Source organism: Marmota monax, unplaced genomic scaffold, assembly GCF_021218885.2.
Source record: "Marmota monax isolate L192 unplaced genomic scaffold, Marmota_monax_Labrador192_F-V1.1 WCK01_AAM20220418_F8-fsc00004, whole genome shotgun sequence".
In the NCBI taxonomy this organism is placed as follows: domain Eukaryota; kingdom Metazoa; phylum Chordata; class Mammalia; order Rodentia; family Sciuridae; genus Marmota; species Marmota monax.
The window spans coordinates 16,693,644-16,837,822 of record NW_026692881.1 but is presented as its reverse complement, the minus strand read 5'-3'; the positions used below and the strand labels follow the sequence as shown (position 1 = coordinate 16,837,822).

At 40.7% G+C, this 144,179-nt stretch overlaps 4 protein-coding genes across 15 annotated transcripts; 2 read left to right on the top strand and 2 right to left on the bottom strand.

The window, feature by feature from the left end:
* Positions 1-36,063: 36,063 nt before the first annotated feature.
* Positions 36,064-56,887, bottom strand: Hif1an (hypoxia inducible factor 1 subunit alpha inhibitor). The gene is made up of 10 exons (XM_046449728.2): positions 56,764-56,887; positions 54,598-54,643; positions 51,539-51,811; positions 51,020-51,270; positions 48,312-48,460; positions 46,237-46,382; positions 45,313-45,419; positions 44,848-44,911; positions 44,493-44,603; positions 36,064-43,516 (listed from the first exon to the last, which is right to left on the bottom strand). The coding sequence occupies exons 3-10, from the start codon at positions 51,713-51,715 to the stop codon at positions 43,472-43,474; spliced, it is 1,050 nt and encodes a 349-aa protein (XP_046305684.1). The 5' UTR covers positions 51,716-51,811; positions 54,598-54,643; positions 56,764-56,887; the 3' UTR covers positions 36,064-43,471.
* On the top strand, positions 51,769-61,498 carry Ndufb8 (NADH:ubiquinone oxidoreductase subunit B8). 2 transcript variants are annotated; one of them, XM_046449730.2, is made up of 6 exons: positions 51,769-51,866; positions 56,774-56,910; positions 57,233-57,359; positions 58,556-58,655; positions 59,067-59,222; positions 61,309-61,498. In XM_046449730.2, the coding sequence occupies exons 3-6, from the start codon at positions 57,253-57,255 to the stop codon at positions 61,399-61,401; spliced, it is 456 nt and encodes a 151-aa protein (XP_046305686.1). In that variant the 5' UTR covers positions 51,769-51,866; positions 56,774-56,910; positions 57,233-57,252; the 3' UTR covers positions 61,402-61,498. The 2 variants fall into 2 exon arrangements, with proteins under 2 accessions (XP_046305686.1, XP_046305685.1); XM_046449729.2 differs by having other exon boundaries at positions 51,770-51,866; positions 56,774-57,001.
* Positions 61,499-61,638: 140 nt separating this feature from the next.
* On the top strand, positions 61,639-97,120 carry Sec31b (SEC31 homolog B, COPII coat complex component). Of its 11 annotated transcripts, none has more exons than XM_046450124.2 (26): positions 61,639-64,778; positions 67,156-67,279; positions 67,592-67,715; positions 74,453-74,648; positions 74,857-74,952; positions 75,935-76,075; positions 76,438-76,580; positions 77,782-77,881; positions 78,010-78,171; positions 78,731-78,865; positions 81,854-82,084; positions 83,065-83,139; positions 83,395-83,493; positions 83,957-84,056; positions 84,553-84,731; positions 84,958-85,084; positions 85,475-85,620; positions 86,586-86,759; positions 87,272-87,433; positions 92,952-93,126; positions 93,755-94,069; positions 94,327-94,385; positions 94,679-94,825; positions 95,096-95,215; positions 95,646-95,717; positions 95,949-97,120. In XM_046450124.2, the coding sequence occupies exons 2-26, from the start codon at positions 67,201-67,203 to the stop codon at positions 96,126-96,128; spliced, it is 3,537 nt and encodes a 1,178-aa protein (XP_046306080.1). In that variant the 5' UTR covers positions 61,639-64,778; positions 67,156-67,200; the 3' UTR covers positions 96,129-97,120. The 11 variants fall into 11 exon arrangements, with proteins under 11 accessions (XP_046306080.1, XP_046306081.1, XP_046306078.1 ...); XM_046450125.2 differs by having other exon boundaries at positions 75,932-76,075; positions 78,776-78,865; XM_046450122.2 differs by having other exon boundaries at positions 75,932-76,075.
* Positions 97,121-98,552: 1,432 nt separating this feature from the next.
* On the bottom strand, positions 98,553-105,640 carry Wnt8b (Wnt family member 8B). Its single transcript, XM_058581365.1, has 6 exons — positions 105,628-105,640; positions 105,236-105,321; positions 104,180-104,318; positions 102,697-102,822; positions 101,561-101,703; positions 98,553-101,400 (listed from the first exon to the last, which is right to left on the bottom strand). Exons 1-6 carry the CDS (start codon positions 105,638-105,640, stop codon positions 100,855-100,857), a joined length of 1,053 nt encoding a protein of 350 aa, XP_058437348.1. The 3' UTR covers positions 98,553-100,854.
* Between the last annotated feature and the right edge of the window lie 38,539 nt (positions 105,641-144,179).

Sequence of the window (144,179 nt, the reverse complement as noted above, 5' to 3'; positions counted from 1 at the left end):
AATCGACATCTTTATTATATTGAGTCTTCTGCTTTGTGGGCATGGTATGTCTCTTTTTTATATTTATTCAATAACTTACTATATCTACTTTGATTTCTTTCATCAGAATTTTGTAGTTTTCAGCATATAAGTCCTGCATATGTTTTGTTAAATTTATACCTGAGTATTTTATTTTTTAATATTTGTAAATGATATTTAATTATTAATTTGACTGTCAATGTCATTGCTAGTATATAGAAATAAAATAGATGATACAATTGATGCTTCTATATACTTATCTTGCATCCTTCAACCTTTTCAACTTGCTCATTTACTTATTAGGTTTTTTTGTTGTTGTTCATTTGCTTTTATTTTTATATTCTTTGGAATTTTTCCTCCCTCCCCTCCCCCCCTCCCTCCCTCCCTTCCTTCCTTCCTTCCCTCCCTCCCTCCCTCCCTCCCAGTACTAGATATTGGGGATTTGACCCAGGGTGCTCTACCACTGACCTACATTCCTAACTCCTTTTTTTATTTTTTATTTTGAGACAGATTCTCACTAAGTTGCTGAGGCTGGCCTTAAACTTTTGATCCTCCTGCCTTAATCTCCTGAATAGCTGGGATTAAATGCATGCACTGCCATGCCTGGCTAGATTCCTTGTGATTTTCTATGTAAAAATAATGTCTTTCTTTCTGATTTGTTTGCCTTTTATTTCCCTTTCTCATCTAATGAACCTGGCTAGAACTTCCAGTTGAATTTTGTCATATGCTTTTTCTATACCAATTGATATGATCATATGGTTCTATTTTAGTCTACTAATTGGGTAGAATACATTGGTTGATTTTAAAATATTGAACCAGCTTTTCATTGCTAGAAAAAACTCTTGATATTATTCTTTTTATATATAGCTGAATTGTTTTACAAGTATTTTGTTGAGGATTTCTACATCTATACTCATGATATTGGCCTGTAGCCCTTTTTTTTGGGGGGGGGGTGCACATTATGTTTGCCTGATGGTATCTCGGTAATATCAGTTCATAAAATTGGGAATTATTCCATCCTCTTCTATTTTCTGGAAGAGATTATGTAACACTGCTATTCATTCTTCTTTCAACATTTGATAGGATTCTTCCATAAAACCATCTGATCCTGAAAATCTGAAAATGATTTTTATTTTAAACGTTTTGAAATTATGAACTCAATTTTCTTAATAGTTAGAGGGTTATTCAAATTACCTATTTCATATTGGGTAAGTCATGGTCATTTGTGTTTTTTAAGGAATTTGTCCATTTCATTTAAATTGTTAAATTTATGTGTGTAGAGTTTTTCATAGCATGTTCTTACTCATTAATGTCTTCAGGATCTATAGTGATAACCCTTATTTCAATCCTGATATTAGTATTTGTTTTTTTCTCTTTTTCTTTGTTAATTTTTCTAGAGCATTGTCAATTTTATTGATCTTTCAAAGAACCAATCTTTTGTTTCACTGATTTTCTCAATTGTTTTTTATTTTCAGTACCGTAGTTTTTTGCTCATCTTTATTCTTTCTTCTGCTTGCTTTAGATTTATTTCACTCTTTCTAAATTCTTGAGTAATAGTTTAGATTTTTTATTTGAGATTTTCTTCTTTTTCAATGCATGAATTTAGTGCTATAAATTTCCCTGTCACCACTGTTTTAGCTGTGGCCCCAAAATTTTGACATGTTGTATTATCATTTGTATCTAGCCCAGTATATTTTTAAATGTCATTTGCAACTTCCCCTTTGACCCATGGATTATTTACAATTGTGTTATCTTGTTTCCAAGTAGTTAAAAAATTTTCTGATATCTTTCTGTTATCAAATCCATGTTTTAAATATTCCATTTGTAGCTGGATAATATGCTCCATATGATTTCAATTCTTTTACAATTTGTTGAGTTTGCTTAATGGTCCAGGGTATGTTCCATCTTGGTATATGTTCTCTAGGACATTGAAAACAATGCATAGCCAGCTGTTGTTGAATGGAGTGCTCGATAAATGTCGATTAGACTTGTTGGTTGAGGGTATTGTTGAACTCCAGTTTTCTGTCTAGTTCTTCTATCAGTTGTTGAGAGGGGGGTGTTGAAGTCTTTAATTATAATTGCATATTTGTCTGTTTCTGCTTTCAGTTCCACCGGGTTTTGCTTCACATATTTTGCTTGATACATAGACATTTAGGATTGTTATATCTTTTTGGTGAATAGACACTTTTATTATTATTATATCATGTCCCTCTCTGTCTGCTATTTTTCTTTGTTTCTGAAGTCTCTTTATCTGATATTAAGGTAGCCACTTTTGCCCTTTTTTGACTAATGTTTGTATGATACATATTTTCCCATTCTTTTGCTTTAAGCCTGACTATATTTTTATAATTGAGGTGAATCTATTGTAGATATCTTATAGTTGGATCATATTTTTATTTTAATTTGTTTTTTGCTTTGCAGTGATGGGGATCAAACCCAGGGCTTTGTGTGTATTAGGCAAGAACTCTATCACAGAACTCCTCAGTCATAATTTTTAATAAATTCTGCCAAGCTCTGTTTTTTTAAACTTATATATATAGACTACTTACATTTAAAGTAATTATTGATATGAAGGACTAAGTCTCCTGTTTTTTTTTTTTTTGTTTGTGTGTTCTTTCTGCTTTTCATTTGCTTTCTTTTTCCTGATATTCTGTAGGCTATTTGCATATTTTTAAGAATTGTGCTCATTTTTATATAATTTTTTTTAGTGCGTCTCTTTGCAAAGTTTTTTTTTTTTTAATATGAGGAATTAAATTTAGGGGCAGAGCACTCTACCATTAAAGCCCCATCCCTTTTTATTTTTTAAATTTTGAGACAGGATCTTGCTAACTTCTCTAGGCTACTTTTGAATTGTTGATTCTCCTGCCTCAGCCTCCTAAGTAGCTGGGATTATAGATGTGTGCCACCATGTCCAGCTGTATAGCTTTTTTTAGTTTAGTTTAGAGAGTTTAGGTCTCTCTATCTATCTATATACTTTTATACACACACACACACACACACACACACACACTCGTGAATCCACATATATGATATATGTCACATAAATGATATATAACATGTATCATATAAATTATGGTCTAGTGGTCATGATAATTTTACCAGTTAAAGTGAAATATAGAAACCTTGTCTTCCTTTACATCCCTTTACTCTTGCGCATTTATAATTGTCTTAAATATTGCCTTATATAACATCATATATAAATATAACATCAGATAGTGTTATAAGTTTGTTTTGACAGTGAAACATAATTTGAAATAATTAAGAGAAGAAAAGCCTATTGAATTTACCCGTATTTTAACTCATTATGTTCTTTCTTCTTTCCTAATATTCCAAGGTTCCTTTTCTTTTTTTAATATTTTATTTTTTGGTTGGACACAATACCTTTATTGAGGATCGAACCCAGGGTTTTGTACGTGCTAGGCGAGCACTCTACTGCTGAGCCACATTCCCAGCCCCTCAAGGTTCCTTTTCTTATCAGTAGTCATTTCTTTTCTTTTTGGTACTGGGTATTGAATCCAGGGCCTCATGCTTGCTAGGCAAGCTCTCTACCACTGAACTACACCCACAAGTCTTATTTTTGAGTTAGTGACTTACTAAGTTGCCCAGGCTAGGCTTGAACTTGTGATCCTTGCCTCAGCTCTGAAGTAGCTGGGATTACAGGCATGCACCACCACACATAGCCCTTTAGCCATTCTTTTAAGGTAGGTCTGATGGTGATACATTCTCTTGGTTTTCCTTCATCTTTTAAAAAAATTTTTAGTTGTAGTTGGACACAATACCTTTATTTTATTTGTTTATTTTTATGTGGTGCTGAATATCGAACCCAGGGCCTCACACATGCTAGGCGAGCGCTCTACCGCTGAACCACAACCCCAGCCCAGTTTTCCTTCATCTTAATATCTCCATCATAACTGCCCCCATGCCCTCTCACTTTCTCTCTCTCTCTTTCTTATTGATAAGTCTGTACATACACACTACTGTCAACAAAAGAACATCATTTACATTAGGGTTCATTCTAGGTGTTGAATATTCTGTGACTTTGGACAAATGTATAATGTGTGTGCTCTTATAGTGTTCTATAGAATATTTTCACTTCCCTAAAAATCCTTTGTTCTCTCTCTATTCATCCCTCCCTCCTCCCAGCCCTTGGCAACCAGTCATCTTTTTACTATCTTCATAGTTTTACCTTTTACTAGAATGTCAAATGGTGGAAATTTGATACTATGAAGGCTCTTCAGATTGACTTCTTTCATGTATTAATTTGTACTTATGTGCCCTTCATATCTTTCCATGGCTTAATAGCTCTTTTTTAGTGAAGAATAACATTTTATTGCCAACATTTAATTATTCGGAAGTTTATTCATTCTCTTGCTATAAAACATCTTGGTTACTTCCAAGTTTTGACAATTAATATTAAAGTCATTATAAACATTTGATGTAAGTTTTTGTGTGGCCCTAAGTTTTCAACTCCTCTGGGTAAACAGAAGAGTGTGATTGCTGTAACATATAGTAACAGTATGTTTAGTATTGTAAGAAACTTCAAAACTGTTTTCCATAGTGGATTTAGCCTCTTTATTTCTGAAATATTTTCACCATATTTGCTAGATTGACCACTTTTTTCTTTCAGAAAAATGTTGTGCCATGTCCTTTTGACCTCTGTGGTTTCTGATGAGAAATCCATGCCATTTAAATTGCTTTTACTCTATAAGTAAGGTATCATTTCTCTCTTGTTGCTTCCAAGAATTTTTCTTTATATTCATTGGAAGTTTGACTCTACTACTCTTTATTGGTGTGGATTTCTTTGAGTTTTCTCTTTGGGGGGGCATTATTCAGTTTCTTGAATCTATAGATTTATATCTTTTACCAAATATTGGAAGCTTTGGGCCATTTCTTTGAGTACCTTTTCTGTCCTGCTCTCTTTCTTTTTTCCTTCTGAAACTCCACAAGTGTTAGATCTTCATTATTGCCCTACAATCTATTTTCAGTGTATTTTCTCTCTGTTGTTCAGAGATAATTTCTATTTCTATCTTCTGGTTCACTGATTCCTTCCTCTATCCTTTCCATTCTAATTTTGAGCTCATTCATTAAAATTTTTACTTCTGTTATTGAATTTCATTAATTCAAAATTTTCATTTGATTTCTCTTTGTTTTCATTTCTTTGTTGAGACTGTCCTTATTTTCTCTGTTGTTTCAAGTGAGTTCATAATTTTTTGGTTGCTTTAAAATCATTGTTGCAGGCTGGGGATGTGGCTCAAGCGGAAGTGCGCTCGCCTGGCATGCGTACAGCCCGGGTTCAATCCTCAGCACCACATACAAACAAAGATGTTGTGTCTGCCAAAAACTAAAAAATAAATATTAAAATTCTCTCTCTCTCTCCCTCTCTCACTCTCTCTTAAAAAAAAAATAAAATCATTGTTGGGTAATTCTAACGTCTTTGTCATGTTAATGTTGGCATATGTTGACTGTCTTTTTTCACTCAATTTGAGATCTTCCTGGTTCTTTGTATGAAGAGTGATTCTCAATTGAAACTTGGATATCTTGGGGATTATGTTATGAGACTTTTGATCTTATAAGCTTTCTTTTTTAGCTGAGTTCCTTTTACACTGCTCTGGCAAGTGAAGGGGGCAGATCACCATCTTATTTTTTTTTAAAATTTGATTAATTTATTATAGTAATGTATATAAAAATACCTCTAGTATGTAAATGTAAATTATTGATAAAATTTCATCAATCTTGGAATCAGAGGGTGTTTCATCCCTTGACAAAAAGCATCTATGACAGCCCTCGAGCAATGCTTTTACTTAAATTTGACACATCTCTTTCTATAATCAAACAGATGTTCAATGAATTAGACAAAGGGGAATGGAGGAAAGGGAGAGGGTATAGGAAAAGGAAAAACAGTGAAATGAATCTGATGTAACTTTCCTGGTTATGAAAAAAAGGTTTGTTCTCACCACTTCTATTCAACCCTTTAATAAAGGTTAGACAAAGTACAACAAGGCAAAGAAAACTCTCCCTACTAAAAAATGAAACTCTCCCTACTAAAAACATTATTATTCTAATGAATTGACCAAAAATAAAAATAAAAGCTACAAAAACTGAGAAGTTCTGAAAAGGCACAGTATACACTGCCAATACAAAAGTCAACTGATTTCAATAAACTAGCATAGAAGAATTAGAAATTATTCTTTAAAAAACAGTAACATTAGCAACAAAATATTAATAAGAGCAACAAGTGTGAAATATATTAGGATAAACCTGCAACTGATATGTAAAACTGTACACTGTGAATGAAATTTCTCATGAAAGAAAGTCAAGGAGACTGAAATGGTTTCTCCTTTGGTTGGCTTTTCCTTTTTTGTAGTTCTTCCCTTTGCAGATTTTCATTTCCTCCTTTTGGAATATTTTGTCAAGACTGTTCTGTAGGCTTTCTTGCTGTTAATTCTTTTAGCTTTTGTTTATCATGAAAGGTTTTTATCTCATCATCAAATTTGAAGCTTAATTTTGCTGAATATAAGATTCTTGGTTGGCATCCATTATCTTTTAGAGCTTGGTATGTATTGTTCCAGGATCTCATGACTTTGAGAGTCTGGGTTGAAAAATCTGCTGAGATCCAAACTGGTCTTCCCTTATAGGTAATCTAAATTTTCTCTCTTGTGGCCTTTAAAATTCTATCCTTATTCTGTATGCTAGGCATTTTCATTATAATATGTCTTGGTGTAGATCTGTTATAATTTTGTACACTTGGTGTTCTACAGGCCTCTTGTATTTGATTTTCCAACTCATTCTTCATGCTTGGGAAATTTCTGATATTATTTCATTGAAGAGATTATGCATTCCTTTGGTTTGAATTTCTGAACCTTCCTCTATCCCAATAAATCCTAAATTTGGTCTTTTGATGGTATCCCATAATTCTCGGATATTCTGTTCATGGTTTCTTACAGTCTTCACTGTGAGGTCAACTTTATTTTCAAGATTGTATATTTTGTCTTCATTTTCTGAGGTCCTGTCTTCCAAGTGATCTAGTCTGTTGGTGATGCTATCTATTGAATTTTTAAATTGGCTTATTGTTTCATTCATTTCAGGGATTTCTGTGTTTTTTTTTTTTTCAGTATCTCTCTTTCTTGAAGCAATCTCTTGCAACCTGTTATTTGCTCTCTTATCACTTTGTTGGTATAATCAATGGTTGCCTGTATTTGTTCTCTTATCTCTTTGTTGGAGTGATTGATTCTTGCCTGTATCTGCTCACTTAGGTCATCCTTTAATTTCTAAATCATTTTAGTTATGTATATTCTGAACTCCTTCTCTGACATTTCACCTACTGCACTCTGTATGGATTCTGTTGTTGTAGTATCTTGGTTTGTTTGGGGCACTTTCCTCCCTTGCTTTTTCATGATGTCTATGTGTCTTCCTCTCTTGCAGTGTAGAGCCAAGGCATTATAGCTTCTGTAATATCTTCTGTCTTATAGTGTCCCTATAGGTTACCAATACCTCACTTTTAAGGGAGAGACCAATATTACAACACTCAATGTACCTAATGTGCAGCCATATATCAGTTAGCTTCTATTTTTACTTTTATACTTTTGTCACAATAATCAGAAATGTTGAGTTTGGTTATCTTCTACCATAGAGTCAATAGGTTTGCTTAATGGTGTACAGTTTCTAATGGTAGAAGGGGAGTCTGGAGGCTTGGCTGAGATGTTTATGAGGTAGGATGTGAGAATATGGAGGTATTAGATTATATGACTAGTGAGAGGGTAATCATATGAAGTTGACTTTTAGTAGGAGTAACAGGAGATAGGCAACCTCATGCAAGACTTCCTGTTACCTCAGCAACAGGATAACTGTTAGTACCCCTAGTAGAGAAACCTCTGGTGCAGCCAGGCCCACAGGGACCTTGGTGATGTCTTACCAGGTCCTTATTATTGTCCCTTGATAGAAGTGGTGATATCCCAGTTTTGTGGCCGTGGCAGCCTCAAGCCTATATGTACCCTGATGTTGGGCTGGGGAGCCACTCTTTGGTGAATAAGGAACCCCAGTGTAGGTGGCTCTCTGCACTGGCTCAGGGTGGGCCTCTCCTCCGGATCTCTGGGCTGCAGGGTGTCAGGGCACGATCACCATCTTATTATTGAAAGTGAGATAGAAGTTCAGTTTTCCCATTTGTCTTTCCTCTAGTTACTGCTATATGAGTGTGGGAGTTCCAGCTCCTTACTAGGCCTCTAATGATACCACCTAGCTGTAAGGTGTATCAGTGCTTGGTTACTGACACCCACATGATCTCCACTGGAACCATGGAGGGGGTGTAAAATTCCTGACTCTAATAGGCCTCCTCTGACATCTCAATATAGAGATGGAGGGGTGCCTCATTACTGCTGGTTGGGAATGAAGTCCAGCCTTCCCAAATAGTCTTCATTAACATTCTACTAGCAGAGATGGACATCCGGGCCTCTACTTGATTTTCTCTGACTACCCTATAGGTATCTTTATTACAAACTGGTGAAGGTGGAAGTTTGGGCTCACCTCCCAGCCTTTTAGGCTACTCATTTTTTAATCATTTGGAGAGAGAGAGAGAGAGAGAGAGAGAGAGAGAGAGGGAGGGAGGGAGGGAGGGGGAGGGAGGGAGGGAAGGTTTTTTTGTTTTGGTACTGGGGATTGAACTCAGGGATGCTTAACTACTGAGCCACATCCCCCAGCCCTTTTCTGTATTTTATGTTTTATTTTGAGACAGGGTCTTTCTGAGTTGCTTAGGCCCTTGCTAACTTGCTGAGGCTGGCTCCAAACTTGCAGTCCTCCTGCCTCAGCTTCCAAAGCCACTGGGATTATAGGCGTGTGCCACCATGCCCAGCTGAGAGAAGGTATTTTAGAGAGGCTGGTTTTGTTTGTGTTTTGTTTTGGTCTGCACTTGGTATTATCAGGGGCTGGCTTCTTTAGCTTCAAACTGGGGATACTGAAGTTAAGACAAAAAGAAAACTCAGTTAACTCACCATCATGTTGTTTCTTAGGTTCTGGGGTAGCTAGCTGGTCTGCATTCTTCTGTCCACATTTGAAGTCTTATGTCTGTTTTATATATAATGCCCAGGGGTTTTAATTGTAATTTGCAGAAAGACTATATTTATCAGATGGAAATCTCTTTTTTAAGATTATTATTTTGATACCAACATTCTGCTGAGCCTTCAGGATATAGCAAACACTATGTAGGCTCTGCAGGGTAAAAAGAAACAAATAGATCATGGCTTCTATTTATTTATGCCAGGGTCTCATCACTTTGTGGGACAGACAAACATGTCTCATATAGCCTGGCACATGATTAAGAACATAACTTGGAATCAGACAAAACTGATTCCAATTCTAGCTCGGCCTCTTCCAAGCTCTGTGACCCTGGATAAGTTAGTTAAGCCCTCTGAATCTCAGAACTCTCATTTGTAAAATAGGGGAAAGATCAGTACCAATCTCATAAGCTGCTGGTGGATTAAATAAAATAGTGCATGTAAAATCACTTTGCATGGCGTCAGCACATAGCAAGTGCTTAGTAAATATTAGTTGTTGTTGTTCTTACAAAGCAGTCTGTGCCAAGTGTAATAATTCTCCCTTAGCTTTGTCCTTTCTGGACAGACAGTCTTTGTGCCTACTGCCTCCCTCTTCTCGGTGATCAGTTGTAGAAATATTCTCAACCTGCAGTTTATTTGGAGGGGTTGAGATGGATGGATGCACAGGATGAGGAACTACAGAATGTTCACTGTTCACATTCCTTCCTTCCTTCCTTTTTTTATTCATGTATTACTCTAGCAAATCCTTATTGAACACTAAACCTGCAGTTGATGTCATGAAGAGTGCTTATAATCTAGCAGAATAGGCATCTATGGAATGATAATTTGGAGTTGATTCCATATATATTCAAAACATTCTGAGTTTAGAAGAGGGAGAAACTGCATTTGGATAGAGAAATCAAGAAAGGATTCATGGAAAAGAAGGCATCTGACTTTGACATCAGTTGTAGACATGGAGAAATATCATGAGATGAGCAAAAAAATAGAGGTAAAATGTACCATTTGTCCTTAGAAAACAGAAAATGGTTCAGTTTGACTAAAATATAATATCTTTGAAGGGGGTTAATAAGAGAGGAAACTGAAAAGTATGCTATGGATAATATTAAGATCTTTAAACATCATGTATATCAGCCTAGATTAGAGTTGACTGCAAACAATCAAATTACAGGAACTTAAACATATAAGGTTTATTTTTCTGTAAGTAAAATAATTTCAGAGTTTGACAATCTGGGATTTGAATGACAGCTCTGCTATCACTGTGGACTTAGTGATATATCCTTGGCAAGTGCTTCCATCTTTAAGGTGGACTCATAAACTAATTTGCTTACTGGAGTTCCAGCATAACAGGCATGGGAGAAAAAGAAAGAAAAGATAATCAGTCCATCTGGTTATCTGCCCTCTATGAAACCTTTAAGGAATCTTCTGGGAATTGACACCCAACAACTTCTGTTTATATCTTAATAAAACTTAATCAGTGGCCAATTAATTGCATGGTGTAATGAAAAAAAATGACTTTAAAAAAAAATCTGGACATATTGCTTCCCAGATATATGGATAAGATATAAGTTCTAGTACAAAAAAGGGGGAGGACCTGGAGTTGATACTCAGTCTTAGGGCCCTTGCCTAGCATGTGTAAGGCACTGGGTTCTATCCTTAGCACCACATAAAAATAAATAAACATAAAAATGAATAAATAAATAAAGGTATTTTCTCTCTCTCTCTCTCTCTCTCTCTCTCTCTCTCTCTATATATATATATATATATATATATATATATATATATATATATATGGATACTGAGTAGGCAGGCAACTAGAAAGTCTCTTCAACATCAGTCTAAAGCGTTTAAATTTAATTCAGTTGTTAGTAGGAAGCCTGTGGTGATTTTTTTTTTTTTAAGCAGGAGACAAGCAGAATTCAAGTTGTTGATAAAAAAAGATTAGTCTGGAGGGCTGGGGATATAGCTCAGATGGTAGAGTGCTTGCCTTATATGCACAAAGCCCTGGGTTCAATCTCCAGCACCACAAAAAAAAAAAAAAAAAAAAAAAAAAAAAAAAATTAGTCTTGGAATGAGGAGCACAGATTGTAGCAGAAAGAAATTAGAGACAAAGAGATCAGTTGGCAGATGATTTCAGTGGCAAGGAGGGAAGAGATGAACACATGAAGATATGACAATAGAAAGTGAGAAGAAAAAGACAGGGGTGAGAGATATTTTAGGAGTATATTATTAGAGTGGTAGCTGATTGAATATGAGAGAGTTAAAGTAAATTTACAATTTTTCAGTGGGAAACTTCAGATAGTTGACCAATGGACATGAAATTGGATGATGGGACCATTTCAAGAAAGAGAAAAATCAGAAGAGTTTTTGGAGGACCAGGTGATAAGCTTGGTTTAGAACAGGAGGTTCAGCCAGAACATTTTTGTCAATGGGTCACAAAGTATGGTCCCCAGACAAACAGCATAAACATCACCTGGGAATCTTGTTAAAAATACAAATTATTAGACAATAATCTAGTCTTACTGATTCAGAATCTGTGGAATAGGGACTGAGCAATCTGTGTTTTTACAAATACAGATTTTATTTCTATATATTAGACTTAAACAATAAGAAAGACCCAAATAAATTGAGAAATATTGTTTTATGTCTCAGAAGGCTAAATATTGTTAAGATATAAATAATCCCCAGATTGATGTATAGATTTAATGTAATCTCAAAGCCTCAGCAGGTTTTTTATGTGAAGAAATTGATGCATTTCTATAAAATATATATGGAAATGCTAAAGTCTTGGAATAGCCAAAACAACTTTGGAAAGAAACAAAGTTGAAAGGTTTACAACTATTTGATATCAATACTTATAAAGAGATAGTAATACAGTATGATATTGGCATAAACACAGATAAACAAATCAATGGAACAGAATAGAGTTCAGAAATACACCCTGCATAGTCAATTGATTCTTGACAAAAGTATCATGACAATTAAATGAGGAAAGGATTATCTTTTTCAACAAATGATGCTGGAACAATTGGATAGTCACATGCCAATAACAACAAAACTCCAAATCCTAACCCTTCCCTTACAATATATTGAAAATTAACTTCAAAACATCACAGGTCTAGGGCTGGGGTTGTTGCTTAGTGGTAGAGTGCTTGCCTAGCATGTGTGAGTCACTGGTTCAGTTCTAAGCACTGCAAATAAATAAATAAATAAATGTCCATTGACAACTAAAAAAATGTATTTAAAAAAGATCACAGTCTAATATGAGAGCAAAAACCATAAAACTTCTGTAAGAAACCATTGGAGAAAATTTTAGTGACTTGGGTTTAGCAAAGACTTCTTAAATAAAGGCAAAAAGAGCACAGACTATTTTTTAAAAATCATCAAACTGGATTTAATCAAATTAAAAATGTTTGCTCTTCAAGAGATATTGTTTTTAAAAATGAAAAGGCAATCCATATACAAGGAGAAACTTTTTGTAAAACTTATGTCCAACAAAGTGCTAGAGTATAAAAAGAATGCAATGGAATAGTTAAGAAGACAGCATCCAATTTTTAAAATATGAAAAAGATTTGACAGGCAATCTAAGATAAATTGATGGCAAATAACAACAGAAAAACCTTCTCAACATGGTCAGACATTTAAAAACTGAGAAGTTCATGGACACTATCATGCAAGTGAAATAAGCCAGTTCCAAAAAACCAAAGGCCAAATGTTCTCTCTGATATGTGAATGCTAACACACAATGTGTGTGTGTGTGGTGGGGGGGAGGATCAGGAAAAATGTAAGTACTTGAATTAGACAAAGGGGAATGAAGGGAGAATGAGAATAGGAAAGACAGTAGAATGAATCAGACATAACTTTCCTATGTTTATATATGAATACATAACCAGTGTAACTCCACATCATATAAAACCACAAGAATGGGAAGTTATACTCCATGTATAATATGTCAAAATACACTCTACTGTCATGTATAACTAAAAAGAACAAATAAAAAATGAGAAGTTCAAAATATGTTTTTATATATATATATACACACACACACACACACATATATATACATACTGCAAAAATAAAATCCATTTGTCTGCATAATTAAAATGCACTAATAATAAAGGAAAAGAAAACACAAAGTAAAATCACAATGATATACCACTACACTCCCACTGCAATGGCTAAAATTAAAAAGACTGACCATACTAGATGTTGGCAAGAACGTGGAGCATTTAGAATTTCATACATTGATGGTAAGTGTATAAAATGGATCAATTTGGAAAACAGTCTGGCAGTTTTCTATAAAGTTAAATATACACTTACTAGTGGTTTAGCCATTCCACTCCCAAGAGAAAGAAAAACACAGATTTTAACAGCTTTATTTGTGATAGCCCCAAACTGGAAACAATCCAAATGTCCATCGACAAGTGAATGGAGAAGCAAATCGTTGTATATTCATACAATGGACTACTACTCAGTAATAAAAAGGAATGAGCCATTGACCCACGCAACATGTGGATGAATCTCAAAATAATTATGCTGAGTGAAATAAGCCAGAAACAATAAATAGTACATATCATATGATTCCATTCACAAAATTCTAGAAAATGCAAACTAATCTATTGTGCCAGAAACAAATTCGTGGTTGCCTAGGGATGGGGCTGGATGTTGAGGGGAGGGAAAAAGGGATCATAAATAAGGAAAAGGAGACATGGAGGGTGGGAATGGAAATGTTCATTATCTTGATTGTTGTGTTGGTTTCATAGATGTGCTCACATCTCAAAACTTATCAAATTGCTTACTTTAAATATTTGTGGTTTGTTGTATGTCAGTTATATCTTTCTTTCTTTTTTTTTTTGAGGGGGGTAGGTACCAAGGATTGAACTCAGGGGCACTTGACCATTGAGCCACATCCCAAGCTCTATATTGTATTTTATTTAGAGGAAGGGTCTCACTGAGTTGCTTAGTGCCTCGCTATGTTGCTGAGGCTGGCTTTGAACTTGTGATCATTCTGTCTCAGCCTCCCAAGCCACCGGGATTATAGGCATGTGCCACCAGGCCCAGTGTCAGTTATATCTTAATAATGCTATAAAAAATTCCTTAGCTCCACCCCACGGCTACTGGCCTAAATCAGACATTTGGACTCCAAAATCTGTTTGACAAATGCTCCAGGTGATTCTGATGCACAATAAAGTCTGAAAGCCATGGATTTCAGTGATTAAACTCCCAGAAAGTTGTTGAAACAAGACTCTGGACTAGTATACAGATTTGAGAGTCATCTGTTTGGAGGTCAGAGGTTAAAGTTGCAGGAAGTTGAAGTTGTAGGAAGAGGGAATTTAGAGAGCAAAGGACAAAAAGAGGTGGAAGCTTAAAGAAAACCTACTTTCAGGAGATGTGAAGAAACAGGACGAGGTGCCAGAAATAAGGAAGCAGCAGCCTGAAGTTGGGAAGAAAAATATAACAGATGCCAAAAAAAGGATTTCAAGATACAGAGTGATCAATAATGATGACACCAACGTGGTACCTTCTGTTTGTATAAGTGCTTTCCAGTTTCCAACCAGTTTTCATGTCCATCAGTGCACGACCATGCCAGGGTGGGCAGGCAGACATGGACACTGTTATACCTGGTAGGCACACAGTCTACTCAGGACAGAGCCCAGGCTGTGGGTGGAGCTTGCTCCTTCATTTCTTTCCCCTTCCCTCTCTCTCTCCCTCCCTTCCATTTGCTTTGTAGTACTGGGGGTTGAACCCAGGCCTTTCAGGCACTCTACCACTAAGCAACATCCTCAGCCCCTTATTATTATTTTTTTAAATTTTAAGACAGGGTCTCTATAAGTTGCCCATGTTGGCTATGAACTTGTGGTCCTCCTGCCTCAGCCTCCCGAGTTGCTGGGATTACAGATGTGTGTCACCATACCTGCCTGGTCAAGTTTGTTGAACTAAATCTCCTTTTCCCTATTTTCAAAATGAGGATAAATCCTACCTACTAACAGGGTAGAATCTTTTTTTTTATTTTTACAAATATTGATTTATTTGTTTATCAGTTGTAGTTGTTAATAACTTTATTTTATTTGTTTATTCTTATGTAGTGCTGAGGACTGAACCCAGGGCCTCCTATGTGCTAGGTGAGCACTCTACCACTGAGCCACAACCCTAGCCCCTAACAAAGTAGAATCTTTATGGTACATAAAATACCTGCACAGATGAGTTGCAAGGTTATTAGTTTCCTTATGCTTTCCATCTCTACCTTGTGACTCCTCATGTTACAGATAAATACATTGAGGCCCCAGAGATAAGTGATGTACAATTTCACAGGACTGGTAAATACTCCACATTTGGAAGCACATTCTTGACTCAGAATCTATGGACCACTGGGCAGGTCTGTGGATGCGCCTCAGGGTTTCTGGGAAACTTCTGAAATCATTTGCTGACTGGATAAAAATGTGTTTTTCTTTCCTGGAGCAAGTGTCCATTATATACTTTGGCATCTCCACGGGGTAAGGTATTCTCAGGCATCCCTCTTCCCATCACACATCTTCTAGAACATAGTTTCGCGACTCCTGTTGCTGACTGGCCAATCTGCACAGCAGGAAATTTTATGGTCTCACCCTGGATCATTAATTCACTCTATCAGCAAATGCTAATCACCTCAGATCCAGTCAGTACCATATTTGGCATGGGGATGAACCCAAATGTGGATGCAGATCCTTTCTTGAAGGAGCTTTCAGTCTGGTAGAGGAGGTAGGGTAGGAACACAGAGATAACATTGGTAGATACCAGGCCAACTGTGGCTGGAAACACAAGAGAAGGAACACAAGCAAAGACCATTTGGAAAGACTGCATTTGGACTGGTCCCAGCATTGCCCCTGTGAATCTCTTGGTCTACATTATGCACTCAGAAATGGGCAACCTTCAGCTTCATCTACTTTCTCCAAACCATCACAACCTGCCTTCCACTAACCGCTTTGATAAAGGTGCTCTCCTCAAGCTCAACCCCCAGGAACCTTTTGCCCTCTTCAGCAGACTCTGCCACCTTTCTCTTTCTTGCTATCTGTGGTCCTGAGCTATGCTGGCTGGTACCTTACTGGGTCTCCTTTTTCTTTTGGCATTCATGACAGCAGCATCTTTTTGTGTCCTCTTATAGCTCCCTTACATGATCTCCATAATGACAGTGTTTGTCAGAGTTCCACCTGCAGCCCACAACTCTCCCTTCTCCACATGCTGGCCCTGATGATCGCATCCAGGCCCATGGCTCCCCTTCCCACTTTCACACAAATAATCCCTATACTTCATTTTTCATTCAGACCTCTTTCAGAGCTCAGCAGCTAACAACTGACCAGCATCCCCCACTGGAAGTCCCTCAGGAGTCTCATTTCAGCTCACAATGAACTTATCACCTCACCTAACCCCAAATCTGTCAGTGTATTCCTTGAAGTAGGCAAGGAATCAGAAACCTGGGGTCACTGAATGCCCTCTATTTCATTCCCTCCTTCACCCAAGCAATCACTAAGTCCTGTGAGTTTGCCACTTAAAAGCTTTTAAACTGACTTCTACTGTTTCTGCCCTATCATTCTTCAATACCTGCAGTAGCCAGTCATTTCCTCCTACCCCATCCCAGCCTGTGACAGCTAATCATAATAGCTAATCTTCACAGAGGACTCCCATGTGCCAGCCTGCCCTATATTATCTTACACTAATCTTACGATGCAGGTGCTATTATCATCATCTTCATTTTACCTATAAGGATACTGAGGTATAGAGCAGTTGAGTGACTTATTGGCAACACAGCTAGAAAGAAAGTGGGAGCTTTAGGATTATACCAAAATGCATATTTCAATTATGTCCTACATTGTCCTAAAATCCTTTACAAGGATCCCCATCCCCTTAATTAAAAACTCAACTCATTAGCGTGACAGAGCAGAGCAGACCTTCAGATCTGGTCCTGTCCCTTTTCAGGGTCATCATTATGCCCCACTGCTGACTTGTTTGAGTTTCTCTAAACTCAGTCCAGGCATTGTCTCATGCCTGTCTTCTTTGCCTTGACCTCCTTGTTTGGGAAGATGCCCACGGTGGACATTATAATGGGCCGCTCTGATCTCCTCTAATGAGGGATGTATCCTAATTGCTCAGGGTCACAGTCCTCAGCTGTCAGCTCCCTAGGAGATGGCTTCAGCTAAGACAGCTTACCTTATCCAAGGTTACACCCACTTCCTGGGGCTACTGTGTACTGTGACCACCTGTGTGGGGGTATAAAACTAAGCCCTCTGTCCCCAATTCTGGAGACAACTGAGAAGTCACTCCAGCTCCATTGTGCCTTGGCCTAACTGATTCCTTCTGCTCCCTCCCACAGATTTTTATTCTAAGAGCTCCCTGTACATTAATCTCCATCTCAGAATCTGCTCCCTGGGGAAGCCCCAGAGCTTATGTCACCCCAGCTAGGCTCTGAGCTCCTGAAGACTTAGCAATCCAGAACTGGGACACTATTGAGAAAGGTAGCCATTCCTCATGAGCCCCAGCCCCAGGAGTGCAATGTGGTGATAAACCACAAAACCCTCGGTCTCCATTGATCCACCTGGTCATGGTTTCTTAACCAGATAATTCATCTCCAGGTGGCCCTGGACTTCCTGGTCCCAAGTGACTCATTAATTTGGTGACTGTTGTTGTCCTCTAGTACTCACCTGACCCCACTCCCAGTCCACACACCCCATCATCAGACTGAGGCCAGAGCACTGATTTGAGAAGGTAGAAGATCGGGATATAAGGAAGTGAGATTTTGACATCTATCACATGCTTTGATGACTAGGAAAAAAAGTTACTATACTCAAACTGCTTTCAGTCAAAATAATGTAGACACCTAAAGCACTAGCACTCAGTCTTACCTCCTTGAATTACAAACTCTGAATCCCTGTACCCTGATTATCAAATCAGAGAAATAGCACTATGTCTTAGAAAAGGCAAAGTTTGGAATCAAAGGAGTCTAAATTAAATCCCTGGATCTTCCACCTGTTGGCCATAAGAACTTGAGGAAGTCTAAAACCACCAGAAGCCCTCACTTTATCTTCCATGGAAGAGAAGTGATTAGAGCCCTTCTCTCAGGTTTGGTTTGGTTTCAATGATACACCACAGATAAGATACTCAAGTCTTTTTCCCTCTAAACTTGAGAATCCTGAATGCCAGATCCAGGAGAATAGAATAGTAACTCTTACTTTCATAGTATGAACTATTTCCAGGGATTAATCTAAGCACCCTTCTATACCAACTCAATCTTCTCAACAGTCTTGTGAGATCTTTCAGTTATTAACCTCATCTTGCAGAGGAGGAAATGAGACACAGAGAAATTAACTAGTTTCCCTGAGGTCACACAGCTGGGAAGAGGTAGACGCGAAATTATAACTCAGATAGCCTGGTTCCTGAGTCTGTTCTAGGTGTGGGAGGGGCATACCCTGCACACAACAGGCTGTCATGGAAACTGGTTGATGTTGAGGAGGAGGAAGAGGAAAGGCAGGGAAGGAGAGGAAGGAAGGTAATGAGGAAGGTCGAGGGAACAGACCAGGGCCAATGACACACCAGGGTTTCAAATGAGAGCATAGAACCCAGAATATAAGAGTCTGGGGTGAGCCTCCCGTGAGCCTGGTGACTTGAAGGCTCAAGACATGGCTTTGGAACTTCTTGCCACTCAGGGAAGGTAGCCAGTCACGAAGGTTTGTTGGGGGTGGGAGAGGGGAGTTGGGATGACATGGGGCAGACCTCTGGATGCCTCTCTGGGTCATCTTTGTCAGTGGGGTGTGGCTCAGAGTAATGCTTCATGAAGAGTAATCAGGCAGCATGAGATGAGGGGCAAAGGTGAGGCAGGAGGCTCCCACAGCCTGCAGGGATGTTGTGGGGTTCACCTGCCTGCATCTGTGGGAAATCTTCTCATTCTTTCCCCTGGTCTGGGGCAGATTGGTTATCCTGGGCAAAAGGAGAAGGGGAGTGCCAGAGAGTCATCATCCCTGGTGGGACGGTGCTTGGAAAGGGCCTGATTCTGCTGCATGGTGAGTGGGAGCTGGAGGCTGCTGGTGCAGGGAGGGGTGGAGTGATAGAAAGCAGAGCTGGACAAAGAAGGGGAGACCACACACATGGCAGACAGTGGACACTGCAAGCATATTCCATGACCGGTGGACTAAATAAAGAGATACCCAAAGAGAGATCCACTAAAGGGAAGAAGTAAAAGGAGAATCCTCCAGAAGGGGGATTGTCTTACTTGCCATTTGTTTCCTGTAGCACAAGGCAGTACCTGGCATACAGAGAGCTCAAAAGTTATTTGCTGAATTGAGAGACTCAAAAGAGATTGGCCAAGTGACCAAGAACTGAGATGGACACAAAATGGAGAGGAGCAGGTTTTTGATGGGGAATTTGGTGGCCTCGTTCCCTGGTGCCGTCTATATCTGCTTCCACTTCCACGCCATGTTAGAACAAAAGCCAGTGTCTGATTTCTGCCCTGGAAGGTGAACAGATCTGAGAATGATTTACTTCCAAGTCTAGTCCCGTGTTCTTGGAATCTTGACAGGAAGAAAACAAGGAGGGGTGGTCAGGAGAAGAATCCCAGGACAGGACTTAGTTGTTGAATTTTGGGGAAAGACGGCCTGGAGTCACTCAAAGTAGAGGTGGACAGAAGTTCTCTGTCTTATGGTTCCCAGGCTCCTCTCCATTTCAAATGCAGGCCCTGCTCAGGCAGTCCCTGTCACACAAATATCACACCTTATCATGGAGACACAGTGTGAGCCATGGGTATGGGAACACTTAGAGACAGAAGCAGGTAAGGAGCACTGAGGAGGAGACAATGGGGAAAAGGAGAGAGGGAGATAGTTTTTCCAAGACAAGAAGTAACACTAAGAAAATTACATAGTCCATGAAAATAAGATCTAACGTGTGATAAACATAAACATCGGAATCTCTTAGTTATCTTTCCAACTCTCATCTCCCTAGTTCATCTGTTTATCTCTCTGCCCATCAATGTATCCATCCATTCATGTACCCATTTCTCCCTTTTGCTTTTTAAATTGGTCTAACTAGCCATATATGTACAATACTAGGTTTGACTACATGTCTGTCTTTGTCTACCTGCCCATTTATTTTTTGTCCTGTTTTTGATCTATCTAACCATCTGGCTGGCCATCCATTTCTCCTCCATCCATCCATAATTCACCGGCCTGCCCATTAGTAATCTATTCATCCTTATGCATTCTCATTCTCTCCCCCTTCCCCATCCCCTCCCCCTCCCCCTTCTCCCCCCACGCTCTCCCACACATGCACAGAGTTCGTTTATCTACACACTGATCATTCTGTTTCTCTGTTCGTCTGAAATAGGCATGCTGCTGCACACATGGACCTGCTATCAATCTGTCTCCCTGTTGGTCTGTCAAACTATTTGCCAAATTATCTGTCCATTTATCTATCTGTATAATGTTTTGTTCACCTTCTTAGTATTTGTCCCTCCTGCCTCCCTTCCTTCCTTCTGTCCCTTCCTCCTTCCATCTTCATCCATTCATTCAAAATATAAATTATTATTGAGCATTTTCTGTTGAGTTCAGTTCTGTGCTGGTCTGGGGATATTAAAAGTTGGGAAGATGGAATTTCTGTCTTCAAGGAACTTGTGAACTGGGAATTATCATGAATAAGAGTGACAAGGAAGTCAATTTTCACCACCCCATGGATGAGAGCTGAGATAGTGTTATGTACAAGCAGTCATGGGAACACTGAGAAGGGGAGTCCCCATCAGGCTGACCGTTTCCTGGAGATAGTGTCAGTGCCTGTGTGTCTACCTGTGTCTTCATCTGTCTGTCCTTCCATTTGTGCCTCCATGTTCCAATCTATTTTCTGTTTGTCTAATTCACCTTAGCCAATCTGTCTGCTTATCTACTACTATCTACCATACTGTCCTATCAGTTAAATAATTGGTTTATTATTGTTATTGTCAATCTATTAGTCTATTATTGGTCATTTTTCTATCTGAATATTTCTATTTGAATATCTATTTGTTTGTTCCTCCATTTGTCCATCTCTCCATTTTTGCATTATTTGTCAGATTGTCAGTTGATCTGTATAGCAATAAAATGCTTTTGGCCACAAGCAACAGATGATCCTACCAATAGGGGCTCAGATGATAATATGTTCTCTAATACAACAAGATATCTGAGGACAGGAAGATTCCCCAATTGATTAATGTGGCCAAGTGGCATCAGCAGCACCTAGATTCTTTTCATATCTCTTCTTTGCTGCCCTTGGCACAGCTTTTGAACACAGGCTGAACCTCAAGATGTCAAAAAGTCTGCAGCTGCTAAATATATTACATCTTAACATAGCAAAGTATAAAATCCAAAAGATGAGGGGCACACATTTTCCATGTGACCCCCCCCACTTTTTTGGTACTGGGGATTGAACTCAGGGGCACTTGACCACTGAGTCACATCCCCAGCCCTATTCTGTATTTCATTTAGAGGCAGGGTCTCATTGAGTGGCTTAGTGCCTCACTTTTGCTGAGGCTGACTTTGAACTCGCGATCCTCCTGCCTCAGGCTCCAGAGCCACTGGAATTACAGATGTGTACCACTGCACCCACTCTCCAAATGACCCTTTTTAGATTAAGGTAAATTTTCTCAAAAGACTCCTTCATAGACCACTTCCCACATTTCAACAGTTAGGATTTTATTTCATGTCCATTCCTGAATTGATGCCAAGCAAGGAAATTGGCATTAACTATGGTTTTTGGAGAATATTATAACTCACCTCTGGGGTAATGGAGGGGTTCAACCTTTCCTATAGCACTTGGACTCCAAATACCAAACTAAAGTGGGTTCCATTGGCAAGGAGAAGGGTGGAATGTGGGATATGGCTATTGGGTAAGCCACTAACAGAGTCTGTTGTATTCTATATACCAAACTATACATCCATCTTTTCTGTGCAATCAGCTGTCCATCTATCTATCTGTCTATTGATTGGTTTGCCTATCTGTTGGTCTATCTGTCAGTCACTCCTTGGGTTTGTCTACCTGCCTGCCTATTCATGTCAGTCTGTGTCTATCTGTACATCTATTTATCTGCATCTCTATTTGTCTTTTAGTCTGTCTAAAAATAAATCTACTCGTCAGTTTGTGTGTTAAGTCAGTATGTCTATCCATCTTGAGTTTCTGTGCACTATTGCCCTTTTCTCACTTTCCTGTCACAAGTGTAACAAATGGATAGCTCTTGTTTCTCCCCACCACCACCACAGAATAGTTTGAAATAACTCATGAAACTCATTATTACCCTAGACAATGTACACACTACAGGGCCCACAACAAAAAAAGGATGGCAGTGTAGATTGCCAGAGCTGCCACCCTGCCCCATGGTGCGTCTCCCTGCTTCACAGATCTTGTCCAGAAGCTAGACTGCTCATGGTCTCTTCAGTGGTAGTCAGGCTCTCCCAAGTAGAGCAACCATAGCTGAGTCCCCAGAATGATTCTGCTCATTTATTCATTCTTGAACAAGTATTTATTGGGTATACACTATGTACCAAGCCCTTTGTTAGGTGAAAGGGAACAAGACAGGCCTCTATGGGCCTTATAGTCTATGCATAGACATGTCTACACATGACCACACTCATACAGCCTTTTATACTATGATGTATGTTCCCATGTGTGTGCACACAGATCCTCAAATACACATTTACAGATATACCGTCTTCCAGCCTTTGCAAACATTTGTTGGAACTAATACACGGATGTTGCTTAAGCCAGTGCTGATCTCTCTCTCTCTCTCTCATGCATGCACAAACACACACACACACGCACACGCACGCACACACAGTTTACTGGCCTGGGGCCCTAATAGCAGGGCACAGGGAAGTGACATAGTATTCTTTATTTCTGTTTTTACCTCTAACCTTGACTTTTTGCATGACCTTGAGTAACCACTTCCTGACTACGTGTAGGGTTTCCTGGTACAAAATGGGGCAATACCTGGCCCAGGGAAGATCAGACATCCTCTCATTCTCTTGAACTACTCTATTCATATTCCTTTATGGTATAAAAGTTACTTCCAGTCTGTCTCTTACTGAGAACATGTCTCTTTCCTTCCTCCTACCTCTGGCTGTATGACTTCTTTGTGTTTCCAGAAGATCTCCCCTAACCGGTCCAGTTTTGTTTCACTTGAGTGTAACTGTGTCTCTGGGAATGGGTCTCTGTCACTGAATGGTGTTTTAGTATTGGGAAACAATGTTTGAGGTCAAATCTGAGTATATATTCAAGCTGCTGTGTTTGTATGTCTGTCTGCTGCGGATCTCTGTGTGTTTTTTATCCAAGTGTGTGTGAGAGCATGCACACACGCGCGCCTGGCTCCCCTAATATGCTGAACGGGCCATTACGCTTCTTGCATGTGGGGCTGGGGGTGGGTGGGTGGGGGACAGAGGAGGCAGCAGGATTCTGTAAGAACATTAAATCCCAAATAAAGTAGAAAATATTTTTTAAAATTACTGACTTCCCGTTTTCTCCGAAATGGAGTGAAACGAGGCTGGTCCCGAGGCAGGGGCTCCGCAGGGCCAGCCACTGGAAAGGGGCAGCGCTTTATTTTTTATTTTTGTAATAAGAGGAACTGAATTAGAAAAAACGGGGAAGGAAGAGCAGAGTCAGATTGTTAAAGGATTCAATGAGCTGTGGCCAATGTATTCGAAAGGTGCTTAAGGCAGCAGAGCCGCTCACCAAACACACACTCGCACACACGCACACACACTGTCACACACACACAGTCACACGCAGCCACACCAAGGCATTACACCCTGCCATCACACACGACCGAGACAAAGGCACATTCAGTCAGGCTCACCTTGGGACATATAGCCAGATATCCACACTGGACACAAAGATACACCAATCCTGTCCCTACACATCCCCACATGGCCTGCATACACTCCGGGATACACACATCCATCTAGGGCTCCACGGCAACTCATATGTGCCCTAAGAGACACAAAAGAACCTAGTGCAAGCAGACACACACAGTAACAAGGACGTGCACACTCAGTCACAGGCCATCCCTCAGCACCCTCCACCCCACAGACGTGTTCATATACCCCAGCATGATGCCCACATGTCTATCTTCCCAGTTCACACTCACCAGACTCATTGCAAAGAGAGCTCATACTTATGAACATCTGGTTCTCTTGGCCAGACACCCACTGTGACTCATTCATAAAGACCCTCAGGCCCCCAGACATCCCTACTCTATCACCCACAGTCACCCAACACACCTCACATGCAATTATTAACAACAAAACTGCATACCTATAGGGTGACTCGCAGTGGGACATTTCCATTTGTTTAAGCCTCATGACCATCCTGTGAAACAGGATACCCTCTTCTCTGCCTTAGAGTTGAAGCAACACAGCTGAAGGAGGTTGAATGACCTGCCCAAAGCCAAGGCCAAGTCAGGACCAAAGTCCCTGTTTTAAAATTTAAATTCCCACACAGAGAGCTGAACCCAAACACCCACATGGTCTCACTGACACAGTTCCATGAACTCAGCCTCAAATGCATTTATTTACTCAGGTTCAAATGCAAACCCCCGGATAGTAACCTGCATGCATATGTGTGCAAGTGTGCACACCCACACCCCACAGAGCCATCTCTTCCGCCTCCCTTTCTGCTCATCTGATTTCCCAGTGCTTCCCTACCCCGCCTCCTCTAGACAGACTGAGAGAGGGCAATGTAGAGGTGGGGAGGGGACCGGGGCAGGAGCCAGGCTCTTCCTTTCAGTTCCAGGAGGAGCTGCATTCCTCCCACCCAACCCGGGCTGCCCCAGCCCCCTCCTTTGGGGCCTGGGAAAGGTGAGCTCCAGCTTCCCTCGCCCCACTCCTCCCACACATTCTAACCAGGGGACATTAAAAAGTGCTGACAGGGCAGGGGAGAGGCCACCTGCCTGCCCACCACTTTCATCTCAGCCGCCTGCCCTGGCCTTCCCTCCCACAGGTCCTTTTTTATTAACCTGGCCCCATCTGGCTGTCCTGGCCCCAACCAGTCGCCCCCATTTCCCCTTTCCCCCCAGCATCCATGGAGGAGGCTCCCACTCCCCAACATCCCAGAGCTGCCAGGCAGAGGCTCCACTCTCTGCATTAATCACTCCAGGGGCCCTGGAGAAGGCCTCCAACAGTCCCAGGAAGCTCATTCTCCTCTGGATTTATGACATCCAGGCGACAGGGTCTTCCACACCACCCACAGACACATGGACACATCACACCAACCAAGGTCAGTGTTTCACCAAGTGGGGGTACAAGTGCACACCGAGGGTCCTGCATTCACACTGCACAATAACAAACTCAACTACCACCTCAGCCATACCTGATGTTGTCATGTGGAGTTACACACAATACCCACAATGACAGCCACACATCATGACACCTAGAGGAGACTTATACCAACAAACATACAGCTACCCACAGGGGCAGTCACTTAGAGCATCCTGTCAACACATGTACATGCATAATAACACAATGCACCAACTCACACAGGACACATATCACTAGTGATATTGGTTGACTATAATGATAATGGAACAGTACCTGACTCGGTAGCACTTAATAACTTAATATTTATTGAATAAATGATACAGTGGCAATACAATCACACACTATGATGCACACAGGCATACCTTGGGGTCAAAATATATATACCACAAAAAGTGGAAACTACTCCAGCTGAGAACACCCTAAGTAGCATGTAACTGAAGTCAGAAAAGCCGACACAAGGTGGAAATGGAATGAAAGGAACCTAGCTCAGGCAGGGTTGGGGACAGGACATTTAGCTACCCTTTGCAACAATAGATATTGTTTTGAAACACAAATCTAAATCTACAGTAAAGTCCCAGCAGTCCTTAACAGCCAGCACATCCCTGTCTAGTAGGTGGCCCTGTCTGCCCATCAAGCCATGGCTCCCCAGGCTCCCTCCACACTGGCCTTTTCTTACTCCCTTACCCTGTCCCATGCTTTCCTGTCACAAGGACTTGGCATATGCTTCTTCTGCCACCAATATCATTCTCCTTTCCTCTATTCTCCTAGTTTACCTTTAGCTCTCAGCTCCAGGTCACTCTCTAACTAGGTTAAATCCTCCCCTGACAAGCCATCTTAGTATACCACTGATCTTTCCTTGATAACATGTCTCACATGTAGTTTTACTGCCCACTACACCTGAACAGAAAGCCCCTATGAAGGCAGGTGTGTCTGCTTTTGCTGCCCATTGACTCCTAGGACTGGCACCCTAGGAATCCCTAGAAGATAGTGTGTGACAAATGTTACATGAATAAATGACAAACACAAAGTCCTAGAATGCTGGAATTGAGAGGAATATGGGAGAATCCTGAGTTTTAACTCAGGATTACTTGCTGTGTGACCTTCAGCAAGTTCCTTCTTCTCTCTGGGATTCAGTTTTCTTGTCTGTCAATAAAAGATGTAGACTTTCAGTGTGTGCTCTGTGAAGCTCTAGGGGTTCTCAGGGTTGCTATGTAAGGACTGGGGTGAGGATGAACAAGTACTTATGTTCTTTTCTGTGTATCTGTGTTTATGCACTTGGAATCAAATAAAAGATTCTAAGGTAAAAATATCCTTTGAAACTCCTAGACCAGGTGATCTCTATAGTTTCCTTTTGGAATATTACAATACAATAGAAGCAAGAATAGTTCCCACACCATTCAGTCGGATACCAGAGCACTTGTTGCTTTTTATCAGCAAAGTTATCTAAGTGGACCCCTGTCTGCAGACTACATGGAGTAAAAAAGCAATAAGAACTGAATGAGCCCAGTTGGAGAAGGACTCGTCGGAGAGGAGCTTTCAACATCCCGTACTCTGGTAATGGCCTCAAAAAGGCCAGGACCTGAGCAGAGAGGGCACCACTTCCCAGAAGGGACAGTGATCAAAGCCATAACCAAAAGGGCAGTGGCCCTGAACAGGAGCAGCAGAAGACCCTAGGCAGGGGGATGGGGAGGTGAGCCATTTGAAAAGCCCACACACACTGAGGATGGCAGACAGGAAAACACTCATGTCGGGGCTGGGGATGTGGCTCAAGCGGTAGCGCGCTCGCCTGGCATGCGTGCTGCCCGGGTTCGATCCTCAGCACCACATACAGACAAAGATGTTGTGTCCGCCAAATACTAAAAAATAAATATTAAAAAAAAAAATTCTCTCTCTCTCTCCCTCTTTCTCACTCTCTCTCACTCTTTCTTTAAAAAAAAAAAAAAAAAAAAAAAACACTCATGTCGACTTAGGAAGCTGAACTTCATCCTGGGAAAGAGAGGGCTGAGGGCTAAGAAGTCAGGGAATTGAGTCTGGAGGCCAGGTAGGAAAATCAGACAGATGAAAGACACAGGACACAGGCTATTTTTCTTGGTGTTCCTTGAAGTGTGGGCAGAGAGCCTCAAGCTAAGAGTTAAGTGTGTGTGGTGGTGGGGGTGTCAGAGAAGAGAGGTGGGAGAAACCCACAACTTTGTACCTTAGCTTAGGGAAGAATCCCCTCTCTTGCTCCCTGCCCTTCCCTCAGCCTCAGCATCTGCCTCTGTCATAGACAATCCATCTTCAACCTGCCTTTGAGGCACAGCTCCATCCTTGCCTTGAACTCCCAAACTTCTCCAGCCCGCAGCCATCTTCCCCCACTGCCCACCTCTCTCCTCGGCCCTGGCTCTTCTTTCCTTCCTTCACCCACCACTCTCCCAAGTTACTTGCTCTGGAACAGCCAGTTCCTAGGCTCTTTCCCTGCAGAAATTGGTGTTGTCCACCCCTGGAGCTCCTGCCTTCTCCTAGGCCTCCAGCCTCTCTGACGAGCTCCCTGGGCAGCTCCTCTCCATCCTCTACATGCAAACTGGTGAGTGGCAGTCAGAAGGTACCCAGAACTTCCCCTTCCACACTCTCTCCCTTGACGAACTATCTACAAGCAAGACTTCAAATTTAACTAGCAACCCCATAGGAATGACCCTCAAAGGGGCCCTATTTTATGTATTGTGCATGGGGGTATTCAATGAATGTGGACTGATGACTCCCAAATCAGTACTTCAGTTCTGGTTTCCAACTGGCAGCGCCAGCTCCTCACTGGACAACTCCTCCCAGAGTCCTCATCATCACCTTAAATTCACTGTGATCACCTTGAGTGCCAAACCAGGCTGCCTTTCTCTGAACCACCCCCACCCCAGGTCATGCACCTGCTAGACCCAGCCCAGCCTACTCTATTCATTCACTTGTCCTCACACTGGGCATCTTCCTCAAAATACCCATCATTGTCTCTATTTGCTCATGCATCAAACCCCAGACCAGCCCATGCAACTTTATGGCCAGAGTTTGTTCTGACTGGCCCCTGGTGGGTTCCCGATTCACTCCCTCCCACCCCATCTTTTTCCTGGCTGTGTGGGTGATCTTCCATCACATGCCTTATCCAGAATTCAGGGCTCGCCACTTCTGTGCAGTGGCCCCAACCTGTGTTCACAGCTTCATCTTTCCTCCTCTCCAGGAAGCTTGACCTTCTACAGGGTACAATTCTCTCCAGCCCCTCATAGACCCCCAAATTTCATTTTGATGCCAATACCTGTACAAGCTGCTCCAATCACAGAAAAGACTGATTGATACTCTACCATGGAGTTAATGTCTCAACACCCTTTCCAGCTGTTTTTCCTGCACATCTCAACTGAGGTATGGATGACCACTATTAACACTCTTGGATTCCACCCCAAAAAACTCCTCTAGGTCATTCCGACAATAAAAGTATCCCTGGTTGGGAACCACTGCTGGGTGCTATTCTTTCACCTTTCCCCTCCCCAACAATGCCAACATTCCTTGAATAGTGGTTCCTCCATACTAGACACTGTTTTAAGTCCTCTACATATATTAATCCATTTAATCCTCATAACAACCCTATGAGATAATATTAGTATTATCCTTGCTTTTCAGATGAGGAAATTGGGGGAGAAATTAAGTAACTTGCTCAAGGTCATCTACCCAGTAAGTTGTTGACTAAAAACACAAAGCAGAAAGCAGATTTGAGAGTTGAGGAAAAAACCTTTCAAATACCAACTCTGATTTTGACGAAGTTACATTCTCTCTCTGAACCTCAATTTCCTCATTTGTAAAATGGTGATAACAAAGTAGCACCTAGTTCTTCAGGGGGTTTATGAAAATTAGTTAACAAGGAATACTCTGAGCACAAAACAGGTGCTCCCTTTCTATGCTTCCTCATGTTCTTCCCACCTAGAGCCTGCCTCAGATATTTGAAGATAGTAAGATAGTGTTCACGAGTTCATATTTAAACTCAGGCTTTGACTCCAGGGTCCAGGCCATACTGCGTGGCCAGCCATAGACTCTTCTTTTCTCCCAGTGAGGTTCCTCACTATAACTCAGGCTGCCACTCAACTCTTTGTGATCAGGTCAGACCATGTTTGCTTCATGGTGCTCTCAGCTGCAGAGGGTCAGCCTAACCCCAGGTATATCCCAGCCTGGCTCCACTGTACCCCAACCCTCCTGGACAACATGGTAGATGTTTAGATCATTCCTCTGACCCCCAAATTTCCCACAATAGGAATTCCACACCTTCCTCAGTGTCCCTCCATTCCAGTCACACTGGTCACCTGACTAGAAGTAGTTGACCAACTTTGATTCCTTTTAAGAAATCAGAACTTGAGCACCATGACTTTGCCTCTTTCTTACTATCTTTGAGGCTTTAGTCTCTTCCAGGGCCTGGCTTTCTATCTCTCCTTCCCTTTCTAGAACTTGGTTCCTCTAAGCAAAGATTCCCTCTCTTCCTTTCGTATGGCTTCTCCTTCTCTCCCTATGGCTGATAAAGATTGGCTGCACATTATTCTCAAAATACCAACCCATCTCCAGCTCTCTATGCACTTTCCAAAGGATAACCTGCAGCTGTTTTACTTGCTATCTCCATTTCCCTCTCTAACCCCTTTCATTCTGCTGACTTTACTCACCAACTCCATGACCTTCCTGGGTGCTCAGCATATCTCTTGCACCCTAATTCCCCTTCAGAGTTGAACTGGGTGACCAGACCACCTATCTCCTTCCTCCCTCCACCTCAGTGACCTCCACACTTGTAGTTCCACTTCTACTTACTGGAAAATGTTCTCTGGCATGTTCGCACCTACCCCTGAAGCCCCCTCCTTTTCTCCTTGGGTGCTCTTATCTGCCAAATCCTTATTGTCTTTACTAAGTTGAGGCCAACTCTAAGTTTCTTTTCTTGGGCCTCAGAACCATAGTTCCTGCTGCAGCCAGACCCCTAGGCTCTTCTCTCAATCTGCCCCAACAATGGTCCCTGCCTTCTAACCAACCTTCACTGTCCTCCAAGCCTCAGATAAATTGAGGCTATTGTAGTTTAGCTCCCTTAGATCAACATGTCACATTCTTCCATCTCAGTGATGTTTTCTTCATTTTTCATAAAATCATAAGCAGAAAAAAACACTAAAAAAATAAGTCTTTCCCATTTTAAGGTGCATATTTAGCTGCCCTTCTCTAGGAAGCTCCTTTTTTAGGGTCTGATTGACCTCTGGCCTCCTAGATGTTTGCCAGCAGAACCTTATGTCTAACTCTACTTGACTATGGTGTCTCTTCTCTCACACCAGACTTGGGATCCTCAGACCTTAGAAAACTGAGTGTTCACACAGGTATCTACTTCCCTAGGACAGAACTGGGGGAGATTGGTATCACATGATGTGCAAGTTCTCTTCTAGCTCTAGTTCTCTAATCTAGTTCAAGGATTTGGAATTTGAGGATTCCTTCCAGAATGGTCCTCTGGGAAGATCTTCAGAGTTCCTTGGAGGTGTCTTCACATACTGCAGACAACAATGTGTTCATAAGCTGCTTAGAGGGACACCCCACTTCTGGGGAGTTGAGACTCAGCAGAAACCAAATGATATTTGTAGAGTCAAATGATATTTTGTGTGTGGAGGTAGAGTCGAGGGTGGTGTCCTGGAGACTGACTCCCTCTCCTCAAGTTCATCAGGAAATCCAGGACCGATTTTTGAAAATCTCCTCACATAAGGTAACCTTCCTGTATATACACACATTAGCTCCACTTATGGTTGAACTATGAAAGTTCCCCTAGAAGCTTTTAAGAAGCATCTCTCTCTCCTCTTAATCTAAAATAGAATAGTCAGTATCCTGGGCTCTGTTTCTCACCACAAATCACAAGGCACGGCTGCCCCCACGGGGCTTCATTGAGCATCGCAGTCTCCATTTCCTGCCCTCATGTCCCCATCACGATATAGCAAACCTCCATCTTCAGCCCTCCAAAACACTCCAATGTTCTTCCTGTCTCCGACCAGCTGTTTCCCCTTCCCTCTATCCACCTGTTACACTCTAAGCCCATTCCAACAACTCATTATATTCAACACTAATATTCTGACACCTCCCACTATCCGATGACACCTGAACCCCTTTATGACCTTCTGTATGTTCCATTCCCTAGGGCTCAAGCATCCATTGGGAGATTATTGTATCCTCATCTTCAGATGACCCCTCCCCACCCCCCTGGCTAGTCATCTGGAGTGCAAACCTGTGTACTCTTGTCAGGCCAGATCCATGATGGTCATACTGTCTCAGCATGGGCTCTGAGGTAGAAAACTAATGTATGCTGGGTAGCCTTCTACTTTCTAGATTAGTTTCTCAAAATATGATCAGAGAGCTGTGGACAACAGAATCATCAGGGGAAACTGGTTAAAAATATCCTGGGTCCCACCCAGAACTACTAAATGACTTTCATGGTGGGACTAGAAGTTTGCATTTCCAACTGACTTCTCTGGTGATTCCTACACTTCAGAATCATTGCCCTAGATGTCTGATCTTTCTAACAACTCTGTGAACTTGACAGTGTTCTTTTACTTCAGTTAAGAAACAAAACAGAAAGATCTTAGGTGAACTGGTGACAGCCACACAGTCAGTGGCAGAGACCAGTATTCTGGCTCTTTCATGACCCCACAGCAATGGAGCTCTTGCTGGTGGTGTCCCTTCTGTCACAAAAGTGGTCCATTGCACCAATAGGTCAGCATCAGGGCAGAGAGGACACGTGCAAAGTAGCTCAGAAGGGGATGTGTAGACTCAACAGGAGCCACATCTGGATTCCACGAGTGTTTGGACTGCGGGAGAGCTTCTCCATATCTCTGGTCTTGCTACACTAGTTCCTGGCCTGCACTACCTGTGCAGAGTGGGCCCGCGGGCTCCCCGCGGTGGGGAGTGTGGGAAGTGTAGCTGCTGGCCGCCCGCCCACTCCGCTCCCGTGATTGGCTCAGGATCGCTGTGTGGAGCATGTGCGCCACATTGTGGCCGCTTCAGGAGAGGCATATCCCAGGGCAGCAGGTGGAAAGATAGGCTTGAGATCCAAATATTCAGTTTTACCTCCCACCGTACTGCCCCGTTTTCTTCTCACCCCTACTCTCTAAACTCCATACTAGACTTTAATTTCTAATCCAACTCAGGACCGCCAGGGACAGGATCCGCAGGCCAGTGCTATGGTCACCCACAGCAAGTGAGGTAATGTAGACCCCCATATTTCACCTAAATCCCAGAAAAGTGCTTCTTATACAATCACTCTTGCCTGGGGTCAGATTATAGACTTACATCTTTCATTCCAGAAATCTCAACAATCTCTGGAAAATGCCTCACAGTGTTCACACCTACTGCCATGCTATCAAACATTCTCTGACTTTTAATTAAAAAACAAAAAACCTCGAATTGGACCCAGTACTCCAAGGTGGCCTGACCATCTCAGAAAACAGGGTAAACACCTCCCTTGATCCTGCTGCTCTGTTTTGGTTAATGCAACACATGACTGTATTAGGGTTTTAGCAGTCACATCACACAGTTGACTCATATTGAGCTTGCAGTCAACTAAACCCCCCAGGTCTTTCCTCCATGAACTGCTGTCAAGCTGGGCCCAGCACCCCCACCCGGTACTTATGTCATTGATTTTGTTTTAACCTAAGTGCAGGACTCTACATTTATCCCTGTTAAATTTAATCTTGTTGGTTCCAGCCCAGTGTTCCAGCCTGTTGAAATCATTTTGAATCCTGACTCTTTCATGCAAAGTATTAACTGCCCCTCCTAGCTCTATCACCTGCAAACTTGATGAGCCTGCTGCCTCGGTCAGTTGTCAATAAAAATGTCAGACAGAACACAGGCCCAGACTGAGCCCTAAGGCATACTGCCGGAGACTTCCCTCTAGTCTAGGCTGACATGGATCCATTAATCAACCCTCACTGGGTCTGGCTCTTCACCAAGCTTCATAGCCATTTGGTTCAGATGTTTCTGCCTTGTCTACAGATAACATGAGAGGCTATGTCAGCTGCTTTGCTGAAAATTTCTCTTGCACCCAGCTGTGGCCCAGGGTCACACCTAGCCTTTCTCTGTCCTCAAACATCCAGCATCTTTTTTTTTTTTTTTTTTTTTTTTAACAATAGCTTTAGGAGACTATAGGTTTCCAATAGTATCCCCTCCTGCATGACTAGAGGTAATGTTTCTTAGCCTCCCTGGGTATATCTCTGCTGTTTCAAATTCTATCACACAGTGGCTTCTCTGAGATGTTATTCTCTTTAAAATGTTTCTCTTCTTTAGGCTTCTCTGCCTACAGTTGTATAGTGGCCTTCCTTGCCTAAAAAGCTTCAGTAGCCAAGTTAAACTGTAGTTGGCTTCTGCCTCCATCCTTCTCTTTTAATCCCAAAACTTCAAAACTCACTTCCTACTTTGTTTAAACCTTCAGCAATCTGGCTTCCATTCCTCGACTCAATAACCACATTGACCAGGCAATGGATAGTGATGGTGGGGATGGACGCAGAAAATTCACAGCCAAGCCAGAAAGATCAGATGTGGGAGCTTTATAAATTGAGTTTAGAACCCCTTAGAGACCAAAGTCAGGCAGTCATCAAACTAAGCAAGTGATCAAGCTCACAAGAACTGATCAGGAAGTTCACAGGACTTAGGTAAAGTGTCTCGTAAGATAAGAGCAACAAACATTAAGTCCAGCCTGGGAACTTTCATTTTTCCTATAGGGTCAGGAATCAGTCCTCAAGGCAGGTCAGTTGGGAAGGCAGCCCAGCTGGAGTGGGGATGCTAAGAGCACAGAGGAGGGCAGGGTCTGCCCTTTTCTTGGGTACTTATCCTAGGTTACACAGCATCAGCTGTTAGGAACCCCTAAGAACCTTGAAGTGAAGAGGTTACATACTCAAACATCTTTGTGGGCCAGACAGGCATAAGGTCCAATAATGAGTGGAGACTGTGACTAACTGGAAGGAACATGAACAGAGGGACAGTTGCTACTCAGCTCCAACCAATTATTGTCATATGGAAAATGTGATTCATTATTGCCAGAGAAGTCAGAAATCTCTTCAGATGAAAGTTTTTGACCTTTAGTACTGTTAATTAATTTTAAAAAATCTTCAGAAACATCTATTGGCCAAACAAAAACATGTTTGTGGCTGATTTGGCCAGTGTGGGGAATCCTTTAGCTACTGCTGTTGTCTAGTTCTTGAAAAGGCTAAGTGACTTCAGTGGAATCACCCATGAGGATGACATTTATGTTCTATAGAAACAATTACTCATCAGTTACTTTGGGTTTAAAAATATACTCAATTTTGCAAAGTTCTTAAGTTTTTAAATTTAGCTTCCAAGTCATATTTTTATTTAATATTTGGTCAAAGGTAAACTCTTATAATCACTTAGATGCTATTTTAAGTTTTCATTTATTTGATCAAAACAAACCTTCCCAAATACTTGAATATTTCTATCCCCAATAAATTGCTTATAAATAAGTAAATCTTAAGTTATTTATTTGCATGTGTGTGTGTTCTGCCACTAAGCCAAATCCCAGCCTTCTGAAACATTTTGAGACAGGGTCTAAGTTGCCCAGGCTGGCCTCACACTTGCAATACTCTTGCCTCAGCCTTCCAAGTAGTTGGAATTAATAGGCTTGCACTGACTAGCCCCGCCTTAAGTTATTTTAAATGTTCTAAAACTCTATTAATAAACTTGGCAAAATTTTAACTTAAGATTCAAGTATAAATACTAAACAATTTTTTGGCATTATAAGGCAAACCTGTTAGTTCTTTTTCATTTATTTTAAAAATTTATTTCTTTTTGTAATATAGTAGACTGCAAACTGTAATTCTAAAAAATTCTCTTCCATGTGAAGGACTCAGAATAGTAATTGCATAAATTCCTTAAAGCAAAGTAATGATGTGGGTCTGACAAGCATACCTATTTTTTGTTCTAAGACCTCCATCATTAAAAGATGCCACCAAGGACAGAATTGATGCCACACCATCTATTTTTGGGTTACCTTCTCAGATGGCTTAAGCTGCAAAACAACCAGAAACACTGGTTGGGCCACTGACAAGATTCAAGAATATCTGTTTATAACCCCATAAAGCCCTATGACAGGGCTTCCATTATGTATCAAGGTCAGCACCTATCTGTACTTTCTCACAGACACTTAGAACCTCTTGACTGTCACATACCTTGACTTGGTAGTACATTCCCTTGGCTCTGAAAAATAATTAAAATGTCTTATCATTGTGATGATCTCTGCTTTTTTTTTCCCTTTCTACGTGGTCCATTATCCTTACAGGTTTTAAGATGATACCTGGCTGAACACAGCATTTTGCACAGCTTTGAACCGTGGTTACAGTTCCTAAGGTTCTGTTGACAGAACTCTGGTCTCCTCACCCTTACCTTGGTGTCCTGTCCCTGTCTGGCTTTTCCCTCAGGCATTCATAATTCACCTTCTCTCTTAAGACTTCACCTCTCAGAATCATCGTCTGCACTCCACTCCCATGTTGACTAGATGACCACTCTATTCCCACTACCGTGGAGTCCACCCGACTCCCCACCTACACACTTCCCTAGGGCCATTGATCTCACCCTAAAAAAGTGGGGAAGCCTGGTATGTTTCATATTAAGACATGGACAACTGAGTCCTCCCTTTTATGCTGGGTAAAGAAATGCTTCCTAAGGAGAAAAGAACGGAAGAAAGGAAAATAACATTTATTGAGCACTTTAATTGGCACTAGGCACTGAGTTAACTGTTTTACTTGAGTTGTCTCATTCATTCCCAACAGCCACATGAGGAGACCTGTTAAGAAATCCAAGCTCAGAGACATTAAGTAATCTGACAGTCTCACTGTTAGGAATAGGCAAAACCAAGATTCAAACCTAGTCCATGTAGCTTCAAAATTCACTCTCTTGCTCACACTACTGCTTTTCCTTCTTAAATCAAAACCTTACTAGTCAAATACCAGCAGCGTGATAGTGTTTTACCAAGACCATGAGAGGCTTTAATCTGGAAACTGGTAGAAGTTTCTTAACCTCTCTGTAAAAGCTCTACCAAATCCCCACTCCCAATAACAATCCAACAACTGACATTTATATAGTGCTTAGTTTACATAGCATTTTCACATATATAGCCCCACAAAGTCTGGGAGGAAGGTAGTATTATTAACTTTAAAGATGAGGGGACTGAGGCATAGCGAGACCAACACACCTGAAGTCACCCAGCCTGTGCAAAGTACATCTATGTTCCACACTGAGGTTCACTGCACCCAAACCTTATGTTCTTTCCACCCAGTAGTTGTGTCCTGCACAGGCACCCTCCCACTCTGTTCCTTTTGTTCTTCTGGGGACAAGATGGCATTCCAGAGCCTAGATCTCCCTTCATTCCTGTTCAAGATCCTACACTAGCAGAACCGTTCCCAGCCCTGTCCTTCATGGACTTCCAGTCCCTTCCATGTCTTTTTATCTTTTCTGTTTTGCTTCCCCCACCCCAAGTCACTCTTCTGTGATTCTACTTTTAACATTGTATCCTGAGGGTTAGAAAGGCCCTGCTTCTAGCAGTTTCTACTTTTGCACTAACAAAACCTGTTCAGTCTTCATGATAAACCTGTTTCCCAAATGCCTACCCTGATCCAAGGGTTTAAAAACATTCTCACAAACCCTCATAACAATGTTGCAAACTACATGCAACTACCTATCCCTCACAGGAAAGGTGGTGAGACTCAGTGATGTTAACTTAACCTGAAGTAACAGAATTAGGGAGTGTCAAGTGGGGATTCAAAGCCAGGAGTCATCTCCAAACTTAGTTCTTGTTAGTGAATCACAAATCCTTGTGAGAACAATGGCCATGCCAACTATAACCTGGCTGGGGTTTTGCTCAAATAACATGGTCAGGAGTGAAAATTCAAAAATGTGCAAAGGTACCATTCCCAAACCTTTGGTCCTCTGCTTCTAGACTAGCATGGACACCTATGCCAATCCCATCTCCTGCATCTCACACGGTGCATGCTGTATACATCCCAGGGTCTCCTTCCTGCCCTCTACCTGCCACTGCCACCTCACATAAACCTTCAGTACCTCTTTAGGGAACTATTTCCTTACTCTCTCTGATGTCTTTTGTTTTCATTAAATGTTTCAGATATTTTTAATATTGTTGAAAAGAAGTTTTATTAGATCATTCCCCAGACAGCAGTGGTGACAGTGTCCTTGCAAGTCATCAGTCAACAAAGAGTAGGGACTGGTACCATGTACAGGCAGGAGTGATGCTCAGGAGCTGATCAGTGTCTCATGGTGTGAGGAGGCAACAGCTTCTCCAGGTGGAAGGGGGGAGTTGCTCAGTTGCCTGCTGCAGCCTGACACTCAGAAGAGCTCAGACCCAACTGCTCCATGCCTAGGGTCCAGGATGCTGTGTACAGCAGTCTGAGTCTGAGTCTGGCTGAGCGGGCTGAAAGGCAACTGACACTTATTTAGGATGGGTTTAGGTACCGAGACTCTTTTGTCTCTAACTCAATGCATGCTTCTCAGGCACATTACTTCCTATTCTTCCTATGCTTATTTCAAAAGGGAAGGAATCACTGGAAATTTGTTTAAATATCACCAAAACCAAGTCTCACAGTAAGTCACATAATAAATGTAACCACCACCACCACCACCACCACCACCACAGCTGTTTATTAAGTGCTTGCCAGGCACTGTGCTAAAGCTTTACAGACATTGTTTCGGTTAATCCAACAACCCTGAGGTAGATATTTTCAGTGGCTCCCTACCCCCACCCCCATATATCATTAGAGTTGAGGAAACTGAGGCTCAGAGAGGTTAAGAAAATCAACTGAGGTCAAATTCAGCTAGTAAGTAGCACAGCTAGTAATCTGAACACATGACTCCAAAACCCATGCTTTTAAACACTATGCTAGATTTTTCCCATTGAAAGGAAAAGGGCACATGCTCCTTCTCAAAATATTAGAGCAGATTTTTGGTGGGGAATGGGGAGTGTTTTTAACTCCCTAAATCAGCTCTTGTACTCAATTCTTGGAGGAATGGAGAATAGTCTGGGGATATGCTAACCACTTGGCCCCTTTCTCCTGTTTCCCACCCTCTAGGGCTGTTCTTATCTGACACCTCCCCATTCTTGATGCCAGACTACTCAATATGCTATTTTCCTTCCAGCAACCACTAAAATACCAAGGTCAGCCAAACTTGGTGACACTGGGCCAAAGACCTGAGAGAATTTAGGAAACATTCACAAAATACCCCTCATCCCTGAACTGCTGGACCCTAAGGCACACAGATGCATTTAGATGGAAACACAAATTTCCTTTTTTTTGCCAGCTTTCCAAGCCCAGCGCTATTCTGGGAATCTCCTGACCAATCTCTCCCACCCTTTAGGTCCATCCCCTAACCCATCCTGGAGGCCTCACTGATCATAAACTGGTGAGCTTATGGCTGACAATTTCTGAGAGAAATGTCCCCCAAAGTGCTCTGCAGGGATTCTATGACCTACAAGGATTAGGCAGAGCTGGCCAAGGACAAGAAGACAGAACTTCAAGTGTGAGACAAGATAAAGGTAAACCAGGATATACAAAAGGAACATCAAGAGGACAGAGCAGACAGAACAAAAAGGGACTAACCAGGGGTAAATCAACAGAGCTACCTGAGGTCAGAAACAGAAGACGGACCCAAGAGGAACAGGAATGACCCCAGAGAGAGGGATCCTAGAGACGATCTATCCAAACACGAAACCAGTGGAGTTTCTGAGGGAAGGACTATTGGGAAAAACGCTTTGGTGAAGGGGCCACTGGAGAGCCTGGGCAGAAAGAAGCTGAGTAGAAACCAGGGGAAAGCTCTGGAAAAGGAAGCTGGAACATTCCTTTAGAACATGCAATCTGAGAAGACACAAAAGGTAAGTGAGCAGGGACAGAGGACAAACAGCTGGAGGTCTCAAAGAAAGGGACATGCATTGAAAGGCAAGAACTTCTCAAACTCCCTCAGTTATAACCAGGCACACCCCACTATCCACCCCATTTATTTACAACTGGTAACTGAGGGTCATTGACAGCAGCCCTTGTTAAATTCTGCACCAGATGTTGAAGGGTAGAAGAGCCACAGGTAAGGAACTTATGGAGGAGATACAGTCTAACTGTTGGCAACTTCACTTTCTGAGAGACCCACTGCCTTCACTTGAGGGAGCCTCTTATCTAAGGAACTTTCTGAGGAACAAATACCACTTGGTGCCAATTACTAATGTCCTTGAAGTTTGAAGGGACAGAGAAGAGAGGTGAGATGAGGTGACATGAAAGGATCTTGTTAGGATTCTCCATACCCTAAAACTGAGCAGTTAACTTCACCACTAGGTCACAGGTTTAAGCCAGGGACTTCAGTGCTCTCCACACAGCCACAGCTGTGTGTGTGCGTTAGGGGGGATCAATGTTGATGGGAGAAGTCTGGGATGAGGTCCCTACCTGGAGAGTCCAGAGCTTCAAGGAACCTAGAAAGCTGTTCTCTCTACCCATCTTCCTCCTCTCTCCACATTGGTGTACAACACATATGGATGAGAACCTTTGCTTCTCTCATGTGGTTTCCTCTCCAACTAAGCAGAAATTCCTGGAGTTTCATAAAGAGCAGGTTTTATTCACACACCCTGATGTGCTGGAATGTGACAAATACTTATCACAGGTGGGGGATCAAGAGTATTGACTACTATAGAAATATCTCCCACAAACAAAAAACTCATTTGTTATTCTTTACCCTAAGGCTTCTATGGGACACCCATCTATCTCTATCTCTGTTGGCTCAAACCCAAAGATGTCTGTTTCTGTATCCATCTCAGGCTGAGAAATAGGCCCCTAGTTTGTTAAGAAATACAATCTCTGCCCACTTGTGGTAACACTGAAAGGGTATTTGGCTCAGAAATCTCTGGGGGACAGAGGGAGTGTCTCCCTACACTGGGCTGGCCTACTGGTAAGGATCCTTCCTCTCTCTGTCTTCTAACAGATTCAGATTAATGATCGCTCATTCCTAATTGTCAAATTTCTTTTCCTTCATCCTGTGTCTAATCACCAGTGACAGAAACCATTACGCAAATGAGAGCAGACGACTTCCCCCAACTGTTCGCGTTGGTAAAAACCTTGTAATTTAGAGCTCTGATTTGTAGGGGAAGCTGGTCTCCCCCAGGCATCCTGGGCATCTGCTCAACTGATGCCCAGAACAGCCCTTCCTCCACCCCCGAACTCCAACCCCCCAACAAATATTTGACTTTGCAAAACAGTATTCCCTCTCTACCTATTGGTGTAAAAATGAGAGCTTGCTGCATGGCTGACCTCTGGAGAGGCCCCAGTCCCCACTTTTCCTTGGCATGTGGCTTCCTGTGCTACTGGCTGGGATGGGGGCAACAATGTAGCAGTAATGTTTCATCTGCTAACAAAACTTGAATCTAAATAGTCCTACTCTAGGTGAGTAAAGGGAAGAGCCCCCATGTCTTTCCTGTGGGTAGGGGAGCAGCAGAATATGAATCAAAACTATGGATCATCTAGAATTAGAGCTTCAATTCTATGATGCAGAAGCACACTGGGAAGGGCTATGGAACCTATTCAAGGACATACCGTAACACAATAGAAAATAGAGCTCATTCCCCCATAGTTGCTCCTAGCATTCCTAACCTGTAATATGGCTTCCCAAGCAGTTTTCCCATGTCTTTAGCTATAGTCTATATAGGGATTTCACCCCAATCTGGATCTTCACCTCCTTGGACTGCACCTGCAAGCAGCCACTAGAAGGTAAGGCCTAGGGGCAGGGCTGTGGCACAAGGGAATAAAGGAAGGTGGAAGAATCAACAATTTGGTGGAAAGGAAGGAGCAAGGGTTTGCAGCCAAACAGACTAGGTTTCAATCTTGATTGCCACCAATAACTTAATCTCTTTGAGCCCATTTCTTCATCTGTAAAGTGAGAATACCTACCTTGCAGGATAGTGAGGAACAAAGATCAAAGCACTAGGCACATATTAGGTGTCTAAAAATCAGGGTGGCTATTATAATTTCTCAAGGATCAGGAACAATCCTGCAAAGGTTCTCTCCCTCTTAACCACCTTAGGTCAGACCTGTGTTAGAACAGCACCCTGCGAGGACCAACCAGGTGGCACCTGATGCCCTGCTGCATCTCATCCACCTCTTTGAGGGATGAGCCAGGAATGCAGCAAACCTGTTGAGGAGAATGAAAATAATCTGCTCTTTCCAAGTGCGATTATGGCCAAATTTATCCTCTGCCTTTCTCTTGCTGCACTCCTCTTTCCCCAGAGAGATGGAGGCATGGAGTTCACTGCAATCACATTTCCCAGCATTGGCTGTATTTGAAAGGGCTATACTTCAGAAGGTACCATGTCTGCACAACCATACTGTATCAGAAAACCCCAGAATGGGGTATTAAAATGAACACCCTCCCCAAAATACACACACAGGTGCGCACATGCACACATATATCTTCTCAGTCCATCAGGGCACTGTAAACTGAGTTTCAGGAGTGAGAGCCACAGCTCAGACACTGGAAGTAAAACCTTTGGCAGAAAAAACATAAAAATAAAAATGGTGGGAGGGAATAAAATCAGAGTCTTCCAATTTCCTCTTCCCTTCCAGAAAGAAAAGGATGTCAAAGATGGAACTGGAAGTAAGTAGACTCTTACTACCACTCTGCCCAATTCCAAGGGCCCCACTCCCACTGAATAGATGTGAATGATGGCTCTTTGACTCTGCTGCCCTGCTGTAAATGCAGCCCTGAGAGGGGTTCCCATGAGTAGTAGAAAATGAAATTCTACTTCCATGCTCTACCAATTATCCTACTGAGGGTATCAGGGAACATTACAGTGGGGTCTGGCAGAGGCGCTGGCTTAAACAGGCAAGGCTACATTTTTTGCCCTTGCCCTGAGGTGAATGACAGGTAGTGAGATAGCTGCCTAAGCTTGACCCCATTTCATCTACTCAGCCAGGAAGCTCAGCAGTAGAGAATATGGCCTGGACAGGGAGGGACATAGGAACCAGAGGCTTTAGCCAGTCAGTCTCAGGTAGGTTGTAGTGAGACCGAACCAACATATGATGGCTAAAATCCGAGTTAAAAAGCTGCAGGCTGTCAGGTAGTACTTCTGGGGGCTCACACTGTATTGTCACACTGGAAAAGGTAAGCTGTAGAGAACCTTAGTAAACAGGGAGGCTGGCCAGTGTGTACACATGCATACCAGTGTGTAAAGAAGTATATGCATGTGTGTGCACACACAGGTGCACACATATACACACAAGCTTGTACCCCTAGAGCCTAGAGAAGCCACAGCTAGAACCCCCGCTGATACCTAGCAGAGGGGCAAGAGCTGGTGCTGAAAGAGAAAAATTGTGTTTATAATTTGGAACGTATACACAATGTTAGGTTCTTATGTTCCAAGGTTCCTTTCTATGTATGGCTTAAGCTTGGTGGTCCCAGCTAGAACCCTATCTAATCCTCTCCCACTGGAAGGCTATTTATATTTAGGCTCTCAAAGGCAAGCCTCCCTTTCAATCTCCCCCTTAGAGTACCAGTAGCCATTCCTACCCAGCCTAGAGCCTGACTGCAAAAACTGGCAGGAGACAGATTAGCCTAAGAGTTGGACTCTGTCCCTACAGCCCAGATGCAGTGCAGGTCCAAGAGCATCTCCTCTCTCAGGCTGAGGCACTGAGGTTACAGGAGATAGGGCTGAGAGCCAGACCCAGAAGAAGAGAACAAGGAACAGAAACATTATGTGTGTGCATGAACACATACACACACATACATACACCTTGAAATTGACAGACTAACAAACACAGACGTGATGACAACCAGAAGCTGGGACTCCACACACTGAATGCAGAACTTTAGGGGGTCAGAGAGGGAGAGTGATGGGGCACAAGAGGCAAGGGTGAGAAGTTCCTCCAAATGGGAGTGGAGTGCCAACCACCCTGCCTTGCCCCAAACACCTGCCTCCAGGGCCATGGCAAGAGTCCAGTCCATTAAGTGCAGCGTGCAATACTAGTGCTTGGAGTCTCCTGTCCTCATCAACGAAGCGGTGTGGACGGGATAGCAGTAACCTGGCAGGAGGCCTGGACCCCTGGCAGGCTAATTGTATCGCCCCTTGATCATTGTGTTCAACAAAGGTCCCACCTGTAAAGAGATAGGAGGAGCCAATCAGAATTGTCCTCTAGTCCTAGAAATTGAATTAGGAATTTCTAGAGATATTAAGTGTTCAGCCAAGGAAAGGGACAAAGTTTTTATTCAATCCTGTGAACCCTCTAAACAACCTTCCTAAAGGTCAACCCAATATTGTAGACATGACCCATCTTGGAGAGCCATCTTGCATTACCTTCCCTATCAAAACATCCTGTATCTGTAAGCAGCACCAACAGACAAGAGAAGGTCAAAAGAACTAATAATCTCCAAACACCCAAGAGCAATTCTGCGTATTTCTCCAATGTGCCTAAAGGATGCTGAATGTAGCCAGGCCTGTGACACACACCTGTAATCCCAGCAACTTAAGAGGCTGAGGCAGGAGGATTACAAGTTCAAGGCCAGCCTTAGCAACTTGGTGAGATCCTGTCTCAAAATAAAAATAAAAAGAACAGGGGATATATTTCAGTAATAAAGTGACCCAGGATTCAATGCCCAGTACAAAGAAAACAGCTAAATGCTTCTGTATCTTCAACAAAAGGCCATGTAATTGGGTCTGGTGCCATTTCCCTACTCCACAGGCATCTGTGGATGCCAAGGTTACCCTCAGGAAGGAGGTGAGAGCATTACAAATACAAACCTCCCCCATTTACCCAATAGGCCAGTGGTGTACCTGTGTGGGAAGCAGGTTTCAACACTACCTAGAGCAGCCTTGGCCAGCTGGAAGAGCACACGGAGATGCTTTACTGCACGCTTTCCGTTCCAGAAGAATCCCCTCAGGGGTCCCCAGCTGGCACACAATCCCCATGGGGAACATTACTACTAGCATGGAACAGATTATAATTGATCCGCCAGTCAAGCCCAGCCCTTACCAGAAAACAGGATTTTTAAACACACCCATAACCTCTATGGAGAGAGAGGACATCAGATACTGAGCGGAGTTATGGAGAATGTCACACCAACTCTGACTTACCTCTTGTGGGTTCCCCAAAGCCTCTCCAAGCATCTTTTCAATGTTTCTCATTATGGCAACTTTCTGATGAGCTTTGAGAGGATATTCAATTCTCTTAGGGGTAGGTGCCCCCTACAAAGAAAGCAGCAGCTCAGGAAATGCCTTTAGCAGTAGGCACCAGTGTCACCCACTCCACCCACTCCTATACCATTCTCCCTTCCAAGAAACTAATTCAATCCTCTTCATCTCCCCCAAAGACCTGGAGAATCACCTCCAGGAACAGCCAACAACTCCACAGAAGCTCCCAAACCATTTATTACACCTACCTCACCCCAGCCTCAGTTTCATCTGGGGGAAAAAAAGAAACCATATTCACCTTATACCAGAAGTTCACAGTGATGGTAATTCCCCCATTAAGTAATGACTCTATGTGATGCCACCTGCAAGAAAACAAACAAGCTCCTGTTTACTTTTCAAATGAAGGATAGAAAATTAGATAGGAGACCAGTTAAACAAAACAGCAAAGATGCAATCTTTATGCTCATCCTATAAAACACATGGGCTACAGGCAGTAGTGTTCAGTTTCTAAACACCAAAAAGGCAAGAACAGTTTCTTCAGCCAAAAGCCCTGGGATCTCTTTAGATTTGAGGAATGGTCCTCTTTTCCTGGAGATAGGATTGTCATTTCCCCCATGATCAGTATGCTCACATTTGTATATGCCAATGGTCCTCTAGACCATATAAGAGCAATCCTGCCACAACTTAATAGACATAAATAAATAAAGCTTTCTAGGGAATGAGGAAGTTCCCAAGAGGCACCCATCCCTAGCCACCTCCTCACCAGTACATTGGGATGTAAAGAACATCACCAGGGCCAACCACTGTTTCATAACCAACCACGTTTTGGAAATTGGGGAACCTCTCGTAGTCAGGATTGTCAAAGTCCACCTAAGAGGTTCAAAACAAAAGAAAAAAGAGCAGTCAGTCAACAGTTTCTACAAGTAATCACTATGTACTAGTTACTTTGGTACTTAAAAAAAGTAAAAGATGCCTTTAAAAATGTTTTTAGAATTTATATCTAGCAGAAGATACAATGCACATTAAACTCTCTTTCAGAGAACAACATAAGGCAGCCCATCCTTGAATGTTAAATGATAAAAAATTCTAAGCTTCAGTGCTTCTGAGATCCAAAGACCTGTAAGGAATTAGGACTCATCTATCAAAACTTCAGAAACTTTTCCCCAAAGAACAAATTCTAATCAGCAAAGACTTCATGAAGTAGCAAGGCAACTTTCTCCTCAAAAAGGAGAGGATGTCTGTAGCTGGCCACAAAGGCAAACACAAGCCTCACTTAGGTCCAGGAAACATAGTGACATAGCTCAATTCTAGTCATCCTTCTCTGTATCAAAAAGAAATAGCATATGTGACAAAAACAACAATTAAATCCAATGGAGGTATATGCATTTTATTCCATGAACTTGTAAGCCCATCAGAGTAACCTGAGCCCACCAGCGTCACTGATGGGGTCTGCCTCTGAGAACTAGCTCTGTGGGCTGTTTTTACTTATAAACATCTGAGGACCAGCATAGAAGCCTGAATTATGTGAGCTGTACTACGAAATTATCCTCAGGGCTTATCGGTAAGAAATGATCAACCTGTAAACCAAACCTGGCACTGGGAAGGAGAAAGACATTCCCACCATTTAATTTCAAAGGCATTCCTAGAATCTAGAGTTATACACCCTTCTCAAACCACACAAGCTCACCTGGCTCTGTCTGTCACATGGGTGATGAACAGGATATGGATAGAGGCACTCAAACTGATCCGGAGGGAACAAGATGCATCGCTTATGGCCTTTTATCTGGGCAAAGAAGTTCTGTTGCTCATCATAGTGAGCAGGTGTCACATTTCCTGCAGGACGAAGGACATTTTCTTACCTAGAGTACTGGTTCTAGTGTACAGGCTAAACAGAAAGCTCAGTGCTGGAGAGAAACTCGGCCTACCCTCCCAGTTAAGGGTCCCAATCAAATTTTAGACAGAATCAGGGAAATTACAATGCCAATCTTAGCAAATTAGATGTTACATTTTTATAGATAGTAAATCTAGAAAACATCACAGGTAAGGGTCCACCATCAGCTAGCAAAGTAGATATTTCTAAATGATGGTTGCTGCTATACTGTAAGCAAGATCAAAATGTTACAGTCTGGCAGGGTAAGATACTACGTATACTTGTACCTTCTTGATTATGTCAAGAATTCAAGGGAAATAAAACAGAAACGACTGGTCAACAATGCATGCATTATCTACTCTGAGGAGTTAACCTGTCATTTTAAGTTGTATGAATAGGTTTTTGCTTTGGATAGCTCTTTTGGGACCTAGAGATTCCAAACCTTTGCTCCCACTTCACCATACATGTGGGATGCAACACTTCTCAATGCAACACTGGGGTTTACTGGGGCGGCTGACTCTCACTAGAAGAAAGCTTATCAGATCAGTGAAGAGGTTGTTGTATAATTTAAATTAACACATTACTTAAAATGCATAAATTAGTTCTCCCCTAGTGTTCTATGTCCCACCTACTCATGTATAACTGGATCACATCTGTATCCTTTGCACAGTCCTTGAGTAGAACACACACATCTGCACAGAGTTTAGAAAACACTCCCAGCCCAGCCTGGGTATGCCAAACAGCTGCCTTCTTAGCTAATGAGAGTTCACATGCATCCTCAAAGGAAAGGTGCTCTCTCATCTCTACCTGAGGAATTCACTTCCCTGCATCCTACTGTAGGAAAGGAAAGCAACAGAAAGGTCAGAATCAAGGAAACCAGAAATGGTTCATTCCTGGCAGACCAATTAAGAACTGGTTTCACAAGCTGTACTGCTGGAAACTTTTTATGCCCACTGTAGCAAAGGATTCAAATCTGAATAAAGGACAATGAAGGGAGAAGAGACTTCAGAGCTCTGTAGTGACTGATGAGTAATGACTCTGTTTCCTTGTTCAACAAAATTTATTTACCATTTGTTAAGTATGGGCATGACACTGAGCTAGTATGGAAATAAAAATGAGACAATGATCCTGCCCTGTAAATAGTGTTCTTTCTCCTGAATGGAGTCTAAATGTTTCCCTTTTTATTCAAAGTTAAACAAAACAAACATACACCAGAAGAATACACTCATGTATTTGCTTGTATGTGTATATAATTTTCTGGCAAGAAACACAAGTGACTAATAACATGCAGTGCCTCCAAGGAGGGAAACTGGGGCAGCTGAGAGACAAAGGTGGAAGACAGACTTATGGCTATGTTCCTATTTATGCAGGTATAAATATCTACCTAAATGGTTGAATTTATATTGGAAAAATAAATTTTCCCAACTTTTGACTGGAATAAAAATCTTCTGAATATAGACAGGTCCAAAAGAGAGTAGCAGCCTTTCAGAGAGGTCCCTAACGTCTCAATGTATGTACTTACACAGATGAGGAAGGGCAAAGGGAATTTTTTGTTTTTGTTTTTAGAATGCATGAATCTAGTTTAAAATTTATTCTCATTTCATTTTTGTAGCTACAAGATAGTATCATATTCCTTTTGGGGGATGAGGAAGCTGAGGCTTAAAAAAGTTTGGTGACTTGTACAGAGTCATGGAGGCTGGGGCTGAGTGACAGCGCACTTGCCTGGCATGTGTGAGGCACTGGGTTCAATTCTCAGCACCATATATAAATAAATACAATAAAGGCCAACTAAAAAAATTAAAAATAATAGTAATAAAAAAAAGAGTGGAGACAGGATTATAAAACAGGTTTGTGTGATTTTAAGCCATGATGCTTTCTGAAAGATTTCTTACCTTCCATGCCAATGAGCAGCAGGTTAGAGGTCAGCTGCCCCCAGCCACGTTTTCCCTGTTGCTTATTAATCCAGTTCCAGTTAAAACCCAAGAAGTCCATGACGATCTTCCTGCCCACAGTGTCATTGAGTGTTTGCTGCAGATACAACCTACATTCCCCAAGAAGAATATTCCATCAGTGCATGCACACACACACACACACACACCTGGCACGACCTCCTCATATCTGGAAATACAAACCCAAATCCACACCACACCAGCATCTCCCACAGAAAACAGCTATAATCATGTAATTTTAACCAACATGAGCTGGGTACAGTGGTGCATGCATACAATCTCAGTTACCTAAGAAGCCAAGGCAGGAGGATCACAAGTTCAAAGTCAATCTGAGCAATTTAAGGAGAACTTGTCTCAAAATAAAAAATAAAAAGGGTTGGGGATGTAGCTAGTGGTAGAGTACCCCTTGGTTTTGGTTCGATCCCCAGTACCAGAAAACAAACAAAGTCTCATTACGTTGCCCAGAACAGTCTTGAACTTGTGGGCTTAAGTAATCCTCTTGCTTCAGCCTCCCAAGTATCTGAGACTAGAGGTATATGCTACCATACCCATCTCAGAAGTGAATTCTAATTTAACTTCTCTGAGCTCTGTTCAACATCAACTTTTAAAAAAATTCTTAATCTTCTGTGTCACAGCATAAATCCTTTAAAAATCCTAGGTTCTCCACAATGATGTAATCACACACAGAATTTTCACACAATTTCAATTGCCTGGAAGTATTTCCACAAAGGCTAGAATGATGAATCTGCTTTGCTCTAGAGACTCACTCTCAAGGCCTGAAACATCTTCTTTGGCCTGTGATAGCTATGTGGTAAACTATCACTGTTCATCAAAAGCTGGTCCCACCCTGTGGAGAAGTTATTCTTCCATACCTGCTCAAAGCCAGGCATGCTTATTTCACTTGCTTTGGCCAGTGACACATTCAGAGAAGGGACTTATGTTGCTTCCAACCAGAATTTTAAAAAACAGTCTACACTACTCCACATGTGTTTCTGTCACAGCAACTACAAAGTTCCAGGTAGTAGCTACTGGGGCTATTTGGGTCCCAGAGTGAATAAGATAATGTAAGAACAAAATGATGTGATCCATGATGAACATAGTAGGAGTAAGAAACTGTTGTTGCATTTCCCTGAGATCTGGCTTGAAACTAGTTTATCTTAACTGATCCAACAGTTATCTGTAACAGCATTCAACAGTTGAAGTACAGAGGACACCTCACTGGGTGCATGCCCCAGGTTCCTAACATACCTGAGGAAAGTCACAAATTACTTAAGGGATATAAAAATGTATGCACATTTGATCAAGTTCCATAAGAAACATTAATAAGAGAGAAAATTTGGAGAGACAAGCAGCTCTGTCCTGGTCCTAAGAATGGCAAGCCCCTCAAGGGCTCAAAGACCTCTCACTGCCTTATATCATAATAGTTACGGCAATATTAATTAGAAATGTTAGTAAGTTGGAAACACTAGCTACATGGAACCATCAAGACTCAAACACAACCTCAGGGTTCTCCCTAAAGATTATCATGTACATATTTACACAAAAAAATTTACAAGTAACTTTTTTTGGGGAGTCAGGGACACTCCCCAAACATAATCCTAAACAATATTCCTATTATACTTAAACAACCTGAATGGTTAGATAGTGAAGTTAGTTGGTGTTAAAGTCAACTGATAAGGCAAAACCTTATGGTCATTCATCATGAAGTCTCAATGACTGTAACTGCCCAGAGGCAACCTTACAGAATGCGAATGAAGGCCATCTGGGACCTATAGAAGATGCTATCCTTTTAAGCTGGAATAAAGGCAGAAGAGAAGAATCATTCTCCCGAATGTTTCTTGTGTTTGCTATCTATCACTGATAACCGTGGAACAGCAAGTCTCCCTACCACTCTGATTTTCTGTAAACGAAGTTTCCCAATACCCATTTAAACCAGAATCACAACAAACTATACAACTTTTCATCATGAACTGTCCCCAGTCAGCACAATACTTTAGGACAAAGGCTGCAAACTGGCTATCTAAGAGCTAAATCCAATGATAGACATTTTTGTTTGGCCCCTGCAGCTTTTGGTTAAAAAAAAAAAAAGTGAGACTACTGCCTACATTTAAAAGTCAAAAAATTTTAAGCAAATAAAAAATCCTCATTTTGAACCTCTTCGGAAAAATCAGAATATCTAGTAATCTGCAACTGCCCTCCCAAATGAAAACAAGCAAAGTAATAACTTCTCACTTGAACAGTGTGTGTGTGTGTGTATGTATATATACAAATATATACACACACACATACACACATATATGATGACTTCAGCTTTATTAGTTTCCATCCAACTTCACTCATTTCATTCAGCTGCCTGACTCTTCTAGACAACTGTGGCTCTCGGTGTTTGAAGAAGATGAGAAACTATTATAAAGATTCACAGCTTAAGTCTAATCATTTTTTCAACCCTCAAGCTAAAAAACCAGCTGGTTGTAGTTCCAAGAACAACTAAACCCCCCACAGGACAGAATAGTCAAATATTCACTTGTCAGATATACAGATATGGAAGATACCAATCTCCACTCCCCCAACTCTACCACATCTTCAAACAAGTTCAGAAAAGAAAAACGGATGCCTCAAATCCAGTGAAAAACCAAGATCTGGGAACTTACCTCTCGTCCCCACCTTGCTGCTGTATATCCTGCAGTTTCTCAACAAATTCATGAAATTTCATTTCCTCCCTGTTGGACCTCGGTTTAAAGTTCTGGAAATTAGCCATCTTCTTCTCATCATAGTACAAGAACTTGTGGGTGCTGGCACTGTATACGGAAAAGTCCCCGTTGCCAATATTCTCTTGTAGGTATTCAAGATCCCATTTCAGAGCAGGATACACAAGATTTGTGTCAGTCAGCACTACAGGTTCCTAAGTGAAAACATTGGATGAAAAGAAAGTAAAGAAATCCCAAGGTGCTAGAGAGCTCTCCTCCCATGATTCCAACTACTTCCCAGCTTCATAACAATCTCTCCCGTTAAGGAGTACGAACTCCTTAAATCCATTTTTCCTCTCCATCTCCCTTTAAGTCCTAATCCACGGACCGGCCAGTCCCCACCTCTCTCACCATTCGCCCCTGACCTCTCCTCCCAACTTGGTCTCTTCCCCCTCCCACTTTAGACGCGGCCCCGCCCCCCACCTCATTTTCGATGAGCTCCTCGGCCCGGGGGTCGCTCTGACTCAGACGCGGGATGGGCCGGGTCGGGAAGCTATAAGTGCGCAACTGCGATTCATCCCAGGCTGGGCCCAGGGCTTCAGCCTCTTCCTGGGGCTCTCCAGAGCCCGAAGCTGCAGCCTCAGCTGCTGTTGCCGCCATCTCTGCCGCTAGGGACGGCCCCGCCGGAAGCGGAAGCCCCGCCTATTCCGGACGAAAACCACAACGGAAACCATAGAGACGAACTGCAAGAGAGAGCTGTCCAAATACATTCAGGAGGCGGCGCGGAGGCCTGGGGGAGCTCCTCCTAAAGGTAACCTATAGATCTGCATCCTAGGCTCCACTCCTGGAAAACTAGGGCTAGGCCTCAGTCCCACGGAATAGGGGTGGTCACCCAGTAAACTAATCCACAAAATATTGTTACCTCTGTGTTCCAAGACCTACATAAGAGACAAAGAAAGAGGAAAGTTTAAGCTTTAAACTTTACACGCATAGATGGGGAGAGAAGCACACTTGACCCACCTAAAGATGTCAGAAGGAAGAGCAAATTGCTATGTTGATAGATGTTAGGCAAAGGCTGCTTGAAGGTTGAGGCAAAGTTGAATTCCTTTAAAATCAAGGGAAGAGCTGGGTGTGGTGGTGTGCTCCTGTAGTCCAGCTACTCCAGAGGTTGATACAGAATCTCTTGAGCCCAGGGCAAGCCTGGGCAACATAGTGAGATCCCATCTTTTTAAAAAAATAAATAAAATAAAACCAAGGTATCATTAGATTTTTCTGTCTATGCCACCATCTCTCCTGCTTGAATAAATTCTTGCCATGGGAACAGTGTTACTATTAGTGGCCAACCATGGGCCTCTCCCATTTCCAAACAATCTATATTGGTTATAAAAGGTCTTATCAATTACTCTTGCTTACTTAGTTCTTATGGCTGACTGTGGAAGGCCAGATTCTAAGAGGGATCCCAAGATTTACACCCCGTGTAATCTCTCCCCTTAAAGGAAAGCAGGACTTGGGAATATGATAGGGTAATACTCTAATAATTAGATAACATTATATGGCAAAGATGTAATTAAAGTCCCTAATCGGTTAATTTCTGAGATAATCAAATGGGAAATTTAGCCTGGGTAGGCCTGAATTTATCACTCAAGCCCTTTAAATCTGGGCCTAGGGCTGAGGATGTAGCTCGGGGGTACAGCACTTGCCTAGTATGTGCAAGGCCCGGGTTCGATCCCCAACATCACCCCCCCCCCCAAAAGAAATCTGTGTCTAGAGGTCAGAGACAGAAGAAGGTCAGAGAGATTTGACACCATGTATATCCTCTCTATTTACTTTAAAGGAGCAAACAGTTATATGGCAGAGAATGCTAGGTGGTCTCTGGGAGCTGATACTCTTTTTTTGGTTGACAGCCAGCAAGTAAATGGAGAACTTAATCCTACAAATGCAAATAACTAAATTCTGCCATTAAATATTGAGCTTAGAGAAGGACACAAAGCCACAAACGACCCAGCCAACATCTTGATTTCAACCTGGTGGGACCCTGAGCTAAGGACCTAGCTAACTAGTACCTGACTTAAAAAAAAAAAAAAGGAAAAGAAAAGAAAGAAAGAATAAACTGGTACTGTTTCAGCTACTAACTTTATAGTTTCTTTTAAGCACCTAAAATAAATTTTAACTTTTTATGAAGCAAGAGAAACTAACACACTAGCTTAAAACTATGTAATTATGCTATTTACTAACTATAATATACCCAGCTGGAGTTATCTCCAGTTTGGGACTGGGGATGGAAATCAGGCTTTAGTTTTATCTGCATTTTCACAAGAATATATTAATTTATAACATTGGGAATTAAAAATAAACCACTGCTATGGAAATCAGTATAGAGGCTCCTCAAAAGACTAGGCATGGACCACCATATGAACCAGCTATACTACTTCTTCGTATTTACTCTAAAGAATTAAAGGCATCTTACTACAGTGACACATGCATACACACTGAGAATTGTGCAGCACAATTCACAACAGCCAAACTATGGAACCATCGACATATGAAAGAATTAAGAAAATGTGGTATATATATACACAATGGAGTTTTATTCGAGCATAAAGAAAAAATGAAATGATGGCATTTGCAGGAAAATGGATGGAACTAGAGACCATCATATTAAGTGAAATAAGTCAAAATCAAAAGGCTAAGGTACTATGTTTTCTCTCATATATGGAAGCTGGAGAAGAAAAAGGAAAATAAAGGTGGGGTGAATCTCCTAAACATCTAAAGGAGACCAGTAAAGGAAAGGGACCAAGAGGTGAAAGCCAGGGAGGCAGGAGGAAAATGCTGGGAAGTGATATTGGCCAAGTTATATTGTTATATGCATGTACAAATATGTAACAACAAAACCCATCAATATGTACAATTATAATGCACCAATAAAAATGAGGAAATAAAATAAATAAATGAAACCTAGAAGATTCAAATTACTAATATCAGGAATGAAAGAAGTGATATTACCAACTTTACAAAAATAAAAAGGCATATAGAAGGAAATAGTAGGAACAAGTATGTACCAAAAAATTAAAGAACCTAGATGAAATAGAAAAATTCCCAGAAAATTACAAACTACCACAACTGACTCAAGAAAAAAAAATAGAAAAATCTGAATAGACCTATAATGAGATTGAATTAGAAGTCAAAACATATCCCACAAAGAAAAGCCCAGGCCCAGATTGATCATTGATGAATTGTACCAAACATTTAAAAAAGAATTAATACCAATCCTTCACAAAGTCTTCCAAAAAAAAAAAAAAAAAAAACGAGGAATTTGGTACATTGATGAATTGTACCAAATATTTAAAAAAGAATTAATATCAGTGCTTCACAAAGTCTTCCAATTCATTCTCTGAGGCCAGCATTACCTGGATATAAAAATGAGACAAAAACTTTCCAAGAAAATAATAGACTTTATAAATATATTCTTTATAAACATATGCAAAAATCTTCAACAATATACTAACAACTAAATCTAGCACCATATATAAAGTGCTACATACCATGACCAAGAGAATTTATTTCAGGAGCACAAGGTTGATTCAACATCTGAAAGTCAATCAAATGTAATATATTAATAGGAGAAAACTACCACATGATCATCTCAATATACACAGAAGTAGCTTTTGACAAACTTCAATACCCTTTCATGATACAAATAGGGTTCCAAAGGATACCATTGAGAGAGTAAAAAGAAGCCAAATGACTTCGGAGGCTGGGGCAGGAGGATTGCAAGTTCAAGGCCAACCTCAGCAACTTAGTGAGACCTAAGCAACTTAGTGAGACCTTGTCTCAAAATTTAAAAAAGGGCTGGGGAAGCTTGGCATGGTGGTACACCACCTGTAATCCCAGCGGCTTGGGAGGCTGAGGCAGGAGGATCAAAGCCAGCCTCAGCAAAAGTGAGGCACTAAGCAACTCAATGAGACCGTGTATCTAAATAAAATACAAAATAGGAGTGGGGATGTAGCGTAGTGGTTGGGTGCTCCTAAGTTCAATCCCCAGTACCTCCCCGCCAAAAAAAAGGAAAAAGAGGGGGGCTGGGGATGTGGCTCAGTGATAAAGTGCCCCTGGGTCCAATCCCCAGTACCAAAAGAAAGAAAGAGAACGAAAAAAAGAAAAAAGATAATCCACAGAATGGGAGAAAATATATTTATAAATCACATACATGATGAGGGCTGGGATGTGACTCAGTGGTAAATCACCCCTCTGGGTTCAATTCCCAGTACCCCCAACCACTGCAAGAGAGAGAGAGAGAGAGAGAGAGAGAGAGAGAGAGAGAGAGAGAGAGAGAGAATGAGAATAAGGGAGTTTTTCAAAAGATTAAATATAAAGTCACCCTATGACCCAGCAATTTTCCTAGGTATATATTCAGAATTGAAAGCATATGTCCACACATGCATGTGCTGTACAAAATAATTGTACAAAAATGTCCCTAGCAGCACTGTTCATAATAGCGAAAAAAGTGGGAACAACCCAAATGATGTGTTAACTGATAAGTGTATAAATAAAATGTTGTAGATCCATATAACAGTATATCAGGCATCCATAAAAAGGAATGGAAGTACTGAAATGTACTATAACATGGACAAACTTTGAAAACATTTTGCTAAGTGAAAGAAGACAGAAACAAAAAAAACACATATCACATGATTACATTTATATAAAATATCCAGTTAGACAAATCCACAGAGACAGAAAGTAGATTGGTGATTGCAAGTGAGTAGAAAAGGGGTAATGTGCTAATAAGAGTTGTGAGGTTTCTTTTTGGGGTGATGAAAATAGTTTGTTTAGAATTAGTAGTGATAGTTGTAGAACTTTGTAAGTATACTAAAAATCACTTTATTGTACACTTAGGGAATTATATGATATGTAAATAATATCTTAATAAAAATAAGTAGATCAACTCTGTTTCTCAATCCAAATAAAATCAGGTCTTGCTAATGGATAAAAACAGATGTTATCCAATTCTGTTGTTGCCTAACTAGTGCTGCTCATTTACAGGAGGGCAAGTTGCTATACTGTAGTCCTTACCAATAAGTATATACTGAAAAGTACATATCTGTTATTATTGCTTTATATATTTTTGAGAGTGACTACAATAATGAATTCTGCTCCAAAACAGTGATCACCTTAAAAGCTGCTGGAAATAGAGGCATATTTATAAGATGTAAATTATTCAAATACCACATGTGTAAATAAGATGAAAACATAGTCATATGCAAACATGTCTCCCAATCTTATTGAGTTAAGAGCTTGTAAATTGTGGTCCAGTTTGAAATCTATTTATTCAGGTCCTAACAAATTGGAGGCTTTGCACCATCTCCAGAGAGCTGACTCTGGTGACTGGTTTAGTTTTACATTTGTTGCACTGGAGGGTGACTGGGACATTCAGGTGTAAACATTGATTGAAACTGAGGATCCAATAAAACGCTGATTTGTTAATTGAATAAAGCATCTAAAAGAAGTCGATCGACCAATTAGAACAAAACAAGAGCAAACAAAACTAAGAGCTGAATTTGAAGAATGGTCACTTTGGGTATGAAAAGAAAAAGTACCAGTGAAGGAGAGGAAAAAGGCAAGCAGCCTGAGAAGAGAAAGGTTCATTTTACGAAGTGACCTGCCTTTCTCTTCCTCCCGTTACCCTTGCTGACCTCTATACAACCTCTCACCTTCCTACAGGACTCCCAGTTCCAAGTTTAAGCTCCGCCCCATTCATCCTAGAAGATTTGCCTTCACGCCAGGATTCCCGAGTCGCCTTTGGCCGGACTCTGCCGCCGTGACTGGCCTTTGCGCATGCGCGGGGAGAAGTGCGGAAGGTGAAGATGGCGGCGGCCGGAGCTGGGGCCCTGGGAGTTCGATGGCTGAGAAGGGCTGTCGGGAACGTGGTGCCGCTAGGGGCACGGACAGGTCCGCGAGAACTGGCGAGGCCTCAGTGTGGGAAGGGGATGCCTGAAGTTTGGTGTGAGGGAAGGGAGGTAGTGGATATCTCGCGGCTTCTGTGCCCTAGCAGGGGTTGGAGGTGATGGAGGGTCGCGCTGATCCCGTGAAGTCCCAGCCAGGCTTCGGCCTCTGCAGCTTTGAGCCTTTCGGGCTGCTGGCGAATGGGGTTGGTCTGACCTGTGCTCTTCTGTGCTTCAGCCTCCCACATTACCAAGGACATGCTTCCGGGGCCCTATCCTAAGACCCCAGAAGAACGGGCAGCCGCCGCCAAGAAGTACAATATGCGTGTGGAAGACTACGAGCCTTACCCGGATGATGGCATGGGGTGAGGTAGAGAGGGTCATCTCGTACCTGGGTAGTAATGGGAGAAGACATGATGGGTGGTTCTACTCTGACCCTTTCTCCCGAACCCTCTTGTGTCATTGGTGTGGGTGCTTTTCTTCGTGGTGAGAGTGGGTGGGTGAGCAGCTGCAGCCTAGAGGACCTCAATTTTCTCCTTGGCTCGGGCTGTTTCCTCAAATGAGGAAGCTGAGATTTTAATGGCTCCCTGGAGGACTCCCGAATAGCAGGAACCTTCCTTGGCTCCTTCCACAGCCCTGGGTTTCATTTAGATTGAGCATCTGCTGGGCTCAGGTGCTGTCATCCAGGCACGTGACCAGGCTGGAGCTGGACTCCTGTCATGAGAACCTTATTTGTAGATGGAGTACTCTATATTTGTGTGTACATCTCTCTTTAGGGCTGTGGAAATGGCCAACCTCCTTTCTCCATTTGATGTTACCTCTCCATACCCCTATTTCCACATACCATCCTTGTGGTTAATTACCTTTAGTGATTACCCTCATCTTCACTTTCTTCCTAGCATCATTCTTTCAATCTTGATTTCAGCATCTCCTATCCTTATTTTTCAGTTATTATCTGTGACACACGTCTAGTTTTCATTATTTCCCATGTTTTAATGGTATTTTAGACAGGAACAGCCTTGGTAGCAATCTTTATAAGGTGAACCTGCGTTTGTTGGTGGGGTGACCCAGCTAAGCAAGATGTCCCATGAGGTGTTTGAGCCATGGAGAGGTATACTAACTTGTGATTGAGAAACAGGGCCTATGAAAAGAATGCTTTTCCAATCTTTTTAATTTTTTTCCAGTTGGCTGGGTGACTCCATAAAATTTAGTTTCATTTTTTTAATCTGATAAGGGAATCAGATAATCAATAAAATTGGTAGATAAGTTCCCTTTTAGCTGTAACATTATAGAATTGTGTGACCTTTCTTTTTGAAAGAATTTAAGGAAACTTTATATGTTACAATGTTTAGTTTGATGTGACCATCTAATTACAGTCTATAGTCTTATTTGATTGGTTCTGTGCTTGTGACTAGAACTTGAAATCTTGATTTGGGAGGCAGTTCATCTTTCCTTAGGTGAAGAAGTTCTATCGGTCACTTGGTTTTTCATCTCAAAGATGGGAGACTGAATTGTCTGAGACTGCTCATAGCCCCTTCCATAATTTCTTGCTGTCTTTTAGGTATGGTGACTACCCGAAGCTCCCTGATCGCTCACAGCATGAGAGGGATCCATGGTATGAATGGGACCACACAGACCTAAGGTTGAACTGGGGTGAACCGGTGAGAAAATTATAGCCCATTTAACTTTTTTCTCCTCCCTGTATCTTCTTGGGGATTCTCCCTTTAGCTCAAGTGGCACTTCTCTGTCCAGTTAATACTAAGCTTTTCTGCTCAAAGAAATAAGGTCCAGTGATCTGAGACCTGAGGTTCCACATGTGTCAGGCACATGGAGCAGGACTTCTGGAAACAATTAAAGCTCTGTACTGTGAAATTTGTGCATGATTGAGCTGTCTCTGGTGAACAGAACCTAGACTGGGGCCAGCATCTACTCTTGTGGGCCTTTGTGTCTCAGAATATTGTCTCATGGCAGTAGAATGCTTCTGTCAAGCTTTGTATGAGGCTGTGTTCACTCTGGACTGCCTGCCTTTGCAGGAAGAGTAGTTTATGATGGTTATTGCCTTTCTGCCTTAGATACACTGGGACCTAGACATGTATATCAGGAACCGTGTGGATACATCCCCCACACCTGTTTCTTGGAATACCATGTGTAAGCACCTTTTCGGCTTCGTGGCCTTCATGATTTTCATGTTCTGGGTGGGGGAGAAATATCCCACCTACCAGCCTGTGGTGAGTATTCTCCTGCCCCTCCCCGTGGTATTTGAGAAGTGCTTCCCTTGGCATACCTGCTTAGCCCCCTTTCCTGAGGGAGTGAAGTCTGGAGTAGGGAACCAGCCATTACCAAGCTTAGCTTCCTGGAGTCTTAAGAGACAGGAAGATAGGTCCTTACCCATTGGTCTGGCACCAGAGCATTGCTCTACCCAAACTTCTCAGTCCAGTCCAAGTTAGAAGACTCATGTTAGGAGTAGGGAAGAATGAAAATGTTGAAGTCAGCTAGTTTTCAGAGTTGCTACTTGAGGATTAAACCAATTATATTTTAGTGAGTGATCTTTTAAGGTAGAGTCAAGGAATCTAGAACTGAAATCTTATGCTTTGTTAGAGATGTGAAAGGTACTTCCTTTACAGTATTGGAAGCAAATAAGGGTCCACTGCAAGCATATACAGTTATATTTTGGTCAGTGTAAAGGACAAAGAAAATCAACTTTCTAGTTTTAAGGAAGTTTAAGAAAATTTAGTTAAATGACTTGAACAACTTTGAAGAGATGTGGGAGTTTGGCATTGTGTACATATTTTATGTGTATAGTGAACGTGTGCAAAGTGGAATGACCTGCTGTGAGAATGTATGGTTAACTTTATTTTTTATCCTAATCAGTTTTACATGACAGCAGAATGCTTTTTGATTCATTATACACAAATGGGGCACAAGTTTTCACTTCTCTGGTTGTACACAAAGTAGAGTCATATATGGTTAACTTTAAATGCCAAAGGCGGGGTAAGGATGGGGGGACTTGGGTGGTGGGAGAAGTTGGAGAAAACATTTGGGGCAAGAGAAGACAAAGAGGGAGAAGGAGTGTGAGAGAGCCGAAGTAGAATAGGTATAGGCATATAAAATAGTTCCTAGATAATTAGCTGCATTGATTTCCTAGAGAGCTGCTAAAAATTCAGATTTCTGGGTCCCACTTCTTAGAGATCTTAATTCAGTAGCTCCACAGTAGGGTTCTAGGATCAATATTTTCAACAATCTCCAGGTAATTCTGATGAAAATCTAGACTTGGAAATCTCTGGGATGTCGTGAGGTGAGATGATTGGTTAGGTTGGCAGTTTTTATTGTGTGGCTAAAGGATCTGGACTTCATGAAGTCGGGATGTATTAATCCATTAAATATTTGGGCAGCCCCTACTATGTATGACCATGCTGGGGATTGGGGTTGCAGTAATGACTTGGTCTGCCTTGAGTAGCAGGGAGCCATTTTTGGTTTTTGAATAGAAAAGTGCATGATGAAGGCTGTATTCTTAGGAAGATTAATCTGGGAATAGTCTCTAGCATGGATTGGAAGGAGAGGGACTGAAGGCAGGAGGCTGTTTTGTTTGCAGTTGGCTGCCCAGTGCTACCTCTGCAGAAATAATGTCCTGAAGGTAGCTGCTGTATCTGTGCGCACTGACACGAGTCTTTCTGCCAAGCCCCAGGGGCTCCTTGCTAGAGAGTGCACATAGGGCTGGGGTGAGCACTAACTTCACTTCAGGAGAGCAAGAAACAGTGTGGCTCTTCCATTTTTCAGTTCTGTAAGCACATCACCCTTTTCTCCTCCCCTTGAGCTGTGTTCTCTGACAGCTGTTTGTTGGTAAAGCCAGCAGCCCCTAAAGCACGTCCCAGCCATGTCTCCTCTGTGCTTTCCCCCACTGCTGATTCTGCACGCCTCATTTGCTAGGCCACTTTAGTGGTGGAACCATTAGAGGCTGAGTGACTTAAAGGAGATTGAGTCTGTCTCGACCCCGAGAGAGAGTGGGATGGATGGATGCATTGTCTCATTTAGAAAGCTTTGACTCTGACTCTTTCTCGCTCCCTCCCTTCCCCATCCTGCTCCCTTTCTTCCCCTCTCTCTCTCACAGTGTAGGCATCACTTCTCTTAAAATTTAGGCTTTCTCTCTGCCTTGGGCTGAGCAGGGAAGAGGAGTGCTGCTCTCCTACCATTCCCAGTCCAGCTGGATCTGAACAGAGGCTAATGTATATCCATTTACCATGCATATTTGTTAACTCGGAGTAGGGATAGCCAGGTATGTATGTATATTATTGCTTACCTGTGTTTTTTCCTTAGGGGCCGAAGCAGTATCCTTATAATAATCTGTACCTGGAACGAGGAGGTGATCCCACCAAAGAACCTGAGCCAGTGGTTCACTATGAGATCTGAGCAGGCACCATGGGCTTTTGTGCTCTCTAACCAGAACTCCCTCATTTCTAGAGATTTAACCTTAATGAAATCCCTAATAAAACTCAGTGCTGTGGTATCTGTGCCTCATTTCCCCTGGAATAGTCACTGCAGTGAAGAACTTCATCCTTTTCTTTTTTTATTTTTTTCCCTGCTTACTCTCTGCTTTTCCTGCTCTGGAATTGGAAGGCTGGGAGTATAGAATGGGGCAGCTAAACATAAGAACTAAACAGCTAAACACTGGAACTGTGCAGGTGGGCAAGAATTTTAATTGCTCCTTTTCCATTTATAGGGCCAAAGATGAAGGAGTGTGTGTTCCTGACTTTGCAAGTTGTAACAAGATTTATTTTTCATGAAAAATCTTAATAATAGTGGTTAGTTTAAAAAAAAAAAGTTGTTCTCTAACATGTTTCAAGTACATTATAGAGTAGATACATATTTGTGATCATCTCTGATCTTAATTTGTTAAAAGAATATGCATTCTTTGTTTCAAAGCAACTTCTAAAACAGTTGCTTAAGAAGTTGACCTTACTTAAATTTATGAATTAGAGGACAATTGAGTGAATTACTATCAAACCTTTTTATAGTTTTCATTACCCTAATAATTAATACAGATTCCTGTAATAGTCTTAGAAAGAGGAAAAGTGTGTTTTATTTAAGAGTCTTAACACATTTGTTTTTAAGTGAACCACCCCATCTTCTGTGTGTCTCTTTGGGTCCGTTTTAAAAATTACAATCATACTGCCTGAAAACTGACCCATAAAAAAGCATGTGTTTAGCAGGGCACACTCGGGAGACTGAAGCAGGAAGATCGCAATTTCAAAGACAGCTTCAGCAATTTAGTGAGGCCCTAAACACTTGGTGAGATCCTGTTTCAAAAAATAAAAAGGGCTGAGGATGTAACTCAGTGGTTAAGCACCCCTGGGTTCAATCCCCAGTACCAAAAAAGAAACAAAAACATAAGTTCAAAGTAACCCATAGAAGTAAGCCTATTCAAGTTAATTCAGGGTCTTTTAGTGGTTGTCCAGGCAGTAAAAGAGATCTTTGTAAGATTAAAGTGGATGGTTCTACTGAAATGCCACTCTTTGAAGGACCCCACTGACTTTTTTGTTTTCATTCTCTGTTCTCTATAGCATTTAGTAATAATTTATTTAGCAAATATCTGTGTGTCAAATATGTATCAGAACACTGATAGGCCTTGGGGACATAAAATGGAACAATTGCCTTCCAGTAGTTACCTACATGAGAAGTGTGGGAGACCAACCTCACACATGACTGAGTTAACTCCCCTGCTGGGCGATGTGGCTTCAGGCACCCATGCTGCTAAACTGTCCCACTCTTTTCTAGGGTTCTAGTGACTGTCTTCTTTGTGTCTGGGCGTGTCTTCCTACAGCCCAATGGGTGGAGCTATGCTCACCTGTTCCTTTGTTATATTACCCCTTATCCTGTTTAGGATAGAATGTTCCATGGAAGTGCCTTGTGTATGTCCCCTTCTCTTACTGTGCCCTTGGGTGTGGCCTACCTAGATGTCAACCTGCTGACAGTGGACATCATGAAGATAGACTCAGCCCCTTGAAACCTGACCCTTTGCCTCTTTTGAATAGCTTCTCCTCAATAAAAGGGGTCAGTGCATTCTCTCTCTCTCTCTCTCTCTCTCTCTCTCTCTCTCTCTCTCTCTCTCTTCCTGCGGACCCTTAAGGTCAGTGGAGCCATCACAGCGACCCCAAAGAAAAAGGTATTTGTGCAGCCCAGTTAGCCCAGTTTACCTGGAGTGATCCCTGAGCCTTTTAGTCCTGAGAACAGAAACCTGGCAGAGAAGACTGACAGTTATAATACGAAGTGAAAAGAATTAGAGATGTAAGTTGAGAAAGGTGCACTTTTTTGTTTAATCATTGTCTTTTGAAAATGACCTTATGTTTGGTTTAAATTTCTTTTGAAGAACTCCCATCAGTGACACTTCCCCCTTATTCCCAAATTCTGGGTATTGCCTGAGGTTTGATTTTAAGCCTGGTTTACTTTTTCCCTAGGTCTCATCTGCTGTTGTGCTTAAAAAATTCAAGAAATACTTGCTGAGTGCTTAGGTAGAAAGAATGGTCTAAATACAGATAATGCCACAAATTGTCTCTTGTCTGATCCCCAAACTCCCAAGTCCACATGAAAAGGAACTCCAGAGTTGTGTTGCAGAGTTGGATCTCATCATCAGAGAACCATTACCCAACTTGGTAGATAATTAAGCAGGAATACAATAGGCTTCATGCATTAAATAGTACTTTTGAAATCAAATTAGTTCCAAGAACTTCCAACTACCTACAGAATATTTTCTTAAAAATTGAAAATGCCACAATTCCCACAACAAAATAAAATACAAAACAATCTCTTTACATACCCTCTTGGAATTCTCTGCTAATGGCACCACTATTTATTTCTAGTCTCCCCTGCTCTAGAGCCATAATAGCTTGAACTCCTTACCTTAATCAGTCACAAGAGCCTTGAAGCTCTTCACAATCACTGCTCTCTTCAGGTTTTCAATACCTGGTTCCTGGATTGTTCTATTGGTCTCCTAATTTGAGTTCCTTCCTTCATCTCTTCTCTAAGGGGTTCCATATTTCTAGATGCTGCATCCAAATTCATAATTTTCACTAACTCCTTGTTATCAGCAGAACTGTATTTGTAAATCACAGTTTGTATCTGGACCTTCTCCTGCCCCAGTCTCTGTTTCATTCACATATGGGAAATGCCCAGGCACCTATGAGCTGGCTTGGCCCCTTCATCCTTGTTGAAATATCACCTACAGGTTGGAGAGGTAACAGCCCCAGTCTGCTGTAGTCTTGCCCTCCACATACCTGTAGCCTTTAATTCAACCAGCAGTTTGTGGGTGCCAGTTATTACTGGACTGCACTGCATCATTGGCTGTCATTTACTTCGAGGCTGGATAGCTTTTTACCTTTTCAATTAAGTGGATGCACTGATAGCCCCTGGAGCTAGGGACTAGGGACGGTTTTCTCCCGCTTTGATGACTAGATAATGAATCAAATTAGTATTTTCACACTCCAGAGTATTTTCACACTGTCCTGGGAGACTGGTTCCACTTGAATGGAATTTACTGGTCTGGGATTTGAACCAGTGCACCACACCTGTGATCACAGGCAGATGAGGGAGGCTAGATTAAAGCTACGGTCCTATTTGGTACATTCTCTGCCAGCTCACGCTCAGCGGAGCGTCTGGGTAGCGGTTCCATACCGGACCAAGCTACTTTTGACCCTCTGCAGCCGCCGTCCACAGAGCCAGCTGAGCCCCAAAGGCCTTAGCGAGCACAGGCTCCGGCGACGGCTGACCCCTGACCTGGGCTCTCCGCGCAGGTGGGTTTTCCCCGCGGAAACCCAGAGACCTTGCCAGGGGCGCTATTAGTTCTCTGGAGAGCTTCTCGGGGAGCTCGCTAGCTGCTGAGACTTCAGCATGCACCAGCCACGCCGGCTGGTCGAGTTCCCCCTTGGGACTCCGGCCAGGGCTCCTCTCAGAGACCCTTTTAAAGCGATCATCAGATTGCACCCAGGCCCACTCTTCCAGCTGTGCCGGGGTTGCCCAGCCGAGTCTCTGAAGCGCTTCCACCGCACCTTTCCATCCAACTTGGGCCCAGACCTGGGGTGGTCAGGAACCCGCACCTGTTCTCTGCGTCCGGGCGGGAAGGCCTGTCCCGACTGACCCTGGTGCGCCGTGTGTGGCCGACGGCAGGAGAATAGCTGTGCTGACTCTCCTCCTTAGGGACTGGACTGACAAGGGTAGCTGGCGCCCTCCTTCGCTGCAGATTGACTGGTCATAGCGCTCCGCCCCATCTCACCCACACTAGGGCCATAGCCAGTCTAACCCCCGTGGAGGCCTCTTTTTGCGAACAGGTGCCTCTGAACCAAGCGGATTAAAAGCCTGTTTTCCCAGTTTCTAGACTGCCAGCGATTTAAACCCTTTATGGAGTTTAGATTACTAAAGGGCTAAAAGTACGGGCTCTTGAGGCTGACTGGCGATCTTGGCCTAGCCAGTTGTCTCTGTAAAATGGAAATAACGATAGTATTTATTTAATAGAGCCACTGGGAGAAATAAATGAGATATTCATGTCAAATGCACAGTTGCCAATTGCAGCTCCTGCTTTTGGTATTAAGGGATCATTCCCCCCAAATGTGACAATGGCTGTGACCAGCAGGTGGCAACGTGACTGAACAATGTAATCAGAGGATGCTTGATACAGCCTCAGGTGTTTAGAGGTCTCTTGGAAATCTCAGTTTGATTGACAGCCTTAAACTTTCTTCAAGGTGGAAAGTACATTAAAGATTAAGTAATATTACCTTCTGTTTTTGTAGGTCAGCAGATCACAGTCCTAGGTTTCCTTCCTCAAATTCAGTGTCTTTATTTTTATTTTTTTAGTTGTTGATAGACCTTTATTTTATTTATTTATATGTAGTGCTGAGAATCGAACCCAGTGCCTCACACTTGCCAGGCAAATGTGCTACCACTGAACTGCAACCCCGTGCCCAGTGTCTTTATTTTTTAAAAAAACATTCTGCCCCCTTGCTGTCATGTTGGGATGGGATTTTGAATATGCATTAGAATTAGATTGAAAGCCATACAGTTAATATGGATATCTGCATTCACTGAACAAATATTTATCAAGCACTATGTGCCAGTCATTGATGCAGGTACTAGTTATAACATGGTGAAACAAAGTAGAAACAGTGCTAGCTTTTATAAAGCTTATATATTAGTAAAAAGAACAGCAATGCAAAAATAAACAATTACAAATTTCTATGAAGAAAAAAAATTGAGGCTGATTTTGATTAGGTGGGTCACCTCTCTGAAGAGGTTAGACTGAGTCCAGAAAGATATGATAAAAGAGTTAGTCGTGCAGAGGGTGAAGGGAAGAGCATTAGAGTATAGGGAACAGCATTTGCAAAGTCTCTCATGTAGGAAAAACTCAGGAAATAATAAAAGGCTACTTTGGCTTTAATATAATATGTAAGAAGAAAAGTAAGAGATGAAGTGGTAGACTGGAGCTTGAATTTTATTCTGACTGTGATAGAGCATTGAAAGATTTTATGCATGGACCTCCAGAATCCTAATTTTTGTTTTAGAAGTTCATTCCTGCTGTGATGTAGAGAATGAATTGGATGATGGATGTAGCAAGGAGATAACCAGCTGGAGTTATTGCAGTAATCTGGCTGAGAGATGATGGTGGGGGAAGATATAGAATAGAGAATCCCATTTTATAAGACTAACTTAAGTATCTTTGCTATGTCTAAGGAGAAATATTTGATTAGTAATTGTATATAAGAACTTGGCACTAAAAGGAGAGATTTGTGTTGATGATATTAATTTGGGAGTCAAACACATATGATGATATTTGAAGCCAAGGAAATGAACAGAATCACTGAGAAATTATGTGGTTTGATGATTTCTGGTTGCCCAAGGCCCAATGGTTTGATTAGCAGAATATCACCGTTGGGCCTTGGGCAACCAGTGTGGTTTAATGTCTGTTGGGCTTTAAGGAATTAGATTTCAATAAAAGAGCTGTCCTTAGTATTAGGGGATCATTCCCCCCAAATATGACAATGGTTGTGACTCAAGAGCCCTCTTGTATTCGTCAATCTGTGTTGCCCTGAAACAAAATCTTAGTGGAGAGAAACAAAATCAAATGTCTATTGATGCTCCCTGGATCTGGACCTTAAACTTGCTGGTTTCTATTTTCAGTGGGCCAAGAGGCATGTTAGTTTTCTGCCACCTACAGGACAGACAATGAAGCTGAAGGAACTTGAGCGGCCAGCTGTCCAAGTGTGGAGCCCAGCCAGTCAGTATCCTGTGTATCTGGCCACAGGTATGGCGATATTATGGAGCCACTGAAAGTACATACATTGAGGAAAAATTTAGCACCTAAAATTCATTATTGAGTATCAGAGAAAGTTTAGGATCATAGAAAGGTGGGGATGACTCACTGCATAAGCAATGGGATAGAGATTTTTTGGGTACCTGGGATTAGTCTTGGACTATTGTTCAAGGATAGGCCCCTTATGCTTTCTTTGGAGCCCTCTCCTGTCCTTCCTTTCCACTCCCTAACCCATTTATACTTTAAATTCATGTGTGTATTGTTGCTCATATGCTGCCTCTTTTTGACTTTTCTTGTGCCTAGGAACATCTGCCCAACAGCTAGATGCCTCCTTTAGCACAAATGGCACATTGGAAATCTTTGAGGTTGATTTCAGGGATCCTTCTATGGACTTGAAACAAAAAGGAGTCCTTTCTGCCTCGAGCAGGTACTCTGTTTGGACTGTTGATGGATATATGGGGCAAACCCTCATGATGATACTCATGAAGAACTCCTGGGAGTAGTGTGTACATCTCAGGGATCATGAGGAGTCAAGTGAGGGGAGAAGGAGTTTTGCCAAGCAGGAGAGAAGTTAATTCTGGGCTTATTTTGCAATAAGATTTTTAAAAACAACCAGCTTCATCTTTCTGGTCAGCAGCAGCAGCAGCAAGAACAACAACAACAGACAGCACATATTACAGAGACATCTCACCAGAGCCTGGACCACATGGACCTCATCTCTCTTTGAACCTAGAGATGTTGGCTCTTTCCTCTCTTGGCTCTTGTGAAGCTCACAATGTTATACAATATCATCCTTTTCTGCCAACAGGGAAGAGAATGAATGATCCTTCTCATTGCTGTTTGGCATTGATTAGGTACTCCTGGATTTCATGGCTCTGGAAGACAAGGTACTCATGGATTTCATGGGTGATATTGTGAAACCGCAATTAGGAGAAGGTCATTCATTCTCTTCCTGGTTGGCAGGTTAGGCTAGAGGAGGCCTTGTAGGCCTTGATAAGTTAGGTATTATTGTTCATTGAGCACATATGTGTGTGCCAGACACAGCTAGGGGCTTTATATTTTATTCATTACTCAAAATAAGCTCAAGTGTTAATTACCATTATTTCCATTTTACATGGACAGGAACTGAAACTCTGAGAAGCTAGGATTTAAGTCTAGGCATCTATGAGTCCAATGCCTACCTTCTTTCCATTATTCCGCTGCCTTTTTAAAAAATATTCCCTTTTCTCTCTCCTTTCAGCTGCATGCTCAAACCTCTTTTTTTTTTTTAAGAGAGAGAGAGAGAGAGAGAGAGAGAACTTTTTTTTTTAATATTTATTTTTTAGTTTTTGGCGGACACACAACATCTTTGTTTGTATGTGGGTGCTGAGGATCGAACCCGGGCTGCACGCATGCCAGGCGAGTGCGCTACCGCTTGAGCCACATCCCAAGCCCTCCGCTGCCTTTTTAAAAAGTATTTATTTATTAGTTGTAGTTGGGCACAATACCTTTATTTTATTTATTTTTATGTGGTTCTGAGGATTGAACCCAGGGCCTTGCACGTGCTAGGTGAGCATTTTACTGCTGAGCCACAACCACAGCCCTATTCTACTGCCTTTTTAAAGGTTTTGTAAAGGTGGGACTTAACAGTCTGAATCAATGATCTGTAAGTTTTTATCCGATCAGAAAAATGTGAATATTCATTGTACTCAAGTTATATATTCAATATAAATAATGTATGTTTTACTGTACTATTAATAAAGTGTATTTTCTATCATTTTATAGGTTGAATTTATAAATCTTCTTACAGCCTAGTGAGTAATCTTGCTCACCCTACTTTGGTGATTATTTTTCTAAGCAGAGTATGGTAGCACATGCCTGTAATCTCAGTGACTTGGGAGACTGAGGCAGGAAGATTGCAGTTCAAGCCCAACCTCAGCAACTTACCAAGGCCCTAAGCAACTTAGTGAGACCCTCTCTCAAAATAAAAAAATAAAAAGGGCTAGGAATTGGCTCAGTGGTTAAAATGCCTCTGGGTTCAATTTCCAGTACCAAAATAAATAAATTAAAAGGACTCGGGATATAGCTTAGTGATAGAGTGACCCTGGGTTCAATCCCAAGTACCAAAAAAAAAATTTTTTTTTTTTCTAGAAGGCAGTCTTATATCTGATGGTTGATGAACCCCTGTGCATTTCTTAGTCTCTCTCAGAGATTAAATATTTAGGCAGAAACACTCTCTTCTTTCTTTTCACAGTTTAACCTAATAACAGAAAGTCTGAGAATCTGCTAAGACCTGAATTCAGGTCTTACATTCAATCTCTTTTCCCTTTCTTTTTTTATGGTAGTCTCCTTTTACTTTTTTTTTTTTTAAAAAAAAGCTTCTTCCTGTGACTCTTCATTATTAACTAGACATACACTTTTCAAAATCTTCCCCTTTCCTCTGCTTGCCCTTTTCATCAAATATATGCCTCAGCCAAATTTGGGTTATGAAGATTTCCTTATTCTCAATCCATGAAGTAGCTGAGAAATATTATCTATCAAAAATATCTGACTGAAAGAAATGTTAGGAACCACTGTGTGGGTATTGATAAAGGGCAGCCTGAAGCATGAATAGATGAAGAGAATGAATGGATAAGTGCTTCTGGATGCAAGCAGAATCGATGCAGATTAGCATGTGCACTGAAGCAAGTGATGTTTGGCTTGTTAGATGAAGTTCACTCAAGAAGAAATGTTTCTGGGCAAATTATAGTTTTATGTCATTGACTGCAGATATAGTGGCTTTGGCTAAATGAAGTCAGAGTCCAGTGTGTGATCTGCTATACTATGCTCTGTCTACACTGAGGTTCTAGGTCTCTGAGTAGCCTTTGTAGGACATATCCTCTAAATAACATGGAGAGAGTAGGTGATCTGTTTTCTATTGTTCTACCTTTATCTTAATTCTAGGTAGCCAGAATGCTGTGATATCTTTTTGGATGCTTATGTAAGAGATAGTACTCAGAAGAAAAAAAATCATTTTGTGTACTTCTCAGTTTTTCTGTTCTCAAGACTTGCATTTTTGCTAGAGACATCAAGTTCATAGAGTGGAGAGAACATGGGCTTTGTTATTGGATAGACCTAGGTTCGAATCCTGGCTCTGCCACTTACTGTCCTTTTGGACACAGTATTCAACTTTTCTGGCTCTGCTATAAACATTTCTTCACTAGCAATTAGAGAAATGCAATTAAAACTATGGCGAGGTTCAGAATACAAAGTTAGATACTAGGTGGCCTTTTCATAGTAGGTATTCAGGAAAGTAGTTTGTCTCTCCAATAGCCATTGCTCCATTCCATTGCCTTCATTCTCCAGCTTGGAGCACTGCCTCCACCATTCTGATGTTTAAGGAAACTTGGATTTCCCCAACAATTTTAGCCTGGATGTGAACAAACTCTTTTTTACTTTAGTTTGCTTACATGAGGTTGGGATTTTTCAAAAGAAACCTTACTAAGCAAATGAAAGAAAAATCCAAAGTGAAGTTGTGCATAGATCACGGAAACAAGAACTTTTACACTGCAGATATTTCTTTCTTTTTTTTTTTTTTTTTTAAAAAAAATCTTATTTGTTCTTTTTAGTTATACATGAAAGTAGAATGAATTTTTACATATTATACATACATGGAGTATAATTTTTCATTTTTTCGGTTGTACATGATGTGGAGTTACACTGATTGTGTATTCATTTATGAACATAGGAAAGTAATGTTTGATTCATTCTACTGTCTTTCCTATTCCCACCTCCTTCCCTTCTCTTCATTCCCATTTGTCTTATCCAAAGTACATATATTCTTCCCTTCCTCCTCCCTTATTGTGTGTTAGCCATTCACATATCAGAGACAACATTCAGCCTTTGGGTTTTTGGGGATTAGCTTATTTCACTTAGCATGATAATCTCCAGTTCCATTCATTTACCAACAAATGCCATAATTTCATTCCTTTTTATGACTGAGTAATATTCCGTTGCATATATATACCATGTTTTCTTTACCCATTCATCAGTTGAAGGGCACCTAGGTGGATTCAATAGCTTAGCTATAATGAATTGAGCTGCTATAAACATTGATGTGGCTGTGTCACTATAGTATGCTGATTTTAAGTCCTTTGTGTATAGGAGTGGGACAACTGGGTCAAATGGTGGTTCCATTCCAAGTTTTCTAAGGAATCTCCATACTGCTTTCCAGAGTGGTTACACCAATTTGAGGTCCCACCAGCCATGTATGAGTGTACCTTTTCCCCCACATCCTCGTCAACATTTATTATTACTTATATTTTGATAATTGCCATTCTGACTGGAGTGAGATGAAATCTCAGCATAGTTTTAATTTGTATTTCTCTAATTTCTAGAGATGTTGAACATATATTTGTTCAACCTAATTTCTACAGATGTTTTCATATATTTGTTGACCAATTCTTTTTTTTTCTTCTATGAAGTGCCAGTTCAGTTCCTTCACTGAAGATATTTCTAATCATAAGGTGCTAAATCTTAGTCGAAGATGAGCTTTAATCGGTATAGCATCCTGATCTCATAGGCCTCAGTTTTTTCTTTTCATTCTTGTCTCTTTCATCTTGCCAAAAGCTTCACCATGAGCTGGATGCTAGGGTTGCTTCTAATTTTATGAAATTCAATGTCTTCCCCTTTTGTTCTAAGCTGTAGTACAGTGGTTCTCAGCCATGGATGCTTATTGGAATCACTTGTGTGTGCTCCTGTTAAAAATGTAGTTCTGCGATCTTCGCCCCCTTTCCTTACAGCAGTAAGGAGTTCCCAAAATTAGAGGGGGGAATGAAGCCAGATTTAAAGTTAGGTAGTCAGTGTAGTTAGGTAAATCGGGTCTAATATCAAGTAAGATCCAAAATGGAGGCCATGTTGAGAATGAATTCCAGGAAAAGCAGAAACTACTCTTGGAATGTTAATGAAGTCGGGGAAAAGCCCAAGGCCCAGAGCCCATCCCAAAGAAATGTTAATGAAGATTACTTCTTTGCCCCACCTGTGCCCACACTTCAGGCCTTCCCACCTATATTCCATCACTGAAAGAACTATAAAAAGGGGAAACAACTGCACTTCCACGGATTCCATCTCTTGGGTCCTCTTCTTCCTCTGGGAGAAGTCTTTTCTGCTGTCCTTTAATAAAGCCTCTACTTTCTACTCTGAAAAAAAAAATGTAGTTCTGACATTCTATTAATGAGGTCAGGTAGGAATCAATGAACCTATATTTTCTTTAGGAACCACCCATCATTCTGTAATACCATACGGTCTCCATTATTGTCATAATTTATTCACATTATCTTGAGAATCCCTTTTGCAGAGAAACTCTCATGTTTAAAGGTTCCCATCTTTTTATAGAAACTCTTTTTCCTATACCTTCTTAAACCTCTCAGTTCCTTTTTCAGGATAAATTTCATCTTTTTTTAACTTTATTTTTTAAAATATTCAAACTTATAGGAAAATTATAGAAGAGTATGATGAACAATCATGCTTTTCACTCAGAGACATCAGTTATTAACATTTTGTCATATTTGGCCCCCCTCTCCCTTCGCTGCTACCCCTCCTCCCCATGGTTATCTCTGGTTCTTGTTCATTTTCAGAACAGATTGTTGACACTACTTGAGCCCACTGAGTGATCAAGTCCCCTACCTTGCTTAACTTCACCCAGGTGTTCTCTATTATGATCTCTCCAGATGCCAGCTTCACCCTCACTAGTGAAGGGTTGAATAACAAAAATGTACTTTCTGCCTGCATACAGAAAGAAAACCATTTTGTTATACTCTGTGTTCTGCAACTCAGTCCCTCTGATGGCTCCAGTCCTTGGAAATATGGAAGCCTCTTAAACCAGTATGGACACATTCTTCTGTAAAGATCAGTACAGCCTTAGAAATCTGCCTTTCTGCTACCACCAATCTGCCTTTCTGGTGGTAGCAGATGTATCATTGTGTTAGCTCCACTGTTCTGCCTCAGATGCCAGCTGATCTGAACTGTCGCTCAGTTCTGCACTCCTGATAGGTTGACTCTGCTCGAATGCCTAGCAAATAAATTCCTGCCCTATTGCCCCATTCAGTTTCTTTGCTGTTCCCAGGATGTGAGAATATTTCATGGTAGCTATGGATCTCATGATATTTGATGTGAAATCTTACTTTTCTAAAGGGCTGTGGAAATGTCCTTGGTTAGCAACTGTGTGGGTGAAACAGACTTTTGGGACTTCACATCCTTCCCTGTAGGTTTTACATGGGACCAAATTTGTCTGCAGAGGATCCAGGGTCTATTTCTTTTGTGCAAGACACTGGCACTGTCTTGTATCCTCAAAAGCATCCTCAGAAAGCAAGAAAAAGTGTTTCCCATCTGGAGCATTTAATGTTTCATTCTCCCATGTCTCTATTGCTGGCCCATTGCAGCCATGTGGCAGCTCCAATGGGCTAGCCATGTGGGAAAGGCATGGAGCAGAGAGGTTCTTGTGTCTTTTTCTCACTTACAATTTGAGAGAAGAGGGAATAGCAGTTGTGGATCTAAGCAGTTATAGGAGAGTTGGGTCTTCCTCTCAGTGGGAGGCAGTACTTTGTGATATTAAGAGCTCAGGCTCTGGAATAAGATGGGCTGACTTTGAACCTTGATTCTGCCACTTCCTAATTAAAAAATGAGGGTGAAATTACTAGCATTATCTATAGAGGACTTACAACTTCTTTGAGCCTCAGTTTCCTTAATTGAAAATGGAGATATTATTAATACCTTATAGATGACTTAGTAATACTAAGTCATCTAATATATGTAAAGCATTTAAAACAGTGCCTGGTACATAGTAAGTATTCAATAAACATCAGTTGCTGTGATTATTATCTGGCTATTTGAGTTATGAGGATTAAATAAAGTCATCTATTTGAAGTAGTAATCACAGGGCCTGTATAACCCCAACATTAACTTTAAAAAAATATATTCCCATACAAAACAGAGGCAATGACTTCCTAATTTCTAGTATAATATAGGTGGAATATTTTTTTCAGAGAAAGGGTAGGACAAATTAGAGGAGAGTTTCATTCTCAGTGTCTGAGAAATAAAGGAGGTGGGCAGGTCTCAGCCTGGGGTTCTGATGTCTTGATAAAAGGCAAAGGCTGCTTACTGAGATGGACCTAAGTTGGTGCTGATGCTGGTTCTTCTTCTTTATAGGTTTCACAAGCTGATTTGGGGAAGCTTTGACAATGGGCTTCTGGAAAGCTCCGGGGTTATTGCAGGTGGTGGAGACAATGGCATGCTTACTCTGTACAATGTGACCCACATCCTGTCTTCTGGAAAGGAGCCTGTGATTGCCCAGAGACAGAAGCACACAGGAGCTGTCAGAGCCCTTGACTTTAATCCTTTCCAGGTACTATAATTCAGTGATCAAACATGGCCAAGCCATGGAGCAACAGGTTTGAATGGAAGCATTCACTTGTAGTCTCTGGGCTGTAACTCTGAACCCTTTCCAGGCTGCAGTGGAGGCTTTGGATATCCTAACTGTGGTCCTTTTCCCTCTTTCCTGCTCTCATCTGTTTCTCAGATAGTTTATCTCCACATGCATTTTATTCACACAGGACAACCTGCTGGCCTCAGGGGCAAGTAATTCTGAAATATTCATTTGGGATTTGAATAATCTGAGCGTTCCAATGACCCCAGGATGTAAGTCACAGGTGAGGGGTGGGGGCTCTTTGCCTTGGGGCTATTAGGGTGTACAGCTGATCTTTCCAGGTAAAGTCTTGAATTCTGTAGTCAACCAGAGAACAGTAGATTTCAGACTTTACCACTGGAGGGCAATAAACTCCACAGACTAACATGCTATTGACCAGATAAGAGTTGGGATGAAGGGTGGTACAGGGGCTGTGTGTGGAATGGTTGGTTTGTGGTTATTAGCTGTTTTAAAAGTTTTTGGAATGAAGATGAAGGACAGGTGTAGCAAAAGACAGTGAGAAAAGGAATGGAAGTGCTACTTGTTATAGTGTAGGTTTGGCGGGGTTGGGTAGGGCTGTGGGCTCAGCAGAAAGGGAGCAAAAGTAGGACCCTGGACATACCATTGTCCTTATTTTGTGGTGAGGGTCAGCATTGTCTCTGTATGTATAAGGATGCAGTCAGGATCTGGTATGTCTTCTGTCTCTGAGTGTGCCTCTCTGTCAGTCTGTAACTTTGGGCCCATCTTTTTGCTTCCTGGCTTTTCTGTCTTACGCTTATAGTATCGTGAGGTAAGTTAAGTATGAACTTGATGGCACCTTGTATCCTGCAAGTAGCATTGGATTTTCTTTTTTGCCTCACTGTCTATGGGGGTCTTGGGTATCTACGTGTCCTTCCCTTTTCACCTTCCTATTTCTCTCCCTTCTGTTGTAGTAGATAAGAAGACTGCTTTTAAATCTTGCCTCTACCCTCTCAGGAGAAATTTGGGATAGGAGTAAAAACCAAGCATGTCTGTCATCCCCCAACCCCTACCTCATCCACTTCTATATCAGTACCCCAATGCATCTTCCTGGGAAAATTCAATTTCCAGTTCTCTGAGACTATCTTAGTTTGGGGAGCCCCGTGTCTATTCTTGGGCTTGTGGGTGGTTGGAAGAAGTGGAATAGCAGATAATACTTGGTCCAGGGAATAACAATCCTCCCACCTCCCCACACCCTGCCTCAGCAGCCCTTAGAAGACATCAAGGCACTCTCTTGGAACCGGCAAGTCCAGCACATTCTGTCTTCTGCTCATCCCAGTGGCAAGGCAGTTGTATGGGATCTCAGGAAGAATGAACCTATCATCAAAGTCAGTGATCATAGCAGCAGGGTGAGTAGTGGAGGCCAGAACATAGGCCTGGCTCTGGCTTCTCTTTTGCACCAAGCACTTGGAGCTGTTCTGCCCTAGGTCAGGGTTCTGCTTCAACTTTTAGACATGTGGATTCAGCCCCTTTGTTGGTTTCCTATTAGGAATGAATGCTTGGGGAAGGTAAATAGAACTAATTTGGAAGCTTCTGCCCTTCCTTATTTATTCGTGATTATCACTTATCTCCTGATGACTGTGGTGTTCCCAGTCACATAAAAGAAAGATAAGACCTACCCTGAGAACGGTCCCATCCCTATTGGGCAGAAAAGAGTTTATAACAATAAGAGTCAGATTATGTCACCCATTGAGATCTGCTTTGTTCACAGATGCATTGCTCGGGCCTGGCCTGGCACCCAGACATAGCTACCCAGTTAGTGCTGTGCTCAGAAGACGACCGTCTCCCAGTGATTCAGTTGTGGGACTTACGTTTTGCCTCCTCACCCCTGAAGGTGCTAGAGAGCCACAGCAGGTAGCATCCCAAAACCCATCCATATCTTCTGTGGGATTGGAGGGGGCATAACTGACCTGGGTAGGAAGCAATGAATTGCCTCACGTTAGCTACCGAACATCCTTCCTGGCTTCAAAGCCGTTGAGTGAACACATAGCTAGCACTAGCTCGAGTCATAACCAAGAGAAGTTCTTTAGATCCTGAGGTTATGGAGAAGAACCTGTGATTCCATCTAATTTATAGGGAGGGGGACAGGGATGGCATTATGAGAAATATTTGAGTTGATGTTTAGTCCCTGTGTTTTCTATCACTATAACAAATACCTGAGATTATCAACTTATAAAGAGAAAAGTTAATTTTTACTCATAGTTTTGGAGATTTCAGTTCATGATCAATTAGCCCATTATTTTCAGACCTATGGTGAGGCCGTGAATCCATGGCAGGAGTGTCTGGTAAAGCAAAACCAGTCACCTAATGACTAGGGAGCAAAAAAGGATAAAGAAGAGGCCAGAGTCCCATAATTCCATTTAGGGCACACCCTCATGACCCAAGGACTTCTCAGTAGCCCCACCTCTTAAAGGTTTCACTATGTTGCAGTAGCACCTCTCCGGAGACAAAGACTTTAGCCCATGGACCGTTGGGGCATACTTAAGATCCAAAGTATAGCAGCCCCCTTGGGAGAGTTCCTAGGCTCTGATCTAAAGGTAACATTCATTTTTCTACATGCTGAGGTAACCTCCTCCAAGATTTCTCCTTAATAAAAACTATTTGGCTCCTGTCTATCTTGTGAAAGGTCTGGCCCTGAAGCAGTTCCACAATCTATTCTTTCTAGCTAAGGGGACCTCTTGCCTTTATACCTCTTCGGGGACTTCTGAGGATTAGGTCTTCACTATCCTCTTTGGCTGAAAGCACTACAGGGATGAGTGTACATGTGATTCATACTGATTTTTCATCCTACTCTGGAGAAAAGCAGGCCATTTAGCAGTGATCTAGGGGAAGAAGGATTGTGCACCACGTAGGGTTCAGGCTCTGGAGTTTGACTTTGTTCTGGCTGTACAGCTATCTGAAGGCTTCTTAATTTTTCAAAGTCTTGTTTTCCTTATTTGTAAAATGAAATTAGACCACCCATGTTATAGGGCTGAAATTTATCTAAGATATATAAGGCACCTTGCCCATTGTAGGTATTCCACAAATGCTAATTCATCTTTCTTTTCCTTTTTAGGGGAATTTTGTCAGTGTCATGGAGCCAAGCTGATGCTGAGCTGCTGCTCAGTAGTTCCAAGGACAACCAGATCTTGTGCTGGAACCTTGGGAACAGTGAGGTAGGTTGGTTCTCCTATGGGTGTGCTGGGATGGAGACAAGATGGTTAGAGGAATCCCAACTATGAGCTTATGTGCTTTGGGTTTCCTGGACTATACGGTCCCTAATGGTTGTGTTCCCTCCTGTTAGGTGGTGTATAAGCTACCCACACAGAGCAGCTGGTGCTTAGATGTTCAGTGGTGCCCTCGGAACCCTCCAGTGTTCTCTGCTGCCTCCTTTGATGGCTGGATCAGTTTGTACTCTGTCATGGGTAGGAGCTGGGAAATCCAACACATGGTACAGGCTGACAAGGTTTGAAGGGCTTGGTGGAGAGTGATGAAGGGAAGGGGCTATCTTTATATCTTTTTGGGGAGAAAGAAGGACACATGGCCTGGAAAGAAGTGGGGGCTATTAGAGATGGGCAGACCAGAGTCCTGGATTTGGGAGGGCAGCACCTTGCTTCAGTGCCCATCTTCCGGGGATGGTATGTTTCTGCTACAATATAAAGGAGACTTTCACCTTGATTCTTGTTTTTGGATGTTCCCTTGAATATTTTAGGTATATTAAACCCCAGTGCTGGGACCATTATCTCAGGCGTATGGACTGTTTTATACTTCCCTCTCTCCTATAGATCCATTTTTTCACACTCCATTATAGACTTTGAACATAGTAGGGTTTCTAATAGCCTACTGTGTGGGAGTCTCACCCTCACTTCCAGTTCCATCCCCATCCTCATCCCTTGGAACATGAGAGTCTGGCTTTTTTAGGTTAAATTGGGTGTCTCAGAGTTCCTCCCAAAATGGAGTTTGTAGATGGAGTTCCTGGCTAAACTACCACTTCAAGCAGATGATGCAGATGTCTTTCCCCCTAGATCTCCTCTTCCTTCAGCAAAGGCCAGCCTCTTCCACCATTTCAGGTACCAGAGCATGTGGCCCAAGCATCATTGATACCTCCCTTGAAAAAGCCCCCAAAATGGATTAGAAGGCCAGCAGGTGTTTCATTTGCTGTAAGTGTCATGGGTATATGGTGTGGTTGTATATGTGGAGCCTTGCATGTGCCCAGCAAGGAGTGAAGTTCAGTAGGAGGTTTATTCCCACTGCCCCTAGTTTCTCTCTCTACTCGTCAACTATTCCAAACCCTGCTTTCTGTGTCTAAAAACAATTGATTGTTTTAGACCTCTTGGTTGTAGAGAATGGCCTAAAATTCCACCTGAGATTTCCCTAACACTTACATATTTGAACTGATGAAAAGGAGTACAAAGAAGGAAAGAACATAGGTTCCAGTTACATGTGACTCCTTTCTGTTCCATTAATAACTCCTCAGCTCCCTTGCCTCTGCTGGTACCTTACCCTACTGAGCCCATTGAATCCTCCTGTGGCCTTTCCAGGCCACCCACTTACGTACCATCTCCTCCATGATGCCTGACTTTTTTTTTTTTTTTTTGGTATCAGGGATTGAATTCGGGGTCACTTAGCCACTGAGCCACTTTCCCAGCCCCCAACTTTATTTTTTATATTTTATCTTGAAACAGGGTCTTTTTAAGTTGTTCATTGCCTCACTTAGTTACTGAGGCTGGCTTTGAACCTGTGACAAGATGCCTGACTTTAACCCTAGTGAAACTTGACCTCCCTCCTGTATTCCCCCGACTTATGTTCTAACTGTACTAAAGTTATTCGTATACTTTTCTGGAGGCCTTCTAAGTAATTGAGTCCATAAGGGTAGGGACCATGTCTTGTTCATTTTTATATTCCAAAAGTAGTGCTCCTCAAATTTTCATGTATATAAAAACCACGCGAGGATCTTATTAAAATTCAAATTGTGGCTTGTTTGGTCTTGGGTAGAGCCCAAAATTCTGATTTTCTAACAGATTCTTAGGTGATGTCCTTGCTGCTGGTCTAAAGATCAACTCTTTGAGTAGCAAGGCCCTGAAGCATCCAGCACAATGCTTTAAATAAAATATCAGATTTGAGTTGAAAACATATATATAAAAATAAAGGTTCAGGGGCAGGGGTTGTTGCTCAATGTAGAGTGCTTACCTAGTCCGTGTGAGGCACTGTGTTTGATCCTCAGCACCACATAAAAATAATTAAAGGTATTGTGTCCATCTACAACTAATACTTTTTTAAAAATAGAGGTTCATGTTTTTAGAGCCAACAACTTAATTAAGAAGGTAAGATGAAGACACTCAAGCAGCAGTGAGCTTAAAGAAAAAAAAAAAAAAGGAGGTAGGTAGTGAGATGAAGAATTCTGGGGTCAGGAAGCCTGAATTCTTACCACAGCTCTGTCATTTATTAGCTGGGTATCCTTGAATAAGTCACTTAACCTTTCAGGACTATAGTGTTTTGTTTTGTTTTGCTACTGGGATTGAACCCAGTGGTTCTGTACCACTGAGCTATATCCTTAGCCCTTTTAATTTTATTTTGAGAGAAGGTCTCACTAAGTTTCCCAAGCTGATCTCAAACTTGAGATCCTCCTGCCTCAGCCTCCCAAGTAGCTGAGATTATAAGTGTGTACCACTGCACCCAGAAGATGTCAGTGTTTGTTATCTATAAAACAGGGATAGTACCTGCCAAGCTTAAGTTAGTGACTTGTCATGAACCTCAGATGAAAACCATGTAAGCACCTTATGAAATTGTCAAGTACTATGAAAATCGAAATGATCTGATGTAATGGTTTTGTTGAATTCTAAGCTGTGGTGCAGAATTTGTGCTAAGGAATCCAGAGAGAAAATAATTCTGACTGGAAAATTCACTGAGGGGTGTGAGTCTTTGGAAAGGAAATAATGAATAGGGAGTAAAGCTGTAGTTGTCAACTTTGGCTACACATTGAAATAACCTGAAGCTTTAAAAAATACTGATGCTTGTTCCTTCCTTCACACACCAAGTTTCTGATATTATTGTCTGGGTTAGAGTCTGGCGACACTGGATAGCTCTCCAAGGTGGTTTTAATATGCAATCAAGGTTGAGAACTCCTGAAGCAAGGGAGTTGCCTACACTCCTATTTTGTGCCAGGTGTTTTATGTCAAGTATCAAATTTGGCAAGATGGATGCTGCAGGTAGAGGTGGTACTGTGTGTCAAGGCACAGAAGTAGGGATGAACTGGGCATTTTGGTGATGTGGAGTGATCATATAAATGAACAGAGAGAGAAAGCAATGCTGGGAAAGGCAAGTTCGGCCCTGACTTTTTGAGATTTTGATCACATTAGAAAGAGCAATGTAAGTGTTTTCTTGAGGCCTGTGAAGCCATTACCATCTCCAAAGTAGCAAAGGTGATACATGAAGGGAAGGGATGGGAATCAGATTAGAAAAGAGAGTGGAATGAATTGGACATAACTTTTCTTTGTTCATATATGAATACATGACCAGTGAAGCTCCACATCATGTACAACCACAAGAATAGGATCCTAATTAGAATAATTTTATACTTCATGTACATATGTCAAAATACACTCTACTGTCATATATATCTAAGAAGAACAAATACTTAAAAAAGAAAGAGGAATGAAGAAAAAATATAAAATCAATATGTTAAAGAGAAAAACAAACAAAACAGGTGGTACAGCAATAGGGGAGGATCTGAGATTTGGGTTGGAGGAGGAAAAAACCAAAACTAAGGGCTAGCAAACTCCTCCGGTAATCTAAGTGTGTCAGTACTGGGAGTAGGACCTGGTGGGGGAGCTTGGCTGCAGTGGGTATGAAGACTGTGAAATGCCAAGGTATTTAGGCCAGGTGCCTGGGAGAGTGGTGGTGCCAGGATGGGGGAGGATGAGCACCAAATAGTGACGTTTTAAACAGGTGGAACCAAAAATTCAAGAAGTGGTTTTGGTATGAGATACATTTAATACTCAATTCCTGATCCTATTCCACTCCCAGGGGCTCTCTTTTTATTATTTTCCTGCCCTAGGGTAAATCAATAGCCTTTCCTGTGATCCTGACATGGTGTTAGTTTTTGGCATGAAGGTATAACCTTTGACTTTCTTACTCTTTCTCACCAGTTTGGGGGGAAGCTGGTCACTTTTGGCCTTTCCAGTACCCCTTCCCAGAAGTTGCCACAGCCTTGTCCCCGCCTTGTCTTCATCAGTCAAGTCATTACAGAATCTGAATTCCTGATGAGGTCACTTGAGCTTCAGGAGGCCTTGGGATCAGGAAATCTCATGAAATATTGTCAGAACAAGAGCCAGCAGGCTTTGCTGCCATGTGAAAAGATGCTCTGGCAGTTCCTGAAGGTAGGAAACTTGAAGGCTGGCTGCTCATCAGTGCTTCCCTAAAGCCTGGAACTCCAGTTTCTATCAACTCCAGGAGATGCACTTCCACACTGTGGCCCAGATTGCAGAGGCCTAATTCCCTGGGGTTTTCCCGTGTCTTCTAGACACAGAATCTTCACCCTGTATGAGAGGCTTAGAGGCCACTTGTGAAGATGGGGAGTGTAAGATATGTCTTCCTTGATTGCTGCTATTGCTGATGCTCAGGATAATTTATCAGAGCCAAGGAAAGTTTTCACAGTATCATGCCAAATGCAGAGGAATTGATGGGAAGGATGGAGAAAAAGAAGGAAGGGAAGAAGTTTAGCTGGAAGGATGCATCATTATAAGTAGGCTTTGAGTTTGTTTCAGATAACCCAAGGGAAGTCCTTTTGGTGGGCCTCAGGGTGCAGGTGCCACTCTGGAGGCATGGATTCAGTTCTAGTTCTCATTTAAAGTCAAGGTGCTTATGGCACCAGGAAGAGTACTACATCTGTCAAAAGAAATGAGCAATTGAGAGGTCTGAAGGAAGAAAGGGAAGTAGCTGGCTGACTTAGAATCTTTGGGATTCTAAGAGGATGAAAAAAAAAAATAGAACAGGGCTGTCCAGGGGGTCTGTGAGAAATTTGGGGTCTATGCATCAGACATACTAGAGCTTTATGAAAGTATACATCAGGACCTGGGAGAGAGGAAAGAATTTGAGAAAGATGTAGGAAGAAAGAGTAAGAAATGATGTAGGATACAAGCTCTAGGAATGGCAGAATGGGAAAGAGAACAGAAGTAATCAGGAAGTCAGTCTTTGTACTGCTGAGCAAGAAGAAGAAAAAGAGAAAGGTGGCTTTTCTGAGGGCACTATGATAGAACTATATTTGAGGGCACACTGGCTCAGCTGTTTAGCTTGGTGCAGGAGGAGGGCCATTCACATTCATTTGGTGGAGACTTTTCTGTTATTCTCTGTTCCTTAGGTGACTTTAGAGCAAGACTCAAGAATGAAATTCCTAAAGCTTTTAGGGTACAATAAAGATGAGCTTCTAGAGAAGGTAAGCTACTCTTCACATCTGAAACATGGACTTAATGCAGAGAACAGAGAATTCTGCCAGAGAAAGCCATCTCAGAATACTACTTTATGGGCTTAAGTAATACATAAATGAGAATTTTACTTCTTGTATTTAGGCTTTTTCCCTGGAAGGTAGTTGAAGGATCTTAGTTCAGTTGATGGGGCACGGAGGTGGGAAGAGAACTTCAGCCTTGTTTGAACTAGAAAGTGTAGTATTAAATTAGATCTCTCTCTGCAGGTGACCACATGGTTGAAGAGGGACTTGGGGCCAGCAGAGAGTCCTCAGCCCAAGAAAGATAACTTTAATAGTAACAGACAACAAGTCTTCTGCAGCCAGGTATGATAAAATCCCAGCCAACTTTCCCTGGTCTAGTATAGGGCACCAGTCTCTAGAGTATCTTCTATACTGGCACTTTGCTGTGCTCTCAATAAGGTGCTTAATTTCTGTAAAAATCTTCAAACTCCCAACTCTTTTGGAACCAGAATAAGACACAGAGTCCATAAGCTTTGGGGTTGGAAATGGAGCTGTGTCTGAATCAGCTCTTCTCAAATCTTACTGGTTAATTTTTTAGTTTTTAGTATTATCTTACCCAAATAGTAGCCATACATAATGATACAGGCCTGTAATTCCAGCTACTCAGGAAACTGAGGCAGGAAGATTGCAAGTTCAAGTCCAACCTGGGTAACTTAGTGAGACCCTGTCTCAAAATAGAACATTAAAAGGACTGAGGATATAGGACAGTGGTAAAGAACCTCTGGGTTTATTTCCTATGTAGTCACCTCTATCCTTCCTTACACAGGCCTCCAAACATACTACAGAGGATGCCTCTGCATCCTCAGCCTTCTTTGATGAGCTGGTTCCTCAGAATATGACCCCATGGGAGATCCCCATCACAGAAGGTACCCTTGCCTTAAAGAAGAGAAAATCTCTGCTTGGGAGCAGGTGGGCTCAGAGTTCTTCGACTTGAGATAGTCCTTTTTTGTCTCCTGCTTCTTTCCCACCATCTTAAATATTGGCAAGGATCTTACTAGTTAGAGCTCTCTCTGGTTATATTTTTATGGATGATTTCCTGTAGAAAATCTTCTACTAAGATATTTTTTTACTATTCTTATATCTTTTTTTGAAAAGGCCTTGGAACTTTCCATGATGAGCAAGCACACATGATAACCCATGATCTTGCCACATAAGTCCCCTGCCTTGTCTTGAATCTTGTCTTTAGAGACCTGTCACCCCTGGACACCTCACTACATATTATTGTTAAGGAATGAAACTTGAGGGTTTTCTTGGGAACAAGGAAAGCTGAATGGGATAGAGACAAGAGAGGGTGTGCTGTAGACCCTGCAGTGGACAGGAAGTGAGGGCAGGCTAATGTGGAGGGGATGCCTCTATCTGCAGACACTGATGGACTCCTGAGCCAGGCCCTGCTGCTTGGGGAACTGAGTTCTGCTGTGGAGCTGTGTCTGAAGGAAGAGCGTTTTGCTGATGCTATCATCTTGGCTCAGGCTGGGGGCACAGATCTGTTGAAACGGACACAGGAGCGCTATTTGGCCAAGAGGCAAACCAAAATTTCCTCGGTAATTGTTTATCATGCAGAGAAGAAGAAAGAGATTACTGGACCTTGTCAGGTGGAGGCTTACATCTTGGGACTGGTGTTTAGAGTACTCTAATTACCTTTACCCTACTCAATTGTCTAACAAGAGGCCTGCTCATGAGTGTCTCTCTTAGTACATCTTTGTGTGTGAGACTGCTGCCCATGTAGATGGATGGCTGAGGGCCTCCTTCCTTCTCATCCTATTATAGCTTCTATCCTGTGTTGTACAGAAGAACTGGAAGGATCTGGTGTGTTCCTGTAGCCTGAAGAACTGGAGAGAGGCACTGGCCTTACTGTTAACATACTCAGGGCCAGAGAAATTCCCTGAGCTCTGTGGTAGGTGTGGTCCTAGCTTTGGGATAAGCACTATGGCTTCAGCATGGAGTTAATGGACATAAGTAAGGAGGAGGCAAAGAAGCAGTCTGAACTCTGGGAGGCCAGGGTGTACTGTTAGAGCCAGGGTCTGGCTCAGCCAAAAAGCATGGATAGCAGTTCATGTCCCTATTTCCAGTAGGGATCATTTATTTTTCTGTTTCACTTTTGTGTGTCACATCTTAATGTGAGAGCTTTGCCTTTCACCAGAGGGCAAGGTTAGCCTTAGTGTAATCTTAAAACCAGATAGCTACTTGTTTCCATAGCTCATGATCCTCTACTTATTTCCAAACAGAGAAGAGAGGAGCAGCATAGGGAAGCTGTGTCATTAATGAAATTTGTATCTCTCTGCAGACATGCTGGGGACTCGCATGGAGCAGGAGGGTGGCAGGGCATTAACCTCTGAAGCTACACTCTGTTATGTGTGCTCAGGGAATGTGGAACAGCTAGTAGAGTGCTGGGCAAAAGGCCACCAGGCCTCATCCCCCATGGCTCTGCAGGTACCTTTTCTCTTTAGGATTCTGGCCGCTCCATACCAGGCCCTCTGGAGAGGCTAGTGGTGGGGATGTGCAGAGATAACAGAGGTGGGTCTTCTGGGTACAGACTAGAGCCAAGGTGTTGGGGAGGAGCAAAAGTCCCTCAGTGTCTAGGATCTTCTCCTAAGGTGAAATGTCACTTCTTTCCCTCAGAGAAAAATAAGCAGCAGCTGCGTGGGCATTAGCCGTCATAAACATTTCCCATTTCAGGTTTGGTCATACAAGTGTTTTCAATATTTGAGTAGTTGTAAGCCTGGATTTTCCATTAGCTTCTGTGAAAATTTCTGTGAATCTAAATTGTATCAGATGCTCATTGAATGACCAGAGAAGATAGGGGTCACAGATTCACAGAAAGACAAAAGTCACACATGAAACAATTACAATAACAGAGTCTGGGGCTGGGGATGTGGCTCAAGCAGTAGCGCGCTCGTCTGGCATGCGTGCAGCCCGGGTTCAATCCTCAGCACCACATACAAAAACAAAGATGTTGTGTCCGCTGAAAACTAAAAAATAAATATTAAAAATTCTCTCTCTCTCTCTCTCTTTAAAAAAAAACAACAGAGTCTGTGGTTGACGATGTACTAGCAGAAAGGGTAAAGAAAGCAAAAAGAGGAGGCAGAGATTAGTAAGAATCCAAGACCCAGATAAGTCCAGTTGAACCCAATCCCAAACAGCTTGGAAAATTAGGCCAAGTGGTCCTTTACAGTCATGTCTCCAATATATTAGCTTCTGCCTTTAACTGGGTATGGATCAGATATTAGTAACTTCTAGTGCCAAAACAGAGGCTTATACTAAGCACTGTGGGACTTTAGGGAAGGGGCTGACTTTGTCTGGGGAAGTCATAGTGAGACATTCCTGGGTGAACTGCCTGGATTTAGAGAACAATGTGCTTTGAACAGGTCTGACCACCCTCATCCTTGTCCCTATAGGACCTGATAGAGAAGGTAATGGTCCTTAACAGGAGCTTGGAACTTCAGCAGGCTCCTAATGGGATAAGCCCAGGCCCTACCACAACCTACAGGATCACCCAGTATGCCAACCTCCTGGCAGCTCAGGGCAGCCTTGCCACTGCCATGAGCTTTTTACCCAGTGACTGTGCTCAGGTGAGTGGGGCCATGTGAGAGAACAAACCATTTCATTCTGTCATCTAACACTGGCTGAGCATTTCCACATTTCAGGCACTATGCTAATGCTGAATCTCCTAGGATAAATAAGAACTCATCCCTTAAGCAATTCACAATATGTTGGGGGAGATCAGATATTAGCAACTTCTAGTGCTATAACAGAGGCTTATGCTAAGCACTGTGGGACTTAGGAAAGGGCTGGTTTTATCTGGAGAAGTCAAGGAAGTCTTCCCAGTGGTTAAAACAGTTGAGCTGGACCTTTAAAAGTGAAGTAGCTTACCAGCAGATGTAGGGTTTTCTAGGAAGAAAGACTAGCCAAGAGGGAGTATGCAAGTGTTTGTCAGGGACTAGGGAACTTTGAGTTATTTATAGTGTCTAGAGTATAGAGGATCATTGGAAGCTTGAGTGATAAAAGGGCCAGTCTTCTAAGAGAAGATGTTTGCTTGTTTTCATTTTGTTAACATGGTTCTTCCTTATTACAACTCTTGTAGCCACCAGTTCAGCAGCTAAGAGATCGGCTTTTTCATGCCCAAGGTTCTGCTGTCCTGGGTCAACAGTCCCCCCCTTTTCCCTTTCCCTGGGTTGTTGTGGGAGCTACCACCCGCTTCAAAGAGACATCATCTTACAGATTGGGATCCCAGCCTTCTCACCAGGTAAGACTTTATTTGTTAATTCATTTGTTCACTCATTCAAAAATACTTAGATTCCAGACATAGTTCTAGGCACTTGGAATATGTTAGTGAAAATTCCTGATTTCCTAGAATTCTGTTATCTTTCTAATAATTATTTATTGAACAACTACTAGCCTTTTAGAACACAAAGGTACACAAACTATGATCCCTACCCTCAAGTAACTCATAGTCTAGTGAAAAAATAGATATGTAAAAAATAACTACAGTAAAATTCATAAATGTCATTATTGGGCTATGGGATCACACAGAAGAAAGCAGTTTATTCTGTGTGTGTGCTGGCAGAGTTACAGTTCAGGGAATGCTTTATAATAAGTATGATGCTTGATCTGAGTCATGAAGGTTAAAAGTTATTTAGAAGAGAAAATGGATAGGTGAAGGCTGATTTAGGCACAGGGAATATAAGCAGAGGCTTTTTGAGGAATGACTGATTATTTTAATGGAATTTCAAAATAGGTGTATGTGGTCATGGAGTGTGAGGTTAATGAAGGTGGAGCAATGAGTAGGAGATCATTAAGGATCCGACATTCTGTGCTGAAGAATTTAGACTTGTCCCTTAGAGCAGGGAGAAGTTACTGAACACTTTTGTCTAGGGATATAGCACGATTAGCTATGTGTTTAGGAAGGACAAGGCTCAGGGCAGTTAGGAAACCATAGCAAGAGATGATGAGGGGCTGTGGCTGTGGCCCGGTGGTAGAGCGCTTGCCTAGCATGTGTGAGGCTCTGGGTTTGATCCTTAGCACCACATAAAAATAAAAAATAAATAAATAAATAAATAAAGGTATTATGTCCATCTACAACTAAAAATATTTAAAATAAAAGATGATGAGGATATGAAAAACCGATAACTGGATAGGGAGGTTATATTTAAGATATTTAGTAGTTAGAATTCACAGAAATTGGTGATAGTTTAGAGGCTTGCGTGTGGTAGGAAGATTGAGAGAAAGGAAGGAGTTGGAAATCCTTCCCAGGTTCTATCCAAAGTGTCCAGGCAGATTGGGTACAGTTAACATGTGAGACCAGGAGCTTATTAGAGGTATTGGGGAATAAAACCCAAAGAGATTTGAGATTAGAAGTATCTTCCATTTCCATCTTAATTTCACTTCATTTTCTCTCCTCTTTTCCTCCCTTCCTTTCTCTCTTCCTCTCTTTTTTCTACTATAATTACAGATTCACAGGAGGTTACAAGGAATATTTGGGAATATTTCCCCAAATACTCTGTACTAACATTGCACATAACCACAGTGTAATATCAAAATGAAAAAGTGAACATTGATACAATCCATACATTCATATTTTATCAATTTTTCATGTATTAATTTGTGTGTTTGTGTGTGTGTAACTGCAGTTTTGTCATATGCATAGCCTTATGTAACCAACACCTCAATCAAGATATTCAGTTGTACCATTATAAAATTAAAAGATTTCAATACTCTCTAATTACCTTTTCATAGCCACACCTAACCTCATTTTTCTGTTGGCATCGATAATATGTTCTTCAGCTTTTTAATTATGTTATTTCACTATTGTCACATAAATAGAAACATGAATACATACCCTTTGAGACTGTCTTTTCTCAGCATTATGTAATTCAGGTTCATCCATGTTGCATCATTCATTTTTTAAAAAAAAATCTTTATTTTGTTTATTTATATTCATGTGGTGTTGAGGATTGAGTCCAGTGCCTCACACATGCTAGACAAGTGCTGTACCATTGAGCTGCCACAGGTTTTTAAAATTTATTTTAAATTTTTTTAGTTATTTACCCTTTGAAGGACATTTGGGTAGTTCTCAGTTTGGGGCTATTATGAATAAAGCTGTTGAATGAAAATAAGTCTTAATTTCACTGGGATAAATGCCTCAGAATATAAGAACACAATAGCTGAATTCTATTATAAGTTCATTTTTTGTTTTGAAAGTAATAGCCAAACAATTTACCAGAATGGTCATACCATTTTACATTCTCACCAGCAATGGTAGAATGATCCAGTTTCTCTGTATCTCCACTAGCCTTTGGTATCATCATTGTTTTTCAACAGCCATTTTGATATATGGGTGATGATAGTTCATTTTGGTTTTAATTTGAATTTCTCTAATGGCTAATGTTTTTGATATTTTCAGATATTTGCCATCTATATATCCTCAGTGAAATGTCTATATGTCACATTTCTTTTTTTTTAATATTTTAATATTTATTTTTTAGTTTTAGGCAGACACAACATCTTTGTTTGTATGTGGTGCTGAGGATCGAACCTGGGCCACACGCATGCCAGGCGAGCGCACTACCACTTGCGCCACATCCCCAGCCCTATATATCACATTTCTATTTGGATTGTTTTGTTTTTTAATGTTGAGGTTTAAGAGTTCTACATATATTCTAGATACGAATCATTGATTAGTTGGATATGTCATTTGCAAATATTTTATCTCAATCTATAATTTATCTTTTCACCTTTTTAAGAACCTTTCACAGAGCAAGTTTTTAATTTTATGAAGTCCAGCTTATAAAGTTTTCCACCTATGGACCATGCTTTTGGTGTCAAGTTTAAGAATTCTTTACTTAGTCTTAGGTCCCCCGAGTTTTCTCATATATTTTTTTTAAATTTTTTTTTTAAGGAGAGAGAGAGAGAGAGCGAGAGAGAGAGAGAGAATTTATTTTTAATATTTATTTTTTAGTTCTCGGCAGACACAACATCTTTTGTTTGTATGTGGTGCTGAGGATCGAACCCGGGCCGCACACATGCCAGGCGAGTGCGCTACCGCTTGGGCCATATCCCCAGCCCAGTTTTCTCATATATTCTTTCTATGTTTGTCATTTTGTTTTATATTTACATTCATGTTTAATTTTTTTTAGTTGATTTTTTTGTAGAACATATGAAATTTAGATCAAGATTCTTTTTTTTGGCTAATGGATATTCAGTTGCACTACGGTATGTACCGTAAAGGCTGACCCTTCTCCATTGAATTGATTTTGCTCCTTTGTCAAAAACTAAGTAGGCATATTTGTGTGGATTTATTTCTCAGTTTTGTTCCCTTGATCTTTGTGTCTGTCCCTCTGTCAATACCATTCTATCTTGATTACTACCATTATATAGTAAGTCTTGGTGTGGGGAAAAGTAATTCCTCCCACTTTATTTTTCTTTTTCAAAATTGTTTTGGGTATTTTAGAACCTTTCCCTTTTCCCATAAATGTTGGAATAAGTTTATCTCTATCTACAAAGAATTGTGTTAAGATGGTCATCTTAATTCCTGGTCATAGGAATTGCATTAAAACTATAGATTAATTTAGGGAGAAACAGCGTCTTACTATGAGTTTTCCAGTTCATGAACATGCTTTTTCATCAGTATTTTACAACTTTCATCATTCTTATTCTTTGTCTAATTCACGCTTAACTATTTAATATTCTCTTGAGCTTGAAATCAAATTTTCATTTTGATTTCCACTCATTCATTGTCAGTGTATAGAAATGCAATTTATTTTTGTGTGTTGGTGGTGTATCTTGTTACTTTCCTGAATTTACTTAGTTGTTCTAGAATTTGGTTGGTTGTGTGTGTGTGTGTGTGTGTGTGTATCCCTTGTGATTTTGTATATACACAGTCATGTTTACATAGAGGGACAAATAGGGACAGTTTTCTTTCTTTCCAGTCAGAATGTCTTTAATTTATTTGTTACCTTATTGAAGTGATTGTGACTTCCAGTACTATGCTAAATAAGAGTAGTGAAAGTGAATATCCTTGCCTCGTTTCCAGTCTTAGAGGGGCAAACATTCAACATTTCACCATTAAATATGATATTAGATTTAAGTTTTTTGTAAATTCTCTTTCTGAAGCCAGGGAATTTTGCCTCAATTCCTTGTGTTTTAGCCTATTTTGTGCTACTAAAACAGAATACGAGAGGTTGGGCAATATATAAAGAATAGAAATTCATTTCTCATAGTTTTGGAGGCTGGGAAGTCCAGGATCAAGGCACCAGCAGGTTTGGTCTCAGGTTCCAAGATGGCACCTTGTTGCATCTTCCAGAGTGGAGGAAAGTGGTCCTAACATGACAGAGGCAGGATAGCAATTGAGAGTGCACCTACTTCTGAACTCAATTTTATAGTGGCATAAACACTTCCAAAATGTCCCACTTCCCAACAATGTTGCATGAATTTCCAACACATGGATTTTGGGGGATACATTTGGATCACAGTACCTTATGTACTAGATTATGAATGAATTTTGTCAGATGTTTTTTCTGCATCATTTTATATGACATATAAAATATTTTTATTCAGTTTGATGATATGGTAGATTACATTGATTGATTTTTAAATATGTTAGACCAGGCTTGCATGAACTGGAATAAATCTGTCTTGGTTGTAGAATGTTATTTTTATACACATTGTTGGATTTGACTTGCTAAAATTTTGTTAAGGGGGCTGGGGATGTGGCTCAAGTGGTAGTGCGCTCGCCTGGCATGCGTGCGGCCCCGGTTCGATCCTCAGTACCACATACAAACAAAGATGTTGTGTCTGCCGAAAACTAAAAAATAAATATTAAAATTCTCTCTCACTCTCTTTAAAAAAAAAGAATGTGGTCCTCATTAATTATATAATGTATTTCAGTTTATTAAAAAAAAGATAAAATTTTGTTAAGGATTTTTGTATCTAAGTTCGTGAGTAATATTGGTCTGTAGTTTTATTTTGTGCTGTCTTTGTCTGGGTTTGGTATAGAATAATGCTGGTTTTATAAAATGAATTAGTGGGGCTAGGGATATAGCTCAGTTGGTAGAGTGCTTATCTTGCATGCACAAGACCATGGGTTCAATCCCCAGCACCACCAAAAAAAAAAAAAAAAAAAAAATAGGACTGTTCTATCTATTTTCTTGGAAGAGTTTATGTAAACTATATGTTAATTTGAACCCTTGGTCAAATTCTCCAATGAAAACATTTGGGCCTTGAATACTTTGTGGGGGATTGAACTTTTAAATTATAAATGCAATTTCTTTCTTTCTTTCTTTTCTTTTTTTTTTTTTTTTTTGTGTGTGTGGTGCAAGGGATTGAACCCAGGGCCTTGTGCATACTAGGCTAGCACTCTACCAACTGAGCTATATCTCCAGCCCTTATAAATCCAATTTCTTTAGTAATTATGTGACTATTTATTTTTATCTTTTGTTTTGGCTATTTTCGTTGCATGTGGTTCTTGAGGAATTGGTCCATTTCTTTTAAGTTACTGAATTTATGAATTTAAAGTTACTTGCGTATTCCTTTATTATTTTTTTTAGTAGCTTCAGGGTCTGCTATAATGCTCTCTATTTCATCTCTGGTATTGATGACTAATGTCTTCTCTCTTTATCTTATCAGTCTTTATAGAGATGTATAAATTTTATTAATATTTTTCAAATAATTAATTTTCATTTCATTAGTTTTCTGTATTGTTTTTCTGATTTCAATTACTCATATCTCTTTTCTTTTCAAGAGCTGACCCTTTTTTCTCTTCACAGGTTCCAAGTCCATCTTCAAGGCCTACGGACACATTTCAGCCATCACTAGTAATGCCCTTGACACCCTCCTATCATATCCCCTGTCAGAGCTCCAGGATGAAGACTATAAGTGACTACAGGACACCTGAACCCCAGGCAATCCAGCCTTTGCCTTTGGGCCCTGGGGTCAGGCCTGGTGAGTAAATGGAGATTTGTTTGGGCACAGAATGGAGGTCTCAGGAAAGACAGACATATTCCCTCCCAAATTCATGTTGGTCCGGTTTAAAGAGGATCTGGTTTTGTTTTGTTTGTTTTAGTTTAAAAATTTAAAAAAAAAATTTTTTTTGAGAGAAGAGCTTCAGAGTTACAATCAAAATTCCTATCCCGTACTGAGTTTTTAACATTCTCTCTTATGTTAAAGACTTTGTATATTTTGGTAATATACCAAACTTATTATACTGGTGATTTCAATCCTATAAGATTATTTTGAGGGTCAAATAAGGAGAACAGTTAAAGTACTTTATAAATTATAAGATCTCTTTACACTTGGATTAATCATTTATTATTATTGTCAGTTGTGGTGTTTTGGTTTTTGTTCTATTTTGAAATTTTTGAGACAGGATTTTGCTATGTTCCTAGGCTAGCCTCTAACTCCTGGGCTCAAGTGATCCTCATGCCTCAGCCTTCTGAGTAACTGGAACCACAAACATGTGTCACCATACCTGGCTTGTTTTATTTTGTTGCTGACCTATTCCTGTCTGATATACTGAATCTCTCCCAAATTGAAGTTTGGTGACAAATTACCTATTTCTGTTCTACTTCAGCTTTATCTCAGCTGCAACTATTAGGAGGACAAAGGGCTCCACCCTCAAACCCTGTGAGATTCCCTGGAACATGGCCTGTTTCTGGTCTTCCTCCACTCATGGCAGCCCCAGACATCATGGTGCCTGGCTCTACTTCTCTGTCTGAGACTCCTAGACTACTCCCTCTGCCTTCTGTGAGACCACCAGGTCCTAGCCCTCTGAGCTCCCAGCTCCTGGCCCCTCCTGCCTACTCTCCTGTAACTTACCCTCCCGGAGGGCCAGGTGCTCCATGCTCTAGCTCTCTCTCAAGTGCTAGCATCTTGACCCCTCATCAAGGTCAGTTTTCCTTCCATGGCTTCCCCCTTGTGGGCTGTTGCCTCCTTTTCCTCCCCTCCTACCACTGTCTCAGAGTCTTTTCCCTCAAGCCAATGAACTGGGGCCCTTTGGTTTGGAGGTTGTTAGCTGGGAGTGTGGCTGGTCTGCAAAGGGAGGTGTGACAGATTCCAATTAAAATAATTTTTCTAGTCTTCAGACTAAAACTTTCTAATGTTCCTGACCATGCCCCTAAAAACTCCTATCTTTTTATTCTACAGGACCTCAAAATTCGTGGAAAAATGTTCCTACCCCTCAAGGAAATCTCCAGAGGAAAAAGGTCAATGTATTGTTCCTTATCCACCCCCTCATATATTCAGCAGTGGCCCACTTTCTAGTTCTTTATAGAATTCAACCCATTTCTTCCCATTCTTGGGCTGCCTCTGCCCTTTTCCCAGTCTTCTCCCTCAGCACCACCTTCTTTCCCTCCTATATACATTCACCAGTCTCCCTTTTTCCACTTTGCCACTCACTATCTTGTTTCCTTAATTCACTATATGTCTACCATTCCCCAAAACTAAGGCCTATAGGGTTTCTCAGCTTAGATTCATGTGCCTTTCTTTCTCTCTTTAGCTCCCAGAGGTATTTATGCCTCTAGCACCAATTACTGCTCCAGTTAGGAGCCTTATCCCTGAGCCACAACGGGTCCTTCCATCACAGACCCCCATTTCCAGTGTGAATCATGCTCCCCCTGGAGCTCCAGGAGAACTCAGCCTACAGGTAACAGGGACAACTGTTCCCCTGCTCTGGGAAGCCTTCCAGCCCTCCTTGGGAGTAAAAGTGGGGAGCATGTAGCTGGACATCATTTTTCAAGGTAGAGGCAAACCTATTCTCTGTTCTTACTATAGAGAATGGAGGGCTCTCTCCTCAGCTCTGTTGTACTCTAATGGGAGCAGTATGCCTGACCCTGAGTCACTGAGGATGAGACCTTAGGAAAACCATGAGAAAGGTAATTTTCTTGCCTGTCCCTTCTCCTCACTCCTTCATTAGCAACGTCAGCAACTACCTCCTAAGATGATAGAAAGAAAGGCACTGCCCCCAGAGCATCAGTCCTTGAAGACCAGCTTTGAGGCACTTCTCCAGCACTGCTCCCTTTCTGCAACTGACTTAGTAAGTTTGAACCTTCCTGTGATGCCCTCTTCATACTCTCAACTGGTTTCAGGATGTCTCTGGAGACCAGTTCCTTCACTATCCCTGTATATGCTGACCATATTTCAGACTTTTTAGAAGTCCATGCAGAGTAGGGGAGGGACTTGGAGTCTGGTCCAAAGTCTAGCTCCATGGTAGCAGGACCCAACAGCATGGAGACTTATAGGCAATGGGGTATACAGAAGAAGGGGGAAGCCAGCAGGAAGAACAAGTGCCGTTCATTTCCTAGCTATATCAGCTTAAGCAAGACATTACTATCTTTGGGTTTTCATTTCCTCCTCTGTGAAATGAAGGAAGTAGTACTAAGTCATTCTAGCTTTAATGTAGTGGATTCTTTATAGTCCTGTGTTAAGCTTATGGGCTGGGTCAAAAGCCATTTGCCTCCCTACAGAAGACAAAAAGGAAGCTGGATGAGGCTGCCCAACGTCTAGAAGGTCTATATGAGAAACTCTGTGAGGGGACGGTGAGTATCTACCTGTGTTCCCTCTGCCTCATGCCCTCCCACTACCTTCCATGAGCAAAGGAAGCCCAGAGTCTTCTTTTCCATAGGAAAGACTGCTCCCCCACCTCAAATACCCACATATTTCCTGAATGGGAAGAGATGGGGCTCTGGAACTTGAGGCTGTCTTATCTCTTTCAGGCTGCCAGGGTGGGGCTGGTTGAATTTATTAACCTAAGGGCAATCCCTTCACAGCTCTCACCTCATGTCCTGGCTGGGCTACATGAAGTTGCCCGATGTGTGGATGCAGGAAGCTTTGAGCAGGGCCTCGCAGTGCACGCCCAGGTGGTGGGCTATAGCAGCTTCAGCGAAGTATCCAGCTTCATGCCTATCCTGAAGGCTGTCCTCACCATTGCACACAAGCTGCAGGGCTAAGCCAGTCAGCCTCTCTTGCCAAGAGGCCACTTCTGTATTACTTAACTACCCCACCGCCCCGCAGAGAAGAAAAATTGTGCAACAGATTCTGTTTGTTTTTCCCCACTTTCTTCCTTTGCTGCCAGGTATATGATGCTGTGGACTTGGCTCCAAACCAGCTGAGTTCCTGTTTTGTTTTTTTTTTACCCCTTTATGCCTGACCACCTCCTGTCTATCCAAAACACTCAGCGCTGGAGGCAGGACATAGAGCCAGGTCTTACTTTCCCTAATATAGTTTTCTGACAGGACCTAGGCCATGAGGTCTTCTCCCCCAGGGATATTCTGTTCGAGTGGCTTGTGATAGGGTGAACAGGGTCATTACTTCCAATTCTACCTCTACTGTGACCTATCTTGGGAATCTTTTGTTTTTCCCTTCTGAGGTTTGTGAGCCTGACCTTACCTTCTCCTTGCCTCTGATTTTATATTTCCAGATCCATATTCCCTTGTAGCCCCAGCAGCTGGGGACAAGTTGGGTGCTGTTTACCATTCAAACAAGTCATAGACATGAGGGTTTGCAGTTGAACAGAACCAAGAGAGGAAGTTCTAGTCTTTTAAAAATGGAACCTGTCATGTGCCAGCATTTTTTAAGGGTAAGCAAAGTTAAGGAGCAGGCAGAAGGGGTGAACTGCCTTTTGCTGGAAGCTATCTTAGGCTATGAGATAGGAGCAGAGGGACAACAGCCTACAAAGGAATGGTCTTCAACTCCACATTTGAGCCTGGCCCAAGGACTTAAGCTATTCATTCTGTGATTATAAGCCCTATTCTGGAATAGGAACCATATTAACAAAAGATGTCTTCTAGCCCTGCTCCTCAAGGGTTGGGATTCTTCTTCCCCTCAGCCACCATATATCTCAGGGCTTCCTTCTCTGGCTGCATTTTCATGGTAGGAATTCTGCATTTGATGTATGATATATTTAATAATGCAATAAAGCTGCTTTGATTTGGTTTGCTCAGTGATCTCCCAATTATTGTCTCCTCTGGGACCTATTTTGCCATTACCTCTCTTTTGAGTCCTTTCTCTTCTTGCTCCCTATATCCTAATAATCAAGTGAAAGTCTTGGAGAGAAATATGAAGTCGAGAGTTGAAGAAAGGATCTTGATTTCAAGTCCAGTCCCATGGACTTGCTGGCCAAACTGCCGTGATGTGTGTGTCTCCATCCGTGCCTGACATTCAGCTCCAGGGTTTTCCCCACACCACTTGAGGGCTGAGCTCAGCTGCACAAAAGGACTGGGTGTGAAGCCAGGGGGTACTAGCTCTAATCCTGTTGTCGATCCCATCATGTCTGCAGGCTAGATGTGTGTGTTTGGGAGGGAGGGATTGTTAGGCAGTATTTGTTTGTAAAGCCACTTGCTCTTCAGATAATACTTGCACTAACTTCTATTGATGAAGCAGTGTGAGCCCCAGCAAAGTCCTTTCCCAAAGTGTCTTTGAAGCCAAGAGCCCATTGAAGGGAAGAAAGGCTGGGAGAGGGGATTAGTTTGTTCAGCAGCTGTGAATTTCAGTGGGAGGTTGATGAACTCTGAAGTCTTTGTTTAAATTAAAGGGGGGGAGAAAAAAGCCGCTGTTGGAGCGAGAGCCCCACTTGGGGCCCTGAACTAACACAAGGAGAAGTCTGAGCTGCAGGGAGCTGTGTACTGACTGCGAAGACTTTTCCCAAACACTTTCGGAAAAGGTGTTGTGAGAAGAGAAGGGGGCGGAGTAGCGGATTAACATGTGAAATGAAGTTTTCATTGACTCTGGTGGGGGTAGAAGGCTATTTTAATGGCATTTTGTTCCCCTATTTTCTCTTCTGGAGCTCTTTAGAGATATTGTTTTGCTAAGACAGGCTTTCTTTCCCCTTCTTTCCAGTCTAAGGATTGCCTCTATGGGAGCCAACATAAATATTTCTCCTCCAGGAATGCGGGTTAATTAAAAGGAAATGAATGAGTGGAAGCATCCAATCCAGACCCACAATAGGCAAGTGCCCTGGACTGCCCTCCCCTCCCACCACCACCAGCACCACCAGCACACTGAGTATGACCCTGTCTGTCTTTGCCCTGACCTGCTGCTAAGGCCAGTTGAGGCTGGGATTCTTTTCAAGAAAGCTCTGCCTGTGTGTAGGCTTACAGGCCAGGGACAGGAAAGAGACAGTGTTTTGCCCACCCTACCCAGTCAGTGTTCTTGTCACTTCTTAGGACCTCCCTCTGCTTCTGTCCTCAATCTGAGACAGATGGGCTCCTAAAGAGCCCACAAGAGGAAGGAAGGGGCCTGGGTTCCAGTACTCACCCTACAGTGACTTACAAGCCAGTCATCTTTCTCAGCATCAGTCTAAGTCTGTAAAACAAAAGGTTTAGCTGACCTCAGAGTTGTCTTCCTAAGCAACAGTTCTGGAATTGCCTATGTTTGTTAAGGGGAACACAGCCCTGGCAATTAGTGTAAGACAGGAACCCATGAGTGCACCAGTGTTGACTGAGTGAATGAATTAATTAATAATGAAAAAGGGGTTAAAAAAAAGCAATGCAGATCTAAGGTAGCTCAACAATGTTTTCTTTATAAAACTCAAATCATTCTGGTATCAATCATATCTATTTGGGGATACAAAACAATAACCTATGAAAGAACTTCCTGGCAGCATAACATGTTTGGAGTGCTGACCTGTTGTCACCAATTTGAAGCACAATAGTTCTCTTATGTTGGGAGACCTCTGGGAGAGTACAGCTTTACTTTACAACATTTACTTTTATATTTTCTAGTCGCCTTGCCAGATTTTCTTCCTATCAAGTAACTCTGCCAAATGAGACAACTAGGTTAGTATATGCTGCTGCTTGATTAGAAAAGAAGAGTGGCTTGGGAGACTCAGGAGGCCCAAGAGCTGAGAAAACAAGCAAAGGGCCTTTTGCTGATAAAGCTGGAAATTAAGCATTAAGAAACCCTGAAGGGAAGTGTATCCCTCTGGTAAGGAGGAAAGGGAACCTCTCTTCCAGTAAGTATTAGTCAGACCAGAAGATGTAGGGGTGAGACTAGGGCCTGGGTCTGATTTGGCCACTGTCTCAGTTTGGAGTATAAGAGCCCTTCTGTTTTTCCAGTGCCTTGGATTTTGTGACCTCTGTACTTTTTCCTACTTTGGAAGAAAAGGGATAAGTCTAGCATATGACCAGTTCTACTCTGGAAGAGCTGCCTGGTGTCCAGATCCAGGACTGGCCCAGGGCAAGGAAGCAGGCTGGGAAGCTCTTGGGGCTGCAGAAGGTCTGTAAGGAATTGGCTCTTCATTCCCAAGAGCTCTGTTTCATATACAAGTTCATGTGGAATGCTTCTCTCTGAAAATGGAACCAAAAAGACTCAAGTACCACAAGCAGCAAGCTTTTGGCTATGGAGTGACTGTATTAGTGGAAGGTTTATGTGGATGATTTACTAATCCTCAAAAGATTAGCCTCAATCAAGTCAGGCTAGCTACTTAGGCTATAAAGGAAGCAAGTTTCTAGGGAAAACAGTATCCTACCATGGTGGGAAGAAAATAAGAGTCTCAAAGTTATATCTTCTACCCCACCCTACCCCAGTATCCCCAAGAAGAAGCTCAGTACCCAGGAAATTAGGCACATATCATAATGATTGCAATAAATTAAAGTTCAAGGTGCTGAACTTCCTATTAGCAACAGTTTCATTGCAGAAAGTTTACTTATTGAAGGAAAGTATCCAATGCCCTGAACTCTGCCTGTTGAAGAACCAGGTGAGTGAAAGGAAGGGGCTCTGCTTCTTCCTATGGCCTGCCTTTAGAGGTGCAGACAGGGTCCGAGTGGGAAATTGCCTTTATTTACCTCAGTTTTGGCTCAGAGGAACAAAGCTTTGGAAAGGAAAAAAGGTGAAGTTGTTTTCTGGGAAGAAATAGGTTAGGAGCAGGGAGAAGATAACTTTGAAGGGAAGGAAATAATAGTAATCTGTGTTTACATAGTTTCTTGACCTCTTGGGTATAATTCTGGAGTACCTTGAGTGATCATCTAGGAAGATAGTTACCTCACTGGTAAAGTCCATTGGTGACATGGTGTCACAAGAAGTACCACCCTGGTGTTTAGCAAGTCAAGTTCCCTTTTACACCATATTCTACTTCTTCCTTTAGGGACCAATCCCTAAGGTACATTTATTCCCAGGTCAATTTTTTTTTTCTTTTCTTTTCAGAGGAAGGGGAAAAGGGGAAGGAAAGAGAAAGTGTTAGAGATTCCTGGGAGTATCTGGGTCAATAGCAGGAAGTTGCAAGATCGGGATGGGCTCTGCAGGAAGGGAATGCCCCTGCCATCGGGCTTGGTAGCAGACAATGGGCAAGAGAAAAAGACATGGCTTTACCTGAGCCCTGCATATCTGAGAAGGGTCCTTCTAGTTCCCAAGTCTTAGTCAGGCTTAGGCCAGTTGGGAGGTGGGGTCGGGGAGGAGCGCCTATTTTCACCCTAGTCCAAGGAAGACCAATAGCGCAGTCTTAGAACAGGTCTCACACCAAAGTGTGGGCTGTGAGGAGACGCAGAACCAATTCTAGGAGAGCACAGAGAAATTGGGGAAACGTTAGGGAAGTGGCAAGCTCCAGAAAGATTGCATCCTCTCCCTCTCAGGATCTCTGGACTTGGGAGTGCGGGGTCCCCAATTCCTAGGTTCCTCTATTACTGGGGTCGCTAAACGAAGCCAAGGACAAATTGGGAAAGGAGGCAGGAGAGGAGACCCTTAGGGTTTTCTCCCGGGTTTGTGCGCAGCGCCTCCCCGCGGCCGCTCTGCGCGGCTACAGAAGTACTTGGTGACCCGCCGGCGGCACTGCTCACAGCGGACAGCACAGCACCAGTGGAACTTGCAGTTACAGCTGGACACGGTTTCCGCGCGGCGCTCCTCCACCGCCAGCCCACAATCCCCGCACAGACGGCGGCAGCTGCGGCGCTCCCAGCGGCCCAGAGCCCGCCCGCGCCGCAGGCATTCCCGGCCTTCAGTGCCCAGCAGCCCTAGCGTCTTGTTCTCCAAGCAGTAGTCTGGGGAGTCCTCCAGGTGCACCAGCTCCCTGGTGGAGATGGAGCGGAAGGTGTCGGCGATGGCGCCGCGGCCGGCAGCGCTGTTGCCAGCACCCTGCAGTAGGTCCACCTTGAGAGCGGCGTGGTACTTCTCCTTCAGGTGCGCGCCCACCTCGCGGAACTCAGGCAGCTGCAGCCAGCAGGTCTGTGTGGTGCAGCTGCCAGACACGCCGTGGCACTTACACGTGCGTTTCATGGTGCCCTTCACCGCCTAGGGAGAGAGTGGAGTAAAAGCCCTGCCCTGGAGGGATTGCGAGGCGCCCAGCTAGTCTGCTCATCCAGCCGGTTAGTATTTGAATGAAGAATTGTCCATACTGAGGGCTGGTAGTGGTTTGTACTAGCTGCTTAGTCCCAGGGTCTGTGACACTCACCTTACGGCCGGCCTCGTTATTATGAAGATTCATGGCTGCCCGGGCATCCTGTCCTGTTTCCAGGGCATCCACAAACTGCTTGGAGATTGCCTCTCCGAAGCCCACGTTGTCGCTGCAGCCTCCCCACAGCCAACCTTGACCCCCTGGAAAAGTGCAGGGGGGAAAGGTCATTGAGCAGGCCAACGCAGAGTTTCCAGGGCTGCTGTTTCTAATTGGACTTGGGGGGAGGGGGTGGCAGGGGTCACTGTCTGGGATAGGAAAAGATTAAGGTTAGGCTAGTGCCCTGTGTCGGGATTAGTTTCAGTCTAGAAGGTTTGTTTTTGCCACCTTTGCGGTCCCACTTCCAGCCTCAGCCAATTCCCTGCACAGGGCTCCATGACGTTTGTGGCTGTCTAGTGGACTGATTCTCTGCCTGGGATCTCCTCTGCCTCTACTCAGTAGGCAAAGTTAAGCACCATGTCTGTCAGTGATTGAGGTCCTCAAGGGGTAAAATTGTGTGCAAAGGTGAGGAGAGCTCAAGGCTGAGGGAGGAAAAGAGGTGCAATTGAAATAATATGGAAAAACGAAGTTGGAAATTGATTGGGTGGACACAGAGGATTAGCGGCTGCAGTGGAGGCAGAGTGGAGAGTAGAGCAGGATAGACAAAATAAAAGAAAGTCCTCCTGCATTCAAGAAGAAGGTGATTTGAGTCTATAGAGCAAGTTGTTTCATCATCATCACCACCATCATCATCTGTTTAAATTAAGGAAATCAATCAGTGGGAGAAGAGGGTCCCAAGCAACATTTAACTGTGTTTGTCACTGTAGGGTTTGTGCTCAAACTGGGTCACCCATCGTCAGCATGATTTTCCTTGTATTAGAAAAATGTTGAGCTGGGGATGTGGCTCAAGCGGTAGTGCGCTCGCCTGGCATGCATGCGGCCCGGGTTCGATCCTCAGCACCACATACAAACAAAGATGTTGTGTCTGCTGAAAACTCAAAAATAAATATTAAAAAAATTCTCTCTCTTTCCCCCTCCCTGTCTCTCTCACTCTCTCTTTAAGAAAAAGAAAAGAAAAATGTAACTTTATCCCACCAACCTTTTCATTCTTTAAGTGAACTTCCCTGGCCTGAACTACGTATCTCATTGATACTCACCCAGTTGCCCATTGCGGGAGTCATCACATCCACAGTTGTCAAAATCTCCAAGGCTGCAGTTTCTGGTCAGAGTGTACATGACTCCAGCAGAACTGATGGCATGTACAAATGCTGTCTCCCGATTAGCTGGCAGGAATAAAAAACATCTAGAGAGTTAGAGGCAGAGGTTGCAGTTAAAAGAAACACTGGTTATGTTACTTTCTTTTAATACCACCATCATACTTGCCTTTCCCAGCTTGGTCCTATACCCACTTCATGATGTACCTTACTCACTTCCAGGGTCTGCTCCATTCCTGGCCTTAGCCCTACTCTTCTCCCCTTCCATCTTTTTATGAGAAGGTGACTAGATTGTTGTCAATATACATGATTATAAAGGATTTAGGTGGGGAAGACCCTGAGGAAGAAATGGGGAAGGAAATGAATTTGAAGGCCAGGTTGTAAAGAACCCTTCCCTACCTCCTTCTTGAACATTGGAGTCTAAGAGCAGAATATCTGATTGGCAGCTCTTTCTTTTTTCAAACAATATTTTAATATTTATTAAAAAATTAGTGTTCATGCTGGGCACAGTGGTGTACTCCTATAATCCCAGTGGCTTGGGAGGCTGAGGCAGGAGAATTGCAAATTCAAAGTTAGCCTCAGCAAAAATCGAGGCACTAAGCAACTCAGTGAGACCCTGTCTCTAAATAAAATACAAAATAGGGCTGGGGATGTGGTTCAGTGGTCAAGTGCCCCTAAGTGCAATCCCTGGTACCAAAAAAAAAAAAAAAAAAAGAAAGAAAGAAAAAGAAAAAAATTGGTGTTCATTAACAACTTGCTCTGAAAGGATGAAAAGGAAGTGTCAATAACAACACTGAAAATATGCAGGACAATCTGCTTTAACATGTCATGAGGCCACATATTTCCTAGAAAAACTACAAATGCCATAATTTCATGCTTCTTTAAGGCTGAGTAATATTCCATTGTGTATATGTACCACATTTTCTTTATCCATTCATTTGTTGAAGGGCATCTAAGTTGGTTCCACAGTTTGGCTATTGTGAATTGAGATGGCAGCTCTTTCATTTACTGGCATGACCACTATTTATCTTCTTTCTGAGAATCTAGTCTTCAAGTTTCCACTTGCTCAATATCTCTCTGCTGAGTCTACCGAAGGAAGGGGCTAAGGGATATGAGGAATTATGACCCTGACCTGCCTTCTGATGCTGATGCTGCTTATGTTGTGAAGAAACCTTTAGCAATCAAGGATGTATAGGATTGGAGGTGAGGCAATGTCCGTTAATTGAACAGTGAGCATGTTGGGGAAGAAAGGAGAAAGCTCCATAGATAGGAAAGAGAGATGGAGAAAGAAAAGAGAATATCTCACAAGAGAGAAATGTCCTAAGAGACCAGGTGAAGAATATGGTATAGAGGAGAAAGGGGGCCATCCCTGAGGCTTTACCCTGGAACTAGAGGCCTGGGGAGCCGTGCCCAAGGCTTTCCTTACCACTTCGAAGTCCACCATGGCTGGAAAGTTGCAAGGCTCTCTCAGGGCAGTTCCAGCGGTCCCAGGCAAACTGGTATTTGCATTCTTCAATACCACTTTGAGCACCTGCTGCCACACTGCTGGAGTAGATCAGGTAAGCCTACAGGAATATGAGGGGGAGGTCAAAGTTCAGTCTGAATTCAGGAGGCATTTGCCCCAAACTTGCCAAGCACCTCTCTTCATGCCCATTCCCCCATCCCTCCAAAATACTGGCAAAGCAAGTACTTTAAATATATCATCTCATTTAACATTACCAGTAGTCTTGTGAAATAGGTGTCATTTTATAACTTAGGAAACTGAGGTTCAGAGAGGGGAGGTAATTTTCCCAAGTAGCAAACGGCAGAAAGTAATGAAACACAGTTTTATCAGATTCTAATTCCATTAGTCTTTATTCATTATACTAAATTGCCTCTCCAAAATGAGTCCCAATCACATAATTCCTGAAATTTCAGCTGTTCTCATCCCATTATTATCTTAGAAAATAACATTTTGGAACTGGCATTGTTCTTCCATGTAGAGATCACGTAGTACAATTTTGGGGTTTTTTGTTTGTTTGTTTGTTTGACTCTATGGGACACTTTAGAAGGTACTTCTCTAATTTTGTGTTACTGAGGATTGAATCCAGGGCTTCATGCTTGCTAGACAAGCACTCTACCACCGAGCTACACCTCAGCCCTTAGATTTATTTATTTTTTTAATTTTTAGACAGAGTCTCACTAAGTTGTCCAGGCTGACCTCAAACTTGAGCTCTTCCTGCTTCAGCTTCTGAGTAGCTGGAATTACAGATGCATGTCACCACACCCAGCAATACTCCTGTTTCTGCCTGGGCTCTGATATTAATTTGTGGTGGTTTGGGGTATGTCCCAACCCTCTCTGAGTCTCAGTTTTTCTATCTTTAATATATACTACTTCATAATAAAAGGCATACATATAATGAAAAGAAAGCCACATGTATCATCTTCTGTCAACCAATTAAGATTAGCGATGTCCTTATTAATCAAAGGAATTTTTTCTTACTTTTGGACCAGTCATCAGGAAATTGTTTACTGACCTAGAAGAAAGAAAAAAAACATAGGATATAATGGAGAGACACCAACTTATTTCTGCTTCCAAGACTTATAAGGATTATTCCAGTAAATATATTTGGTAGGAATAAAGAGAAACTAGTTTACCAAGGAAACATGCATAATAAAACTACTAAAGGTAACTTACTTAGTAAAATATAATGTGAATAAAAGTAATATGGTTTCTTTGGATTTTAAGGTCACTCATAACTACCAATATTATAAAAACTGGAAGTAATGTTTGATTATTTTGCTATGAATGGGGAAAGAGCTAATATAAACTCACAACTGCATACCAAACACTTCACTCTCAGGGATTTACAGCTGATCTTGTTCAGTCCTTACTGTTGGAGGGCATTATTGTCTGTATTTTACCAATAGGGAATCTGAGACTAAAAAAAAATGTTCAAGCTCACTCAGATAATAAGTGAATGAGGCAGGACTTGAATCTAGGTTCGTTTGACTCCATGGGACACTTTAGAAGGATACTTCTCTCACTGGGAAAAGGTAAACTGTGAAAGATGCCTCTAGAGTTTGAGTCATAATTAAATTCTAAAACTAAAAATAATTGACACTAGAATATGATTTGGTCTTCCTTTTTTCTGCAGTACAGAGTAGTGTTCACATGCTAGCTGAACACTCTACCACTGTTCCACACCCCCAGACTGGGGGGTTCCTTTTAAAACTAATGGATTTTTCTATAGGACTCAGCAGCTGCTGTCTTAGGTGTGTATCCCAGAGAAATGAAGAATTATTTTTACTCATGCATTTGTCCTCTGATGTTCATGGCTGCTTTTTTCATAATAGCCCCAAATTGGAAACTACCTAAATGTCTGTTAAAGTGTGAACGATACGCAAAGAACCATGGCACAGCCATACCATGGAATGCTTTTCAGCAATTAGAAGGAATGAACTATTAACAAACACAACAACTTGGATGGATCTCAAGGAAATTAGACTGAACCATTAAAGTCAATCTCAAAAGGATACATACTGCATGATTTTATTTATGTAACAATAGTGAAATAATGTAATTATAGAGCTGAGTACAGACTAGTGGGGTTTCTAGGGATTTAGAAGAGGGGAATGAATGTGGCTATTAAGAATAAAATGAGATAATCTTGGAATGATAGTAGGGTTAAGTGTCTTGTCTGAAGTAGAGGTTACACATGATTGTGACAAAATTGCATCAAGCTGCATGTGCGCTCACACACACACACACACACACACCCCTACAAGGGAAGAAGCTCTAAAGGTATTGTACCATATTTGTAAGATGTTAACACTGGGGGAAGTTGTGAAAAGGGTGTGTGGATAGAACTTCCCTGTACATTTCTTTGCAACTTTTGCAAATCCCTAAATATACAAATATATATATACTTAGATATACACAAACATACATGATCTGCAGTAATAGAGATTTGGAGAATGACTTCAGAATTGGCATTTGAAAATTAATCAAAATGTATTACCTATTATCTTTCTTTTTCCATTGTAATATAAGGAAGTAATCTGGGAATCATTATGTATTGGTTCATGAAAGTTGGTGTACCCTTAATTCTGAGATACACCTAAATGCAATAGGATACACCTAAATGTATCTGATAAGATACACCTAAATGCAAGATAAGATACACCTAAATGTATCTGATAAGATACATCTAAAATGCAAAACAATATTAACAATTTGGGAGGTTGCCAGTAGAGAAAATAAAAATATTTTGAAAGGCAAAAGCCATAGAAAATAATAGAAGACTACAGAATCTCAAAAAAACCAAGGCCCAGTTTTTAAGATGCTTTATTTGTTCTTTTTAGTTATACATGACAGTAGAATGTATTTTGACATATCATACATACATAGAGCATAACTTCCCATTTTTATGGTTGTACATGATGTGGAGTTACACTGGTCATGTATCCCTATATAAATACAGGAAAGTTAATTCCTATTCATTCTACTATCTTTCCCATTCCCATCTCCCCTCCCTTCTGTCCAATCTGCTGAACCTCCACTACCTGCTGCCCCTATCTATTGTGAGTCAGCATCTGTGTATCAGAGAGAACATTTGGCCTTTGGTTTTTTTGAGATTGGCTTATTTCACTTAACATGATAGTCTCCAGTTCCATCCATTTACCAACAAATGCCATAATTTCATTCTTCTTTATGGCTGAGTAATAGTCCATTGTGTGTATGTACTGCATTTTCTTTACCCATTCATCTGTTGAAGGGCACCTAGGTTTGTTCCATAGCTTAACTATTGTAAATTGAGCTGCTATAAACATTAATGTGGCTTGTCACTATATATGCTGATTTTAAGTCAGCATACTATAGACCAAGGAGTGGGATAACTAGGTCAAATGGTGGTTCCATTCCAAGTTCTCTAAGGAATCTCCATCATCATGCTACCCAGATTGGGTGCCATTCAAAGGGTTTATGCCATCCTTTATTCTTGACATCTCTGCTTCATTATTTAATAAAGATCTCAAACATAACATGGTCAAAACGGAACTCCTGCTCGTTGCTGCCACCGTCACATTCTTCTTCTGTAGTCCATCTAAGTAAAGGACTGTTCCTCCTAGTGGCTCAGACAAAAACCTTGGAGTGTCATCTTTGACTCCTTTCTTTCTCTCATCCTGTATTCAATGCCCTCAAATCTGGCCAGTTCTAGCTCAAAATATATCCAGAATATAACCAGTTCTCAGCATCTTCACTGCTATCATCCTAGTTCAAATTGTCATCATCTCATGTCTGGATTATTATTATAAAGTCAACTAATTGATTTCCTTCCTTTTATCCTTGTTCTTCCACATTTTATTCTGAAAATGATTGCTCCCCTTAAAGATTAATGCCTTTAAAATATAAATAAAATTTTTGCCACTTTCTATTACAAATCCTCTAATAGATATCTTTTTAAATATATTTATTTTTCAGTTGTACACAATACCTTTATTTTGTTTATTTATTTTTTATGTGGTGCTGAGGATCGAACCCAGGGTCTCACACATGCTAGGTAGGCGCTCTATCGCCGAGCCCCAGCCCCAGTCCCAGCCCCGTCTAATAGATTTCTATCGTGTGCAGAGTAGAAGTCAAATTCTTATCATGGTTCATAAGCTCCTAACCCAGGCCTCAGACTGAGCTCCTCCTACCCAACTATGGCCACCTGGTCTCCTTTGTTTCTCAGACTCATCAGGCACCTTCCAGCCTCCAGGTGGCTGCACCTGCGTTGTCTCTTCCTGGAAAACTTTTTATTCAGCTATCTACATAGCTTGTCCCTTCACCCATAGCAGCCTTTTACTCAAATGTGTCATCCTCCTGAGGACTTTCCTTCACCTATTTAGAATCACAACTCCTTCCCTCCTCTTTCTCTGCTTTATTTATTTTTTTAAATATGGGCACTTTTTTTTAAATCGTTGGAATTCCTTACATTATACATATGCATTTGTTTACACGTTGCTTCTTCCCATTAAACCTTAAGTTCTAATAAGGCAGATCTTGGGGAGAGGAGTTCCGTATTGTTCACCAAATATTACCAGTGCCTTGAATGTTACCTGGGGATAATAAACTTTCAATAAATATTTTTTGAATGAAAGAATAAAGGAACTCACATTTTCAGGTGGGAGTAGGAATAAACATTGTCTGAGGAAACTAGGTAAATAGTTTGTGTCTACGGTTTTCACTACCATGATTATACAATGTCTCACAAATCTTCACCTTCAACCCTGACTACTATATTGAAATGTAGAGTTGCATTTCCAAATGAATGCTAGATTTCTCTACTAGAGATGTTTCAAATTGTTAAAACTGTATATCTAAAAGATAACTCATCTTCTCTGTCAAACTAGCCACTGCTCTTGGCTTGACTGATTTTTGGTAATGGGACCAACATTTTAAAAAAATCAATCAGTTATCAAGACCTGTAGGTATTGTACTTCCATTTTCTTTTTTACATATCCATTCCCTCTTTTCTACTCCCACTATCACAGCCTTGTAGCCATGGTAGGAGCTCCACTGACTTTTCTACTTCTAGTCTTTAACTCATTCCCATCAAGTATATAGTCTGTAGTTAGATCAATCTTCTGAAAAACCCAATTCTGATGTTATCCTTCTACTCAAGAATCTTCCATAGCTCTCCAACTTTTGCAACTCAAGAGTCTCCATAATCTGCCCCTACGTATCGTTCCAGCTTCTTTCATCATGAAATATCCCTACATGCCCAATTCTATAGTCAGGATGAACCAGTCAACTATTCCTGGCATTCATGCCTCTGTGTCTTAGCTTTTGTTGTTCTATTAAATTTTACCTTTTAGGATTTTCAACCAGTGATGCTGGGACAACTGTATATCCACATGCAAAGAATGAAGTTGGATTCTTACCTCATTAACCACATAAAAGTTAACTCAGAATAAAGCACAGACCTAAATGTAAAAGCTGAAACTACGAAACTCCTAGAATAAAGCATAGGTTTAAATTTTTGTGACTAGGCAATGATTTTATAGATAAGATACCCAAAGTACAGTAACAAAAGAAGGCATTTGATATTGGACTTCAACAAAATTAAAAATTTTTGCCTCTCAAAAGACACCATCAAGAAATTGAAAAGATAATATACAAAATAGGTGGAAATATTTTCAAATATTTGATAAGGAAATTAATATCTGGCATATAGAGAGAACTCCTTAAACCCAATAGTAATAACAGGACAAACAACTCAATTTTAAAAATATGGGCAAAGGACTTGATTAGACATTTCTTCAAAGAGAATATACAAATGGCCAATAAGCACATGAAAGGATGCTCAGTATAGTCATCAGTGAGACAAAATAAAAACCATAACCAGAATTTATACCCACTTATTATGCATCTGTATGAACATGCAACAAAATTCCACTATTATGTATAATTATAATGCACCAATTAAAAGTTTCTAAAATAAATTCATACCCTTTAAGATAGCTAAAATAAAAAGACAGACAACAGTGAGCATTAAAAGAGAATGTAGAGAAATGAGAATCCTCAGACAGGGGCTGGGGTTGTGGCTCAAGCGGTGGCGCGCTCGCCTGGCATGCGTGTGGCCCAGGTTCGATCCTCAGCACCACATACAAACAAAGATGTTGTGTCCGCCGAAAACTAAAGAATAAATATTAAAATTCTTAAAAAAAAAAAAAGAGAATGTAGAGAAATGAGAATCCTCAGACAGGGGCTGGGGTTGTGGCTCAGCGGTAGAGCACTCACCTAGCAATGTGCAAGGCACTGGGTTTGATCCTCAGCACCACATAAAAATAAAGGTATTGTGTCCAACTACAATTTTAAAATAAAAAGAATCCTCAGACATTGCTGGTGGGATTGCTGATGGGGGTGCACTTTTGAATTAGTCCACCAATTTCTCAAAAGGTTAAATATGGAGTTCCCATCTGACCTGGCAATTTCCCTCGTAGGTATATATATATATATATATATATATATATATATATATATATATATACTCAAGAGAATTGAAAACATAATCCAACAAAAACATGTACATTAGTGTTTTCATAGAAGAATTATTTATAATAGCCAAAAGGCAAAACAACTCAAAAGTCTCAGTTGATTCAGGAATAAACAATATATGATATAACCATATGGACTAGTATTTGACCATGAAAATAAATGAAGTACTGATACATGCTACAACATGAATGAATCTTGAAAACATTACTCTGAGTGAAAGAAGCCAGATACATAAAACCAACCATAAATTGTATGATTCTATTTACATGAAATGTCCAGAATAGAAATTCCATAGAAATAGAAAGTGGATTAGCAGTTGTCAGGGGCTGCAGGGAGGGAAGAAGGGGAGGGACTGATGATGGATAAAGGATTTCCTTTGATGAAAATGGTTCAAAATTGATTGTGGTGGGGATTTCACAAGTCTGTGAATTTACTAAAAACTATTGATTTATATACTTTAAAGAGATTAATTTCATGGTATGTGGATTATCTCTCAATCTAGCCATTTAAAAAATCCTACTTATTCTTGAATAAGTATCTACTTCAAAAAACACAATTGGAACTTCTTTTTTTTCCTACCCTACTACCTTGAACATAGGAAGTTCTCTATACAAATGGATTGAATTAAAGGGTTTTTTGGGGGGAAAAAAAGAAAGGAATGGGAGAACCATTACATACAACAGAGAATTAGAGAGGAAAAATAATTGCAAAAAGATTTGGGGGGATATGAGAAGAAAGTCTGGGGCAAGCAGGGTTGCTGCTAATTTGTCAGTAGAGTGAGCAGATGACTGCACTCTGTTAGCAGATGATCGTACTGCAAGGGTGACAGATAATGAACACTGAGCATATGCACACAAAAGTTAGCACCATAATAAAACCTTTAGCAAAGTCAACCTGACCTGCTTAATGTTATGTATAATAGTCATTGTGCGTCACAGTAATTAGGCATGTATGGTGAGCAGCTTCACTTTTACTCTGCCAAGTAAATATTTTATCATTGTTTCTTCTCCTTATCTTACACACATACATAATATTAAATATTATATAGTAAATATTTATGTACTTACTTTATACATATTTTATATTATATCTTTATACTATATATATATATATAAAAGACTCATACCACATAAATGTAATTCATGTTACATAATAACAGCCAACGTTATCAAGTGTGTCAGGGACTTGTGTAGTGCTTTACCTGTACCATGTCTTAAAGTTTTCATAATGACCTGATATGGTAAGTACTATGCTGTTTTTTACTGCTTATTCTGTGCACACCAAATATATCTTAAGTGTTTCACATGTTTAAAGTTCTTGTGATTATCATAACAACTATATGAAGTAGAAATGATCCACTTGCATTTTAGGGCTACAGAAACTGTCGCACGGAGAAGTTAGCCAGCATCACACAGCTAGCTAAGTGGTGAATCCAGGACTGAGACCTCGGCAGTCAGATTCTGGAACATGTGCTTCTTAACAGCTATGCTCTTCAGCAACCCATATCTCCCTTGCTCCTATTATCCCTGCTGACCCAGGATTTATGATCCTTGAAAAAGTCATGATGAATGATGAGTACTTCTGGGAGGTTTCAGTGAGGTTCTGCAATGTTCCAAAGGAGGTTCAGGTAATGATCACATCGTTTCCCTTATGTTTTAATTTGTTCACTGCTCCCTTCTACTTCCATGTCCACAGGACCTGCCAGACCTGGGCTCTGCTCTATCTGGGAACCACCATATAACCTGGAAATGTTTTCTGGGGACTGGTGCTGCTCATACTGTCTTCTATGCATACAAAGTAGAGACAAATAATTGGGGACACTATGTTCAGGTGTTGTGGAGGGGATATATGGGAACTCTCTGTACTTTCTTAACTCTCTGTACTGCTTAATTTTTCTTCTTCTTCTTCTTTTTTTTTGGTACCAGAGATTGGACTCAGAGGCACTTAACCACTAAGGGTCTTGCTAAATTGCTTAAGGGGCCTTACTAATTTGATGAAGCTGGCTTTGAACTTTTGATCCTCCTGCCTCAGTCTCCCCAGTCCAGGGGATTATAGGTGCAAGCCACTGAGCTACTGCGCCCACCTCTGCTCAACCTTTTTATAAACCTAAAATTGCTTTAAAAATAAGTCTATAATTTTTTTAAAGAAAGGACACAGAAAAACCCCTAGACTTTTATTTTTTACGTGGGTATCAAAACTCATTTGTGACTGGGCACAGTGATGCAGGCCTCTAATCCCAGCAGCTCTGGAGGCTGAGGCAGGAGGATTGCAAGTTCAAAGCTAGCTTCAGCAATGGCAAGTTGCTAAGCAACTCAGTGAGACCCTGTCTTTAAATAAAATATAAAATAGAGCTTGGGATGTGGCTCAGTGGTTGAGTGCCCCTGAGTTCAATCCCTGGTACCACCCCCCACCACCAGAAAAAAAAATCCCTAATTTTGCACAAGGGTCTTATGGTGATATGTAGGCATATCACCATTGTGGACATTCTCTTCCTTTGCATCTGGAAGAAACACCTGATTCAGCGGCTCTCCCAGATCTCACTGGCCATGCACTGGAGGGCTGGTCTCTGACTGCACTGAGCAGCCAAATCTGGATCCCTCTCCTTCTCTGCAATTGTCCTTAGTAGAAAAGAGTGTTTTCCTAGCAATCACAGGTGACTTGTTTATGCCCTTCTTCCTCACTCACAATAAAATATATTTTGACAGGTGGAGTGTGCCTGCAAGGATTCTGATTTTGTCCAGGAGCCATCTGTCCTCTAGCTCCTCCACTCACGGACGTCTTTAATGCAGCAACTATTCATCCCTACAACATCTCTGCACTCTCATCATCAATTAAAAAAAATTTTTAGTTGTAGATGGACACAATGCCTTTATTTATTTTTTTTATTTTTATGTGATGCTGAGGATCAAACCCAGTGCTTCACACATGCTAGGCAAGTGCTCTGCCACTGAGCCACAACCCCAGCCTTCCTGTCATCAATTTGAAGTTAGTCTTAAGCACAATTTTTGGGCTTTTTTTTCTGGTCTATAAGCTAATTTACAATTAATAAATTAATTTACAATCAGAAGGAACTGTGGAGAGAAATCAGATCTCTCTCTCTTCCCCCGCTGCTACCTTGGTTTGTGCTGAGCTCTAACAATAACATTCCACTGTAAGTAGCTGTAAACAGCTCTGCTGTCACTTGTTCCCATCCAGGCTGCTAACTGGCTAATCTCCATTCTCTTGTCCTTGTCCTCACCACCTTCAGGCCACAGGACCTCTACTTCAGCACTTGCAAAGAAACTCTTTCCCTTCTTTCTAAAGTGCATCTCAATCCTTGCTATGTTCACCATTACTAAATGTCTTTCCAATTGTTAAAGGACCATTGGAGGACCCAGTTACATTTCCAGTCTGAGGTTGTATTTAGTTCCCACAGCAGAGTCCTATGGACATACTTTTCATTGCTTCTCCACTCCAGGGAAATTTTTGCCTGACAACACCCAAGGGGCCATAACTTAGCCAAAGCCCAGCCCTGATTTATGAGGCTTTTATCTGGGGTATCTCAGCTCCTCAAACACCCATGCGTCTTCTCTCCTGGGCTGTATTGCTTCTAAGAGTCCCTACAATCAGCCTGATCACCAGAAAAAGGACTTCTCAAGCTCCAGCTGGGACAGGGAGGGAGGGATTTTGTATCAATCAAGTACAAATGCTACTGCTTCTCTTTCAGCTCTTGCAATGTCTGTAATTGCCTTTTGTTTGTGTGTGTATTTTGATTACTTTATTTTTTCCCTCATATTCATTACCCAGAGACATACACTTGCTAATAGTCCAGGCCCCTCTTCATCTGATACCAATGAAGAAGTTCACATTATTTTACCACATTAGTAAATTCACAGAGAACTACAAGTTTCCATTCTCTGTTCCATATATCTAATTGTGGACAGGGGTTTAAGTCACTATCCAATTACTTTCAATCATTTCTCCCTATTTTGGGTTGATTCTCCAAACAAGCAAAGCCCACATCACTTTGTGGTCAGCAGGTTGGGAGCTGTGGCAAGAACTCAAGCCTGATTCTCCATAGCCTGTGATTCAGATGGGCACTGGACCAGGAGCGCCAAGCACCATGCTCTGTTCATACTTGTCCCTTTACACAACAAGGACATTGTTACTGAGCCAAGTTTGAATGCTGGGCTCCCTCTCCTCTTGCGATGCATGCTCCTTCCCAGAAGGCTACTTGGTCTCATTCAGTATGCTCCTTGGGGACCAGTCTCTTGTCTTGGCCAGGTGTGGGCATATATGTTTGAATTCAATCATTGGCACAGCTTAAATTTGACTTACAATCCCCTTTTCCCAGTACTACTTTTACAAAGCAAAAGTTCTGAGTATGAATCTCCAGAATTTGATGTTTCCTTTTCAACATCTAGGACTTTCATCCTACTGCCCTCTGCTCCACTTCAGTTCAGCCTCTCTGACTTTCCCCACAAGTCTTTGAGTGACATTCCCGCCTTCTCCCTAATCATTAAACACATCACACAACTTCTATAAAAAGATTCAACATCTACAAAAAGTTGAGTCTTTTTGTGCTGGACCTCCCATGGGCCTCCCTCAGGAGCCACCACGGGGTTTCTATAATTGGGAAGCAATCCAGGGGAGAGGAAAGTGTTGGGGAGTGGATATGGGTTGCAGGTCTTACCTGGAGACCAGCACAGAGAGACTTGAGGGAAAAAGGGACAGAAAGGTCCAGAACTAGGAAGCTGCCTGGGGCTCCAGTTAGAAGGCTCCCCCAGGAAACTTTCACTTAGAATGAATCTCTGGCAGCAGCTTTTCACTTCATAGAATCCACACTGTGCCTGGGGCTGGGGAGATCTCAAGTCAGCTCCTCTGAACAAGGATCCTTGTGACTCTCTCATTCACTACACCCACGAACAAGCATACTGAGCCACACAAATATGTGCACATGCACACAATGACACAGGTTGCAGTTCTCACTAATAACTGTGAAATCGGATTCCAAGGTCCAAACATTTCTTCACTACCCCTCTCTCTAACGCAAAAGGGTATTTAAACCAGGAACAACCCACTGTACAATGAAGGGGAGTTAAGTTTAAAAGGCAAACTTTTTTTCAAGGATGAGCAGAGTGACAGGTTCTTAGCCACTGTAAAGTATAGATTGAAATTGACCCTGTTATAGATGCGAGCAGGGAGTAGGAAGTAAGGCACAGACCCCTGATGTCTTGCAGGGAAGAAAAGTATTAAGCATTTCAAAGCCGGATTTCCTCCTATGTGTCAGGACAGACAAAGCCAGTATCAGCAGAGACCTCCTTCAGTAGGCCAGGAGGGAAGCCAGATTTCAGAGTGGAGGGTCCTGAAGTGAAATCAGCTAGTGTGGCCCTTGGAGGGCTGTGTCCTTGGAAAGGAAGAGAGGAAGGAGAAAGGGTTTCGATGGAGACTGGGGCCAAGGGAGGGGTTTCCAAGATGAGCACAAATGGAAAACTCAGGAAGGGGCAGCTTTGGGTCATGTTCCCATATCTATTTCACTGATTTAAATTTTCCCTCTTTCTTTCTATAAATAATTCTAAAGATATACTTATAAAGGTGAATTTTATGTGATAATGAAGCCCACCAATATATGAACAAAAATATGTTGTAAACCAGTTGGCTTAAGAAAGTTAAATGGGTATTTCCATTTTACTTATAGTTCTTATATTAAATGTGCATTAAAATCCCACATTATCTCAAGTACAGCTCTTGCCAAATAATTATTGGCAAAGGCCAAGGAATAGTTCCTGGCACAAATCTGAACCATGAATATCTGCAAAGAAATCTCAGGCAGATTCCTTCCCAAGCAAATCGCAAGTTTTTTTCCCCCTGAAAGGGACTTGTCATCTATATTCTAGGATATTTTATAGAGCCACAGGCTGTCTTTCCTACTCCTCATTTCCTTCCTTTATGTATTGTAGCAAGCTCTGCTGAGAAAGGCTGAGCTACAGAAAAGCACTTCAGCACTTAGCATTTAAATGAGGACTCTAACAGGGAGTAGGCGGGCTCACCCCCTCTCCTTGGTCTCTAAGTGAAAGCTGCTAAGGAAATGACCCAGCCACTGTTCCCAGAAGTCTGGCATCACAGGAACTTCTCCCATAGATCACTATGGAAGCGGAGAATTTTGTTTTGTTTCTTGATCTAGTTACCTTGGTCCCTGTAGTCTAGATTTTTGAAAATATTCATGTTTTTCATTGCATTGATGAATGTAATACCAGTTCGTTTTCATATCAAAGAGAGGTGGGTGGGTATGTAGTAATCCTAAGAATTATCCTTTAAAACAACCAGGTTCAAGGTAGCCAAATCAACAATTCTGGCACTTGATTTCCATTTTTACTACCAAAGAGAACTAAATTCAAGTGGATAATAAAAAATTTATCGGCCCCTACTCCAACCTTTTTTATTTTTTAAAACATTTTTAATTTTTTGCTAACTAGCCACTGCTCAAACAGAAATAAACTCAAACCTGTATTTGAATGACTTATCTCTTTTTGTTAATTTGGATTGCATTTTGGATTTTTCCTCCAAGGGTGATCCTATCTGTGAAATTTTCCCCAAGATTCATTCTAATCACTGGCTTTAGATCTCTCAGACATATGATAGGAATTATATTTTATATATATATATATATATATATATATATATATATATATATATATTCCCCTTTCCCTCTTCTTCCTATTTTGAACCATGTTAGTGTTTGGAAGGCTTAGACTAAGAGAAATACATACAAGTGGAAATGCTGCAGAAAGTATGGGTGGAACATTATTGATCAGGATTGATAATGGGTGAAGTTCAGTTAAGGGGATTCATTATATATCTGTTTACTTCTGTAAAGAAATTAAAATTTCCTTAATATAATATTTCAAATAAAACAATGTCTCTGAAGCAATAACCTATGGAATCTGGGCTCCTCAGACGTCTTGGATGAAAGTGAAGAAATGTCAGATAGGATCATGTGGACAATCCATTGGTTCACTATGTATCATCCTAGCATTTGATATGGTATGGAGCCTTAAGAGTCTGATAGGGTAAACCTGAGGAGTCTAAGTACAGGAAAAAGACTGGGTCATGGCACCAAAAGGTAATCACAGTTCTGAATGAAGGAGAAATTACTCTTTATGCAGCATGAGTTACATTTGGCCTGGAGATGATAAAAATTTTATCTACATGGAGTTGGATAGGAAGATTGAACTCTCAGCCCTCTTATGGGGTCTTAGTGAAACACTGGAAAATCACCTTATAATGTGCTAGAACCAAAGGATGCTGAAGTTGGGATCACAACATCTTCAAAAGTGAATTTGAACTGGTTAGATAATGGTGAATTTAAAAGACTCAGGTATGGGCATTTAAATTCACTTTAAATGATTTTTTCTTGACCCAGAGAAAACTCTAACCTAAGAAGCATACAGAGAATGATGTGATCAATAACCAGGGCTTATAATAAAAACGGAAAAAAAAACCCCATAAAGTTTGGTTGGTAGCTGGACTGCAGAGTCCATTCACAGTGAATGGTCATTTCTTTCAAGAGGCCCTCAGAGTCTAGGCATATTTCACATGAGAGGCAATGGGGAATATTATTGATGTGAATCAAGCTCAGGTTTCCCCCAACTGCTAACCTGGCCGGATCCTTCCTTTAGTAAGAAAAATCTGCTTTCCAAAAAATAAAGGTTTATTCTAAGAAAAATTGTCTTGATCTCATTCTCTAAGCCATATGAGTTCTCCTTCTCCCTTTCTGATGGAAATAGAAGAGAGTCCTTGAAGCTCAGGAAAAAAAGAATTTTATTAATAATCCCAAGAGAGAATGGCATTACCCAATATTGAGCAGCATTAAACTAATTGTCCATCTGGGGAAAAGGAAAAGGCAATCTCTTTCCACGGAAGAGAGAGGGTTTGGATTAAAACTCCTTTCCTTCCAGACTTTTAGAATGCCCTCTTTATCTCTATGTAATATCCCAAAACAGAGATTTTTCTTTATGTCATATTAACACACACACACACACACACACACAAACACGATGAAGATGGACCTTAGAGCATCCTCCTTATTGTCATACAATCTGGTTTCATAAGAAAAGCTGTAATGAAATGTTTCTTCCCAGGCCCTCATCCGCTTTGTTGTTAATGGTAATAGGCATTATTGTCTTTCATGACAGAAGAAATAAAGCTTATAAAAGAGAAATACAGGCTCCAGTTGGTGAGGAAACTGATGATAAACTGGGACTCAAACTTCTCTAATGGAGTCCCAAGCCCCCAGGCTTCCTGCATTGCAATTCCTCTTCTCATCCACCTCAGAGCTGCCCTACCATTCCCAAACTTTTTTTTGTCAACCATGCACTTTGTTTATAGACCAAGGAAGCTACTAGGTGAGTACATCTTTTACATCAGCATATTTTTCAGACATTCCAAAGCAAGTTTCTCAAACCTTTCTTTTATTTTTTTTTTAACATAAAGATCTCTAATCTCTTTGAGGGGAATCCATTTCTAATGAGGCACTCACTTGATTGAACTAGTTCTTTTTGTGTCTCTAAATGGGAAAAACTTCAACAGACAAAAACTTAATATAACAAAAACTATCATTAATTCAATAATTTTTAGATGAATTTGTATTTTATTGTTATAAAATACATTTGAAAACTGTATCAGATATATATGGAGAACAGTAATTTTAGCTATATACAATGCTTGGTGAGAATATGAATATAAAGATCCTTCTACAATAATAGATTCCTGGGCTGGGGATGTAGTTCAGTGGTAGATTCCTTGCCTAGCATGCATAGAAAGAATGATTTCTTCACTAATCAGAGCTGTGGAATGTTATGAAATGTTATTATCAGATGAAATTTCAATATCCATAGAAAGGTTACTCTAAAAACTTGAATGTTGAGAACTAAGGGATGATGTTTTTCAAACTCTTGCCCTACTGCAGAAGAGAAAACTAACCTATTTAAATCTCGACTATTGACCTTTGGAATGAAATTGATGGATAAGAACCACAGATTACCTCTGCATCCCAATGAATCTCTGATTTGATGGGGGGAGGGAGAGAGAGAGATGTGTGTGTGGGTGTGTGTGGGTATGGAAAAAGCTGGGAAAGACACATTATCACTATGGGAGATCATTTGGAATAAAATGGGGTCAACAGCTAAGGAAAAACATTTTTTAGTCCTGTTCATTCCAGATGAGTAAGTGCATTGGGATGAAAAATCACACTGGTCTATCTCTGGCCACCATTATAACCATTGCCAGCTGCATGGCAGTTTCATGCATTCCCATTCTTTTTTGGATCTATAAGTATTAAGAATTTTTTTTCTCAAATTACTAAGTGATAACTCTCCTCAGAAGTGTTCACCTCTAGGAAACTGTGGCAAATTATTTTTTTAAATATCTCCTATTGATTTACCCAGTTAAACTACATATTGAGGTGAATGTCATCATTGTTCACTCCTTTTCAAACCCAGGAATTTCTGTTGATGAACCCTTTTAGACAGTAATTTCAGGCTACAACTGAACAGCCAAGCAGAAATTATGGTTCCCTATTTGTTAAATGCTTTTGAGGTCCTTACATAAAAGGTTGATAAAGAAGTATTAAGAGAAACATCTCAAAAGCTGTGGTGGTCAAATTTTTCTGCCTGGCACAAAGGGGATGATGACCTATGCAAAACCCTGATCATTTCATTATAAGAATAATCAAGATTTAATGGTAAAATTAAAAATCACTTTTCAATGCTACCAAAACCCAGAATCATGGCAAGTATAAATGTTTAATTCAAATTGAGGCTTATAGGAAAAAGCAATTAAAATCTAATTGCGTTACACAGGAGATTTGTACATTTTCTTCTACAAGTCAGGCAAGGCAAGAAGGGGTTCTTAAATCCTGTTTTTAAATTAGAACTTTCTTTCACATCTCTTTTTTCTTTTTTCTTTTTGAATCCAGACACTTGAATTTGGACAGACAAGCAACCCAGCCACCTTTCAGTGTGGCTGTGTCAGTATTGGAATGAAATGAACATGACCCCCTCCAGCAGGGAAGGGAACACACAGTAAAGGTATTTTTTTATAGAACAATTCTTCACACTGCCCTGGTGACTAGGGAAAGGAATCTCGTGTTTCTCTTTTGCTGATACTGAATCAGCTGAAGAATACCATGAACATCAGTAGAAATGCTCTGAAATAGTCTCCTCTCCCTTTTGTTTTTTTGTTCTCATGAGGAGAAGAGAAGAGAGTTAGGTTTTTTTTTTCTTTTTTTTGAATGTTGAAATATTCAATTAAAGTGCCAATTAAAAATTGACCAATTCTTTGGTGGTTCAGTTTATAATCAGCCATGTTGCAAATTGTTATATTTACTTGCAAATAGTTGCACTAAGTTGGCATATTTTGAAATCAACACTGCAATAAAGATGGCTCAGCTTGTTTATGATAAGAATACACTCTCAATTAGCACAGGAAGCTTACTTCAGCAAAGAAATTTCTATTCTAGTTGCCTGGAAAGTTTGTGGAGCAACTGGATTTGTATCTTGATTAAGTAGAAGGTCAAAAAGAAAACTAATGAAGAGAAAGGGACAGAGAGACCGAGCTTATATCTGAATTGGGGGAAAACACCAAACATTCTAGCAACAAGCATTTCCTAAGTTGTGCTTCTGTGTGTTATTGTGTATTTGCTTATTGACGATTTCATGTATGGATACTTTATATGGTTTCCAAGAGCCAAATGAGAATGAGGATAATACTGTACCATTTGTGCAGTGTGTTATAGTTTACAAAGCACTTTTACATATATTATCTTATTTTCCGAGCAATTTAGTTATTTTTGTAAATTAAACAAATTAAACATTTTTGTACAGAAATCTAGATTTCTGAAATATTTGATTTCAAACATGTTTGTTAACCCAATATCAACTGAGTAGTTCAAATAAATTATTCCTATTTAGGAAATGACTATATGAGCAGTCACTTCGAATATTCTGAAGAAATTGAAGGTAAGCTAGAAAGTACAAATATAGATCCTGTTGAATTTTGCCTCCAGTCTTCACCCCAAGATCAGATTGAACACATAGCAGAACCTGCTTTGAAGCACTTCTTCTTGTGCATAGTGCTGACATCAGGATTTGGTACACAGGGTTACTATCTATTTCTCCCAACATTGCTTGGAATATTTGTGGCATAGTAATTCATAAAAATAGGACTTCCATTTTTAAATTCATTTCTTTATTGGTAGGGGTCCTAAAGATTTACTGAAATCAGCCATACATTTAGGAGAAGCCCTACTCTGTAGAATTTTTTTTTTCCCAGAAGAGATCTCAAGGCCTTCTACATTTCTGGAAATGAAAATGAGCTTTCTTCATTATATTACATACACTGACCTATTCACAGTTCTAGGTAGGAGTCCAGGTTACTTACCAGGTGTGGCTGAGTTGGAAGACACAGGTGAAAAGGAAGATGCACACAGAAGGCTTCATGAGAAACATAATCCTCTGAGTAAAGAGAAAGAAAATTCAGAAAAATTGGGAGACAGGGTAGTAAGTTGAGGAAGTATTCTCCTCAGTGGTAGTGGGATGGAATCCTCAAAGCCCAACTTCCTTGGTGTGTAAACGATCCCAAACAGAGTTAAGGGGAGGTGAAATGGAGCTGCCAAACGTCCAAAGAAGAGATTATCTACTTAATTAAAGTTTTTTTCCCCCTAAGTCCTTCAGCCAATCAGAACTCAAGTGCCAGAGAAAGATTGAGTCGATCAAAAGAACACTCCAGGATCCTCCCAGACAAATGCAGAAGGGGACGAGGATAAAGAGGACAAAGAAGTGGGGGTTGGGGGGGGGAAGAGACATAGCAAATCCCCTCTCTTTCCTCCCTCTTGCTTTTCTCCGCCCACCATACAACTGTCCCCCTGGCCACGCACACATACACACAGACGCATCCACAAAGAGAGAGCCAGGTCCTCAAAAGGGATTTAGAAGGGACTGTGCTTTCCTGGTTGTTTTTCTAACACTTCAAGACTGAATTTGCATTCAGGATAGCTTTCCTCAGGGGAAAAAAATTTATACACACACACACACACACACACACACACACCATGTCCCAGTGTACCTCAGGCCCTTTGATTTGAGAATGTGGAATGTTATCTCTGTAAGTTGGAAAGGTTAGGAGACTTTAGGAAGTCTGATGGTTTCTTCCTCTCAACTTTCCCATCAAAAAAATTACTTATCAAGTGCCTGTTATGTTCTCAACCCCACATTAGACATTGTGGAAATTGTTAAAGACCAAAACATGATTTCTGCCCAAAAGAAATTTGCAGTCCGGCAAGGTGATTATAAGAAGATGTAATTCAATAAAGTATTATATTGCTACAAATCACTTATAAATCATATTGGCTTATTTAGGGAAAGTTTTCTGAAAAAGGTAGAATTAGGGTTTCAAAGAAGAGGTGAGATTTCAAGGAGCAAACAAAAGTGATCTCAAAATCTTTGCCCTCTTAAATGGTGGATGGAGCTAGGAGATCGCCCAAACCCCTTGCTCATACTTCTCTGAGTGGCCATCTCTTTTTCCCTAGGGAGCAAGTATTACCTCATGGTGCAAATGCTCCTCCAAGGGCACCAAACTTACTTTTATATGTTCATATCTTCTATTATAGCATTCATATCATCTTTCTTAATGATCCCCCACCCTTGAGAAAATGGTCTTTGTTCTCTTCCTTTATTCTTCCTCCTCTTGGAACCTCCTCTTCAAAATCCTCTCTGGCCAGATCTCCTTGGCAAGCTAAACTAAAAAACAAAGAATTAATAAACAAATTCATTATCTAGATAATCCAGGCCAGATGATTTAAGGGTCTTGCCCTCAATATTTTGATTGGGTAAATTTGTTGGGCTTGAGATTATTTGGGATTCTAAACCTCATTGTGAGATGAGCTCAGTCAGTTTTGACCCTCACACTAACAATTTTGGGTACTTCTTTTTCTCTTCATCCACAAAGGTAATAGCAGATCTATTTTAGACCAAGAGTCAAGTCCTCTGAAGGTATCAAACAGCAGTTCCTGCATTTCCAGTCTTGTCTTCTCCCCTGACTTCCTCAGGTGGGAAGTCCATGCCATTTACTTGATCAGAGAATTTCTCCGGGGTAGAAAAACTTTTAGGAGGTATAGCAGACGGGGGTGGTTTTTGTGTGAAAAGAGAGCTAATTTAAAACAAGTTCCTTGAGGCTCTGTCACATCCCCTTAGAATTTCTTCCACTAGGAAAAAAATAATATTTATTGTTTTGCACAAAATTAAGCACAAATTGTCAAGTGTGCAAGTAATTTTATTTTACTGAATATTTAGGTTGTTTTCAGTTTAATAAAGAGATTGGCAACCTTTAAATTTATTTCAGTTCTGACTTAAGCATTGCTATTTCAATCACTTTGATGCTAGAGAAATATAGAGAATTATGAGATAGAGTGTCTGTAACAATGGTTTAGGTACAATGAATTAGAGATGAAATCATGAGTTCCACTATACTTTGTTTTAAATTTTATAACACTTTTAATCTCTTCTCACTATTTCCAACGCTAGTTTTGGAATTTCCTCTTGGTGCCCTCACATTTGCATTATTCCTCTAAAATTGAGCTAAATGACATTGTTTAATAACTTTTACTATTATAGATGTTTGAAAATGAGATATTCTCAGGTATCCTGGGATTTCATATCAGCAACTGATATATGGAAACATTTTGCAACCAGATTTCTTAATTTCTTCAATCCTAGTTTACCTTCTGAAGGCGTTTTCTTGATAATATTAGTTTGGACTTAAAAGTGTGGAAATTAAGGCAGAGGAAAGAAAAGCAATATACTGAATATGACTGTGATAGTGCTGTTTTAAATTATTATTAACATCCTGACATTGTTATATCATTTAACCTCTATTTATAACTTTAGTTATAAACTAAACATAAAACACTTGTTTTATTGTACTTTTTCCTGATAAAACATGGAAATATCAATTTGTCTATATATTTAGTTGGTGAACGTTTAATGACTTGTGATGTATCAGACCTTGTAGAAGATGCTGAATTAGAGTGACAGAGAAGGCTGTCAGTACATTTATAATCTCCCTGAAGAATAGACAGGTAAACACTCAAAAGTGCCAAAGAAAAGAGAGATGTGGAGAACTGTGGGAATGCAGAGACACTGTACCAAAAGAAACAGGGAGAGAGGAAGAAAGGTGAAAAGATTTAGTTGAATCTTAAAATAAATTGAATATGAGCTCATTACTAATGACAGAGAGGAAGGGAGGTCCTTAGAGAGGGAATAGAAAAACTTATTACAAATCTGTAAAGCAACAGTACACTTTTGGAGAACTATAATTTGTCTACTGTGGCTGTAGTTTGTGTAGCACAGAGACAAAAAAAGGCCATGGAAATTAGCAGGATACAGACATGAAAGGCCTTGTGCTAAGGAGTTTTGATATTACCATCTTTAAGACAACCGGAAACTAGGGTTTAAAGATGTGCAACATAAAATTTGTTATCTGGGGCTTATATTTTGGCAATGATAAAAGATGAGGCCAAGACCAGAGGCAATTTATTCCAGTTGCAGATATTAGGGTGAGAAAAGACAAATACTGAATTATAGTAGTGAATAGAAGAGGATGAAGTTAGATAATTGTTCACTATAGTGGAGGCTGTTATGATTGAATATTAGCTTGCCACTTCATAACTTTCTAAGTAGTTAAGACTCATTTGCTAATATTTAATCTATTGCTCTTCAAAGTACTTAATTTCTTACTAAAGTCAATCTGGAGACAATATTTAAGAAAAGAGCATCATTTTTTTTTTTTGAGCCCAGGCTCTCACTATGTTGCCTAGGCTGGCCTCAAACTTGAGTCCCTACTGTCTCAGCCTTCTGAGTAGCTGGAATTACAGGTATATGCCACATCACCTTCTGAAAAGCATCATTTTGAAGTTAACCAGGCATTAGAAAAAAGATATTTTGTAAACAAAGGAAGACATATAGAAATAGGAGTATTTTTAACATATATATTTTAAAATAAATATCTTTAATATATAAAGAGCTATTACAACCACTAAGATGAAGAAAAAAGTCCAATTTTAAAACTGCTAATTCTGCTGAGGCAGTAGCATTTGAGTCTGTAGTCTCAGCTATTTGAGAGGCATAGGCCAGAGGATTGCTTGAGCCCAGGTGTTCCAGTCTATCCTGGATAACATAGAGAGATCCTGTCTCAAAATAAAATTTAGAAAAAGACTAGGGGCGTATAGCTTAATAGTAGAATACTTGCATAGCATACATGAGGTCCTGGGTTAAATTCCTAGTAGTACCAAAACAAAACAAAACAAAACAAAAACCCAAACCCTAATTCCTATGAATGGGCTCTTCAAAAAATGCAGAAGTAAAAGTATCAATGAAATAGAAGAAAATGTTCAGTTTTATTAATTATAAGAAAAAAGACAGATAATAATGAGACATCGAGACATTGTCACTTATCACCTGGCAAAGGTTTGAAAAAATAAGACACAATACTGACACAGGCATTGTGCTTTGTTAAATGGTCATTTTATGTACAGCTTATGGAAGTGTGAATTAATCTAGTACTTTTGAGATAAACTGATGATGTTAGCTTAAAACTTCAAGCATTAGCATCATTTGTCCCACTAATTTTGATAAACACTAAGAATGTTTATCAAGATGTAATATACAAGGTTATTTGCTGAATTATTCTAAATAATAGCTTAAATCTACCCAGCTCATAAATACTCTCTTCAGTGTTACCTTACTGCTATTGGGATGGGGATGGCTCCAGCAGCAATTTTGTACCATCTGACAGCCTTCCCTGACCAGACACAGTCACAAAATGTTATAACAAAATGGGTACTCGCTGCAGCTGAACCAATCAGGTGTCTTTCCTTCCCTGGAAATTTGGATGAGAGAGAATGGCAGAAAGGATAATAGTTGTAGGTGGACACAATACCTTTTATTTTATTTTATTTATTTATATGTGGTGCTGAGGATCAAACCCAGTACCTCACATGTGCTAGGCAAACTCTCTACCACTGAGCTATGACCCCAGCCCCACTCTATGTATTTTTTTTCCCCAAAGGAGAAGGCGGCTGAGAGTACATCTTAATCAGCCCTTCTATTGTGTCTGGTGTTTCCCACTTAAAAACTTCTGCTGCGTCCTATAGGACTGGCTAGTGCTCTTTGATGTATCACTCCTACACAGACTTTAGGTAGTAGTTTTCTCTTCCTGGCTTCATTAATTATGTTTTCCGTATTCATACTCTAAAGTCAATTGAAATTTTCATTTGTGGATGGGCCCCCCTCGTTATTTTCACCACTGTTAAGTTTTATTTATTTGTATGTTGTTTGTCACTCTTTTAATAATGCAGGCTCCCTGCAGCAGGAGTGAAAACTGCATGTGCTTAGTAGGCCATCTAAAACTTGTGAACATACACACACACACACACACATACACACACACACTCTCACACACACATATATACAAACATACATTTTATACTGGCATAGAATCCAGGGTCTTGCACATGCTAGGCAAGTGCTGTACTACTGAGCTACATCCTTGACCCCCTCTTTTCTTCCATTTTGAGACAGAGTCTCACTAACTGCTCTCAGCCTCCAGAGTAGCTGGGATTACAGGCATGCGTCACTGCATCTGGCCCAAATTGTCGTTTATTTTTAGTACTTATATTTCTTTATTTTTTCCCTCTTTTGTTGCATTGGCTAAACTTGAGTATAATGTTAATAATCGTGGTAAGTTTCCCAGTTTTATTTTATTTTAGTGGAAATATTTCTAATATTTCAGCATCAACTGAGATGTTTGATATGAATGAATATCTTTTGTAAGGCTGTTAGAGTTTTTAAGTATTTCTCCTGAGCTTTAATTTTTTTCTGTTCTTTTAATCATATTAAATATTTTGGGGTTTCTATGAAGATGATAATAGGTCTTTGTCCTTTAATATATTAATTTAGTGAATTATATTAATATAGATTCTAATTTAAAACCATTCATGGATTTCTGGGATGAATCTTTTGTGATCACTATTATTAGTGGTATTTCACTACATTTATGGATTATTTTCTAACATGTAGTTTCAGATATTTCATTGATGAGCACAGATACAACTGTCCTGCCCTTTTTTTAAAAATAAAAAGGTACTCATCTTGTTTTGCACTGGTAGCAGTATTTTTTAGGTCTTTTGGAATGAGCTGGAGGATTTTCATTGTTTTCTAAACCCTAGGAAACATTATATATAACTTGAAAACTGTCATCTCCTTCAAGATTTATAAGTACTCACATTTTAAAAAAATGGATTTAGTTTTCATTGTTTTGAGGGTGGGGTTTTGACTACTTCTTCATTATTTCTATAGATATCAGTTTTCCCAGGTTTTCTACATATTCTTAAGTAAATTAAGAGCATTATAAAATATAAAATATTTATATCATTCAGAACTAAGACATAACAAATATCTGTATCCATTACCCAACTCCATCAAAAAATAAATAAATAAAACATTCCAGATATACTTGAAGTCCTTAGCATTCTCCATTCTAATTCTATTCTGTCATTCTCTCCCCAGACATATCACTATCCTGAATTTGGAGTTTATAATTTCCATGCATGTTTTTGTGATATATATGTATTACCATTATACAGCATTATCTTGAATGTTTTCAAAATTTATGCAAAATGCAATCATATGCCATGTATAGTTTTGTATTTTCCTTTTTTCTTGTTTATATATTTATTCAGTAGACACATGAAACTTAGTTTCTTTACTGTTCAGCACTCCTTTTATGAATGCCATGTATTTATTCTATTTAGGTTTTCTTTTATCCAGATAGTCTTGTATCCTGGAACTCATGTATCAGAGTTTCTATAAAACACATAATTAGAAATGAAATTGTTTTTCCAAAAGTAGGCTCTTTAACTTTACCAGATTTAGCCAAAAATTTTCTCCAAAGTGTTTGTGTCATCATAGTCCTATATGCAGTATGAAAGTTCTTGTTTCTGAATATACTTACTCACACTTAATTTTTTCAACTAATGAGTGTGAAATCACCCATATAAGAGAGAGGCAGAGGGAGGTTTAACTACAGAATCAGAGGGGAAAAGGAGATGTGACAATGGAAGCTAAGAGAAATTTGAAGATGCTGGTTTTGAAGATGGAGTATAGGTCCATGAACCAGGAACATAGCACCAGATGCCGGAAAAGACAGGAAACAGTCTTCCCTAGAGCATCCAGAGGGAACTATCCTTGCTGACACTTTAATTTTGTCCCATTGAAACCAATCTCAGACTTCTAACCTCCAGAATTGTAAGAGAATGAATGTGTGTTGTTTAAGGGGATCATGATTGTGATAATTTGTTATAGCAGCCACAGGAAACCAACATAGCATCTATTGTAATTGATGGACTTTACAATCTCCATCTGTCTGGTAATAAGTCATGATGAAACTGTTATTACCTGCACATAAAGTTGTTACTCCTGATTTTATTACTGAACAACTTCAACCCCTTGACATTTCAAATGACAAACTATTTAAAGACTCTAAAGGACTATAAAGTCTTGGTTATTGTCATAAAATATTCTGTTTACACTTTTCTGTAAGAACAAGAAAATATTAACATCTAAGACCTTAATGAATTGATCTTCTTTATATCTAATAATGCTTTTAAAATTAAAAATTTTAACTCCAATTATCTGACTCACAATTTTTATGGTTTTATTTTCAGGTAATTTTGTTCTATCTTGTCTTATTTAAACTACACAGCACTATCATTAGTTCCAGCTAGTCATTGCTTCACTTACATATTTACTACTTTCTTTGCTGATAATTTTATCTTTTGTCTCAAAACATAAATTACTTTCATTCTACCTTAAGTATCCTTTAGAATTTGTGTAGCAAACTTCAGTTGGTGAAAACATTCTCAGTTTTTGTTTGAAATGTCTTCATTTTATTCTTGCTTTTGAAAGATAGTTTTAATTTACAATTCTAGGCTTATAGTTATTTTATTTTTTTAATATTTATTTTTTAGGTGTAGATGGACACAACACAATGCCTTTATTTTTATGTGGTGCTGAGGATCCAACCTGGGTTCGCCCGTGCTAGGCGAACGCTCTACCGCTGAGCCACAATCCAGCCCCTAGGCTTATAGTTATTTTATTTGATCATGTTAAAATATAATTATACTGTTTTCTGACTTTCATCATTCTGGTTAAAATGTCAGCTGTAAATCTAATACTCTTTCCTTTGAAAGTCACTAGTGATTTTCTCAGACTGCTTTTAAGATGTTCTGTTTGCCTTGAGTGTTCTATAATTCCACTATAGTGTTTTTAAAGATGGGTTTATTGCTGGGTGTAGTGGTGCATGCCTGTAATCCCAGCAGTTTGGGAGGCTAAGGCAGGAGGATTGCAATTCAAAAGCCAGCCTCAGCAATTTAACAAGGTCCTAAAGCTACTCTGCAATAATCTGTCTCTAAATAAATAAAGGGCTGGGGTTGTGGCTCACTGGTTAAACACTCCTGGGTTCAATCCTTGGTTCAAAAAAAAGATGATGGGTTTATTTTTACTTAAACTTATGGTGATTTGTTAGCTATCCTGAATCTTAGCTATCCTGAATCTGTGGCTTTGTGTTTTTCATTTGTTTTAGAAAATTCTCAGTCATTTTAAAAAATAAATACTGCACTTACTTCATTATTTCTCTCCATTTTTTCACTCTATCCTTCCTTTTTTTCTTTCTCATCTTGTGCATATCTTGTCTGTGTTGCATTTTGGGTAATTTCTTCACATCCATCTTCCAGTTTCTTTATGTCTGCTTTCCACATTTGTCTTGGTTTCTAATCTGCTGTTAAACATATCCATTGAGTTTTAAATTTCAATTATTACATATTTTGTTTCAATATATTTTATACTTTTATTTAAAATCTTTGCTGTAATTTTATAGGTTTTTGAGCTTTACTTGAATTTGTTATTTCTTCTATTTTTAAAAGTATATTAAAATATTTATTTTCAATTTTATGCCAGATTATTCAAGTATCTAAACTCTTTGTAAACCTATCTCTCTCTCTCTCTCTCTCTCTCTCTCTCTCTCTTTCTAGCTGTCACTCATGCTGACTTCTTATGTGTTTGTGAGTTTTTAATGTGAGTTTATATTTCCCAGAAGTCTATTTTGGGGACTTCTTTGGGTTTTGATTAAAAGTAAGTCCTCCATAAAATGACTTATTTGTTTTTTGTCAGGTATCTGGGAGTAATTTTAACTTAGAGACATTTTAAAATAAATAAAAATTTGAATTCAGGTTCATCGGACTACCTGAATGGTGTAAATTCAGACTACAAATCCATGGCACTCTCAGAAAAAATGTTTCCATTTTTATGGTTTGGGCAGGAATTTTTCTTTAAGTGTGAAAAATGGTATTAAATTTTATTTATTGTTTGCTTTTATATTGGGGGTTTAATCCTTGATAGTCCCAGATTTCTGAAGGAAAGAGAGTTCTCTCAGGTTTTTCTTTTTTATCCCAGGAAGGATCTTTCTTTTGTATCCTTTCTCACCAAATATCCATTAAATCCTGTAGAACAAAATTTGGCTATGTCCAAGTTTAGCAGATGGCTTTGGGGCAAAATTTGGCTTTATACTCAACATATCTTTTTCAGATTACTGCTTTTATTTATTATTTACTTGAACTCAAACTGTTCCTTATGACCTTGTTAGCTTATTGAATTCATTCAAAAAGATGTTGGCAAATCCTTTTCTTGAATGGTTACTCTTAAATTATAAACTGTGTATTCAACATATCTTTTTACTGACATCTAAGGTTAATCAGCATCTGTATTAAGAACCTTGGAAAGCTTTTATTTCCTTCCCACCTCAACTACCTCCAAGTGACTATCCTTATTACTTTTTTTTTTTTTGTACTGGGGATTTAACCCAGAGGCACTTAACCACTGTTTATATCTCCAGCCTTTTTATTTATTTATTTTGAGATAGGGATCACTAAGTTGCTTAGGGCCTCTCTGAGTTGATGAGGTTGGCCTCAAACTTGCAATCCTCCTGCCTCAGCCTACTGAGTCACTGGATTTACAGGTGTTCACTACCATGCGGGGTCTTGACTGCTTTTTATCTTTGCCAATTCCCTTAATTCCTTTTGTGATCTTGTTTTCTCAAGCTGATAAGGGTTTATTTCCCCTTCCAACCTCCCATCACTTATTTTGTAAGTGTTAGTTTTAATTCTTGAAGAGTAAGTTGAGACTCAGCATGCAACTTTAGGTAAGTACTGTCATCTCTCAATAATGGAGTTGTGTCTTGTCTTCTGTTTTGCTCTTACCTACCAGGCTAGGACTTTCGCTTTCTGTCTTCCCCTTATTTCCTAGGAGGATTGTTGTTTACCTTTAGACTCTGAGGAAATTGTTCAATACATGCCAGGGAGCATGTATTATTTTTGCTCATGACTTGTGCTCATCACACACCATGTTCTGTATCTGTAGCTGATATTTACATACACACTTGTCTATTTCCACAGAGGGATTTATGAGCACCAGTTGTGCTGACATTTCTGGTTGCCTCTTTCGCAACCCAAAGTTTCCAGGTCCCAGTGGACTATGTAAGCATGGTGGCTGCTTCCATCATCTCATCTAGTGCCTCAGTATGCTCTGAAGGCCCTTACTATCTCCCTTTAACTATGGAAATCTCTTTTCTTCATTTAGTTCCACTAAGACAAGGTCCTTCAACAGTAAAACAAAATAAAACAAACAATACTCCTTACCCCCTCAAAAAAACCAAAAAACCCTACTTTAATTTCTAGCAAGTTGGAGGAATTAAAGTATAAAACTTGGAAATGCAGAATGAATACAGAATGAATTTAGAGCACACAAAATCCATAGCAGTCACTAAAATGCATTAAGCAATACCTATAAATGGTAACATAAAGGAAATCTTTGAATTTTCACAAGTCTTCAAGGAATGCAGTGTCATTTATGTATGAAGTAACTGAAGTTTAGAAAGACAAGATAAATGGCAATATTTACATAGAGGGTAAGTGGTAGAGCCAGGATTTGAATCTAGGTGTGTCCAACTTCAGATCTTGTTATTCTAAAGAATGTCTGAAGCAACTGGCTAGTGCAGTTTGTCACTTTGACAAGGAATAGAAGAGAACAACAGTGTTACAGTTCCTGAGAGGCAGAACTGCTGTCTAGAAGGCCTAATAACAACATAGGATCCTCAGATCTATTTACTTTTTTCCTTCTCAACTTTGAGGAGATTTATCTCCAAAGCTCACATTTATTCTGAACAATTTCTCACTAATGTGTGCTTTAACTATTATTTATTCAACTTTCCTGTGGGACATTGGAATTTCAGACCTTGTCCCTGTAACCTGCTTTGGGTGGAGTGGCTTAAACAGGTAAGTAAGAAGTGTCAAGAACTTTTTAGAATCTACATCCTTTAACCATTTCAAACCTTCCAGTTTTAGTCAGCCTTCTTGCTGCTGTGACTGAAAGACCCAATACAATAAATGTAGAGGAGAAAATGTTTATTTGAGGGCTCATGGTTTCAGAGATCTCAGTCCACTGACAGCCAACTCCATTCCTCTGGGCTCAAGGTGAGGCTGAACATCATGGCAGAAGAGTATGACAGAGAGAGGCAGCTCACATGATGATCAGGAAGAAGAGAGAGACTCCACTGGCTAGATACAAAATATGTATTCCTCAAAGTCATGCCCCCAATGCCCCCCTCCTCCAACCCACACCTGACCTCTCAGTTAATCTCTATCGGGGGATTAATTCACTGACTGGGTTAAGACCCTCACAACCCAATCATTTCTCCTCTAGACCTTTTTGCATTGTCTCCCACGTGAGCTTTTGGGGGGCACTTCACATCCAAACCATAATCCTTCCCATTTGAATTTGCAGATTCTTGACAAAGTCCAAATGTTTTCACAAAAGGTAAAACATGTGGAACCCGTAGAAAAAGAGATTAGGAAAGAGATGGGGTGATGGAAAAGCTGCTCATTTTAAGGAAGATACTCATAAGTGGAGTCTGTCTTACTTGGCCATTATTTCAAGCAAGGCTATTTGTATGAATATGGAGCTTCACAAGTGAAACTTGATACATAGAACTTGGATAAGGAACAGAAGAGAACAACAATGTTACAGTTCCTGAGAGAACTGGTGACTAGAAGGCCTAACAACAACAACAACAAAAATTTTGTGTGTGTTGGTACTAAGGATAGAAGTCAGTGGTGCTTATCCACTTACTACAACCCCAATCCTTTTTTTTTTTTAACGGAATCTTGTTAAGTTGCTGAGACTGGCTTTGAATTTATGAGCCTCCTGCCTCAGCCTCCCGAACTGCTGGGATTACAGGTGTGCGCCATTGCACCTGGCCCTAATTACAAATTTATCACCTCCTATAAAAAGGAAATTGAATGATTCCATTAACGACCAGCCAACAAGAGGAGATATCAATTGCTTCAGGAAGGATTTATGTGGGATATCAGGTGGACCTTTCTGAAAAATGAAAGTTATTTGATGTTGGTCTTCATTGTCAGAAAAATGGTAGAATCTTCTCTAAAGGTATTTAAGAATAGACTCACAACCCAATCATTTCTCCTCCAGACTGCTCGAATCTAATTCATTCAACATATATTTCATGAGTGCCTACAGAGAGCTAGCCACTATTGTGTACTAGGGCTAGAGCTGTGGAGAAAGAAATTTGTTTTCTTGGAGCTTTGGTGGTGGTAGGAGAGAGATAATGAACAAGTGGCAGGTATTTTCAGATAAACATGCTATGATACAAGATGATTAACAGGAACCCACTAAAGAATTACTGTGGGTGTGGTCCATGAAGTAATTTTGGAAGAGGTGATACATGAGGAGAGACCTGAAAGACAGGAAGGAGCCACCTGGTATTGATTTAGGGAAGAGCATTCCAAGTGAGAGGGACAGCAAATGTATAGTTCTAAGGATAAGAAGGTTCCTAGTGTAGGACCCCAAGGCCCCAGGCCCAACATTAGGAAATCTAACCCCTGTCAGGCCCAACATTAGGAAATCTAACCCCTGTGCCCTGAAGCTGCAAGATGTTCTCTTACACAACCCCCATGTCAAAACCCCACCAACGGCACGTAGCATTTCAAGTCTTGCACAAATGCCACCACAAGATGTTCCATATAGATAACCCCGGAAGGGCCAAACTTGAGCAAACAGGGTAAAAACAGGAACTGAAAGGACAGGATGCAATTTTATGGTTTTTCCGAGAACTAAAGTGGGAAAACAAGTTTACCCCCTGAGTGACCCAGTGGCTGGATTCAGAGGAACCAATAGAAAGGCTGTTGCTGTGCTAAGCTAAGAGCTAACCCGCTTGTTTCCTATAAAAGATCTGTACCCCAAAGCCCGGTGTGCCAGTTCACCGAAGCTCCGGCTGAGGTTTTGCTGTGCACCCGCAGGCGCCTGTGTGAGAATAAACGCCTCCTGCTTTTTGCAGCCAGTGTCTCGTGTGGTTCATTCCGGGTTTGGGATCTGTGGATCTTTCACTAGGAAGGTAGGAAGAGTTAGGCAGGTTCACAGAGCTGAAGGATCTGTATGGCTGAAGCATAGTAAGAAGAGAACAGAGAGATGAGGAAATGAGGGCAATCAGGAAGAGCCTTCAAGATGTTTGGATTTTACTCTAACAGTTTGAAAGCCATAGAAGGGCTTTAAGCAAGGGTTGCCATGATGTGGTTATCTTTTAGAAACATGTCTTCCTGTTTCGGTGTGAAGAATGGGTTAGAAGGCGATGGAATAGAAGCAGGGAGGACCATGTAGGAAACTCCAAATGAAGCTGTCTAGGTGAGGAATTATGGTGGTTTGGCCAAGGATGGAAACAGTGGACATACAGAGGAGTGGACAGATGGGATTTTTTTTTCTCAGTGCTTTGTATCCATCATGTCCAAAAGGAATTCTATTTCTATTATTTTTAAAATAAAAATAATGTAGGCATAAGAGTATAGACATTACATTTTCAGTGCCATGATTTTACAACAGTGTGCATACTTCTATTGATTTGGGAGGAGAAGAGGCATTCTTTGAAATGGGAATACTAACTGAAGCAGTGTAATACTAGTATTATGGCACAATCTTGTTGGAAATGCATTCTCTGCTTTATAAATGGCTTTTTTATTCTTCTCAGTTCCCTGAAGGCCACCATGCTTATTGGACTTCAGGTAAGATAGAGAAGTTGGGCAGATCATGGATAACCTTGTATGTTAGGCTGAGTCATTGTGTTTTATTTTGTAGGGGGAGTTGTTGAATAAAGGAATAACATGATCAAAAACATTTACTAAAAAAAGTTAATTAGGATGTGTGAGGCCCTGGAATCCATTCCCAGAACCCCTCCCCCAACACACACACTCAAAAGTTAATTAGGTGAAGAATGGATCAAAAGGGAGAGATTTGGAGACAGGAAAATCACTTATGAAACTCTTACAATTGTCCAGGTAAGAAATAATGAGAATTTAAACTAGAATGGCAATAAAGGGATTAGAAAGAAACTGATGAGATGAAAAACATTTTGGAGGCTGATTCAATCCACAGAATTTATGGTGGAACTGATGGAAATTAGCAAATGGGATAGAAATAATCTAGGGCTGATTCTGAAATTTTGAATCTGGATAACTAGGATGCCATTAAGAGAAAGTGGGATATTGAAAAACATGATTTGGGGCTAAAATAAATAGATCTGTTTCTCACATTTGGATATACTGAACACTATAGAACAACATTTAAAAATGGTTAAGGCTGTACATTTTCTTTATTGGTACATTGTAATTTTACATAGTAGTGAAATCCTTCATGCCATATCTGTACATGCAGAAAACAAATTGATTAATCACGTTTCCCAGGATATTCCCTTTCCCTTCTCTCCTCCCTCCCCCAATCTGCTTGTTCTACTCTGTTGATTTCCCTTCTATTGTTATTATTAACATTTTAATTGGTGCATTATAATTATACATAACCTGGGGTTCATTGTGGTATAATTGTACATGGACATGGGATAATTTGGTAGCTTTCATTCCTTGGGACTTCCTCATGTCCCTGCTCCCTCCCCCTCAGTCCTTTTATTCTATTCTCTTGGCTTCTCCTCAATTCTCATGAAAGGTTGTAAATTTCATGTTATGTGTTTTTTACCACAGTAAAAAAGAAGAAATAGGATCAATAAAAGATTAATTAAAGTAAGCAATTGTGTGTCAGCAACAGCAATCAGCTAAAGGACAGAAGAATTCCTTAGTTGTGAATTGTTGGACGAGTAAAGGAGACAAATGGCCATCATTCAGCTTAGTCCTGTGGAAATGAAACATGATTTCTGGTGACCAAATGAGCCTGTACAAAAGTTAGCTCTTGCAGAAGCCCTCTGATTTGGGTGGAGAAGAGGCATTCTTTGAAATGGGAATACTAGACCCCCAAAGACATATGAAATATATATATATATAATATTTTAAGTGGACACCATATGACACACACAGTTGTCCTACCCCTCTACTACTTGTACCTCTGCTGCTGTGCTTGAGGAAGAATTGTGACATTACACTTCATCTATAGGCATCCATGGCGTCTTGCCTGACCATTGTTTATATTATTGAGCAGCCCAGGGTCCCCTGAGCACCAGCCTAAATGGTTCCTCATGACAGTGTTTCGTTGGTATGTTTCCTGACAATCATGGTTATTCCTTCCTCATCCATCACTCCCAGGTCTCTCATATGAGAGAAAATTGCAAACTATGAATAGAGAGCTGAAAATTAGGAAACTTTTATTTCCATCAATTTTGTCATGCAAAATACCTGTTTATTGTGATTATATTGTGCACAGGCTACAAAGTAAATGTTCATTGTTTCATATGCAGCAGCTTTGTAAAGGTGATGATGTTGATTCCTTTCTAATATGTAATAATCTAAAACTATTAGTCTACATGAATGCCCATTAAGCAAGGTATTGACCATATATATGCAATTTGGATCTTTGTACTTTACTTTTAAAAAATTCAACAGCTTTATATAGGCATAGTGGGATATACGGTAAACTGTAAATCTTTAAGGGGCAAAATTTAGCAAGTTTTGACATTAATATGTACATGTGAATGCATCACCATAATTAAAACAATGAACACACCCACAACTCTCAGTTTCCTCCTGCCTCTTTGCCTTTCTTCCCTTCCTTCTACCCCTCCCCAACCTCCCATATTATCTTCCAAAAAACTGTTGAGTTGATTTTTGTCACTATAGACTAGTTTGCACTTTGTATAACTTTACATAAATGGAATCACACACTATATAATTTTTTCATCTAGGTGTTTTCACTCGGTATACCATTTCAAGATTCTTTTTTTTTTAATATTTATTTTTTTTTAGTTTTCGGCGGACACAACATCTTTGTTTGTATGTGGTGCTGAAGATCGAACCCGGGCCACACGCATGCCAGGCGAGCGAGCTACCACTTCAGCCACATCCCCAGCCCCCATTTCAAGATTCTTCCATGTGGTTCATTTATCAATAGTTAAATTATTTTTATTGGCAAGTAATATTCCATTGTAAAACTATACCACATTTTGTGTACTCATGCACTTTTTGATGGTCATTGGAGGGTATTTTAGTTTTGTACCGATTATGAAATTTGATATGAATGGACATTGTGTTAATCAGCATTCTGTTACTATAACAAATACCTGAGATAATCAACTTATAATGAGAAAAGGTTTATTTTGGCTCATGGTTTCAGAAAATTCAGCTCATGATTGATTGGCCCTGTTACTTTTAAGCCTGTGGAAAGGCAGAACATCAAGGCAGGAGTTATGGATGGAGCAAAATTGCTCACCTTATGGCCAGGAAGAGGAGGAGGGAGTTGAGGATTCCATAATTCCCTTCAGCAGCACTCTCCTTAATAACCTAAAGTCCTTCCACTAGGCCCTACCTCTTAAAGGTTCTATCACCTCCTAGTAACTATACTCTGGGGACCAATCTTTTAACATATGGACCTTTGGGGACATTCAAGATCCATACCATAGCAGTAGACCTCTGCTCTTATGGACATAACCTTTAACCATTTCAGATAAATAGAAATGTAATGACTGAGTCATTTGGTAGATATATGCTTAACATTTTAAGAAACTATCAAAATTTCTGGGGTTGTGCCTCAGTGGTAGAGTGCTTGACTAGCACATGTGAGGCACTGGGTTTGATCCTCAACATCACATAAAAATAAATAAATAAATAAAATAAAATAAAGGTATTGTGTCCATCTACAACTAAAAATATTTTTTTAAAAACTGCCAAAATTTTCCAAAGTGGTTGTAACATTTTACATTTCTACCAGCAGCCTGTGGAAATTGGAGGTACCTGAAGATTCCATTAAATTTTATAAATAGTTATCAATCATGTTGAGCACCTAAAATCCTTCCACTAGGCCCTACCTACTACTTGCTAAATAACTGTTAGGTTCTGAAGAGACAGCAGTCAACAGGATATAGTTCTTATCCTTAAGTAAATCAGATGAGTAAATAGGCAGTTTCCTTTGCAGGGGGAGCACCAAGGTAGTGAGGGGTGCTGGTAAGGGGTGAGAAATTGAGCAGTGAGAAAGATGAAGAAATCTGGAGATGAAGCTGGGAAGATTGCCGTGAAAGGCATTTTCATGACTGCAAACCCTTTGGTTGTCTTCATTATTGTGAGACAATCTTTACACCTGCTACAGTTCTTCCAGCTTTATACAGTATGCACTCTGACATAATGTCATATCCCTGAGATTTTTGACAATTGTGGTCATGGCTTAAGTGCACAATTATGCATCTGTTATGGGAGAAGGGCCCAGGGAAACTCTGTGAGGAATTAAATAGCTAGAGGACAGCCCATCCTGGTATGAGATGTAGACGTGGACAGAGGTGGATTTGCGATAAGGCTTTATTAGGGCCCCTTGAACTACAATTTGCTTTTGTAAAGTTTATAAGAACAAGATATTTTTGTATTCTTTTTCTTAAAAAAGGTTCCCAACCTGGTATAAGCTTCAGACCCATGAAATCTGGATCAGCCCAAGATAGAGGGAATGCTGATTTACACTATTCCTCTTCTTGTGCGATTGTTTTGTTGTTATTGTTTCTGTTTTTATAACTAGTTAGGAGCTGGCTTTCTAAGGAAGAATATTTGAGTTCTAAACATTTGAACAACCTAAAGCCCACTGAGTGAATTTTTAATTTTTTTTGTTTTAAAGTTAAAGTAAAAAAGTAAGATGATTAAATGTTTATTCTTACAATATAAGTTGGGATCTCTTCCAATAAGAGTAAACATCTCACTATCTATATGTTGCATATTTTAATTTTATCTACAATATTTGTCACTTTCTCTAACTTTTTGCATTCCATTTTGGTATTAAATTTTCCATGTTTTTTTTTAAATCTTCTATTTCTCCTGAGGTATTATCTGTTGTGTTGATTTTACTCTGGTATTCCTGGAGTTTAGTCTTTATTTCTAAACATTTTTCTTTTTTTTCCAATTCTTTAATTATTCTGTTCTTTTACTTGTGAGTTTTTCTGACTTGTTATTTTTTCATGTTTTAAATAAAAATATTTTCCCATTTGGTTTGAAGAAAAGTATAAACAGTTTTAATTTGTTTCTGATAGGTTTTCATTGTCTGTAGAAATATTATTCTGCTTCTTAATTTCCTTTTCCTTATAATAACTTTTTAGCAGAAATTGTCCATAATACTTTTTGTAGCTTATTCCTATGTGATATCAGCTTCCCTGAAATTTTGGGGAAGCTATGAGTATAGCTTAAAAATAGGATAACTTAGGCTACATGGTGCATACCTGTAATCCCAGCTACTCGGGAAATTGAGACAGGAGGCCACAGGTTGAGGCCACCGTTGGCAACTTAGCAAGACCCAGTCTAAATCAATAAGTGCTGGGAGCATAACTCAGAGGTAAAGCACCCCTGGTTGTAACCCCCCCCCAAAAAAAAGGTGAACTTTTTTTCCCTTGGCTCTATGATCCTAATTCTGCTGAATTTTGATTCTACTCCAAGAAGTTACTCCTCTGTATGTGGCCATGTTCTGAAATGCAGCTCATAAGTTTTTAGGGGCCAGATTGCTCTAGGCAAATTTTACAGTGGGCTGCACATACTCCCCCATCCCAATAGGATTAGGCCAAAGTCCTCCAGTTTAGCTACTTGTTATTGAACCACTTCATTTTACTGTGGGTATACTGGGTTTTTCAGTTTGGAGTTTGTCAGTTGTCTTGTGGCTTCCTCTGCTTTCCCCCATCCAGAGAATGGGGGGAAAACTGGGTTGCAGTGGTACAGAACTTGTGTCTATTGATTTGCTCTCACTTGCTGGTATATGGGGCTCACAGCGTTCTGCAGAATGTGACCCATGGATCTGGAGTTTGCCATGCAGTTGCTCTCCCAGTGTTCCATGGGGATTTGGGGAGATTAAGTAACAGTGACATCATCATTGCTGTTCATCAAATATCTCTATTCTATTTTTGGAAAAAAAGTGCAAAAATGATACATTCTATTTCTTTTTTTAAATTTTTTTTAGAAATTGATGGACCTTTATTTTGTTCATTTATTTATATGCAGTGCTGAAAATCGAACCCAGTGCCTCACACATGCTAGGCAAGTGCTCTAACCACTGAGCCACAACTCTAGCTCCTACATTCTATTTCTTAAAAAAATAATAATAAAGTCCAGAGGTCTGTATGATAAAACTGGAATCCTCTCCACTCCATAGTCCTATTCCCCAGAGGTACTTACTCTTAGTGTGAGGTCCATATCTCTCCAAGCATTGTCTGTCCTTTTACTATGTATGTATTTTCCTATCACTTTACTGTCTACATTTTTACTGCAATTTTGTCTCTCCACTTCAAAACATATTGGGGATATCTTTAAGTACTAATATAATCTGATAATTCTTATTATTGATCACAGTTACTAAGTGGATATTTCTCTCAGGAAGGATACAAAGTGCTTCTAGTTGCTTTGAAATAAATATTTACCTAGTGTGCAGGTTCTTCACAGGTACTTGCAGGTGTTGGCTTCAGTCTCAGAGAATTTGGCCCCAGGGCCATGGTGCAAAAACCTTGGCAGGAAACTCCAGGTTGTTTTGCTTTAAGAAATTCTGTTCGGGAAGTAGCCAAGGTAAAGAAACCCTCTGGCCTGGGATGCTTCAATGATGATTTTCCTTTTCTCCAGCTGGGTATGGGGTTTAGTCTTGGGTCCATGAAGGAGGTTATTGGGCTCCATCAAGAGGCTGAAACGGGGCAGGACAACCAGGGAGTCTCAGAGGGGGGGTCTCTGGGCTCTGCTCCAACACAGTGAGTCACACTGAACAAATTCCTTTCCCTCTCTGGGCTCAGATACAAATTTTACTTGCCTAAAAAACTGTTTCAAAATGCATTTAAATTTCAGTTCAAGAAGGTAAAGAAGATACGCAAGTACGCACTTGCAAGCTCTATTTGGAAAGCCCAGCTCCCTTTTGTCCCTTCACATCTGTGCATTGTCTGCTTGGGTCCTGGAAGCCTTGGAGTGCATACCCTGGACTAGGCAATTTTACTGGCTGTGTTTCTGCTACTGTGACCTAAGGAGTTGTTAGATTGGGGATGCCTGGGCTCCACACCAGCTGAACTTAGTCAGACTCTCCCAGGGTCACCCAGGAAGCAGCACTTTTATCTCTCCCACTTTTAAAATATGTTCTGTTGCTCACCAATGTGTGGCAGCTCCTGCTGAGGTCCGATCCAGGATATCTTTCTGACAGAGGGAATGGTGGGAAGGATAGAAAAAGATGTTTATGTTCTGCATTTGCCTTGATTCTGAGGAGGAAGGACACTTTGTTTTCTTTCCTTTCTATATAGGTTATTGAAGGCAAGGCCAAGCAGCTGTCTTGAAAACAGGGCATTAGGACCTGGAAGGAACATGTGCAGAGGGTCAGATCATCAAGACCAGGAGGGAAGATGTAGAGACCAAGGCAGCAGAAAGAGTGATAAGGCCATCCCCACTACTAATATGAACTGGCCCTTGTTGACCACCAGGTGCCAGCCAGGGTGCTCAAGATGCCACCAGATCTCATTTAGTCTTACAACAGCCTTCAGAGGCAGTTGTACTTTTTCATAAAAATTAGAAAACCTTTATTGTCCCAGGTGAATGAGTGTTTGAGTTAGGACTCAAACCCAGGTGTGAATGATGCTGAAGACAGACAGATCCCCTGTTCCCTCACTGGGACGAATGGCATACAGAAGGGAGCCAGCGGGTGCCGATCCAAGGAACATCAATCTGCTGGATCATAATCTGCACAAAATTGTTTGCAAGAAACACTGAACAGAGTCCATTCAGCAGGCAGGCTCCTAAAGGAGACAGATCAGCTTACTATATAAACCGTGCACCTATTTCCTAGAGAACTCACTGACACCTAGCCAATTCTCAGTATGCTATTTTTATTTGAGAAATCCAAACTATGTTCACAGAATCTTGCAAGGACCATTCCCCTTAAAATATGTTCTTACCTTATATAAGTGATATACCAATAGTCTTCCTGAGATTTTTAAAAGAAAGATATTTGGGGCTTCTCCCCAAATTTATGAATCAGAGATTCTTGTGATAAAACTTGGGAATATTATCTTTAAAAATTTCCCCTGGTCTGTGGCTCAGGAGGCTGAGGCAGGAGGATTACAAGTTCAAAGCCAGCCTCTGCAACTTAGCAAGGCCCTAAGCAACTTAGAAAACCCTGTCTCAAAATAAAAAAATAAAAATTTAAAAAATGGGGAGGCTAGTGATGTGGCTCAATCCTTGGTACAAAAAAAAAAGCTTTCCTGGTGATTCTACTGGTCAGCCAGGATTGGGAACTTTTGGCTCAAACCATAATGAATCACTGGGAGTAGGGGATAACTTTCCTAATTGAAATGGATCAGATGGGGGTTACCCAGGAAGCCCCAGGAGGCAGATAGCCTGCTAACTTTCTTCCTTAACCTTTCATTCTTCCTACTTTCCCGGCGCCCTCCCCCATCCCTTCTCATTCTTCTTGTTTCAAAATTTGTCCTACTCTAAGCTGGCTAGCCAATAGCACTTGGTAAAAGGCGAAAGATTTATAAGATCTGAAGAGAAACCAGAGTATAGCACTTGGAATAGTAGCGCCGCATGGTGGAGAGAAACTCTACAGCACTATGGAAAAGCACACACAGTCCATGGTCTTGAGATATGGTAGGGGCCACGGGAATCAGCTTAAAATTTAACAGTGTAATTAGTCATTTAAGGTCCTTTGTATACACAGGTGTATTTGGACTCAGAGTCTTGATTTCAGTACAGAGAATAAGAAGATGGAATTTATCTACAGAGGACACCCATGTATAATCACCTTAATATTCCAGAAAATGCTTCAGGTCT

Bases quoted from the DNA above. Each gene is read 5' to 3' on its own strand.
- Ndufb8 (XM_046449729.2), top strand. From the start codon at position 56,917: ATGGCGGCGGCCGGAGCTGGGGCCCTGGGAGTTCGATGGCTGAGAAGG. The intron at 57,360-58,555 runs GTGAGGTAGAGA...GCTGTCTTTTAG, and splicing joins TACCCGGATGATGGCATGGG to GTATGGTGACTACCCGAAGC. The intron at 58,656-59,066 runs GTGAGAAAATTA...TTTCTGCCTTAG, and splicing joins GGTTGAACTGGGGTGAACCG to ATACACTGGGACCTAGACAT.
- Hif1an (XM_046449728.2), bottom strand. From the start codon at position 51,715: ATGGCGGCAACAGCAGCTGAGGCTGCAGCTTCGGGCTCTGGAGAGCCC. The intron at 46,383-48,311 runs GTAAGAAATCTT...TTCGTCCTGCAG, and splicing joins GCTGCTCATTGGCATGGAAG to GAAATGTGACACCTGCTCAC. The intron at 43,517-44,492 runs GTAAGTCAGAGT...ATCTCTTTACAG, and splicing joins CTTTGGGGAACCCACAAGAG to GTGGGACCTTTGTTGAACAC.
- Wnt8b (XM_058581365.1), bottom strand. The intron at 102,823-104,179 runs GTAAGGAAAGCC...TATTCCTGCCAG, and splicing joins CCATGGTGGACTTCGAAGTG to CTAATCGGGAGACAGCATTT. The intron at 101,401-101,560 runs GTGAGTGTCACA...CTCTCTCCCTAG, and splicing joins ATAACGAGGCCGGCCGTAAG to GCGGTGAAGGGCACCATGAA.
- Sec31b (XM_046450122.2), top strand. From the start codon at position 67,201: ATGAAGCTGAAGGAACTTGAGCGGCCAGCTGTCCAAGTGTGGAGCCCA. The intron at 87,434-92,951 runs GTAAGACTTTAT...TTCTCTTCACAG, and splicing joins GATCCCAGCCTTCTCACCAG to GTTCCAAGTCCATCTTCAAG. The intron at 95,216-95,645 runs GTAAGTTTGAAC...GCCTCCCTACAG, and splicing joins CCCTTTCTGCAACTGACTTA to AAGACAAAAAGGAAGCTGGA.